The 119,152-nt window shown below is 43.8% G+C and overlaps 3 protein-coding genes across 5 annotated transcripts; all 3 read left to right on the top strand.

Annotated features, from left to right (window-relative positions):
• Positions 1 to 10,680: 10,680 nt before the first annotated feature.
• On the top strand, positions 10,681 to 29,485 carry TOP3B (DNA topoisomerase III beta). Of its 2 annotated transcripts, XR_016444149.1 has the most exons (18): positions 10,681 to 10,837; positions 10,979 to 11,110; positions 12,193 to 12,299; positions 16,120 to 16,194; positions 17,157 to 17,353; positions 18,075 to 18,231; positions 19,884 to 19,997; positions 21,027 to 21,117; positions 21,420 to 21,574; positions 21,843 to 21,948; positions 22,716 to 22,862; positions 24,274 to 24,447; positions 25,023 to 25,151; positions 25,607 to 25,756; positions 26,198 to 26,298; positions 26,561 to 26,762; positions 27,435 to 27,517; positions 28,970 to 29,105. XR_016444149.1 is itself a non-coding variant. In XM_090062621.1 (17 exons), the coding sequence occupies exons 1-17, from the start codon at positions 10,768 to 10,770 to the stop codon at positions 29,449 to 29,451; spliced, it is 2,589 nt and encodes an 862-aa protein (XP_089918747.1). In that variant the 5' UTR covers positions 10,681 to 10,767; the 3' UTR covers positions 29,452 to 29,485. The 2 variants fall into 2 exon arrangements, 1 of the variants encoding a protein (XP_089918747.1); XM_090062621.1 differs by lacking the exon at positions 27,435 to 27,517 and having other exon boundaries at positions 28,970 to 29,485.
• A 9,939-nt stretch (positions 29,486 to 39,424) lies between these two features.
• PPM1F (protein phosphatase, Mg2+/Mn2+ dependent 1F) lies at positions 39,425 to 81,065 on the top strand. 2 transcript variants are annotated; one of them, XM_090062446.1, is made up of 7 exons: positions 39,425 to 39,724; positions 59,226 to 59,356; positions 66,252 to 66,451; positions 67,223 to 67,411; positions 69,367 to 69,510; positions 70,487 to 70,580; positions 71,634 to 81,065. In XM_090062446.1, the coding sequence occupies exons 1-7, from the start codon at positions 39,519 to 39,521 to the stop codon at positions 72,029 to 72,031; spliced, it is 1,362 nt and encodes a 453-aa protein (XP_089918572.1). In that variant the 5' UTR covers positions 39,425 to 39,518; the 3' UTR covers positions 72,032 to 81,065. The 2 variants fall into 2 exon arrangements, with proteins under 2 accessions (XP_089918572.1, XP_089918573.1); XM_090062447.1 differs by having other exon boundaries at positions 39,427 to 39,724; positions 59,229 to 59,356.
• A 2,787-nt stretch (positions 81,066 to 83,852) lies between these two features.
• Positions 83,853 to 103,795, top strand: LOC149857724 (endogenous retrovirus group 3 member 1 Env polyprotein-like). Its single transcript, XM_090063513.1, has 2 exons — positions 83,853 to 84,382; positions 99,984 to 103,795. Exon 2 carries the CDS (start codon positions 100,395 to 100,397, stop codon positions 102,108 to 102,110), a length of 1,716 nt encoding a protein of 571 aa, XP_089919639.1. The 5' UTR covers positions 83,853 to 84,382; positions 99,984 to 100,394; the 3' UTR covers positions 102,111 to 103,795.
• Positions 103,796 to 119,152: the final 15,357 nt, after the last annotated feature.

The raw sequence follows: 119,152 nt of genomic DNA on the forward strand, positions 1-119,152 counted from the left end.
ATGATGTCTGTGCAGAGCAGACAAGACTCAGCTTTTAAAGTCTCTTTCGAAACAGCCGCTCTGCCTAAACTGTGTAGACTTCTCTCTAACTTCCTGCAACTCAGGAGGAGATCCTGCTGGGAATGGAAACAACGTCATTTTAAGTAGTCAAGGTCTGCGGTACTTTGGTCACTGAGCTCCCCCTTTCTTCTGGGTGGGATTGCAGAAGTGCTGGAAAGTGGGGGTGGTCTGGCTCTAATCTGCAGTACTTGAGAGCCTCTGAGATGTCGGGAGTTGGAACGTAAGGACATCGTAACAGAAGGTGTTGGCAATAATAAAGGGAAAGGCTAATAAAAGCCTGGTTACGGAGGTCAACAAAAGCAGAATCGCTGTAAGGAGGAATTCTGCCATGTTCTAGATGAAGAGAGTGCCAGGCTATGATTGAGCAGGTTCTTTGTCAGCAGAAACAGTGGGCCAAATCTCCAGTTACTGTTGAACAAAGTAGCTCCACTGAAGCCACTCTTTACAATGGCTGCAGATTTAGCTCATTATTTCAAAGCTGAAAGTCCACGTACACAGAACGTTCCAGAACAAAATACTGTTTCCAAAATGAGTAAAGAATAGTAAGAAATAGGAATTAATTTATCTAGTCCAGAACTTACTTCAGTATTCTTCAGCAGCTACTTTTTTTTTTACTTTAAAGCATCCTGTAACATTGGAGTTATCTGTTAATTTAGTTCTCAATTAGCCCTAGGTGTTCTGATTACATTCTGCATGTGGTCTATGTAATTCAATAGGAAATATGCACAATGTTAGTGATTTATATTCTTTTGTTAGCAATTCACACCGGACGGTCTGTGCAGCGCTTAAAGCACGAGCCTCCAATTTGGAGTCAGTTCCATGCTCTTGCACAGAGTTCCTGTGGGACCTTAGGCAAGTCACCCAGCCACTCTGTGCCTCTCTTCTTGTCTGCAGAGTACTTCCTCACCTCTCAGGGGTGTTGTGAGGATAAATACACCAAAAGCTCAGTTACCGTGGTGATGAGGGTCATAGAATTATGTCAGGGTATGCCTACACTGCAATCAGCTTGCACTGACATACCCAAATTAGACATGCTTCAGTGTGGAGTGCCCAAGGCGGACAGGGAACCTGAGTATTTACTTGGAGCCTGAAGCCTCCTCTGCTATGGCTACACTTCTATCAGTACCCAAGCTAGTTAAATGTAGGTTAGATCCAGTATGTTTACACACACTAGATTGCAGTAGAGACAGACATATGAAAACCTGTATATGCATGATTTAACACTGCAATTGTATGGTTTCCTGCAGCTAGGGTACATTTAATATAGGTTAGATGATGTACAGAAGAAAATATAACTAAGTCACATTTTACAGGATTGTGCAATTCCAAATTCAAGCAGAAAGGATACAACTGCTTATCAGGTTCTTTCATTCCATACTCACAGACCCTCTTCTCATTTAAACACTTCCCTTGGGCAGTGTAAAGGGGTCTTGAAGTGAATGCAGGTAAAGTTGATGTAAATAAGAATCAAGCCCTTCTTTTTCCAGATACTCCTTTTCCTCAGATTCATTTTCATTCATTTAATTCTAAAGCATTTTGTCCCAAAACAGCATTACTGGTTACTGCAGATGCATCCTGGATGTACACAGGACTGTATCCTGGGTGTTTCATAGCCTAGAGACTTGATTATCTTTTAACTTTTTCCTCTGGAAAAAGGGTCTAATACCAGATCCATCAAGTCTATGTCTTGTCTGGCTTGGTTTTTTTCCTCCTGGCAACTAAGAAGAATCTGTCCATGCCTGCATGACAAACATTACATCCCCTTTGTGATTCAAAGATTTTTTACAGAATGAAGCATGACTATCAATTTATTGCCCACTGCCTCTCAGCAAGGGCCAGTTTAGGTAGTATTGTTTCTAAATATCTGGACCAGATGGGACTCTGTCCCCTCCTTCCCACACCACAAATATTGTGAACACAAATTTTATACTCCCAGTTCCAAGCATATTGTTGTGCCTGCCCAGTTCCAGTTAGAGAAAAACAAATCTGTTTTAACAAATTGACCTGAATCTTCCTCACTTGCAATTTCTGCAGCTTCCTTCCAGATGTGTTTCTGCCTGCCTGACCCCGCTGTCGATATTTGTTAATTTCATACCCAACTTTTCAAATGTGTTTGGAAACAAACAGGAAAAAAGTAACGTTGAGGTCAAGAATGAGTCCAGGGGAGCAAAGTTATTAATAATAATCATCTTCCTAATTTGTTACATTTCTATAGCTTCTTCCATCTGATGAACTCAATGTACTTTGCAAACATGAATTCAAAACACTCCTGGAAGGTAGGGGAGCGGTTACCCCCATCTGTCAGAGAGAATGAGAGGCAAGAAAAAGTTGAGCTGACCAAAATTACATGCTGGATAAGTGGTGAAAATGAGGCTACAATGACTCCATGCTTTAAAAGCACTAGACAAGTTGTCTCTTTTGGTAACTGTCGGAGACATAAGACACAGACATTTCTTGCACAGGAGGCTTCAGTGTTTGAAAAAAGCAATATATACATTGCAGATGCACAGAGACATAGAGTAGCTAGGAGCTGGAAATAGAATGGTGATAAGTATCAGCGAGTAGAAGATGTAGTTTGGTTTGTTAACCACTTATCCAAAGTTCTGGCATCATCAATTCAATTACAAGGACGGCAGGTGAGTGGCTCATGAAGTTTGGCATAGAAAAATCCAACTAATGATTTAAACAAGGAACAAAACTTGTCTCGCTGAAGACAAATGTAGGAAGATGCCGCTTCCTTTTTTTTTATAGTACCCCCATCAGACAGCTCTAGAGTAGCCGTTTTATGGCCCTCAGCTGCACCAGACAGAGAGCAACTGAAAAGACAAGAACCAGAGTTGAAAGGATTAAGAGGGTCAGGTTAGTACAGACTAAAACCAGCACCCGGTACAAAGGTGACAGATGGGGCAGGGTAATTGAGAGGAGGTCTCTAGCCACAATTTAACACTATGTGCCACTTTTTCAAGAAGTCACCTCTTGGCTGAATTGCACTCGTTAGAGGAGTGATGTTCTGAATGGTGGTAGGTGTCAGCATAAGAACAGAGCTGGACGTAGCCCCTTTCCTTCTGCACCAATAACACTGTTTAGAGTTTACAGGCTGGAACATCTGCTAAGATGCTGGGGGTGGGGTAGTGGCTGAATAGTTAGGGCCTCTTGCTGCAGTTCAAAGACGTGATTTGGAAGCCCGCTCTACACCCATGCCAAAGGCTGCTGACAGGTCAAACCGGCTGTAAATGGGTACCTGGTCATTCAAGCTGGGGAGTCAGATCTGCGTGTCAGGCTAACCACATCCCTTCTTTGTGAGCAACTGGATATAGACACTGCCCCAGCTAACCTGATGTGCTGTATGGCTGAGGCAGACCTCTGACTTTAGACTTTGATGTTTGATGTAATGCTAATTCTGCAATGTCACCCTTTTTACAAACAGCCCAGAACTATGGCTCTCAAAGCATCTCCCTGCAGCTCAGGCTGAAGAAAAAGTCTTGCCTGCTGCAGGACAGTGTTCAGGTAGCAGTTTGGTTTTCCATGTAAGATATGATGCAACTGGGAGCAGTGTGAATTTAGAGTATACTGGAGCCAGACGCGCTGTTACTAACACAGCACTGAGGAAAGTTGGAGAAACACTGTAAAGTGTGAATCTCTATGAAGTATTATTTCCAGCTTGCCCACTCCTGCTGTTAATAAAAAAAAAGGTTTCCAACATCCTCACTCCAAGATATAACAAGAAAATGCTATCAGATACCAGAAAGGGGTGAGATGGCCAAGTATAGTGTCATTGCCCTCCAGTGGATGGAATCCGCTAGGCCTGCTCCAGTACAGCTAAACATGCAGAGATGTTGTTCAGCATATTGCATAGTGGAGATCTGAGGCCAGATGGGCCTGCCAGATGCATTCTGGAGAGAAGCAAGGCAGTTTACAGCCCAAGTTATGCACAAGGGATGTTGTGCTAATAGTTTGTTGCCTTTGTATTGATATCCAATGGCACCCTGATTTTGACTAGGTACTACTCCAGACAAACTAATTAATAATAGTAATCTGCACAGAACGGAGCACTCTGCACTCTCTGGGACTAGGGAGGCGATGGCTTCTCAGACACAATTAAAGTAAATCACCTCCTGCCACTGGGGCAGTTACTGCCACTTCTCTCACTGCTCCCCATAATATACAGTAGCAAGTGCAGGTTCCAGAACTTCTTCCTTTGTGTATGGGACAATGTATACAAATAGCTGAAGATAAATCAACCTGGACTCAAGCTTAGGGATCCATGTGCAAATTAACTGTGATAAACATAATGAGGGGGCAAGTGGAGGAGGATCTTCCTGAAAAAGAAGAACTGATTAAAAAAAACAAAAAAGGCCAGTCAAAGGAAAGGTAGACTGTGAAGAGCAGCCATGGATGGACTCCAGGAGACATCCTCCAGGGAGGGCTTCCATAGTTGAAGTCTGTGACCAGAGAAGCCCCGGCCCCCAGCCCAGCACAACAGAAGCTGAGGACAGGGAGTACAGAATACCTGTCAGCTTAAATTATTGGTTAAAGAGGGTGTTTCCTCTTGACATACAAGCACCTTCAGAGAATAAGAGGAATATAAGATGGTGTGGGCTTTCTAAAAAAATTAATGTGTCATGACAGTTCTGCTCAGGGCTGTCACAGGAGGGTATGACAGGGGAATGACTGATGCCCTTGTACTATTGTGATGGAAGCCATAGCAGTGGTTCTCCATGTTTGGGGGTGCAAGGCACCTCTTGTTAGACTTAAGGCACCTCTTGGAAAATGTCAGCTCTTAGATTTCAGTCAGTTTTTGACTATGGAAAAATAACACAAAAATGTTTCTGTTGCAAACAACTCAGAAAGACCAAAACAGGTCAGATTTCTTTTAATGCTATGGATTCTTATTTGAAATTCCAGGCTTTATCTTGTGAATCATGTTTGCATTCCTAATAAGACTAACAATGTGTGGCACCCCATGGCACCCCTGAAATTATCCCAAGGCAATTCAGAATGCTTCTGCACCCTGTCTGAAGATCACTGACTTAGAGAGACAGAGAAGCTCCATGATTTGCCAGGGAACACAATTTCCTCTAAAGTTTGGCATTGCCTATAGAAATAAGAGACCTGTGCTCTAATCTTGGATCTGACCCTTAAGTCATTGTGATTTGATAGTGCCTCTAACACCATGGTTTGGAGTGTAATCAGACTAATTACATAATCAGTGGGTCCATCTTGTCAGTGTTAGAATGAAGCAGAATTATCCTTCTGCCATTACAAAGCAACTTGGCCAGTGTTACTCTTGCTCTTTAATTGAACAGCATGGTACCCTATCAACAGTCCATGTGTCCAATTTATAACACTATAGCTCAGAGCCTTAGCTGTAACCTAAGATCACCAATGCAGTTCAGGAGATGGGTATATATAGGCTTCTTTCATGAAGGGCAACACTGAGTAGCCACAGGGCTGCCAAAGGACTAAAGTGGACTCTCCAGCGCTAGGATAACAGGGAGGCATGGAAGTAGGAATGTCCTGCTTGGCCTTCCTTACTACTATAACAGCTCCACACTTGTCAAGGTGTCCCCCGAGCTGGGAAGAATCTTCAGGATCCCAGGTAAGGTGGTTTTTGCACACCTTTGAGCTGGCATAGAAAGAAATGCTGATCTTGAGTATTCAGAACATTTTTGTAGCATTAAGTGTTCCTTAGTCTGAAGGACTAATCTTTGGCTCCAGACAAGCATCATTTAGTGTAAGACCTGGTGTAGGAGAAAGGGGGCAAATGTGGCTCTATGCCACTTGCACAGTCCCTTGAACCTGGTAATTTGAGCTGCTCTGCAAATTAGAGCAGCCTTGAAGCTGCCCTAATTTCCACCCAGCTTCAAGCAATATGAAGAGACTGTTCTGGGAAATAGGGTGTTTCAGCAATTCTGGTGATCCCCCATGTGTAGGGACTGGGAGGTTGGCATACAGCTGGCTATGTCAGCGCAGTGTTAAGTAAATAGTCCTCCATGCCAAGAAAATCCTCATGTGGTCACATAAGCTAGCAATACCACCAGAGCTGCACAAAGGGTCTGCATCAGGGCTAAGATTTCTCAGCCACAAATTAGAGAGACACAACTGCATCTTCATAACTAAGAACGCATCAGGTTTTCTATGTTAAATTGGACATTAAAAAAGAAAAGATACTCTGGGTATTTTTTACTACAGGAAATAGAAAAATATGTATCTGACATATCTGAAGACTATGTTTTAACTTGCATCCTGATTACTCCAGATGTTACCCAGATGTCTGAGGGATACACAGTTTGAAACAGCAGAATGTGTTAGTTTTAACAAGTCCCAACTTCAGAGTGACCATTTCACTGAGAACTTTCTGTTCATTTTGATTTTTCTGTTACTGGTCACTTTAATCATCAGTCTATAAGACCTACTTACATATTAGTGAAATTTAGAGTGAATTTGTTCCCAGTTTAGTTTGCTTCTGCATAAGAGAATGTGCATAAAGAGGCAAATCCTGACCCCTGATGCTTCCCATTCTCTTTATTTAGGTTCGCATGCTGTACTCATTGCTGTGATATCTAACCACCTCCTGGCACAAAAGATCCTGTGAGGAGAGGAACTGATGTGGTTCCACTGGACACACGGGTAGGGATGAGGGCCAACTGGCAAAGAGGTGGGACCCTGTGCAAGGGTTTGTAAGGCTTGCATATGTTAGAGTTGCATTTCCCAGGAGATTCCCAAACTTCAGCACATAAGGGCATAAAGGAGGTGAGACAAGTGAGTGGCAGATCTGAAAATACACAGATCCACTAACCAACCCCTCTGAGAAGGGGGAGGACAGCCTCCTCCGTGCTCAGTAGCAAAGGTGGAGAGGTTCTGCTGCCCCTCTGTGGCTTGGGAAAAGTATTCCTTTCCTGCCTCCAGCCTGGCAGAAAATGAATTTAATCAGTTCTAGGATCTGGCCCACAATGGTCTATTTCCTTTCTGCTGGAAAAATCACAGTAGGAAAGGTGTGCTTCCTATGCCAGCCTTTTTGTAGAAATAAGTTGTGAGTAAACAGATAAAATCTGATTAAAAATTAAAAACAGTCAATATATTGTGATGCTGCATATAGCTTGACCTTCTGAATGGAAAATTATTTCTATTTAATTCTCAATATGGGAGAAAATAAAATAGCTCTTGACACTCTATCTGTGTTCCTTTATATCTCAGAAGTTAGAATTAGTTAGGGGGGTTACCTATGGAGTGTGCTTCAGTGCCTAGGAACTAAGTTAGTAATAGATTTCACACCAAAGTTGCGCTGGCTTGACTTAAATGGCTTTCATTAGATTCAGCTTTTGCATGAGGATTTCCTTATATTGGTTTATTATATCAGTTTGTTTGCATATTTAAAGCCAGTTTTAAACTGAGAGAAGAGGTGCAGTTGAAGTGGTGTAACAACATCCTCATTTTGGATAATCAAACCAAAGGATGGAGCTAGACTGTTCTCAGTGATGGCAGGTGACTGAACAAGGAGCAACAGTCTCAAGTTGCAGCAAGAGAAGACTAGGTTAGATATTAGGAAAATTTTCTCACTAGGAGTGTAGTAAAACCCTGGAACAGGTTACCCAGAGAGGTGGTGGAAGCTCCATCCTTGAAGGTTTTCAAGACCAGCTAGACAAAGGTTTGACTGGGATGATCTAGTTGGGGATGGCCCTGCTCTGAGTAGGGGGTTGGACTAGATGGCCTCCTAAGGTCCCTTCCATAGGTGATGCAGAGGGAGGCACAGGGGGGCTTGGCCCTTGTCAGCCAGGGAGTGGGGGGGTGATGGCCAGTGCCCCCGCTGAGAATGTGGGGATGCTGAGAGAAGCACCAGTGGCACTTCTGGGTTTGCTGCTGGCACTTCTGCCAGTGGTGACGATTGGCCACTGAAGGACTCCCCCAACTCATTGGTGACAGGCTGCTGGTGCCCGCCCAGGATCAGGAGGCACCAGTTGCCCATGGTCCCTTCCAACCCTAATTTTCTACGATTTTCTTGGGTGGGGGGGCACTTAGCTACAGATGTATTGTTAATTCAGTCTTGCTTTTTGCATGTTTTCTAGTTAAGGTTTTTCAGAGGGAAAAAACATACATACGCAAAAACTTTGAATTAGACCTGTTTTCAACATATATCAATATGATATCCAAGAAAACAATGCTTAGGGAACTAAATTCAGCTATTTATGGGGGAGATCACCACTGTGCACTCAGCAACAGTATCTTGGCTGAAAAGTAATTTACCTGTAAAATATAACACTACTTGACACCAAGTACTGAACTTGCTTGTGTATGTGTATGACTGCCCTCTACTGAACTGAAGCAGAACTGCTCAGCTGCAGGGCATAATACCTAAGGCAGCAGCTCTCAACCTTTTTGGAGTCAAGGCACCCTTCACTGGCCTCAAGGCACCTCTCTATAACACTTGTGAATTGAATGGCACCCAAGTTCAAAAATGAATGTATTTATTACAGTGTTTACCCCTTTGTACAAGTCCTGGGTGGTTCAGTGCTAAAATCCTTGTTGCCACACAAGTAACCAGGTTTGATTCCCAGAGAAGGGAGGAACTAGGAAACTATAAGCCAGTTAATCTCACTTCTGTTCTTGGAAAAAATCATTAAGGATCACAGTTGTGGGAACCCAGCAGGGGGAATAATGCTGAAAATAAATCAGCATGGATTCACTGCAGGTAGATCCTGACTGACCTTGTTTCTTTTTATGACCAGGTCACAAAATGGTTAGAGACAGATGTCAAGGTAGATGTCATCTACCGAGACTTTAAGAATGCCTTTGATACAGGATCTCATTCTATTCTCATAAATAAACTGACAGGCTGGGATGTAGATGATTACATGGTCAGGTGGGTGGCAAATTGGCTTAGGGGTCACACCCAGAGAGTGGTGGTGGAAGGGTCAATATCAACCTGGAAAGATGTGGGCAGTGGAGGCCTGCAAGGCTCAGTCCTTGGATCAGTGCTATTCAACGTCTTCATCAGTGACTTGGATGGGGGCATAGAGAGCACCTAAGTTTCGCAGATGATACCAAACTATGGGGCAAAGTTAACACACCAGAGGGTAGGGAACGGATCCAGGCAGATCTGGACAGGTTGGAAAAATGGGCAGAATGAAATAGGGTGCAGTTCAACAAAGACAAGTGCAAAGTGCTGCACCTGGGCAAAAAGAACCACCAACACACTTACAGGCTGGGGGATGCCCTTCTTGGCAGCACAGCAGCAGAAAGAGATCTTGAAGTCATAGCTGACTCAAAGATGAACATGAGTCGTCAATGTGACGAAGTGATCAACAAGGCTAACTGCACTTTATCATGCATTAGCAGATGCATGACAAACAGGTCCAGGGAAGTGATGCTTCCCCACTATGCAGCACTGGTCAGGCTGCAGCTGGAGTACTGCACCAGTTTTGGGCGCCACACTTCAAGAGGGATGTGGAGAATCTTGAGAGGGTTCAGAGGAGGCCACTTGTATGGTCAGAGGCCTGCAGGCAAGGCCCTATGAGGAGAGACTGAGAGACCTGGATCTCTTCACCTTCGCAAGAGAAGACGGAGAGGTGATCTTGTGGCTGCCTATAAGTTCATCAGGGGAGGGCAGCAGGGAATAGGAGATGCTCTATTTACTAGGGCACCCCCTGGAGTAACTAGGAACAATGGCCACAAATTGATGGAGAGATTTAGGTTGGACGTTAGAAAGAACTTCTTCAGAGTAAGGGTTGCCAGAATCTGAAATGGGCTCCCAAGGGAGGTGGTGCTCTCCCCTACCCTGGGGGTCTTCAAGAGGAGACTGGACAAGCACCTGGCTGGGGTTGTCTGACCCATGCTCTTTCCTGCCCAGGGCAGAGGTCAGACTTGATGACCTACTGTGGTCCCTTTGGACCCTGACATCTACGAATCTGTGTATACAACTACAGCCACGGAGGCACCAAACAGCTGGACTCAGCCTGGCCTTTGGATTCTGTCCCAGTGCCCTCAAGGGGGGGATGGGAGGTCTAGGCAGCCTCCACCCCCCAAAATAATGCCTGCCTAGGCACATATGTCAAAGGTCTCAGTGACCTCTCATGCATCCACCAGGATCAATGGTTCTCGAACCAACTAACCCCTTGTAGTGGGGAACTGTTCAGGTAGGCAAAAGCTAGAGCCTGCTTTTATCTTAGCTTTCTCTGCTTATCTCACTTACCCCCTCACATCTCAGAACACCCTTCCAGGGATCTGGTGTCACCCTGGGGCGTGGGGCACCCTGGGTGAGAATCACTGACCTAAGGGCTGAAGTGGGGAGTTTCCTTTTGAATCCAGACACATCACCATCACATTTCCTGTAAGGGATGATGCTGTTTGGAGGAATACAATTAACTCCTCTTCTGCTTTCTCCCCCCCAAAGAAGTATCTCAAGCCAAAGGTGGTGCAGGGCGGCCATGGGGAATGTATCCTAGAGCTAGCAGTGCACCCCCAGAGGCACGGGGCACCCTTAGGCTCGGTGCAAGAAGGAGCCCGTCCCTGCATCACCCAACTCCGGAGCCACCCACCGCCACCCGCTTCTCCGGTCCCCGGGGGCGGGGCCACACCACGAGGGGCGGAGCCGGAAGGCACGGGCGGGAATGACGGGTTGTACCGGGGCTTCCGGCGCCGTGCCCCGGAAGCGGAATCGAGGCTGGTCCGCGGCGTCGCCGGCGGGACGAGCGTAGCGTCCGGCGCACGATGCGGGCCGTGCTGATGGTGGCCGAGAAGCCGTCCCTGGCGCAGTCCATCGCCAGGATCCTGTCGAGAGGTGCCCGGGGAAGTGGGGTCCGGGTCTCGGGGGGGCGGGGGCAGGTCTGAGCCGTAGGCAGCAGAGAGCCCCCAGCGCGAGGGGAAGGCCTCTTCGGGCTGGGTGGCACCCGCGGACTCGCCTTTCCCCTTCCCCTGGTAGGAAACATGACCTCCCGCAAAGGACTGAACAGCGCCTGCTCGGTGCATGAGTACGGGGGGTCCTTCGCCGGGCAGAGCGCCCACTTCAAGATGACATCCGTGTGCGGCCACGTGATGACTCTGGACTTCATAGGTATTGTCCATCTGCGGCGCGCCCGACTGCAACGGTCCCTGTCCTCTGCGTTATTCAGTAAGAAGTAGGAGGGCTGGACCTCCAGCTTATTTGGGAAGAGAGGTGCAAGGGAGCCAGGGAGAGTGGAAGCAGGCGGCCTTCTGCGCTACCTGCAGATTGGGGTTAGGAGTGGTGGGTTGGTTTCTGCATTCAACTTGGCCTAGCCTGGGGCGAATCGCTTGTTTTCTCTGTGCTGCCCATGTTTTACCTGTCAACGGGGAGCTCGGAGCCTGCGTTTGTTCAAGGTTGGAAAATGCCTTGAGATCCTTGGATGGAAGTGACCTGATGACCACAGCATGCCACCAACTATTTAAAAAGACGCAGCCTAAAATAAGCAGTGGTTCTGAGGTTGTTTTATGCAGTGTATGAAGCTTTTGTCTGTAGGTTGGTGTTGCACTGACTTGCTGGTGACTTGGGGCTGCTCGTTTGTTTCTAAGTAAAATGAATATAATCTTCAACTACCTTCCAGATGCTGTGGGCATTCAGGAGGTTGTACAGTGCTTTGCATAAGAACAGTGCTATGTAATTATTGAAATCACTGGTAGCAGCAATATGATTTAAGTCACGTGAGCAGGGAAAATGGAAATCGGGCAATAGTCTGATCCTGAAGAGCAGGGGGGCTGGCTTGGACAAACAGGTTGACATGGTTAGGCCCCAACTGAGTGTATGTGAGAAAAAACAATGGTGACTCTGCCTAAGGGGCTGTCAAGTGTAGAATCCATATAAACAGTGAAAATGGGTTTTCCTTCTCTCTCTAATATTTTGCTTATGCTAATCTGCAGTTACTTTTTTCTAAATATAAATACAGTTATGACTTTTTTTCTTTCTCCTGAAGTTGTCACTTTAACAAGTCAGCTCTAACTGTAAGTCAGTGACTATTACGTTACCTGGCACTGTAGTAGGAAGGAATTTTGGACAGTCAAGGCTAATAGGTGAGGTTGAATGGTTACCCCATGAGTGAATGTTAGAAAGCCATGAGTGTGTACAGTTATGGTTTACTTACAGCATCTTGGAACTCCAGCTAATATGCATCCCCATTTTAGGCAAATATAACAACTGGGACAAAGTGGATCCAGCAGAACTTTTTAGCAAAGCGCCAACAGAAAAGAAAGAAGCTAATCCCAAATTGACTATGGTGAAATTTTTACAGGTACTCTGTTATTAGATCTGTTTTAAAGCTGTTTTATTGTTTTATTTGGTTTTTAAATTTGTTGCAGTTTACCCTCTTTAGTCATCCGACTGTCTGTTCTGTCTTTGTAGGGAATGAAGCCAAATGGCTGCTACTTGTAGGCAGGGCCATCCCTAGGAGGGTGGGAGGAGGATTGGGGTGACCACCCTGGGCCCTGTGCTTTGGGGCGCCCCGCAGAGCTTGGCGGAGTAGTGACTCTGCGCTGCTGCCAACTTCACTTCCAGCTGCTTACTCCTCTCCCCCCCGCTGAATCCGATACCAGCTCCTTGTGTCCAGAGGTGGGGCCCCGCACAGGCTGACTCTTGTAGGGCAGGGGTGTCAAAAATAAAGTTCATGGGTCAGATTTGGCCCTCAGAGCCCCACTATGTGGCCCTTGGTACTGCTCCTGCATCTGGAGTGGACCTATTTGCAGCACATGGTGTGCATTAGAGCGGCCTCATGCAGAGCTCAAGGCCTGAGCCACACATAGGCCCTGTCCCCCAGCTGATATGGAACACGTTTTGTACACAGTACCTGCTCCACCCAGTCTAAGACATGTGCTCCATGTAGTGCCCACTCTGGCAGGTCCAGGACCCATGTTGCATGTGGCTCCCTCTCCTCTGGCAGGTCCAAGTGCTGCATGCTGCATAGGTCCCAGATGGGCTAGAGTGTCCGCATGCATGCAGTTTGTATCCTGGACTGGCCCTGCCTAGGCACTGTGTGTGGTACAATCCTGGACCAACCAGAGCAAGCACCACAAGCGTTGGATCTGGCATGAGTGGGAGGTGTTGCTCTTTGGGCCTGAACTGGTCCATGCAGCCAGTCACATGCCATTCATCCAGCCCAATGGACTGACCCTGAACCACTCATCCGGCCTCTGGGGCCAGATTAATTTGACATTCCTGGTGCCAGAGGACTGGAGGAGGGCCAGCATGGTTCCCATTTTCAAAAAAGGGAGGAAGGACCCAGGAAACTATAGGCCAGTCAGTCTTACCTTGATCCTGGGTAAGTTTTTTGAGAGAATTGCCCTGGCGCATGTCCACAAGGGGCCAGCGCGGGGGGGAAGGGGGAGGGTTATGCTTAGGGGCAGTGAACACGGATTCACTAGAGGCAGGTCCTGTCAGACCAACCTGGTGGCCTTCTATGACCAGATCACAAAATTCTTAGATGCAGAGGTAGTAGTGGACATAGTCTTTCTGGACTTTCGGAAGGGCTTCGAAACTGTCTTATCCCATTCTCATTAAAAACTAGGGGACTGTGGTGTCGACACCTGCACAGTCAAATGGGTCGCTAACTGGCTGGAGGGCTGCACCCAGAGACTGGTGGTGGACGGGTCATTTTTGACCTGGAGGGATGTGGGCAGCGGGGTCCCCCAGGGCTCGGTCCTCTGGCCTGCACCGTTCAAAATCTTCATCAGTGACTTGGACTAGGGTGTAAAAAGGACACTGTTCAAATTTGCTGATGACACTAAGATGTGGGGGGAAGTGGGTATGCTAGAAGGGAGGAATAGGCTGCAATCCGACCTAGACAGGTTACAGGGATGGGCGGATGAGAACAGGATGGGTTTCAACACTGACAAGTGCAAGGTGATGCACCTGGGGAGGAAGAACCAGCAGCATACTTACACACTGAGAAACTGCCCTCTCGGTGCAGAGGCAGAAAAGGATCTTGGAATCACTATTGATGCCAAAATGAACATGGGCTGTCAGTGTGGGGATGCAGTCAGGAAGACCAACCATACCTTGTCATGCATCCACAGATGCATCTCAGGCAGGTCCAAGGAGGTGATCCTCCCCCTCTGTGCAACACTGGTCAGGCTGCAGCTGGAGAACTGCATCCAGTTCTGGGCGCCGCACTTCAGGAGGGATGTGGACAACATGGAGAGGGTCCAGAGGAGGCCACTCGTATGATCAGGGGACAACAGGGCAGGCCCTACGAAGAGAGGCTACGGGACCTGAACCTGTTCAGCCTCCAAAAGAGAAGGCTGAGGGGGGATCTTGCGGCCTGTTATAAATTAGTCAGGGAGGATCAGCAGGAATTGGGGGAGTCACTGTTCCCCCGAGCACTGCCAGGAGTGACCAGGAATAACGGTCACAAGCTGGCAGAGGGTAAATTCAGATTAGACATCAGGAGGAGCTATTTCAGTGTCAGGGCAGCTAAGATCTGGAACAACTTCCAAGTGAAGTGGTGCTGTCTCCTACCCTGGGGGTCTTTAAGAGGAGGCTAGATGTACACCTTGCTGGGGTCGTTTGACCCCAGTACTTTTTCCTGCCATGGCTTGATGATCTGCTCAGGTCCCTTCTGACGCAACTAACTATGAAACTCCTGTCATAGGGAAAAGTTAAGGTTCAAGGTATAATTTCTCCCTTGGATACTGCCAAGACAGAGCTTATTACATTTTTATTCTAGAGACCAGTCCAGTTTTTCTGTGTGCATCTTCGTTCTCATTTCTAGAGAACCATTAGTGTAGTTTTTACCCTTTGGAGATGGAAGTTTGTTCTTCCCAGCTGCATTTATCCCCAGATGCAGACAGTTTGAAGTTTGTAAATGGTTTAAAACAAAACCAGTATTTTTCCATTCCCATGTCTATTTTACCCATTTATTTGCTAAACTGGTCGGGACAGAGATTTGCTGATCCTTAACTTTTAGAGTTAACAGTAACATTGCTGTCAATTCTAATTGTTAGCATAGGCTTGGTAGCAGAGTGGTGTATGTATTCTTATGTTACTAAAATTTGTTTCCTTTCCAAAATTCACTATATGACATTTACTAGTAAATGTTATGACGACCAGTATTACATTTTGTAATGCATTATTCTTTTCTATTGTACACTTGAATGTTAATTAGCCAAATTCCATAGCTGTCTCAAATGTTAATGTAAAATAATGTACCTAGTTAAATACTGGGAATTTAATCTCTTCTCACTTTCCCTTTATCTTATTTTTGAGGCTGGTACTGCAGGGTACTTTGTCCTTCATGACACTTGGACATGCCCTCCAGTTCTGCCCTTACAAAGGCAGCTGGCTTCCTCAATCTGAAATATGTTATGCTTCTTGGATTGCAGGATGTGAAATGTTTAGCTGCTATCTTTACTTTTGTAAATTTGGAGCCTTGGCTTCCAGTATGTTGGAGTCTTATCTGGGGGAAAAATTCAGAACCATCTTCTTAAATCTCTGTTGTCTTCAATATAGGAAGCAGCTCTTTGACCAGTTCACCTAGTCAGCTGTTTCATTAATATAATAGATTAATTAGCTAGGCCAAAATGTTTTCCCCATTGAACTATTTGGCCATGTTTTCCAGGATTTGATCCTCGGTTTAATATTCCTCATACTTTTTCTTTTTTTTTAATTACTTGTACCATGCCCAAGCCTTCGAAAAAGGAGTGGTTGGTTAAATTTTGATCATTGTACACTAGGGCATCCTCCAGAAGGCAGCTATATTGCTGCATGTATAGTGATTACATCTGGTGTTCTGAGACTCTAGAGTACTTTTCAAAGAATGAATTAAGTTTCAGAGCCACCCTGATATGGAAGTTGAACTAGTTCAAATTGTGCATGCAGTCTGTGGCAGAGCCAGGAAGAGTTTCCTGGGGCAGTGAACTGCGTATCTTGCATCACCTGATGTTCTGTCTCTGGCTCCCAGGCCCTGCTTTAGCCACAGGACTGTCTTCCTATCCCCTTCATCTTTGCTCCAAAAAACATTCTCTTCTTCATCCCACTAGATTTTGAGTTTAGCATAGGCAAAATCATGGGTAAAGAGGTACCTGACTTTTGATTTTTAACTTTGTTAATTTATCTTAAAGGTGGAAGGAAGAGGCTGTGACTACATTGTGTTGTGGCTGGATTGTGATAAGGAAGGGGAAAACATCTGCTTTGAGGTAAGATTACTGTTACCTAGTAATGCAACATATGTAAGTTCACTGTATGTTATGGTTTATAAATAAAATGATAACTTTGTTAGTTCATAGATGCATACGAAGGTCCACACAAACTGGGGGAAGGCTTTGAAGGTGTAGAATGGCTTAGTGAAAATGTTATGGAGCTTCAACCGCTAAGACTCCAACTAAAAATTGCCCATTTGTTGATTTTGCTCATCTGTGGTGTATAGTAATTTATGCATCTAAGTGTTTAGGCCTTCTCATGCTTTGAAATCCATTATGTTTCACTGCTGTTTTAGCTGCTATGCGTTTGTAAAATCTTAGCCATTGTAGTACTCTGCTCTTCAATAAGGTAGAGATCTCTCTCAAGTACAGAATCATAAGGATTTTTTTTCTGTACAGCAAGTATATAATTAAAATTAACATGTTTTGCATAAGAAGATGGTATTGGTTTGTATACCCCTAGGTTTTGAACTTGTCCTGCAGTGGGAAATTTAACTTAAGGTAGAATTTGCTATGTTGCATTCAGATGTGTACCGAATACTAAGTGTTCATCTGCAGCATTAATGTAGCACTGTCTTAAGGACTGAATTGCCTTTGAGGTCTCGAAGTGAATTTTGGATAAAGCAGGTGAATTTTTGCCCAGTGACAGTCAGCTCTGCAAAAATGACTCATATGGTGTTTTTTTGGCTCTTTCTAGCAATAGTGTTTTACTTCTTGCAGCTGCATTGTGCGCTGCATTGTGTGAAATCAGTGCTTCAGACATACTATTCCATAGCATCCTTCTAAAATGATATATATGGGCAATAAAGCTCTTGATAGCATATTAAAGAAAAAATATGAAATCTTGGTGGGAAGGAGACTATCATGGGTTGGTTGTTATCTTGTATAATATCCATACAGGGTATAGATCAGAACCCTTGCCATCTATTGATTTCCGACATACTTTTGTTTCCTATAAGGTTCTTGACGCTGTTCTTCCTGTTATGAATAAACCTCGTGGCTCTGAAAGGACAGTTTACCGAGCTAAGTTCAGTTCCATTACTGACACGGACATCTGCAGTGCCATGAACCATTTGGGAGAACCCAATCGCAATGAGGCCCTGTCAGTTGATGCCCGCCAGGAGTTAGATCTGAGAATTGGCTGTGCATTTACAAGGTGACAGCATAGATGGTTCTTGTGTTGGTATTCATTTAGCCTTGTTAAATTAAAATGGTGACATTTCTTTTTTTTATTTTGAATATTTTATGAAATTGTTTAATATCGTCTCTCAATAGTGAGCTTCTAATAGTACTTGACTGCTATTCTGATCTATCTAAGTAGTTGTCTTGAACAATGGTCATCTTTGAGACTGCTTGATGTTCTGGTTGCTATCTCTTTCTTCCTAGCTTAATCAAGACTGAGATTAGCCTTATCTCATAAGATACTGCTGTTGGCTATTAACATCTTGGTTACTCTTAAAACACATGTATATACAAATTCTAATGCCCAAGTGTGTAAGTGAGTATTTCATATGTATTGGTACAAGCATGTGGACAGAACAGAAGCTTAAGCTCTTTATTTGTGCTTAAAACCTATCTGCTCTACTTCATCTGTCTCTTCCTATTCTGCTCTAATTTGAAGCTAAACCATTTTACTCTCAAACCTCATGGTAGAATTAAAGTGGTTTAACTCCAGTAGTAGAGGACTAGACAGACAAAACTGTTACACTAAATCAGCTGATGCTTATTTCTCAGTGGTAATTATCCTTCCCTTTTTTATAATGTTTTAATTTTTACATCTCTTTGAAACCTAAGAACATGGGGAATTTTGTTTTGATGCAAACAAACTTAACATGCAGATGTCTTAGGTTATTTTCCCTCAACACTTTTTCTCTTAGATTTCAGACTAAATATTTTCAGGGGAAATATGGCAATTTGGACAGCTCCCTCATCTCCTTTGGGCCATGTCAGACCCCCACACTTGGATTCTGTGTTGAAAGGCATGATAAAATCCAGTCCTTTAAACCTGAACCTTACTGGGTACTGCAAGCCAAGGTAATGTTTCATGCCATGTGCTAATGTTTTTATCAGTAAAATGCAGTCTTATTTAGCTTTGTGTGTTAACTCTTAAACTTCTAACTGCTGAGCATACTTGTGGTTTACCAATGGATTTTCATTAATTTTAAGTGCACATAATCACTTGTCCTGGAGCAGACTCAGAGGCATCTATGCTGAATTTGTATTGATTACATACATTTTATGAGGCTTCTCAAATTCAATCTTAGACTGAGCCAAAATGGTTTCCCTTTATTAGTTGTTTTATGTGAGCAAATCCCTAGATTGATTCTCTAGTGAACCTCAGTGCAGGTTTTTAGTAGTCTGCCAACAAACATTTGCCTTGCTGAGTATCAAAATCCTGAGAGGAAGGGTAACTCATCATATGAACTGGCAAATGAATCCTCTGAGTAGTTTGGCAGCTCACAGCAGACTCATGGCTTTGCTGCTGCCCATGTTCTAAGAATGGACCAAAATAACTGTTGTCAAAATGGTCAAGTGTCATCCATGCCTGGCAGCCCTCTGAGCTGGCCTAGTTCAGGCTTGCCAGTTTCTGTTGCCGGCAGCGCATGAGGGAGTAAGATGGCTAGCAACATGCTGATTGACTCTTGATTCCCCAGCATGAATTGAGGATCCATTTTTATAGCTGGGTCAACTGGGGTCAGCCTTTGGCCTGAGTCCCAGGCAAGTTATCAATTCATGCCTTTAAAATCATAGTGAGACACCTTAGTTGCTCTCCTGTTGCACCCCGGAATTGCTGTTTTTGTTCCTGGTGAGGCTTTAGGGAGAGGACAGTAAAATTGTTTGTTTTAAATTGAAGCTAATTTGTACCAACTGTTGCTGCCTTTATCATACCTGCATGCAGATTCCTCCTGGACTGATACCAGGTTGTTGCTGTTTTCCAAGAACCTAAGTCGGATAATATGTTTACCATGAGAGTGGTTTGATGTTTTTTTCTGACACAAGGATTTTAAACAAGTTATGTTGGCCATTGCTGTCTGAGAGAATGCCTGGTGGATTAGATGCCTATAATTACATAATCTTTTGAGTTATCTGCAGCTTGTTCAGGCTGTAGATCACCACATTGTGCAAACAAGTGAAATATATTTATTTTAAAAAGAGAAGTAATCTAATTGGGTGAACTCCACTAACTCAGGTGCCCTGTTCCCTAAGGCAGTGGTTCTCAACATTTTTTGTACCGGGACCCATTTTTAAACATGGATGCCCAGTCCCAATCCAGTTCCCCTCAGTCCCCAGTGTGTGGGGCAGGGACTGGATTTGTGTGGGGGATGGTGGTGCCCTCAAGCAGCCCATTGCAGGGTGGAGCTCTGCCAGCCTGCAAGGCAAAAGCCATTCGTACCCATGTTTTTCTTTTTTAAAGGAGAATCCATTTTTAAAGTTTGTTCACAACCTTTTCATATATTCTTGCAACCCACTTTTTTGAGTTGTGACCCACAGGATGAGAAATGCTGCCCTAAGGCATCATCTTGGAAGCCATGCAGTCAGTTAGTTTAATGGAAGTGCCAATTGTGAGTAATAACTGTTGTCTCATTGTGAACTGCTGTAGGATTTGCCTCTTGTGAGAAGTATGCGTTCTTGAGCTTTTAAAAGTAGTGAACAACTTGTTGTATTTGTTTATTTTTATTCTGTAGGTGAACCATGAAAAAGAAAGCTCTCTTACTCTGGAGTGGGATAGAGTGAGGGTATTTGATCGAGAGATAGCCCAGATGTTCCTTAACATAACAAAGATAGCAAAAGAGGCAAAGGTAAGAAACACTTCAGTACGAGTGAAACCATGTACTGCATGATAAGTACTGTGTATATATATGTATGTGTGTATGTTAGGGGTGCACCGATAGAGATTTTTGGGGCTGATATAGATAGCCGATTTTTCGGGATTTTGATCCGATTTCCAATGCGCAGCCTGGCAGCTTGAAGAGCAGTGTCTGGCTGGTAAGTCTGTTCTGGGGAAGGAAGGGGGTGTGAGGCATGTAGATCATGGCCCCAGTAGTGAGGGAGGGAGGTGCTCATCCAGGGGGCAGCTCCCGCCACTGCACGTACCCCGGGAGGGCGTGGGGGGTATGTGTCCAGAATCTGCACATGGTGAGGCATGCTGCCGCTGAAGGCTGGGGCCGGGGCCACACCAGACTCTTCCCTACAGGGGCTGTGCCAGGCTGTGCTAAGGGCGGGCAGCAGCAGCGCTGGGAAAGGGGCTGCAGCCATCCCAAAATTCACCACAGCACACCACCCCTCCCCCCAACTCCCCTTCCCAGTGCCAGCTCCGCCCACCCCAGGTTGGTGGGCTGTGCTGCTTGTTGCCTAGAAGCTGTGCTGCAGCTGCGCACACGCATGTGGCATTTATCAGCCACATCAGGCTGATTTTCTGATGCAGTCAATTTTCTTTATATCTCTGCTAATATCAGCTCAATGTATTGGTGCACCTCTAGCATGTGTATGTATATTTAAGCTTAGAAAAATACAAGAAAATCTAGGGATTTTTTGTTTTAGTTCCATTTACTAAAAATGCAGAATAAAAGAGATTTCTAACGGTAGTTCCTGTTGTGTTGATGTGCCTAGTATTACATCCTCTCCATTGAACTTCTTTTCCTTGAGATAAAGATTTCTATTCTTTGAGTAAAACATAAAACATAATAGGCATCACCAGAAGGCATGGCGGACCCTATGTTACCTATGATGTTCTTATATTATATCATCTTTAGAGGGATATGAAATGCATGCAATCATCCTGCACTGAACATCAGAATTTACTGTGAAAATGCTGTTCTGTGTCCTAGGTAGAATCTGTGAGTAAGAAGGAGAAAGTGAAGCAGAGACCTCTGGCATTGAACACAGTAGAAATGCTGCGAGTTGCCAGTTCTGCTTTGGGTATGTAGATAGTATGAAAGTAAAAATGTTCTTGTTTTGAAACTGATTAAAAAAAATTAGGGATATTCAGAATAGGCGGTGCTAGCACTGCATACACATGATAAAGATTCTTTCACCATTTTTCTGATTTGCTAAGAAGTTTGAGAGAATTTCAGAAGTGAAGGTATCATGTATGTAGCAAATCATGGTCATGAGATCCTCTGTGGAATGGGCACCCTGGAATAACTTAACGCCTGTCATGAAGAAATATTTGCTGTGTCAGTAAATCAGAGATTAAGCCATATTGCTGTGATCTCTTGCAGGAATGGGTCCACAGCATACCATGCAAATAGCAGAACGACTTTATACCCAAGGGTATATTAGCTACCCTCGAACAGAAACTACTCACTATCCGGAGAACTTTGACTTGAAAGGAGCTTTGAGACAACAAGCCAATAATCCGTACTGGGCAGAAACAGTAAGTATATGAAATACAAGATGAGTTGTTAAATTCTTTCTTGGTAAATGTGTTAGGAAAAATTGCATCAAGTCAATGCCCTCACATGCCACTTGTATCTCATGGTGGTCTGTAGTCATTGTGTAAACAAAATGCAAGTATTGCATGCTGATGGCATTTATTTCATGGGGTTTCTATTCTAATAGATTACACCTGAAAAGCAAGTGAGCCGATAGAGAGAGACTGCATTACCAGCCTCTCTCTGTTTTTCCCCCTTCATTTTCTGTAGGTAAAAGCATTGCTATCGGAAGGTATTAATCGTCCAAGGAAAGGTCATGATGCAGGGGACCATCCTCCAATAACTCCAATGAGAGCTGCATCAGAAGCAGAGTTAGGTACAGACAAATCCCTGACAATAGAACAGTTTGATAGGTTTGGCCCCTTTGCCACTCAATTTTCCAACAGCAAACTGGGGATGAACTATATTACCCTTTTTTTTTTGAAGTGTGTGAAGTCTAGATGCAGGAACTTTATGCTAATTAATTCCATTATAGAAGCATGGAGTATTCAATTAAATGTAACATGACTGTGATAAACTGAAAATGGACAGGGAGTTACCTTGTGCAAGACTTCAGTGCAGATTGCCTTAAACCACAAGCATTTAATGAATTGGATTAAAAATGGGTTAAGTCTTGTGGAATAGAGTATTGATCTCTCACTTAAAATCAAATCAGGATTTGAACTTTTAAGGGAAAAGAGAATGAGGATCTCTGCTCTGATTCACACAAGCAACAGTATTTCACAAGCTAGCCTTTCTTGAATGAAGACTGCCATTTGTGTTATGAGTGGGAATTTTTTGGCAGACATGCAGCTTGCCTGTGTTATGCCTGTCACTCATTTTCACAAGAATTAAATTCTTATAACTAGCAAGTTGCTGTAATGTTCCTGGAGTGATGTGTTCTTCATCTACAGGGTCTTCAAGGAACAATCTTTAAAAGGGGGGAAAAAATGAAAGAAGGCAATTTGAAAGTTCAGGGACCAATTATTTCTGCTCAGTTTATGAAAATTTGGTGCTTTCTTTTGTTTTCTTTTTTAACAACAATATTTTTATGGAGCAACGTGAATTGGATTATGTGAATAACAAGGTGTTGTCTGTCTTCAGGTGGAGATGGATGGCGATTATATGAATATATCGCTAGGCATTTCATTGCTACTGTCAGCACTGACTGCAAATACCTCCAGACCACCATATCTTTTAGTATCGGTCCTGAACATTTTACATGTATAGGAAAAATGGTTACTTCACCTGGTAAGGAAAGCTTGAGAGTAAAAGTTTTTAGTTAGTAACTCCGTGTCCTCTGTCTCTTCTTCCCTTTGGCAAAATGGTGCTGAGGAGCTGAATTAAAAGATAAAGTATTAGAGGCAAGAGAAAATTTTGAAGGCTGTTTTGTTGTTTGTTGTTGCTGTTGACTGCTTCCTTCATCTCCACACTTATTTCCCAGTTTGACCCAGCTTATGATTTCCCTTGTGGTAGGACCCAAAACAGGTTAAACGCTGCTCATACATACAAGGTGGTTTTGGATCAGTGTGTCAAACATAAGGCCTGCAGAGCCCCACCATCTGGCCCCTGGTGTTGCCCCAGGGTCTGATCAGACTCACATGACCATGGTGCAGGGCCAGACCACAGGCTGGATCAAGCCCAAGGACCTCCCCTCTCTTCCCTCAGCCTTTCCTCCCTCAGCCTGCTTGATCTGGTGGCTGCTGTAGCTGGTATGGGACCTGTGTTACCTGTGGTGCAGATCCCAGAGCAGCTGGAACGAGCATCACATGTGGCATGGTCCAGCGGGAACGGTAGCTGCTGGCATACAGTGCTTGGAGGTGCTGTGTAGTGTGGATCTTAAACTGACTGGAGTAGGCCCTGTGTAGTGCAGTCCTGGTGCTGGCAGGGCAGGTGTGATGTGTGGCGCAGTCTGGCCAGGACGGCCACTGTGTGCCACTGGGCTGTTGCTTTGGCCAGACTTTGCTGCATGGAACTCCCATTCTAGCTGCTCCAGAATCTGCACCTCACACAGTACAGGTACCAGCCTGATCTGGCAGCTGTTCCAGCCAGGTATACTGAGGGAGGGGAAGTGGGAGAGGGGGTTCCTGAGCTGGATCCAGCCTGTGGACTGGTCCTGCATCCCTTGTCCGGCCTGCAAAGCCAGTTGAATTTTGACACCCCTATTTTAGTGTCTGCTACACAAAAATAGAGACTTGTCCTATGCTGAACACCACCCATGCAAAGACACGCTTAGTGCTCAAGGGAAGTAATTCAGAAGCTGCACTGAGGCTTTGTTGTAATCTTGCCTAATGACACCTAGTATTTTTAAAATCTCCTCATATCTCTTTGAGATTCAATCTTGTGCTATCTTAGATCCAGCCAGGAAAGGCTGACTTTTGAGGCCTGCCAGTACCATTCAGGATTCCACAAAAAGGGATTGATGCTGGGTATTGAAAGGAACTCGAAAGGCATATGGAAAAGAGAAAAATAGGGCATTTCCTCAGTGTCTCCAGTGCCATCCTAGGGCACAGGAGTCTTGCATCTGTTTTCCTTTGTGACAGGGGCAACATTTTGTTAACTTGACCTGTAAAATGAAGCCCTGGTTAAAATTAAAATGTGTATCTATGTCTAGGGAAAACTGCCAAAGGGTTCAGTTTCTGTTGTGCTTATTTACCTCTAGGGTTCACAGAGATTATGCCATGGCACAGCATCCCCTTGGAGGAGAGCCTACCCAGCTGTGAGAGAGGAGATATTTACCCAATCAGTGAGATAAAACTGCTGGAGAAACAGACTAATCCACCTGATTACCTGACTGAAGCAGAACTCATCACGCTGATGGAAAAACATGGCATTGGTAGGAACTTGATTCTCTCACAGGCTGATATAGTACCCCTTAAAAGGGATAGGAGGGCCACCTCTTCTGAACTCTCTCATGGCCCGGTATAAACTTGAGCTGTTTCTATAAATATGTGCAGTAATGGTTTCCTGCACACGCTTGCATTCATACATGTTTCTTTCATGGCTACCGCTTTTCTGGCCAAACACAGTGTCTTCTGTAAGCCATTTTCATCAGTCTTCAGTTAGCCAGAGAATGCACTTTGAAAAAAAGAGAGTATGCTCCCACCTTCTGAATTTCCTGCCAGTTGCCTTGCTGGCAACTGAAGCATTTAACATCAAAGCATATATTGCAGAAATATCAGAACTGGAAAGGTGCTTTGTGCCTTCATCAGTTTATAAAGGACTCTATGAATTTTTTAGCAAAGAAGGAATCAAACAGCTGGGCAGAAGGGCATGGGAAAAACTTAGTACCCCATGCCTTTGGAGAAAAGCCATTTGTTCCGATTCTGGCAACCTGAGAGGGAAAAGAAACTAGAATAATTTAACCTAAGAGTAAGTAAGAATAAGAAAAGTATCTTGTCTATGTGACAGGAACTGATGCAAGTATTCCAGTCCACATTAACAACATTTGCCAGCGAAACTATGTCACAGTGGAGAGTGGCCGCAGACTAAAACCTACAAACCTTGGCATTGTTCTGGTTCATGGGTACTACAAAATAGGTCAGTTGTTGCTTTTTCTTTTCTCATTTGCTTAGCACTTAATTATATTCCTGGCTAGCTATAGTTAGTAATACATTAAGGGTAACTCTCTACCCAGGGCTGTGGTGCTCAGTCCTAAGGCAGGAGGACAGATTTAAGCTGAGTTACTGTGGTGGTTTATATTTACTCCATCTTTGGAGCATCAGTGATTAATCTCCTTTTTTTGGAAAGAGCTACTTTCCACTCTGAGAGTGTGAGGTAGTAGCTCTGAAGTTGGCCTTTTACAAATGACATTTCTGACTGTAAGTCATGTACCTAATGGGATACTTGTAATTCTTAAAACCACAATGAGTGATAGAATGGTCTGTTTTTTAGCTCCTGTATCTGACAGCACTTGGTCAGTTTTCCCCATGCTGTCAATCAGTCTCTCCTCATTTCATTGTGGTTTCTCTTATGCCCCCCTCATTTCTGGTTAGATGCGGAACTGGTGCTTCCTACGATCCGCAGTGCAGTTGAGAAGCAGCTCAATTTGATATCTTTGGGCAAAGCCAATTACCACCAGGTCCTGGAGCATACCCTTGATATCTTCAAAAGGAAGTTTCACTATTTTGTTGATTCTATTGCAGGTAAGGCTTCCCTCACACCTGAAATAATCTACCCTGTGTAACTGAAATAAGAACTAGTCTGTGAGCCTTCAGTCAGTTTTCAAGGGGCCGGGCTTCTCATTTGGAAGGATACACAGAAGTGAGGCTCTTGTCATATGAACTTGTAGGTTGTACAAAGTCCCACTTTGGAGCCATCTTCTGGACATGTAGTGTTGTGTATTCAAAACTAAATTATAAAACAAGCTGAAATATTTTGGTAGCATCTCTTACATGCTTGTTGCTGCTCTTTTAGAAGCCTTTGTAATGCATCTACTTACTGTGCGCACATTGTGTGGGAGTTACACTGCTTAGTCATTGATAACTTTTCTTTCACCAGCCCAGAGATTTTCCCAGGCTGTGTAAAGAAAAGGGTCATTTCTCTGAAAGAGGTAATTTCTTCCAACACTGACTTCTTTTCTGCAGGTATGGATGAATTGATGGAAGTATCTTTCTCGCCATTAGCCGATACAGGCAAACCTCTCTCCCGTTGTGGCAAATGCCATCGTTTTATGAAGTACATCCAAGTAAGTCACCTAGAGCTTTTATATGTCCTTCAAAAGTAACTTGTTGAAGGTTAGCATATTAAAATATCCTTTGTTCTGTTTGGGTTTCCAATGTGACTTCTTGCAAACACATTTCTATTCTATAAAAGAATACATCTCCTTTTTCCATGGAGGAGGTTAGGGAGTAATCACTATTTGATTGCCAACTGACTAGAGGTTTTGAATGTCACAAATAGTGAATTTTGAAGTGCAGCTTGTTTATAGTTTTTTATCCTGCCTCTAGGCCAAGCCAAGTCGTTTGCACTGTTCTCACTGTGATGAAACATACAGCCTTCCACAGAATGGTACTATCAAGCTCTACAAAGAGTTACGTTGTCCGCTAGATGACTTTGAGCTGGTGCTGTGGTCTTCTGGATCCAGAGGAAAGAGTTACCCACTCTGTCCTTACTGTTACAACCATCCCCCCTTCAGGGACATGAAAAAAGGTAGAATTTTTGATTGACACATAGAGGAATAACTACATTGCACCAGTTTTTAGTCAGAAAAATAACTTTAAAACAAAATTTGTACAGGCCCCACATCAAATTACCAGAATTTGTAATAAAAAATATTTTGCTGCCAAAGTGCTTAAAAACAACTCACTTGTAACAAAGGGGCAGGAACAACATAATAAAGATTCTGTAGTTGGATTCTAGCTGACAGTTTGAGTGGTGGTGTGTATGAGGAGTAGTACAGTCCTGCCTGTTGTTCCCAGAGAGGTAGCCAGGCAGCGGCAGCTCCAGCTGCTGTGGTGCTGATGGCAGTGGCATGATAATAGCTATGACTGCAGCAGCAGCTATTTTTGCATCCCCTCTCCCTACAAAGGTGGCATCCAGGGCTGCTGCTCCCCCCCCCCCCAACCTCCACCTTAGACTAGTTATTCCAAGATTTTATGAGTTCATAAGGGCTAAATAAAATGCTTTAGAAATAATTGGTATGACCTGATACATATGGAAACTCATCTGAATAAGAAGGTACTAATTCAGCTTGGTCACATTTCTGACCATTACTATTCTTAAGGATCAAACAGTTTCTATAATAAGTCCTGCTTTACCGATTAAATTTAAGATACTAAAACTTTCAGATGACTTCTGTGAAATTTCCATTTGTTCCTGAAGGGAGGTAATTTTTTCTGAAGCTTGCGACAGCTGGAGAAGCAGTGAGATAAAAGCAGGGAAAAAAGAGTGGATTTAATTTAAAGGTATTTTATTATTTCACTAACTTTTGGAGTATGTTTAAAATCTAGTACAGAGCTACTAATGAAAATATTTTTTATTATTTTATTAGAATAAAACTTTACAAAGCTTGTTTATATTGGCAAAATATTTTTCAAAGTTTAAAAAATGCATTTGAAAAATGAATCAGTCTAATATTTGACCAGTTGTATTAAAAAAATCAAGCCTTTATATGAAGATCTGCAGTGTAGAGAGGGACAGCTGTGAAATAGCCCCCTATCAGCCTGCTCTTAAATAAGAAAAGCTGTTTACTGTAACTCACCTCACTCACTTATAAAATGGACATGCAGAATATTGAATAGGCCACTATAAAGGCATTTCTAATTCAGACTAAATTAGTAACCATCTGTGCACAAATGCTAGTTACTTTTCATAACACTCAGTGATGTGTAATGCATTTGTGAGCATTATGAAGATAACTTGCAAGATAATATGAGAAATTCCTGAAATCTGCCTGACACCTATGGAGGTTCTGTGTAATGCACTTCAGGTCACATAAAGAATGGAAGTGTCCCAGTATAGCAGTATTGGTTTATTGGGCTTTTATGTGTGATTTGGCTTACTAGTACACTCTTAGAAATAAAAGGATAAAGGCTACACAGTGACTAGATAAAAGGCCCTCCAATAAACACACATGGGCAATTACAGGGCACTGCTCTTAGAAAGCTATAGCTGGAAGTTAAACAGCTGTTCTGATTGAATTGGCATCTAGAAATCAAAAGGATCCTAACTGATTAGAGGCTTTTTGGGAAGGGAGAGTTTCCAGAGGGAAGAGAACTGCAGGTACTGAACCTGAGTCAGGCCTGCTGAAGTGATCACAGTTGGCATAGAGTGGGAAAATGTTATTAGACCACCCTAACAAGGGTGGTGTCTTAGGACCTGAGAGGGGTGGGGACTGGCACTTGGGAAGGGTCACAGTGCAGTGAGCCTGATAACTGACACTGACTTGAGGCTAAAACACTAGTATTTCATGATCATATTAGGTAACACTAAGGAGTCTCAACTGGGTTTCAGTAGTTCTTTTGTGCTCCTGTATTACAGCATACTTGTGATGAAAGGTGGTTCCTGTCTCCAGGTCACTTAGTATAAGATAAACTAACACTGGTTTATAAATAAACATGTTTTTAATGTGTATTTGCTTATAAACTGCTGCATAATATTTGAACTGTACAGTGACATGGATGGAGAAATCTGAGAGACGTTGTAGTACAAAGAGCACTGCACATCCAGATGGGACATCTGATGCATGATAACAAGCTCTGGTGTTGTCTTACGTGGTGAAGTTCTCTTGCACAGTGATGCTAAGAACAGGGGCTGTTTTAGCACTATTTAAACCCTATATCATATCTTCTTGTACATGGGTCAGATTGTGATGCAAGAACTTTCTGATTACCTGATTTTTATTTTTGTTTCTTTAGGAATGGGCTGTAACGAATGCACTCACCCCACGTGCCAGCACTCGCTGAGCATGCTAGGAATTGGGCAGTGTGTGGAGTGTGAGAATGGGGTTCTGGTGCTGGACCCAACTTCAGGTCCCAAGTGGAAGATGGCCTGCAATAAATGCAATGTGGTTGTGCATTTCTTTGAGAATGCCCACAAAGTCCGAGTATCACCCGAGACCTGTGAGGTGTGCGATGCAGCTCTTGTGGATGTGGATTTTAATAAAGCCAAGTCTCCTCTTCCTGGGGATGAGACACAACATTCAGGCTGTGTATTCTGTGACCCTGTGTTTCAAGATCTGGTGGAGCTGAAGCATGCAGCCATGAGGCACCCTATGCACCGTGGAGGCCAGGGGAAAAGGCAGGGTCGAGGAAGAGGGAAGGGCAGAAGGCTTGGAGGGAGACCCAATCCAAAGAAACCCAAGGACAAGATGGCAGCCCTAGCTGCTTACTTTGTATGATTCCCACAATATTAAATGAAAAATAAACCCTCTTGTTAAAGTTGGCCTTCCTCAGTTTCTTTTTAAAATGTTGCATATTGCTAAATTGCTGCCTTAAAAGAAAAGTAGTTTTGAGTCATTGTACAGTTTGTTTTTTCACACGCCTAGAAATATTAGAAAATCCCTGTAGGTGACTGGTTTCTAAGTGTGTGTTTCAGAAGCCTTACTTAAAAGCTAGTACCTGTCCAGGCACTTACATGGAGAAGGAGAAAAATTCAGGAAGCAATACTTTTTAAGAATTAGTTGTGCATAGCAGAAAGGAAATAAGTCTCTCCTTTTGTGTCATTCTCCAGCAGCTTTTGTCAGTGATATGAGAGCAGGGGTCTAACAGCTGATTAAATCAGTGTTCTGCTGTGGAAAGTGTAAAACAAGTCTTTGAAAATAAGACTCTTTACGCATGTCCAGACTGTAGGGATTGAGCATTGTTTATCCTGGTGTGCATTCAGGGGCTGTCATTCACTCCACTCCATTTTTAATCATCAGGGATTCAGGCTTTTTGTTTCCCATGGAAAATTGAGAAAAATGTGAATTTCCCCCTTTACCTAAGGAAAGCATGGATTTTCCATTTTAATGGAGAAACATGCAGATTTTGCAGTTTTGCAAAGAGCTCTCTGCAGGCTGGGGGGAGCAGGAGAAGAGTGGTGAGGCAGGGGTTATCACATGCATGTATATGCACATGGCTGTCAGGCAACCTGGAGAGCAGCTCCTGCAGGTATGGCTGGTGGGAGGGTGGGGTTGAGGCCTCCATAGGGAGGGAAGGAGTTGGGCAGGGCTGGGGCCGGGGAAGCGGGTTGTGGGGTTTGGGTCCCAGGGCCAGAATGCATGGCCACAGGGCCCCAGCAGAGACTGGGATGGGGTCATGGGTGGCTTGTCTGGGGGCAAGTGGGGCTGGTTCCTCACCATTGCACTCAATCCCAAGAGAGGACCCCTGGAGGTGGCAGCAGTAGCGTGGGTGGGATTGGGATGCCACAGGGGGGTTTAAGGGCAGCACCTCTCTGCCCCCCCCCATTCCTTGCAGGCAGTGAATACAGAAGGAGAGGGAGCAGCAGGCCCAGGCTGACTTGGTGGTAGTGGGGAGGGAAGGGAGCAGCAGACCCAGGCCGATTGAGGGGGTGGGAGGAGTGGGCCCAGCCCCAAAATGGGGAGGGGAGCAGCCCAGCTCAGCCCTGAAACGGGGAGGGGGGGGAAGAGGGGCGCCTAGCTCTGCCCCAAAACAGAGGTTATAGGGGGGCCTGCCAGGCCCCACAATGGCAGTGGGGAGGGTGGGGAACCAGGCCCGGCCCCATGGCAGAGTCGGGGATGGGGGAATGCCCCCCCACTCCATGGAGGAGGCGGTGGCATGCAGTGGTGGTGAGGGGTTGGGGCCGCTGCAGCAAATGGGGGATGGGAAGTGGCCCCAAATCCAAATGGCTGGGGGGAACAGGGTCAGGCGTGAAGCGATGGGGTGGGCGAGGGCACAGGGTCAGTGGGAGCCCAGATTGGGGGGGCAGGGCTGGACACTGGGCTCTGTCAGCAGCATTGGCCCTATCCCCCCTGCTCCTTGCAGGCCATGAAAACAGAGAGGATGGGGGGGCATGACCACGTCCCCTGGTATTGCAAGTGGTGGCAACAGAGCAGACGGGGTGGGGCCTAGCCCCAGCCCCAGTTCAAAGCAGAAAGGAGTGAGGGGAAGCAGGCCCAGCCCTCAACGTTGGGGGGGGGGGGGAGTGGGGCTAGACATGGGCTGCTGTCCCTGGCCGCCCCCTCCCCACACCCCCATCATTTTTGATGGGCAGTTGGCTAGTAGATATATAGCAGACTTTCGTTTTAATCTTTAAGAATGGGAGGAGGAAGGATCCAGGAAACTATAGGCTGGTCAGTTTGACCTCAATACTGGGTAACATTTTGGAAACAACTATAAAAAAATCCATTTGTGAGAGACTGGCAGAAACCATGATGCTGAGGGATAGCCAACATGGTTTCATTGCAGGCAGGTCATGCTTGATCAACCTTGTCTCCTATGATCAAGTAACGAACCACTTAAATGGGGGAGACATGGTTGATGTTATGTACTTGGATTTTTAAAAGGCCTTGGATATGGTTTCCCATGATGCTCTTAAAAAATAAAAAGACCCAGAATTGTGGGCTGGTATAGTCAAGTGGGTTGCAAACTGGCAAAAGTGTCAAACCCAGAGACTGTTAGTGGGCCAGTCTGTATCATCTTGGCGGGTGGTGGCCAGTGGTGTCCCACAGGATTTGGTTCTTGGCCCCATGCTGTTCAACTTCTTTATCAACGATTTAGATGAGGATGTGGAAAGCACGCTGGGCAGGTCTGTAGACAATACTAAGTTATGGAGAAAAGCGATCGTGCTAGGGGATAGCATGCACATTCGAGTGGACCTGGACAAGTTTGAAAGGTGGATGGAGCAGAACTGGACGCAGTTCAATAAAGATAAATCCAGAGTGCTCCATCTGGGAAGAAGTAACCAGTGACATGAATATAGGTAGGTTAGGAGCAGATGTCCTGGCCCGCATGATGGCCAAAAGGGACCTCAGGGTTATGGTTGATCACAGGATCAACGTGAGCCGCCAGTGCAATGCTATAGTCAACACAGCTAATAGCATACTGGGATGCATTAACTGATGCATCACGAGCAGGGCTAAGGAAGTGATGCTTCCTCTTTACTTGGCGTTGGTGAGATCCCAGCTGGAGTACTGGGAAGAGAAATTGCTATTTTTTATTAGATAATTTCCTTTTTTTTTTTTTTTACCAGGGAAAACCAGGATCCCTGCTAATCATCTCTGCTCCATTTTGTTCTAATTCTCTCTAGTCTTCTCAGCTTTCCTGATCTGCATCTTGTGTTAACAGATTCCATTACGGTACTTTTGACTGTGCTGCAACACCCCACAGGGTGCAACGCCCTGCAATGTCTTGGCCATTGCGCTCTGTTTTTTGAAGTGCCTGGAAATGCTTTTTACCTCTAAGCATGTTTTTATTATCTCTGGCCACCTATACACAACCTCTTCCCTTTTTTTCTGTGCAGGGCCTCAAACTGATCCTGCTGATCACCTGTTCTCACTAACTGCATAGATTTGTTCTTCTATCTTGTAATTTTGATAATAGCTTTATTCGTTTTTGGCTTTTAAAATGCATTAACCATTAATTCTTAAAATTAGAAAAAATAATATGGTGCTGCATCAATTCAACTGAATCCCCACATCTTTTCCTTTACAGTGGCAGGGCTTGGAACTTGTTTGCTGTAGGGTGGAAATAGTCCACCAGAGGGCAGCAAGGCACTGCTTACACAGCATCCTTCATTGTCCTCTTCTGTACATGGTGGTTTGCATGTGGAACTGTCACTGGAAATTGTCTTCCAGGAGGGGGCTGGAGAGATGCTGAGGGTGATGGGCATGTTCAAAGTTTTTCCATTTAAAATGTAAAATGAACGAAGGCATATTCTGGCGTGTAGCTTGCAAAGCACCAGTGAGAGAGTTCACAAGCTGACTGGGTTCCCAGACATGCATCTTTCATCATGAAGCATGCAAAGCTGATTAAAGAAAAGTCAATCTATGAAGCTACAGAAGAGCTACAGGTTATAACATTGTTGTTTCCTACTTCACCTTAGAAATGTAATGCACAGGGTGAAGATATTTTGCATGCATCTATTATTTAAAACCAATTTAAAGTGTCTCCTGTGATGCTTGTCTTGATAGGAGGGAAAACTACTTGTATCTGAAATGGAGTTGCTTTAGTGCTTTGTGCAGGAGGGAAAAAAATCAATGGTCTAATTTATACTGCTGGGTTACATATTTATCTGTGCCTGAGGCACTAATGTAGTCAACAAAAGGTTTGTTTCTATTAGTTACAGCAGGAATGTAGCTCAGTACTTTGGGGATCATTGGTGTTTATACCAGGCGGATAAGCAGTGAATTTAAGAGGATCAGCATTAATAAGCATCAAGATATAGTTCAGTAGGGGTCGGGGGGAAGGAATTTGGGGATGGGAGTTTATGCATAAGAACAAAGGACTCCAGAAAGGGAAAAAGGATACAGTGCTGAGCAGAAAGGAATATTTGCATTGTAATTCATTAGGAGCAGATGCTGAGGATGGAACTAAATGAGTCTGTGCTCAAGTTTGCTCCCATAAATTGTTAATAGGTAGCTTTTTGCTCTTTGTCCCTGTGTGTTACTGGTGGGGCCAGGTGTTCTCTGCTCCCTCCTACATAGTTTTGATTTGCTAGGCTTGCCTGTCAGTCTGTCTCCTTAGAATTTACTTTCCAGGTGCAGTCCCAGCATTTAGGGAGTCTATACATTTGTAAATTGAGGTATACTAGATGGAGTGAGATGAACAGTGCTGCAGGCATCAGTCATTCTTGCCACCTCTTCACCCTCCTTACTTAGTCCCATCTCTAGATATTTTAGTCAAACTTAGACTATAACCCCCCCACCCCTTTAAACTTTGGGGAGAACTGAAACTGCAGGTGGCAGATTGAAACATTGGTGACTTAATGGTCAGATTCATACTTCTGAGGAATCTATCTTCCAACTTAAACAAAACTCTCTTCTGCTTTCTAGTACTGTTAGAAGCACTTGAGGAACTGTGCAGAGGTAGAAGAAGCAGTTAAACAATCATGCTGCTGTCAAATCTGACTTGAACTCTGTACTTCGTGGCCTAAACCAGATCTGGCTTTGAACTCTACAAACAACCCAGCTTTTGAAATATCATCACTGTTCTGCAACACTGTGCAAATCAACATGCAGTTCTGTATGGGTGTAAACTCTGTCGGTGAATGATACCTGAGGAAGAATTTAAAGATTCATATTTGGGCATCAGCCCTTAAATTACACTGTATAGGACCTACTATACTATAGGTGGACCCTAGTGAGTTAATACTCCTACTGATTTCATATAATTCTCTGTGGACACAAAGGTCTGCTCATGTGGAGCAGTTCGCAGGATGGGGGCCATAGTTGCTAATAGTCTGTTCTATTCATAGTGCGTGTGTTAAGAATGGAATTCCCAAAATAAGAATAAGCTTGGTACTAACACCTAAAATTAGCACAGGTTTCCAAGTTATATACATTTATGGCTACTCCAAGCTGATGTCGCAATGTGTTTAACCCTGAACTCCCATTCACTTAGGCTGAGCTCCCCAAACTCTTTTCACAGAGCTGAGCCTTCCAACATCTAATTAAAAGCTTGGGGATAAAGATTATTCTAAAGACCCAGGTCTCTGTGTAGCCCTGTAAATTTTCTGGGAACTTCCCAAACATTTGTTCCCACAAAATCTCCTGTGAAAGTGTCTAAGTGTAGAAGTGAGCGCGTTTTGAAGCATAGATGCTCCTTCCCCTTTTGTTTCCAAAGATACCATTTATACTGAAAATGTGTCCATTCCAGTGGCTTTTTTTGTGGAAGAAATGCAACCTAATATTGCTTATTCAAGACAACAACTCCTTCTATAGGCTGCTAAAATACTTAGCCACAAAATGTTCCATAAAATACCCATTTTCAGCAGCTCATGTAGCACAAATAGAACTCTTTCATTGGTAGATTTTAACTAGATACAATTCTCAATGGGTATAAATTGTCATAACTCTGTTAGAGTCATTGCTGCATTGAGCTTTTTACTATGGTTGAAGCTCTGGCCTGATATTGTATGCAGCCTGCCTTAAGTGGTGTGGTGGTGCTTGTTGAGGTTAAACACCTGTCATGTTCCAGTCCTGAAGCAGCGGAATTTCAGTAGGGAAAGTGATTTCTATGCAAATAATTTCCAAGTGCACCATGGTCCTTTTGGGTGAAAGCTGTGATATAAACAAAGCCTTGCTTTTGGTCACATTGGCAAAGCTTCTTAGTTACAAAATCTTGGTGAGAACATTCCAGCTTTTTGTGAAGCAATTGCTTTAACGAGGCTGTTGAGACTTCTGGTAGTTTAACATTTTCCTTTACTTGTTCTCTGGTTTCCCATTAGAACTGAACAAAAATATGTATAAGCCTACTGAGTATGTGCAGAATATCCTATAGGAGAGGTTTTGCTTTGCTTTAGTTGGTTCTGTTCTAGATGAATACTAAATGACCAAGACCACTGCTTATTATGTTATTGAAGGCTGCTCAGGATGGCCAGCAAAACCAATTTGTGTGTTGCTGCTTCAAGCAATCTGTCTCCTTCCTGTTGTTATTAGTTTCCCCCTGGAGTTCCTGGCTCTTGACATTGCACTGGTGTGATGGTCACAGGCACTGTGGCTTTCATCCACCAGAACAATACTTCTGTTTAGAAGGGGTTAAGTTACTCCATTATATTTGATTACCCCCAAAACTACTATTGTATCAGAGCTGGTAAAGACAGAATCTTTAGAAACTTTTTCTAAAGTCCATGTAGTACAAAGCAATATTCCAGCAATTCTCGGGTAAGGAAAAAAATAAATTGTCCCATCTGTCTTTCTTCATTAGAGCAAAATGCTAGCTCTGTTAGATTATAGCAGTAGTTACTTCGGTGGAGAGTGTTTATACTGCACAACCTTCTACGTGACTGTATATTGGAAGTTAAACCAGTGAGGGATGTTGTTTTGTCTTGAGCAAATCTAGGAAAAGTGAAGCTGAAATGTCCAAGTTTCAATGCTCCATTTCCAAACCTCAGTGGCTGAGATCTTGCAGGTAAGTACCAACTCTGTATTCATGGGTGCCAAGTATGTGGTGGTCCGAGGGCCCTAGTTCCCCTTGGGAAGAGGGCTGTCACCTGAAATATGTAAAACTTTCCACATGTCCATCATCTTAGGCCTCCCCACCCCAGCAAAAAATAAAAATTGGTGCCTATGTCTGTACTGAGTTGTATCTTGATGCAGAGCTTAATGAAGACATTAAGCTAAGGCGGGGGAGAGGGGAAGGTTGTAAAGGGAAGAGTTGTGAACCTACAATCCAGGCTTCCCCTGAAGTAAATCAGTAAGTAACACGACTTGGGCAATTGGAAAATTTGGCTTAACGCAGTCTGTCGCTTAAAATTAATGGTTTCCAATGAGGTAAAATAGTGTATAGCAAACAAAGTAAAACACTGACTACCATCTGTGCATTGCCCTTCTGGGTAAAAAGGCTGCTCAAGTCTTGCTTTGCTTTGGTATGTCTGTGGTTTGAAGGTGGTTTTGTTTTGTTTTGTTTTGTTTTTTAAGGCAGTTTGTCAAACGTGTTTGACCCAGCACGAAAACAAAACTGTTTCTAGTGGGAGCTCAAAGTGCATGCTGAAAGCTGCTTTTGAGTTTAGAAGACTGTTAAATTATGCAAAGATGAGACATCTAGTTGTGTTGGTTATCAAAGAGGTATTTAAGGGAGTTAAATTAAGGAAAGAGAGTTGAGGTGGAATATTAGGGGTAACTTTCTGACAGCTGTTAGGCTATTTTACACTCCACAGGGAACGATGAAAGGTTTGTTTCTTGAGGCACCTAAAAACTGGGACACGTGCTATACTTCATTGAGTAACTGGTTTTCTCCAGTTCTAGAAATCCATGAAAGCATGCTGTTGCCCCCTGGATGAAGGTGGCATCATTTTTTCTGCATTGTTTTGTGGGTTTACAATGTGGTACCAGGCAGCTGAGGAGGGTATTCCAACTGGAATTTGATATCTAAAATACCTTTTTGTATCTGGGCCTAGGAATCTACCTTTCTTGCTTGTTTTGCAAGATCCCCTAGTACAGAGATTTTTCCAATACATAGATGGTTCTTGATGAATCTGAAGCCACTGTTAAACACTTGCTGCTGAACCACTAGGGCTGGTAGAGAACTAGAAGACATTTGCCTTTATTCTGAAAGTATAACTTGCCTTTAAGTAATAATCAGTGGTATTGAACTCAGAAGCAGGTGGTTCCCCTGCTTTGCTTGTGGCAGGTTAGAGTGTCATCTGGCGTTGTCAGGCCTGGAGAATTTTAGATTATGAGACTTATACAGGATGGTTTGGATCGTGAACAACGCATGCCCCCAGAGGCTGGAGGTGCATGGCAACCGCCCGCAGGCAGTGGTAGCAGTGGCAGTGTTGGCAACAGGGCCATGGCGGAGCAGGGACCACCCGCAGGCAGCCACAATGGTATTGGCAGTGAGGGGAGCAGGGTATGAGTCAGAGGGACTGCCTGCAGCCACTGTCCACGCTGTTGGCAGGGGTGAGTGGCGAGCGGGATCTGCCAGCAGTCACCAGCTGTGTTGGTAGTAATGGGGGGCAGCAACTGCCTGCACAAGGCAGCGGCAGCCAATCTCAGGGGTGGGGGGCACATGCTCCCCTGTGCCCCCCCTACGCGTTGCCTCTGGTTTGGATGGGGACCACCCTGCCTCAGGCTGGTAGTTGGACTGGAGGTCGCTTTGGTGGTTCCTACCAGCCTGACTCCTCTACTGGCCTGCGTGTGACTGCAATACGGGGGTGGCACTTCCTCCCACAAGGGGCAGCCCTCCACTTCCAAGTGAAATGAACCACCCCGGAGCCTGGGGTGCTCTGGAGGCGGGTGGACGAGGTTCTTTGGCTGAATCTGATCTCTCTTATTGGACCAACTTCAGTAGTTGGTGTCCCAGGACACAAAGGTACTCACTGGCAACTCCCAAGCCTGGGAATGGAGGGCGGGAGGCAAAATGCACGCGGCTCATTAGCCGCTTGTTTATTCAGCTGCGGCCGGCCAGTGATGCGACTGCGGAGTGCCGGCTGGCACAAATAAAAATGGCGGCACACGCCGCAGGGTCGGCAGAGAGGGAGGAGAGGCAGCATCCGATGTCCTCTCCTCTCGGACAGGCAGGAACATCCAAAGCATGAGGGGAGAAACACCCAAGATGGGTGTGAGAAGAGGCAAGGGACGCCACTCAAACGACACTCCTGGCACGGCTGCCAGGAAGCTCCGGGATTGCCCATGTGATACCTTGAAGGATACCCCAGGAGAAATCAGCTCTAGGAGGATAGACTGCAGGGAAGCCCAGAGTGAGGTGCCTCCAAAGGAAACACCGTCGCTGGACTGTGAGGTGCCGGGGAATAGGCAAAAACTGAGTGCCTAGGCATGAGGCAGTCAGTGCTTCAGTGAGGCATGGAGGGGGCAATTAAAGGGGCAGTATGCCCAAGTTTGTGTTGAGGTTTTTGTGGTTTCTGTTAAGCTTGGTTTTTCCCCGAGCTCTAGGGGAGACCAGAGTGCATTAACCCTGTAGTAGGCCTAGCTCTGGTTACGGAGGAGCCGGCATATCATCTGGGTAAGAGTCCAAAGAATGAGACAACAAACAGCTTGGCACCACCATATAGGAGGCGTGAGGCCAGGGTGTAGGCATGGTGAAGCCCCAAGAGTGACTGCCAGGAGAACCCTTGGCCTACGAGCACACATGATAACGGACCCCAGACACTGATACCATCAAGTCGTGGCAGGCTTTTTTTTTTTTTTTTTTGCACCAGTCCTGGAAGCACTGCAATACCAGGTCAATGCATGGAGTGGAGGAGCACGCTCCGGTTCCACCAACCAATACCAAAAAGAATCTGCTCAATATAAACCTCCTGTGGAGGACATATCAGCAGGTTAGTATCGTCTACCTGAATGAAACGGGGTAAAGGAGTCGGATGGAGAACATCAGCCCGGGCGAAGGCGGGAACGTCAGCGAGGTACAACACCAGTCGCCCGGGGAAGAGCGCCTGAGAACAGCTAGTCGCGTCTCCGTGGCAACAGTTGGAAAAAACAATTCTTAGCAAGCTTTCATGTTTAAAAACCCTTCGTCAGGCTGAGAAAGCCCTTCTGTTCAAGGCGGTTAGGATTTGAGTTGGGACCAGCAGCCCACGGAAAACCTTCCCCGCACTAGCGCCGCTCTTCTCTGGGGAGAGCGGAGGACCACGCGCTACCCAGCCACCCTCACCGCGCGTCCCTTGCGCAATACACGTGACGCGGGGCGGGGCCGAGAGCAGCACAGCTCACCGACCGGCTGAGGAGCGCGGGGCGGACTGGCCCCTCCAAGGCCCCGCCCCTTCCCGCTCCTTTAAAGGAGCCGCCGCTACAGCTTCTTGCCCCCGCGCTGTGCTTGGCGCCTGCCTGGCGCTGGGGGGAAGGCGGCCATGGCCACGGCCACGGCCATGGCCCCGGCCCTGCAAGCGGAGACAGAGGCAGCCCGGGGAGTCCTCGGCTCCTTCCTGCGGGACTTCTCGGCGCCGCTGGGCCCGGAGGAGCTGCCGCCCTGGAGCCCGCAGGGCAGCGGCGCGCTGAGCAGGGCGGAGGCGAGGGGCGAGCTGGCTGAGCTGGCCAGGGGCCTCCTGGGCGCCAGGTGAGAGGGACGGAGCACGGGCGCCGGCCGTTGGGGAGCCGTTGGGGGGGGCGGGGCTCTGCGGTCTCCTCGGTGCCTCAGTGTGGGGGCTTTCGCCGTACGGGCGCTGCGGTGCCGCTCGGCCCAGCTCAAACAGCCCCGCTATCTCTCTGTTTTTATCGCCATTGTGCTCCAGCCCTGGCTGCGTGTCCTCGGCTGGGGAAGGTCGCCCCCCTCCCCCCCCACACGCATACCTCCATGATAGACCGCGGTGCTGAAATCCTCTCATGAAAGCTAAGTGTCTGTTTTAAATCTCTTGGTGAAAATAGTGTTTGGTGTTTAAATGAGGCACACACAAAGCCACCAGAGGAGTTTCTTGGAAGCCCAGGAGCCTCTGGCCTTGTTTCTGCGCCCACTTCACTGTGCTTCTCTCCAATAAATGTGATTTTTATTTTCAGAAGTAGCCTGATTGAAAGGATCTAGGTTGTCCCCTGCTAAATTCATTCCTTGCTTAAAAAATGCGTGTGCTATGTAGACTTCTAATAGGACCAACATAACAATTGCGGGTGTCGCGCTAATACAGTCGGGGTGATGCTCTAGTGCTTTTTTTAAATTAGAAATGTGCATTCAAATTGCTGTTTAGGTCATAGCCCTAAATGACTGTAAAGTTCCTGTTTATTCACTCGGGACTGAATCACCCTTGATCAGAACAGCATTCTCACGAGCATGGTGTCATTTAAGTGAGATCTTGAAGTTCATCATGTCCCCTGAATTTTAAACTGTTTTGGAAAATGAATAGATCTGGATGAGCATTTTTGTGGATCAGATCAGAGCAGGGCAGAGGGAAGCCAGTGAGTTGGGATCCTGCTCCAAGAAGGAGCCTGGCTAAGGAGGTGTGAAGCTCTGCAGTTGTCAGGTATCTCCACAAGAAGCAATTTAGGGAACTGAGGATTCTGTGCTTAGTGCAGTTCAAATTTCATGCAGCTTTTGGGCAGTCAGTGAAAGCAGAGAAACCGTGCAGCTTTTGCAGTGCTTTTATCCCACCTGTCACTAGGGGTGTTTGCACAGAAAGGAACCAGCATGTCAGCAGCTGCATTCTTCACATACCTCCTCTGCAGCCAGTGCTGATTAGACAGCCAGCATCTTGGACCTCCTTAAGCCCTCTGTCTTTCCTTAGGGGTATTTATTCCAGTTGGCTGCTGGAAAAACTTGGAGGGAGAAGGCAATTACAAAAAAAAGCAGAGCAATATAAAAAGACATAGAGACCCTCCTACACATGCTTTCTTCTAGGCAGTAGGCACTTGGAAAAAAATCAGAAATGTGGGACACAGTAGTTTAATATTTTTCTCCTGTCTGCCTAAATTGATCAAAAAGTGAAGCAGTTGTGACTGACACTGTTTTCAGGCACAGTACAGCTACATTTGAATTGTTGGGTACCTGGTTTCATTATGCATCCTACACCCAGTGAGGCACTGCTCATTGGTTTTATAATGTAGCTTCAAAGAACAAGAATCCCAGTACAAATCACTTTGAAACTGAAACCAGAGAAACACACAAGAGAAGAACAGAGGGGGAATGGATATGGGAAGAAAGAGAAAAGGAGTTGTTTTAAGGGCACAGATAAGTGATTATTTAAAGAGGCATTGGTATTTTGTTTACAAGTAAGCAGGAATATTGTCAAGTCAGCAAGTGCACAGCAGCATAGATTACCTGCTGCTATGGAATATAATTATGACATGCCTAAAGGCAGGTGGCAGGTTAAGGTAAATACCCACTGGGGATAGACTTCCATACTGTGAGGTTTAACCCAGTTAAAAACTTTTAATCGGGCCACGTAGGTTTCTTTAATTTCCATACTTTCTTCTCTTGCTGCACCACGGTGTTAGAGTAGTTAAGATGGCAGCTTCCAAGTTAGGGGTAACAATCCCAGATGGAGTTGAAGCAAAGTTGCAGAGTATCTGAACATCTTTGGGACTTGCATGGCCTAGGACCAGAAATAGTTGTTTATGGTCATAAGGATAGGGTTATGAGCATAAAACCCTGGTATCTGCCAGGTTAAGGCATCTTGCTATTGCTCCAGAGGCATGAGTGTGAACCTTCTTTCAGGCTCATGTTGAAGGCTGATCCCAGTTAACTTGGCTGTACATGGATCCCTGGTTGTTCAACCTGGGAGTTTAGGTCAGTTGGATGTGATGCTAACTATAACACTCCATTGTGTGCCACTGGCCCCAGAAAATGACATGCCTTAACTAAGTTATTAGCCTGGTGGGCCATTAAATTTGGAAGATTTTGACTTTGTGTTATTCTTTGGATTTTTATGTAGTGCTCTGGCAATCTAGTATCTAATTTCTGTGATCTCTAGTAATGTAGCACATGGCACACCAGTGTGTTGTGAAGAGCTCCCTGGTGTGCTGCAAAAATTTTGGAATAATAATAAGAAAGTTCTCCAGATGCCGAACGCTAACAAATGAGTCACATTGATGAGATTATTCACAAAAGACCCTCACCTGTGTTGGCAGTGGGGGAGAGATGGCATCAGCCAAGCAGAAGAAAATTCATCTACTGTGCCATGTACTGGCTGTGGGGGATGCGCAGTTCATGAACCTCTGAACAGCTGTGCCATGAAATTTTGCTTCAGCAATGAACTACAATGAGCTTATTAAGTATGGGGATGGGGAATGCCTTAACAAGTGTGCTGTAGAAAAAATTTATTAATGTTATGTGTGCCTTGGTCTGGAAAAGATTGGGAAATGCTGATCTAGAGGACTCTCAAAGTGCACTGTGCAATCAAGCTCTGCATGAAGTTCTTCAGTGCTGTTAATGATTTCAGCTGTGTTAGTCGCTACATTCCTATCTGTGTGAAGCAGCAAGGTGCAAGCCAAGTACTAAGGAGTCCATCAGGTGATGTTCAGTTCCACCCCACTTCTAACTGCTGTCAGACACAACCCTCACTGTCTGGGAGCAGTAGTCCAACAACCTGTGGAAGGGTTGCTACATAAGGTTTTTGGGGAAAGTGGAGAAAGGAATGGGCTTTATTAGATTCTGCAAGAAGCTCCAAGTATTGGCAGTCTTCTAAACCAAGTGTTTTGCCATTCAAGGTGAAGAAACAGCCAACTAGATCAAACCATAGTTAGTTGCCTTTGCAGGTGATGCTCAAAATAGCTTTACATAACTGTAAATATTCACAGCAGTCTACAAAGTGTCATATACCTGTCCTGTCCTGTCGTGTGGAGCTTGCAGTCTAAGGCAGTGATTCTGTAGGGACTTGAACACATGCTTAACTTTTATACAATGAGTAGTCCCATTTAAGTCGATTGCTGTGCTTGCTTTCTGTAAAGTTCAGCAGATTGGTGTTTATCCAAATAATTTCTCTTTGCAGGATTTTTATTGAAAATGCATTTTGGGGGTAAAAGCCCACTGTGCTGTGAACACCACCTACAGAAAATAACTGGAATTGTAAGGAATCCACGAATGACTTCAAAGATTTAAATTGATCTGAAATGTAACTACCAGAAACATTTCTAGATCCTCTTAATGAACTTGAAACAACTTATCTGAAGGTAGTTGTATGTAACCAAGAAACAATGTAAAATTCAAACAGGCTTCCTGTTTGAAGACTACTGTAATAACAGTTGTGAGACTCACTTCCTGTTCTGACTCCCCTGAAACCTGTGTTTTTCATCTTTGGGTTGCTATTCTTTTTCTGGCACTACATTTTCAAAACTGCTTGCTTTTTTTTAAGAATATTTGGTTATTTTAATCTTTTTGTTTTTTTTACTTGTCTCTGAGGCTAATAGTGATGTGTTTCACTGTAATGCAGTAACATTGCATCCATAGATTCAGTGCTCCCTTTTATTTTATTTTTTTTCAAAGAAATATGTGTTTCTGTCTTGACAGTTTCTCAGTTGCATACCATTTTATTTTCTCTGACAGAGAGCCAGGTATTAATCAGACCAAGAGCTTGCAGTGTATGTCATATGGAAGTATCTGGGAGGAAAAAGGCACAGTAGTACTGCTGTACATCCGGTACTGAGTACAATTGGTTTAGGGAGAGAATAACTGGAAGTGACCGGAATTCTCAGAACTGGAAATGGTCTTAGCATAGTGGGGGAGGGAGGAAAACTTTGCTTTCAGCCAGGGCAGTCTTTTGTTCCCTTCTATGAAATATGGCTAAAATTTTCAAAAGTTCCCTGCTACTAAGTCCTTGGGCCCAGGCAGTGTGGTTTTCTCATAAGATATTCTGAATGGCAGAACTTTCATATAGTTGATGGATCTTAGTAGCATGCAAATCTTGTATGGTTTATCCTTGATTAGTTTGTCTGTAGTTTCCTGGAATCTTATTAATTTTCTATATTTTTTTAAAATCTATAATAGAACACAATCCCTCCAATCCAGTTAGTGGGTGGCTAAGTGGCTTAGGGACTGCACCCAGAGAGTGGTAGTGGATGGGTTGTTCTCAGCCTGGAAGGAGATGGGCAGTGGGGTCCTGCAGGGTTCGGTCCTTGGACCAGTGTTGTTTAATATTTTCATCAGCAATTTGGATGAGGGTGTGGTGAGCACCCTTTCCAGGTTTACAGATGATACCAAGTTATGGGGCAAAGTTAACACACCAGAAGGCAAGGAGCAGATACAGGCTGACCTGGACAGGTTGGATCAATGGGTGGAAAGAAATAGGATGCAGTTCAACAAAGATAAATGTAAGGTACTCCACCTAGGAAGGAAGAATCCCCAGCACACTTACAGGTTGGGGGATGACCTCCTCAGCAGCTCAGAGGCTGAGAGAGATCTTGGAGTCATAGCTGACTCCAAGATCTCTCATGAGCCAGCAGTGTAACGAGGCCATCAACAAAGCCAGTCGCACCTTGTCATGTATTAGCAGATGCATGACCAACAGATTGAGGGAGGTGATTCTCCCCCTCTGTGCAGCATTGGTCAGGCTGCAGTTGGAGGAATACTGTGTCCAGTTTTGGGTGCCACACTTCAAGAGGGACATGGAGAATCTGGAGAGGGGTCAGAGGGGGGCCACTCACATGATTAGTGGCCTCCATGAAAGACCCTACGAGGGGAGGATGAGAGATGTGGATCTCTTCAGCTTTTACAAAAGATGGCTGAGGGGTGACCTTGTAGCCGCCTATAAGTTTATCAAGGGAGGAAAACAGGGAATTGGTGATGTGCTATTTACCAGAGCGCCCCAGGGAGTAACTAGGAATAATGGGTGCAAACTAGTTGAGAGTAGATTTAGGTTAGACTTTAGGAAGACATTTTTTACTGTAAGGGTAGCCAGAATCTGGAATGCACTTCCAAGAGAGGTGGTACTGTCACCTAATTTGGAGGTCTTCAAAAGGAGGCTTGACAGTCACCTGGCTGGGGTCGTCTGACCATGGTGCTTTTTCCTGCCGGGGCAGGGGTTTGGACACGATGATCCATTGTGGTCCCTTCTGACTATAATCTATGAATCTGCAATGTGGCCCACAATTCTTGAAACTTAACAGTGTTCAGTCAGCAAATGTCTGTGAAGCCTTAATGTCCCATCTCGTTTTAGTGTTGGTCCATAGAGAGAATGTCAGAATGCTGTTGTTAGATACTCCATTAGCTCAAGTGGCAGATGCCAGTGGAGTGGATCTAACTCTGGCTCCAACCCTGTTGATAGTGTAAGTTGGTGCCAACTTGGTATGATTTTTTTTCAGCCTGTTGTTTAAAAGAACATTAAAGGAATATCAAGGTTGCAAATAGAGCCCTCTAAAAATTAAGAAAGGTCAGAATTGACATACAATAAAATAATGTAAATAGAAATGTATCATAAAGATTGTACACAAAGCAGCCAAAGGAAGTTTCTATCTTATAAAAGATGTATTCTAATATGAGTGCTTGAGTTCACAACTTCAGCGTTGTTTTTAACATGTTTTTGGGTGTGTAGTTAAGCTCTCTCTGGTACAGGGGTCAGCAGTGTTTTTGGGCAGAGTTCCAAAAGCACCCCAGCCTTGACTTGTAAGATGTTGGCGTGCCAGGGGCAGATGGCAAGAGCCGCAAGAGGCTTGATCCTTGTTGTGATGGCGCAGCCCCGGTCCCTTCCCCACTGTCTGCCCTAAGGTGTGTATGCCAAGCAAAATGCCTTTGCATGCCGTGCTCTGGCATGCATGCTGGGGGTTGCCAACCCCTGCTTACTATCTCTTTTGAGTCATACTGGCCATGTCTACATGAGTGGCCAACTGTGCAATTGTTACCACAATCATTTAGTACTTTCTTAACCAAGTACTAAATGACTGCGCAGTAACCAGTGTTACTGTACAGTCTCATTGCCACTCAGTTATTTTCAGATGCTACTGTGCAGTAGGTCTGTGCGAAGCAGCTAATATTTGTTTCGGATTCATCTGTTCGAGGGCAGTGATTTGATTTGGTGATTTGAATCACTGTCCCAAATTGATTCGGCCCCATCTCCCACCCACTCTCAATGGTTACTCCGCCTGTTCTCCTAGCTCAGTTAAAAACAAGCCTGTACTCACTGGCTGCTGCCATGGGGGAGGGGGGCAATTCCCTGCTGCCTTCTAGGGGCCGGGCCAGGCCAGGCTGGGGGGCACAGCCCAGAGACGGGGGCAGGGACAGCAGAACACAGACTGCAACCCTGCCTGTGTTCTCCTGACTCTGCCTCCTGGTGCCTGCTATGGCGCTGGGACCTATGACTGCTTAGGAGAGCCCAGAGCAGCAACATATTTTATTTATTTATTTATTTTTAAACAACTTCCTTGCACTCCTCCTGGCATGCCAGGAAAAATATCTGTGTGTGCCTCTAATTGGCACGTGTCCTGGGGGTTGCTGATCCCTGTGCTAGTGTGATCTCTGATGTTTTTGCAAGAGGCAGCCATTTCAGTTAATCTTATAACTGTTTTCACCATTCAGTCCACCTGTTCCTGTCAAATTCAGAAAGAGGTCTTTTACTGGTGATATCACACATGAAACAGCTTTCTAATCTGCAACTCCAGGTTGGGCCATTGTTAGGATAAAAGATGGGGGTCTACTTAAATCATGGGGGTACTTACCAATTTTCATGGGTTGATCACAGCATAAAGTTTTAATACCATGGTCATTTTGCAGGGCAGGGGCAGGGCCTGAGTAAGTACTGTGCAGGACTGCTGCACAGAGCAGATGGATGCCCCATCCCATGCTGGCAGGGGCAGTGCTGGACTCTTGGAGCTGGGTCTGGGAACCATGAGTTAAAGCAGACACAGGAGGAGGTGCCACAGGCAGCTCAACCTGGCTGGGTGGGAAGTGGGGGCTACCCTGGGCTTAACCAGGCTTGAGTGGCTGGCAGCATGCAAGATGGGCCCAGCCTGGCCCACACAGCTCCATGGGCATGGGGCACAGCCACCCTGCCTGCAAGGGGACACCACCTGGCTTGGGGCAGGACACTGGGCACAATGTGAGCAGGGTGGACCCAGCCACCCCCAGTGCAAGGGCCTGGCCACAGGAGCTCCCAGGAACAGCTGCCATGGGTGTGCCATGCCTGTGCCCCAGCCTCACCCACCTGCAGCTGCTCTCCTGGGGCTGGTGCAGGGTTTCTGCACTGTAGGGTCATGGCTGACTGGCCCTGAGCACTGCCTGTGGCCACTGTTCCTGAAGCCTGGGGGGCTTCCATCATGGCCCAGGGGACACAGGCAGAGCCAGAAGCCCCCCAAGCCTGGTGTCATGCCCCAGCCAGGCAGTCTCCTTTGTCTCTATGAAGCTGCATGGGCCAGGCCAGACCAGGCCCTACCTCAGGTGCTGTTAGGCACACCTGCCTGCCATGGCCTGAGGCTGAAGAGCCCCAAAGCAGCCTCCGCTTCCTGCCTGGCCCCCACTCTTCTCTGGTTGCTGCCTTTCCAAGGGCCCAGCCAGGCCAGCCTATCTACAGCACTTTCCCCCTGCACTTGCTTCTCCCTGTACCACCTGGTGCCATCACTGGGTGCCCCAATGCTGCCCCTGCCTGGGTGGGACTGGGCTGAGCCCTGGCTGGGCCTGTCTGCTTGAGCCCTGGCTGGGCCCTCCCTCCCAGCCCTGCACCCAGGCCCATCCCCCTCCCCTAACTCTGGGGCCATCTGTGAGGCCTGAGCGCCCCGGACCTGGCCCTGGCAGCTGCTGCTGGGTTGTCACTGCCTCCCTCCATGGGACACTGCTCTGGATTAGCAGACCCAAGCCACAGCCGGTAGTGGTGGGAGACATGGGCAGTGAAGGACATACCCTCTTTCTTTTTCCTTTTTCCTCTTTTTCTTTCTCTCTCCTTTTTTCTATCCTCTCTTTTATCTGCCTTCTCTTTCTCTCCTTTTTCATCTCCCCTCTTTTCTGTTTCTTTTTTCTTTCTCTTTTCCTTCTTTACGTCTTTCTCTCTCTTCTCTCCTTTTTTCTTTTTTTTCTTTCCTTCTTTTTTCCCCTCTCTTTCTTTCTCTTTTTTTCCTTTCTCCTCATAAAAGGTTTAACAGAAAAGAATACACAAGAAGAAAGGTAGTATATGAAGTTTGATTTATTGCCACCAGATTTGGAATTTTTAGAAAACCATTTAAAAAAAGGCAACATTTATGGTTATTAACTATATTAATATGCAGTGTGTACTGCTGTGTACCCTCTGCCCCGGTTTTCTTTTTGTGTCATGCCAGCACTCTGGCGTCTTACAAAGTATACATTGTGGTTTTTTGGATGTCTTGCTTAGGCTTCATGTGCACAAGATAAAGGTGGAACATGTTAAGGCATTGCCATTTATTAATACAAGTTGTTAAACTGACTAATGAATTTGCTGTTACAATAATCCATGATCAAAGAAGTAGATTTCAAGAAAGACGAATTAACTGTGTCTTTTTATTACAGGTGGTTCAGTCATAGTTAATGTGTATTAAAATTCCTTCACCAAAGCTGGGTTATGATTAGTATAACTTCAGTGTATATGCTTGCATTGATTCCAACTTGCATCTTTCTAAGTAGTATTTTTGCCATTCTGAAGTGGAGAGGTCCTGTTGTTGCACCAGCTATAAGGTGCTCCACATGGGGAACTGTGGATTTGAATAGAATACTGAATGTCATGAGATTTGAAATAATAAAACCATGAGAACTGCTAACAACGAGCTGGAAGATCTAATATAACTTTTAACAGCTTTAAAAAGCAGGGTTGGGTGAGGGAGCTGTCACTGGGGAGGTTCATCAGCTGCTACACTAAGGGTTGTGCCTGATTTAGTGCTACAAATCAGCTAAACTGTTACACAGGGGCAGGAAAGTCCAGCCTACAACTGGATCCAGCCTGCAGCTGACCCTATTTCCCAGCAGCCCCTGCGGCAGTGGCTCACAATAGCTGCTGCCACCAGACCCAGCCTCTGCTGCCTGGGCACCCTGCCCTGTCTGCCCCACACGTACCACTGGGGGCGGGACTTGTGCAGGCAGGGTGTGTGGCCAGGAGCAAGACAGACAGGCAGGGCCAGGGAAAACCCGGGATCTTGGGGCTGTGACAGTGTGGGGCTGGGGCAGAACTGCAACTTGCTGCCCCCGTGCCCCTGTGATTAGTGCAGGTTCCGTGGACAGGGGCATGCAGGGAGTGGGTCACAACTCTGCCCTGACCCAGGCCCAGTGTTGGCCCTGGCCCTGGAGCAGCTCCCCACCCAGCCTGCACTACTCCTGGGCAGTTTCTATTGAGAGCATGGGACCATGGGATGGTGTGGGGCTCAGCCCCGGCTCTGCAGCTCCGTGCTGTCACAGGCCCGTGGTCCCATGGCGCCATGTTCCCAGGGTCTCCATGGAGAGTGGCCAGGAGTGGCCCAGACATGTGCTGCTGGGAAATAGAGTCCAGCTGCTGGCTGGATCTGCCATTTTGCCCAGTCCTGTTCTAACCTAACCCTGAATGGCACCCCATTACATTTGTAACTTTTTGTTTTATATACTTGCCTGGGTGTTCCTGCATGCATACATACATAACATTTGCATCATAACACCTTGTATTCATATAATTTGATATTATGCAGTTATTTCTTGGTGGCTTATTTTGCTGTATTATCATGCCATAAGGCTTTAATGTGTGGTCAGTTTACTGTCTGTCAGTATTACATTTTAAATGTACCACGTGCCACAGCTATTAAGATATGAAATAGGAAGAAAGAAAAAGGGGAAGACCTTGAATAAATGCCAAAAAATAAGATAAAAGTAGTATAAAAAAAGTATGTGAACTTGGAACTGTGTAAATGCTTGGTTCTTTGGCTTCTTGGAGGAAACAAATTCCACTTTTCCTTGGAGAACCTGCATTCCTTGTTCTTGTAGTTTTGCATGCAAGAACTTTCTTATTCCTGTTTAAATCCTTTCTACTCTGCCTCATTTAGCTTTTGAAGGTTGCATTTAGTTAACCAAGGTGTTATCATCTTGTGTTTGGCCTTCTGCTATTAAGAATGCATTCATGGTCTGTTTAAAACGTTGAGCATAGCCAGAAGGAAGGGATGCTTATGAGTTAGAGGGAAATAAAAACAAGATGACAGGACACTTCATGTAGTTGGGTTCCTTGCAATGACTATATTGGTATATATTTTTACTTGAAGTGGATGTGCCTGACTCCATTTAACTCTGTAGGTTCTAGACCTGACCTCTCCCTTTTTGCCCTCTCTGCTGCTTGTGATTAATTTTATCAATCTTAGACTCTCCCTTTTTGCCCTCTGCTGCTTGTGATTAATTTTTATCAGTCTTAAGAGGGAAGGTTAGGAACTTTCCATGGCAGATTCACTGTTGATCAATAGCCTGTCAACGTCTAAGACCTGGAAACTGACATCTTGAATAAGAAGTGTAATCCTGAAATTGAGCTGACTCAGCAGAAAATGGAGGGAACGTGTAGGAGGGTTGATCACTTCCCCTGTGTAACCTTCTATGTTTAGTGCTTTTCCTTTATTTATTTTTATAGGAGGGAAGTGAAATTATTCATTAAACGCACACTTTTGATAAAGCTGTCAAGATGTCTGAGCCCAAGTAAATTTCCAGGACCAGTCCTGAAGCCTCTTTGACAGTTTTGCCCAAAAAGAATCCTGAGTGTCTATTACTTCAGAGCTGAGTGAGAATAATAAATAATCTGCATGTATCTTAAAAATCCATCATTCTTACTCTAATATTTACTTAAAAAAAAAAAAAAAGTCAACAGGAGTCAGTTAACAGGCTGAATTCATACAGCAGCTATTTTCTATCCATCTAGAGGCTTTCAGTTCTTTTTGCAGGTATGTGTCTCTATGTTGCTTAGTGCAGCGGGCCCTTGGTTGCAGTCATTTTGAAGTTTTAGGGGCACTTCCTGCAAACCTTGGATTCACTTGAGTAAAAGACTTCTGCAGTTAATTAATTATAAGACCAGAAGGGAAATAAACAAAGTTGGGGATGGGGAAAGTACTGAACAAAGGCAGCTTTTGTTTACTTGGAGATTTGATTTGCAAGTGCTGGCAGTTCCCTTTTGAGCAAAAGATCTGCTCAGATTCTTCTAGCATAGAGATGGCTTCATTTAGACACCTTGAAAGTAGAGCTCTACTAACAAGTGCCAGAGCTGCTTTGCTAGTTTAAGCTTTTGTTTTTTCCTGTGTCAGTTGTTTTAGGCCTGCTCAACCTTTCTCTACCCAGACGATAGAGATTATATTGGAAAAGTGCAGGCTTGCTGGTTGAATTACATATATGTTGGGGGGCTTTGCTGGCATAGCTCTGTCAGTTGGGGTGGCATCTCTTCACAATCCTGATCTATATAGCTTTATCAACAAAAATTTAATAGTGCGGCCTTCACCTGACTTCATTACCACACTTCTCACAGTAGCATGATAATGACTGGTACCTAATACCAGGGCTTCCAAGGGAGATGGTGCTCTCCCCTGCCTTTGGGGTCTTTAAGAGAAGGCTGAGTAGGCATCTGACCCCAGCACTCTTTCCTGCCTAGGCAGGGGGTCAGACTCTGATCTGTTGAGGTCCCTTCCAACCCTAGCATCTATGAATCTGACTTCTAGGATGAGCATGCGCTGTTTGTTGAGGGGGTGGAGGTGAACTTTGACGAGTGACTAGCCTACCATTCTCTGACATGAACATTAAACTTCATGGGTCCAGTCAGTAACTACTTAGGACAGTCTGGTTACATGCCAAATGATCTCCTGACATTATCTGGGGGAGATGAATAAACAAAAAGTTTGGTAGAGTTCAGCAAAGCCTTGTAACACCCTCTACCAGGTTGCACAGGGCATTCCTCCCTGTTTAAAGTGCTGGAGAGCAGCTGTTCAGCATCTGCTATCTGTTGAGCTGTTATGCTTTTTTAAAATGTAATCTGTGAGCACAGAGCACAACAAGAGACAGTCTGTCATGTGGTTTGAGAACCCTTCTGGAAGAGTAGTCATATGTGAGACAGGGAATCTGGACAGCATGCAGTAGCCTAACATCTGATACTCCCAGGTCTTTTTCTGGTGATTTGCTGTGTTCATCTGTATGAGGTATATGATGTGACAGTGAAACCTTCAGTGTAGAGGTTTTTGCCTATTCAACAGATGGGGATTATTTTATCTAGGCTCTTTTTATTATTGTTTTTATTTCAATAAGAAACTTGTGGGGATTTCATACAGATTTTCTTTTCTTTTTAGAGGAGTATGGAATGTAATGTGGAGCTCTACTGCGTAAGGTTTACAGTATCTCTGATGCATAAGAATAAATTGTGTATTGCCTATGATGCAATGGCAACAACTTTTTTTGAAAGTAGGGGGAAAGTCGATAACTAAAGTTGGACCGAAAGCACGGTATCAAAAGATGAAGAGGAACAAGCTAAACTGATCTCTTGGCTTGGCCTGGATCTAGGATGTGTGAGATTCCATCAGTTTATAAATTCAATGTAGTGATCGGACTGACTAGCACTTTGGGGCTTAATGTATATCAGCTACTGTGTAACTTTGTGTCTGTTCTATCTTGCTATAAGTGCAAAGTAAACCAGGTAGTTTACTCTTGAATGAAACAGCTTCTGAATGATTGTGGTTTAGTTTTCACTCTCCTCTGGGATAGAGTGGACATTCAAAACAATTACTAGGGCAGCTGATACCTAGAAAGTTCTTCCATCCTGCCCCCTTCCTTGTCCATCTGTATTTTGATGGAAAAGCAGTTAGGCTGAATCTATATTAGGCTGAAACTATATATTTTCCTGGGTGATCAGTACATCTACCTATGAACCCAGATAAAAACAAGGCATTTGTCTTGTTCTCAGCCCAGAGAAGGATGCAATTTCTTTACTGTAGGCATACAGCATGTAAAGTGCTATTCAATTTGGCAAGAAGAGAGATGCTGTATAATACACATGTATGCAATAATTATCTCAATCAGCAACAGAGATGTCCTTGACTTCAGAAAAGCCAACTTTAACAAGCTCAGGAGGCTAGTCAGTGAGGCCCTAAGGGACCATGACCCCAGGGAGAGGGGAGTTCAAGAAGAGTGGTTGCTCCTCAAGGGAGCAATCCTCAATGTACAAGCTAAGTGTATTCCATCTCAGAGGAAAGGCAGCAGTAGGGCATAGCAGCCCCCCTGGCTCTCCAGGGACCCAGCAGACCTCCTGAGGCTAAAAAGAAAGGCCTACAAAGGATGGAGGATAGGATTCACCTCCAAGGAGGATTATTCTGCACTGGTCCAGTCCTGCAGGGAGCAAACCAGGAAAGCCAAGGCTGCAGCTGAACTCCAACTAGCTTCGAGCATCAAGGACAATAAAAAGTCCTTTTTCAGATATATGGGGAACCAGAGGAAAAGCAACAGTAACATTGGACCCCTGCTGAACCAGATGGGGCAACTGACAACTGACGCCCAGGAAAAAGCCAGCTTATTAAATGGGTACTTTGCATTGGTCTTTCATCAGTCCCATGGGACACCCATGCCCGCTACAGGACAAGGAGGTCTGGGTGAGAGAGATCCCCTGCCTTCCATCAATGCTGACCTTATGAAGGAACACGTTGAGAGGCTGGATACCTTCAGGTCAGCTGGCCCTGACAATCTACACCCCAGGGTACTCAAGGAGCTGGCGAGCATCATAGCCCAGCCTCTGGCATGGATCTTTGAAAACTCCTGGCGCTCTGGTGTAGTGCCTGAAGACTGGAAGGCCAATGTGGTGCCAATCTTCAAGAAAGGGAGGAAAGTGGATCCAGCCTGATTTCTATCCCAGGGAAGATCTTAGAAAAGTTTATTAAAGAGGCCATCCTTAATGGACTGGCTAATGCCAACATCCTAAGGGATAGCCAGCACAGGTTTGTTGCAGGTAGGTCTCGCTTGACCAATCTCATTTCCTTCTACAACCAGGTGACCCATCACCTGGACAAGGGAGAAGAGATTGATGTCATATATCTTGACTTGAAAAGAGCCTTCCATCTGGTATCCCATGATCACCTCTTGGCGAAACTGGCCAATTGTGGCCTTGGGTTGACCAGGATCCACTGGCTGGGAAATTGGCTCCGTGGTTGGACCCAGAGGTTAGTAATAGATGGAAGTCACTCATCATGGTATCCTGGGACCAGTGGGGTGTCCCCCAAGGCTCTGCCTTTGGACCAATATTGTTCAACATCTTCATTTAATGATGTGGACATTGGAGTCAGAAGCGGACTGGCCAAGTTTGCCGATGACACCAAACTTTGGGGCAAAGAATCCACGCCAGAATACAGGTGGGTGATCCAGGCTGACCTCGACAGCCTCAGCAAATGGGCGGATGAGAACCTGATGGTGTTTAACACCAAAAAATGCAAGGTTCTCCATCTTGGGAAGAAAAACCTGCAGCAACCTTATAGGCTCGGCAGTGCTACGCTGGCTAGCACTATGGAAGAAAGAGACTTGGGGGTCATCATTGACCGCAAGATGAACATGAGCCTGCAATGCGATGCTGCGGCTAATAAAGCAACCAAAACGCTGGCTTGCATCCATAGATGCTTCTCGAGCAAATCCCGGGACGTCATTCTCCCCTTGTACTCGGCCTTGGTGAGGCCGCAGCTGGAGTACTGCGTCCAGTTTTGGGCTCCACAATTCAAAAAGGATGTGGAGAAGCTTGAGAGAGTCCAGGGGAGAGCCACGCGCATGATCAGAGGTCAGGAAAACAGATCTTACGATGATAGGCTGAGAGACATGGGACTTTTTAGCCTGGAAAAGCATAGGCTCAGGGGAGATCTGATGGCCACCTATAAGTTTATCAAGGGTGACCACCAGGATTTGGGGGAACGTTTGTTCACCAGAGCGCCCCAAGGGATGATGAGGTCAGACGGTCATAAACTACTACAAGACCATTTCAGGCTGGATATAAGGAAGAATTTCTTTACTGTCCGAGCCCCCAAGGTCTGGAACAGCCTGCTGTCAGAGGTGGTTCAAGCACCTACATTGAACACCTTCAAGAGCAAGTTGAACGCTTATCTTGCTGGGATCCTATGACCCCAGCTGACTTCCTGCCCTTTGGGTGGGGGTGCTGGACTCGATGATTTTTCCGAGGTCCCTTCCAGCCCTAATGTCTGTGAAATCTCGGACAGGTTTTTTGGTGCGGGGAGCATTTGTTTTGTTTACCAGTGATTAACGGGGTGAGGCCAGCTTTACACCCCACCCACCCATGGTTGACTTGGCTTCTTGATAAACTGCATTGCCTCATTTCCACTGGAAAAAACATAGTGGAATAGTTAATGCATGTTATGCCGTGACTAAACACACCCTTTTTTGTCTGTGAAGACACAGCCTACAGCAAAGAAATTCCAGGACTGTTTACTCGTAGTCTGTGTGGGCTGAGCTTAGGCAATTGCAGTCTTTCATGCCTCATGAAAAAGAGGCTGACAAATGTTGTTTTCAAGATTTCTGTGCTAGAAGGTAGTCTTTTTTTGTCTTTTTCCCTATTGGTTTCCCACATGGAATATGTCTACTTTTGTTTTCTCCGCTGCAGTGAAGGCTAATTTACACTTCCTACAGCCTGTCAGCAGGATAGCCTTCATTTCTAGGAAAAGTCTGTACTGAAAGGCAGAAATTCCACATCCAGGGAGTGGGTTGGTGGTTTGTTTATGCTTAGAGAAAAGAATGTCTCAGTTTTAAAGAGCCTGTGTGTGTAACTGCAGCAGGACACCAATACCTTTTGTCAGGTCATCCTGAGTACCATGTCTGCCTCCAACTCCTCCTCTGAAACCTGCTAATATATATGCAGTCTCGCTTCCCCCCTGCTTCCAGAAAAGACTTTCTCTCTCCCTTCTATAGTGCATAACTCTCTCTGCTTTAGAGAAGATAGGGCTGGTGCCTGTAAACACTCAAATTGATCAGCAAATATTGTTGCCATGGAGGCTAATTAATATAAGAGAATAAAGAGCAGGAATATTAGATGGGGATAGATAATAATTTACCAGTATGCTCCTTGAAAGTGAAGCTGACATAACTGTATCTGATAACCCATATTTTGAGGGCTTTTATTGTTTGCCTATGTGGTATTTTTATTAGTTTTGCCAGTAAAATAGCAGCCTGTCAGTAGCAGCTGTACAATTGTTTTTGCTGGCTGCAAAACAGCAAAAAATACTGTTGCTTATTGGGGCTTTATTTAGATTTGTTTGAGCCATATTGGAAAAAAGGGTTTTAAGAAGAGCTAATATTAAGGGATCTTCAGTACATTTCCTTTTTGGAGAAAAAGTGGTTATCAAAAGGATGTGGCATTTTAATTTGTAATTTGCTTCGGTTGCTTGAAGGGGTCAGCCCTGTAGCAGAATCAGCCTGGAATTTTACAGGTTTCCTGTGACTGAATGTCTCAGATTTGTAAAGGACAGCATTTCCTTTGTGTTAAGGTTTATGTAGGAACCTATTTCACACTGAGCCAGAGCTCTTTAAGGTAGAACTGCAATAAATGTCAATTTTAATTGTTGAATGCTGCTATAATATCAGCTAAAAACCTGAGTTACATCTAAAATTCCATTTCAGCATACCATAGTGATCCTAAGTCTATTTGTTCATAGTCCTTTTAAATCTGCTGGGGTTTTTTATTAATTCAGCCTGTTTCTCAGTCCTTTTCTTGCTGTTTTTCTTACTGTTGCACCATATCTAGGCTTATAAAAAAAAATAGGAAATTTTAGCTATTAAACTATTTAAATGCCACTGTAGCTGAGGCATGCTGTCTTTAATATAAATTAAGCAGGCAAAGTTTAAGTATGGGGGTGGGGGTGAGTGTTTACGTGCATTTTCTCATTTTCAATAGACTTTTTCTGAACCTGTTTAGACCAAGGCCTTAACACTTGACTTTTCTCCTGCTTTTCTGCAGCAGCTTTAGAATGAGGGAAGTAGACAATTTTCAGCTTAATGCATACCTGATGCTGTTACATTTCCATATAGGTTGTATTTTCTTGTCTGAAAGGCTGTAATAAAATTTTACTTGTTCATTTTGTCAGCAGTAATACCAGCTTGTTCTTAGTAACCAGATGTGATTTTTCTTGGATTGGGTAGGAAAATGAAAAGCTTCGTTTAAACTTACCCATACAGTACAAGAACTAGCAAAGTAGCTTCTGATTTTTCCAGTGCTTTAAAGCTGCTGCTGCTGTCATTGAAAGGACTGCAAATGCAGTTCCAGCTGTTTGAAGCACTGAAATTGCTCACAAAATAAAGCAAGCCATGGTTGCTATGAATGTGTGGGTTAAATGAGCTTCTGTGCTATAGTCTACCAATGAACACAGAAGTTTCTTTTGTGGCAGAAGACACTCATATCTGGATGATATGATTTGATAGGATCAGCCTTTTTCATTAAGTGCATAGTAAGATCCTATTGGCACCGACTCCAAGTCATGAATATAATTTGGACTACAGGTTGGAAGTAACTTGTCTTGAGTCTGAAAACATTCTTTTAAACCTTATTGCAAGTCTTGCACATGCATCCTATACAGTCTACAGTATGCATATGCTGCTGATTCCTGAGGTGGGATGATTTTTAGGTCATGTACTTCTGGAAATCTAATCAAAAGTCTTGGTTTAAGTGCAAGACACTGAGGCTGTGTCCATACGAGCATGGACGTTTGTTTCCCCAGGGACAAATAGCAGCAGGACACCTTGTGCTGTTGCTAGTTTTCCCTGGGGAATGCCTGTATCAGGTAGGTGCTCTCTTAGGTGAGGCAGGTTATCCTGGGTGTGGAGTAAGGGAGTCTGGGGCCAGCACTGGGCTGGCCCTAGCAGCCTTACCTGGAGTCCTGGGGGCCTTCTGGGGCTGCAGCAGCAGTGATCCTGCCTCTCAGAGCCTGACTGGCAGGTGGAGCATGGCTTCAGTTGGCCAGGCTCTGGTTCTGAGCAGCGCATGCTGTCCCTGCGTGCACCACTCTGCTTTTTATTTTATTTATTTATTTATTTTTGGGTGCAGATTTTTTTTAACCCCAGAATATGCAGGGGTCAACCTTGTGCTAGTCCCTTGCAGCGTAGAGGACAGCTGGGTGTGTGGTATGTGGCACTGTAGATGTGTCTGCAGCACCACATACCATATAGCTGCTCTTGTTTGGATGCGGCTTGAGTCTTTAAAGCCAGGTTCCCAGTGGGTGCTCTGTGTATGTCTACTTTGCGCTGGCTTTGTGATGCCTGAGGTCAGGAGAAACTAGGAGCTAAAATGGCAGAGGTGAATGTGTGAGGCATGCTCCGCCAATGACTGACTTATATCATGCTCAAGTTGGTAGTAATCGTGTAGCAAATTTTTTTTGCACTGCAGTTCAGTTTTTCTTTGGAGCGGTAGAGGGGAAAGGGAATGGAGACATAAAGATTCTAACAGGGAAATCTTGATTACTTATAAGCAAGAACTCAGGAGAGAGAGAGACACCAACAAAATACAGTATAATCTCAAAAATCCAGAATTCTCAAAAATTCAGCACTGCTCTGGAATCGTCTGCCACTCTCCCCAACCCCGGACACAGAGGGGGAGGCTTGTATGTGGTGGCTCCTGCCAGCATCCACCACCCCACGCTGCTGTTCCACATGCAGCCACTGCTCTGGGACCAGTCACCACTAGGGTTTCAAAAATCCAGCGTTTTCAAATATACAGCAGCTGCTCAGTCCCAAGTATGCTGGATTTATGAGATTATACTGTATTGCAAATATGTTGTGGAGAGCAGGGGGAGGAGGTTGTGAATAGTTCTATCCTAATGTAAATTGATTTACCTTTAGAGCACCTGAAAAATTTAAATGGACACTCACAAGTAGAACTAAGTGCTTGAGTTCAGAGCCGTGTTAGTATTAACAGGTAAGTTTCATCACAGAATGTAAGAGCATGAGGTGATATCTGGGGACCGAAAGAGTAAGAATGAGGGAACAGTTCAAATTGGACTTCATGCCCCTCCTAACCTTGCATTTTCAAGAAAGCAGGTGTTAGATTTGAGACCTTTGTAAAAACCTCTACGTATCACAAACACTCAGAGGCTGGTTTTGAGTTAGATTCCTGACTTAAGAGTCAGAATTCTTGGTGCCTCCTAGAGCTTCCCAGCTTTGGGAGCTGCAATGTTGCTGACATCAAATGAAGGCTGCAACTCAGTTTAAACTAATACCATATATTTTGCTCTTTCTTCCTTTCTTTTGCCAGCAGGAATGCACCCCCTCTTCTTACAGCAGCACTGATCCATGCAGCAACTGATGAAGTGCTACAAACTGATTTGTCTACTTTTGAGAAGTCAGGTGTGGAAGAAGAACAGGGAGACCAGCAGAGGTTGACCTGTAAGTAGCTTTCTTTGTGGCTTTCCACAAGCTGACTCCTGGAACACTTGATTGAGATGCTTCCCAGAGTACCAGGTTAGGGTGTTTCAGCAAGCAGCTGAGGAGAAGAGTTTTTATTGCTCTTCTGTTATGCATGTCATTAAGGGTGGTTTTGCACTTAAGATTCAAAAAGAATCTGGAGGCTAGGGCCAAGGTTTCTCAAAGTGGCTAGTGATTTGGGATGTCCAAATATATTCCTTAATTGGATCTCATTCCATAAAGTGCTAAAGCCCCCATTTCCTGAAAATCAGAATTGAATCCAAGTACAGGTAGCTGGTTTAAGAAAGCTCTTCTCTTGCTAAATGAGTTTTCAGCTAAGAGATGTTAAATGTTCTGAAAAATTATAAAAAGTTGTTTCTTAAAAAAATAAACTGTTCACTTCAAAATGTTGAACCAGGGGCAGTTTATTAATGTGCCTTTCAGACTGCAGTGGAATCAATGAGGTGTCTATTCTACATCTGTTAAGCATCTTGAATTCAATCTGTTTAAATCCTTTTGCCCACACTTAGGGTCATGATAGTAGCACCTGTAGTCCAAATTATATTGAAACTCTAGCATTAAGTCTGAGGAAACAAGCTTTTCAGCAATGTTTGTTGTGTTAGTCTCCAGAGAGAGGACTAGGTGATAATATGTGTGAACTTGTCTTAACCACTAAACTTTCTGTTTAGTGCCTCCGTTCACATAACAGCTTGCTGAAACTGGGGCAGAAATAACACCATACCATTGTGCATTATTTGAGCCCCATGTAAGAGACATTTCTGTCACGCTTAAGTCACTAGAATGTTGACTCTTACATTTTACCGAATTTCCTGTTGATGTTTGCAAACTGAGTTGGGGATTGGATGCTTCAGGAATCGGAAGTTAAGCATAGAAAATATCTTGTATTTAACCTAGACCATCCAGGATGAAGAGACAGTGTTTGTTATTTCACATTTTACTACAGCTATCTCCACTTTTGTTTTAAATGACCCACGTAATGGAGCTTCCACTTCTCTCATTGTGAGACTATTCCACTGGCTATGTGTTACAGTGTCCACAAGTCTTGATGCATTGCATCGGCTTTTCAGTGTCAAACTGTTACTTGGATTTATGCCTGTTCCAGTACCCTAAATATATTCTCTCCCTCCTTCATGTGTCTTGCAAACTAGTATCACGTCCCCCTCTTCATATGGAAAGAACTGGTTTCATATCTATTTGGCTGGGATCTAAATAGCAAGTGCTGCTCTCCTCCTCCAGAGCACACAAAAATGATGTTGTGGTAGACTTTAACAGAGAATGTGGGAAGGGAAAAAAATAAACACAATTGTTTCTAAATGGACAGTTTTGTTGAGGTATTGGCAGCTCTCTAATTCCACTGTAAACACTAGAAGCTATTCATTTTATATGCATCATGTCTCAGAATTGAGTTCATATTGTAAGTTGGCTCCATCTGCTGTGGCACTTGAAAACTGCAGGCCACTTAGAAGTCTAAGCAGTGATTCTCAGCAAGAGTGCTGTGAGATCCCTTCAAGGGTATTACGGGGTGCCATGCTATATCAGCATAATTAGGTCTGTAAACATGATTCATAAGATAAATCAAGAGATTTCAAATAGAAATTCAAAGTGTTGAAAACATTTTTGACTTGCTATGGTTTTTCTGAGTTCCTTGCAACAGAAGAATTGCTTTGTTATTTTTCCAGTCAAAAGCTAAGAGCCGGCATTTTCTTTAAAAAGACTCGAGGCCTAGAGTAATTTTGGAACATTACTGGCCTAGTTTAATGTTGCTATTTCTCATGAAGAGCTTCATGTGCTTCTTTATAGAACTAGCTATTGGTTCTGCCTTCCAGTCTGCCAAAGAATATTGTCAATATGTCACAACACGGTCTTCTGTCCCGTTGACCTAGCTTTTGTTATCTGTACTTACTTGATTTGTACCTCCATATTATGAGCAGTCTCATCAAAAGCAAAGGTACTACTAAGAGTAACTCTCGCATGTGAGTAAGGGTAGCAACAAGGTAGTAAGGGTGTATAAAGCTGTGGTATTCTTAGTCACTCCTTACAGATTGCAATATTTTCTGACCTTTTGAGCAAATCTGGCCTTTATATTCTACAAACTGCTGCAACCTAAAGCCTGTCTAGAAAGGAGAATAAGAGTGCAAGCTGCCCATGCTTTGTGAGGCGTTTTTACAGGCTGTAGGGATCATCCAGAGCCAAGTGCTGCAACTTTCCAAAGTAGATAGAACTGGTTGGGAGGAGATATAACAAACACTTTTTCCCAAGCAGCCCCTACTAACAGATGTCTTTTAGAGTCTGGCTGGAAAGTAAAGCCTTCTTGGTCCTGCTGACTGCTGTCCTCCAGGCTGAATCTTCTTTCTAGTAAACCAGGGATTTTCAACCCTTTTGGATCACTGTACCCCCAGTGGCTGGACGCTGAGTGGTGCGCAGCTGAATGCGGAGCAGTGTCAGCCACCACGTGTGAGCTTCCCCTGCCCCTCACGTCCTCCAGTTGGGCTGATATGCCCCGGGCCCTGCAGACCCCTAGGGATTGATGGCTCTGGTGGTGGCACTCCATCCCTGCCTGTCCACGCATACCCCCTAGGGCAGGGGTAGGCAACATTTTTTAGCCAGACTGCCAAAAAACCCACAATGTCTACCTTGGAAGTTGCCAGAGTGCCGACATGCTGGAGCCCGGAGCAGCTAGTTGCAGCCTCCTGGCTGCAGTTGGTCCATGGAGTCCAGCCTGCTTGCAGCAGGGCTTGCAGCCTCCCAGCTTCCTGCTGGGAGCATCTCTGAGGCTGGGAGCGGCTGCTTGGATCCCGGGCTGGTGGTGGTGGTGTGCCAAGCAAAATGGCCTTGCGTGCCATGCTCAGCACGCGTGCTAGGTGTTGCTGACCCCTGCCCTAGGGCCTCTCAAGTACTCCCTATAGTAAACTGTTTCACAAAGACATGGAGGTACAGTTTGCCTGCCAGTGATGCATGCAGATTTGCCTTTATTCATATCCAGTTGATTTTTTTAATTTTAGAGATTGAGTGTTCTGGGGGTAGAGGTCATTGAAGTTAGAGCTATGTAGCCAGATAAGCTGGGAAATCACTGAGTAGAAATTGTATTGGCCCCATGTAGAATTTGAGTATATTTAAATAAGGGGCTTTCTTATGAATCTGAAAGAGATACCAGAAAAGCAGACCATCCAAGAGGATGGGCAAACATTCCATCAATTTAAACAAAAGTGCTGAAGGTCTTGAGTCAGGATAACTGGTACTCTGCACTCAGTCCATTAACGGTATAAAGCTTACATAACTAATAAAAGCAGGGGAGCAAAATTCTGGGAGGTGGTGGTGTGAAACAGAAAATGATTGCTTGAAGAAGGGTGTTTGTGCTTGAAAGTTTGCAAAGAACTTTTTTCCAACTATTTAGTTGGTCAAATAAAAGATATCACACCTACCCAAAGGACCTTGCCTGCCAAACAGAAAATGAGATATATGAGCGAATGTGTTCCTGGCGTGAAAGAAGATTGAAGGAACTTCAGGTGCTGATCTTTCACACAGTAAGGATCTTCAACCAGAGGTGTTATGGAACAACTAGTGGAACAGTAAGGCTTGATGAGAGAAACAGTAATTTGTTAGACTTGCACTGCCTAAAGTGATTAAAGCAAAGATTCTCTGAAGCCATAAAGAAGAGAATCCTACTGCATTCTATTTTCATGCTCCAGTAAACTGTCTTCCTAACCGCTGTCCTCTTGTTTAACTACATGATGATGATCGTGATGACCTTGCATTTACAATAGCACCCTTTGTCTAGAAAGATCCCAAAGTACCTGACAAATCCTGTCAACAGAGTGATCTGCAGTCTGTCTGTCTGAATGGCTCTCCTCAGCAATTTTAGTGCTTTCATCTATGAGGTGAAATGCAGCAGCAGCATGACAACATGGCAAGATTACATGCTCTCTTGTGCTTACTGGGTTTGCTTTTTTGTTTCATCTCAGCCTTTGGTTAACTTTGGAGAGTGTGGACCCTGGATCAGTGAACCTGGTCTTGATCTTATATCTGACATAACCCAAAAAGAGATTATCACTGTTTAGGAATTGCGAGTAGTAAAATGTCCATAGGACAGACATTTTTCCAAAAGCCAAATGAGTAACTTTCATCCAGTCCTGATGTAGCTATCTTATCTTTGTGAGATTTTTACCATTGTTTATTCTTCTGTTTTCCTGCAAATGGCGGAAGGAATATAGAACTGAGAGGGACACTGGGTCACTGAATTCTGCACCCAGCATTTTAGGCAACCAAATGGTCATAATCGCTTTCATAAACTGATCATGCTCCATATTAAAATTAATTAGGTTATTTGCCTCCCACTCTTCCTAAATGAACGCTTGTTCCAGAACCCCATTCCTTTTTATGGTTAGGTACCTTCTTCTAATAGACAGTTTAAACTTATTCAGATCCCACCAATGCATACTTGTTCTTGTGTTAATATTGTTCTTCAGCACACGCTTCTCTTCTGCCCCTCCCTTCTTACTGGTATTCACTCACCTGATGTATTTATAGGGAACAATTATGACCACTTTTTTTGCCAGTTTAGTTAAGCCAAGCTATCCTCTCATAAGATAGCATTCCAGATCTTTCTAGTAGATATCCTCTGCATCCTCCAATTTGAACGTGTCTTTCTTGGACATGAGTGACCAGGTTTTTTACACTTCATTTCAGGTGTTGATTTGCCAAGTGCCTGCATAATGTCAGTAATACTTCTCTGTTTCGGCTGGAAATATCTCGTTTGATTTCCAGGCAAGATCATATTTGCCTTGTTCACTCCTGCTGATGGTTCCTAGCTACCATGTAATCATTAATGCTTCAAAGAGTTGCACAGACATAAATCCCTTCAATAAAAAACAGTGACATTCCAAGGCTGAGCCAAAATCTTCTTTAACTATTCCATGCAAGATGCTCCGATTGCATCTTTCACTGTATACAGTATGTAGCACAGTAGCATATCATCTTGTAAGTATTACTGTAATACAAGTAACTAGCATGTATTGATTTACTATTTTAACAACTCTTTTTAAAAGAATTTGGGCACGGGATTAGACAAGTATTATGGTAGACCAAAATACCACTGGTATGTCAATTAAATATATTTTAATATGTTTAAAAAACTTGAATTTATTAACCTACCTTCACGTTATTTAAATGCCTATGGAATTTAAACGCATAAGGAATGTTGGTTAATGAAATGTATCCTCAGTCTTGGAGAGTAACAATTTTGCATTTTTAAACTATCTTTAACTGTATATATAGTCCAGCTTCTGTAGCGATCATGTTATATGTCAATATGGCTGAGAAGTGCATTCACTACATTAGCAGAATTTAAATACCTTGCTTATTAAAGTTTTTTGAATATAAGCAAATCAAAAGTGATTGGATGATGTAATAAATAAAAATTCTTTTCATTCTTCAAGAACAAAGAATTATGTGAAGTTCGACATCCAGTGTTCTGGATGAAATGAAAATGCTTGAGAAACTGGAGTTGAAAAGGGAATTCTGAGACGGCCTTAATGTTAGCAGTGTTAGCAACAGTCACTATAGCATAGAAATAGAGAAGGTAGTTTACAACTCTGAAGTTCTTTACTGACTAAAATAGAAAGCACTCGGATGGTTAGCAACATGCTTTAGCTGTATAGATATTCCCCTTAAGCTCTTTAAACCAGTTGATTCATCACTGAGTTCTTGCTTTCACAACAAAACTTTAAATTGCTACATACTCTGAGAGACCCTGCCTTGCTAAGCTAGTTGTGATCACAAATACCACAGTATTCAGTCTGGTGAACAATAAACTTGGATTAATCACATTTGAGATGTGTCCAGGAAAGGATTTGAGTGTCTGGTGTGCTTTTCATTTTACAGTCTATGGTGGTGTAATTCTGCTCTGTAATGGCAAAGGGGCAACATGGCAGAGATGTTCTTCAATCCCTTCTGGTTTTACCATACTATAATCCACCCTCTGTGAAAGTGATTGAGGACAATAGCTTAAACTATGAAGATCAACTATAGTCTGGCTCTGTTGGGCTGTTGCGCAGCTGACCCCAAAATTGGCCATTGTTTTCAGTGAATGTAGTTCAGCTGGACAAAAGTCTGGTTTAATCCAGGTTAATATATTTGTGTCCAGGACAGAAATAAACCCTCCTCACAGTTTTAAAGGCTATCCTTACCCACACCCAGTTACTTTCTTTTATAAAGGGGTATGTTTCCACCAATATGCATAGCATACTGGACTTGTAATTCCCTATGACGGGCATTGCATGTCTAACTTTCCAAACAGATTTAGGTCCCTATAGTGATGTTCATTAGTTTATATCTGTTAAGAGCTACTAGCTGTTTGATAGCCTGTTGAACTTTAGCAGTAACTGCTAGTAAACTGATGAAGGAAAGATTTTTGTTACTCGTAATATTGTACTGTTGCCCATTATTGGCATTATTTTCAAGAGTTTACTCAACTCCTGCCAGAAATTTGATCCATATAGATAAACTGACACATGCTTAAGAAAAGTAGGGCTCAGATACCTGGCAGGAGTCAAATAACCTCTTGGGAATAATGATTTCCATGGTATCCCAAATTGATGACTTTTGGAGGCAACGTACTATATAACCATTGCATTCCTCTTTCTAAAATCAGTGGATTATGGGGAGGGATGGAGATCAGCATCTAATTCAGAGACCTGCTTGGATAGATTATGTTGAGACTGTACGCATAATCCTATAGAAGGAAACTTGCAGGAAAGAATAAGGGGCAAATGATGGGGTAGATAAGAGAGAGAAGAAAAATGAATAAATTCACACTCAAACGTACAACCAAGTTATATTTTTGTCTTTGTATTGTCAGTGCTGGATGGAGTTTCCTTGCAGCGTTATTTCTTTAATAAGCTCCGGGACATCTGCTGTGAATGGCAGAAGCAACTGCCACTGCTGAGGCCACTGAAGCGCTTCCTCTTTGTTTCTATCCATGCTATACGCAATAGTCGCCGAAAAATGGAGGACAGGCATGTTTCTCTCCTGGAATTCAACCAGCTCTTTGGCATGATGGTGAGTTTTTGTGTCACAACTCACTCTGTCAAGAGAGGTCAGTTATAGTATTCAAATACTTTTAGTCACAAATGGCTTAGTAGCAGAGGAGCTGTAGGATGTGCTATGAAAGATTCATTGCCATCTGCTCATTATTAAATTTGTGCTGAAGCAAAGATCTGCTATATATCTGTACTTGGGTTAACTAGTGCCCTGACATAGCAGACAGTTGGTGGAAGTACAGTACCACACAAGGTGTGTGGCTGGAGAGGGGAACTAGAAGGTGGGGTTGCCGCCTTTTGCAGAATTGGTGCAAAAATGAGAAGTAGCATTCTGGTGAGGATACCTGGGAATTAATGAAAAAGCAGTAGGAATAAACAACACCCCCAGCTGGCTTTTTCAATTTTAGTCTATTTCAGGGGTGTTACATCATCAGCAATAAACAAAGAAAAGTAACCTAATGCTCCTGTGAAATATATGTTCTGTTTATTTTACACAAGGATTGCAAACAGTCTGAGCTTACACAGCAACAAGTTGGTGGAAGAGTCCCAAATAGGGCTTGGGAGTCCTAATACCTATTCTTTAAGTCTGTTTGCTAAGCCATGCCACTCTTTCCTTTTGTTCCCAAGGGAAGTCAGTTACATGTGTCAACACAGTGTAGTGTGAGCAAACATCTCTGCACACTCTAGCTTTCACATGCACGTACAGACTTGCGTTTATATGCTTGAATCAAATAAAGTCTGGCAATTAACTTTTATTTCTGAACAATTTGCCTGTCTCCCCTGTCAAAAGGATGACATTGATCGTGCATACTTTGCTGTATTTGATGGCCATGGTGGAGTGGATGCCGCTAATTATGCAGCAACTCATTTACATGTTAACATGGCACTCCATGATGAATTCCTTAAGAACCCATCTGAGGCCCTAAAATGCTCTTTCCAGCAAACTGATGAAATGTTCCTTCTCAAAGCAAAAAGAGAGGTGAGTGAATGGAGATCGTTCTTCTGGGTTTAAGCAACTGGAGGCTTGCTCAGCTGACAGAGTAAGCATGAATGGTGTTATGCAAAGAAGATTGTTGTACAGTTGCCTTTTTTGATTCACTAATAGATCATAAGTGAAAATTATTTTATTGGTCCAGATCATACCCCTTTGTCTAAAAAATAAAATAAAATAAAAATAAGTCCTCAAGATCAAAGAGATGGAAATTTGGAAATGAATGAAGAATGATTTAGAATTCTCAATCTATTTATCCCAAGTAATTAAAATAACCTTTTTCCTGCTTCTCTTATAAAAAAAAAAAAAAAAAAAAAAAAAAGGTGAGCTTCAATTGTGATCTTACACAGTTTTACAATGAAAAGGAACATCCGCCCTTCCCCACAATGTAGGCTGACCTTTCTTCCTCTGGTCCTTATGTGAACATTGTTACAGGTGGAGGTAGAGGTAATTGATAACTGGAGGATGAGATTTTTAACTTACTTAAATTGGATTTTGAGTTTGAAGGAGCTAAGCAAACTTAGTGAGCTAAAAGTCTTCGGTCTTCTTAGTAGCTGCTTTGGAGCTTGAGGAGTCAGAACATTATAACAGGGATGGCTCAGTAACGGACAGTAGTAGATCAGTGAAGAACTGTTAACCACTCAGTCTGGGAATGTTTTCTTTGTAACCAGTAAAGCAGAGATGGGGTGGCTGTATCCATTTGTCATGTGTGGGAGGGATAAAGGGAGATTCACGTTGAACTTCAGTGGCAAAAACCTTTTGAAACTAAAAGATGCCCTCCCCTGCCATTCAAAAAAAAAAAAAAAAAAAAAAAGCAAAATGTCCTAAGCTGTTTGAAACTAGTTATTAGAGTTAATGAAGGAGAAGGGAAGGAAAAGGATCAGCTACCCAGAATATTTTAATATGCATATTAATACAATTCATATACAGTAAAAGCTGTGTTAACTGGCATTTTACTAACTGGAATACTCTATTAACCAGAATTTCTAGTTTCCCAAGCAGGAAAGTCTGCGGGGGAAGGGAGGAAGAGAAAAGAAGGGTGGGGGGGCTGGACCAGACAGGGATCAGGAGGGAGTGGAGCAGAGCTGGGCCCAGGATTGGGGCTGGGGTCCACTGCACCCATGCGGCTCTCTAAACCCCTGGACCCCCATGCTTGCCCTGCCAGATGCTGCGCAGCTGGGACACAGCTGCGGCTTGTCTGGTGGGGTGTAAGGAGGGGTGGCAGCTCCCACCACTGCACATGTCCCGGGAGGCATGGGAGACGTGTGCCTCTGGATCTAGGCAGGCCAGGGTGGGTTACTGCTGCAGGCTGGGACTGGGGCTGGGGCAGCACTGGGCTCTTCCCAGTCGGGTGGCTGTGCTGTGTTTCAGGTGAGTAGTGGTGGTGCTGGGACTGGCCTGCCTCACTGCCCAGCCTGCCCAGTGGCGGGAGGCACTTTGTGCCGTGCCCCATGCCACACCGCTTTTTGAAGCAGCAGCAGCGGGGCACAGAGGTAGGGAGCAGAGCCCAGCCTGCAGCTGTATCCTGCCTTTGCCCTGTGCACAGATAAAAGAAAGTAGATCGAAAGAAACTTACCTGCCTGCTGGGCCAGCTGCAATCCTGGCTGCACAGGGTATATGTGCTCGTCCCGTCCCATGTGTCACGCATCCTGTTCCCTCCCCACCCCCGCTGTAGCAGTTTTATAGTGTTTTATATGACTGTTTTTCATTAAAGTGGTTGGATAACTGGAATTCTTAGATAACTGGCAACTCCCCTTACCCCACTCATGCCAGGTAACAAAGCTTTCACTGTAATATGAGGGGTTTCTTTTAAACCTTATCATTTATTTTTTGTAGCCCTCTCAGGATTGTCATTCACAAAGATATGCATTTTTGCCTACTTAACAAGATTTAGTTAAATATAAGTTGTACGTATTGACTTGCACTGCTATTTTCTCTTGTAGAGACTGCGGAATGGCACAACAGGTGTGTGTGCCTTGATTGTAGGGAACAGATTACACATAGCCTGGCTTGGGGACTCCCAGGTAATGTTGGTGCGGCAAGGAAAAGCTGTGACCGTGATGGAACCTCACAAGCCTGAAAGAGAAGTAAGACTGTTTTATTTGCAGCTGTGTTCTTATAAATGTAATTAACTTGATTTTAGTTCAAAAACTTTAAATGAACTGATTGATTATCTGTTGTGTTAAAATTTCCCCTTTTGAAAAAGAGAGGGTGAGGTCAGAGTGAACTAAAGCCAAAACATACAATGATGAGGGGAACCATCTACTTGCTCCTGTAGTAATGATTGTGGTGGAGATGGGGATTCTGTCCTTTTTTTCATGAACAAGCAGCGATACATTCATGGGGAAAGTGACTTGTTCAAAGACACTCAGCTATACATTGCAATACAGGTGTCCATCGTGGGTTTTGTATGTGCAAATTTGCTCTTATGCAGTGACCCTTTTTATACCAAAAATTTGTTATATGCAAGGTAAATTCATTCATGCAATCGGTGTGGTGGAAGCCCACAGTCAGCCGCTTTGTGCGGTGCATTGTGGGAATGACACACACCAAAATATAGTCTCCTGTGTGGATCTGTGCTCCTCGCTCATTGTCTGTGACACACGTTTCTGTAGTTGCTATCCCCATTATGGTAACATTCACTACCTCTCTGTGATTGTGTGTACTGTCTGCTGTTGGTGAGTACCAAAACTGTCTTGTAGAAGTGGTAGAAATGGGTCTGGGAGTCAGTACAGTCGAGGTCTTGGAACACATTCCTATTTGTTACATTGTAAAATGGGTTCTCGTTATGCGAATTAAAGTTATGGGCTGTTTTCCAGGAGTGCATGTACAGCATAAATGGAGGGAAACCTGTAAAAGAAATTCAAGCTTCATTAAGCACACTTACTCTTCTGTTCTGATATCCATTTATTTAAATAAAAGTCTTTGCTGTTTGCATCCCTGTCATAAGTATGCAAATTGGAGAGGTTTGAGATTTTAATTTGCAACACTGGCTAGCAGTTAAATTAGCAAGACCTGGAATAAGCTTTTGTGTGTAAAAACTGAATGTTATCCTTTTTTTAGGATGAAAGAACACGTATTGAGGCACTGGGTGGCTATGTAACTTACCTGGACTGCTGGCGGGTCAATGGAACCCTTGCTGTTTCCAGAGCTATTGGTAAGCAGGCCACTGAAGTTAATCAAACTGAATTATATATAAAAACATGCAACTTGCAGCTCTATAAGTAACTAGTAAAATATTAGCAAATGATTATTTGCTCAACTTGGGCCAAGTGGTAAATTGCCTTTGTTGCTGGGGTAATGCAATATTAAATTTATTTGATCAGCAAAGTCTTAGCAGATTTTGAAGGAGAGAGGAAAACTAGTTCAGTTCTTTTTTGAAACTTCATGTTAAAATTGCCCAACGTGCTTGGACAGTGTGTTGTACTTGAAACAACAGCAGAGTAAAGAAATTTTCACTCTGCCCACAGATCTGATGTCTGAATATCTTTCAGTAATTTATTTCATCATCGTGTTATTCACCAATTCTTCTCTTTATAATGTTTCAAAATTGACATTGCTGTGTCATCCTTCAAATGGCAAAATTTTAGCATAAATTTTGGCAGTTAAATGCTAATATTCCCAAATTCCATGGAAAGATTTTTCTTGGCTGCTTGCCACTTAAAGTAAGTAAAATGAGGAAAGACCCCGGGCAGAGCACTGAATGCAGAACGGAAGCAATTTAGCATAATATATACAATACTTTTTTTTGAGGAGAATAGTCATTGCTTGAGTTGCAGTTAATTCATATTGCTGAAACTGCTGAACTAATAATTTTGGTTACTGTACTACTGTATATGAAAGGGGATGTTCTTGTTGCATCCATGTCATCTTCATTTAATGAAAAAGGAGCTGCTTTACCCAGTGTTTTAAGGATTTTGCAAGATGCATATTTGGCAAAATAAAGCCCAGAGCATCTTCTCCCATACACATACCTGGATAGGAAAACTTGGTGAGGATTTTCTTGGAGAGTTTCCACAAAATCTTGCACAGTGATATAATGAGCCATGGTCTGCCTCCATCTGCTTACCTTCTGCAGGAGGCCTGTGCCTGGTTCTGAGATTTTCTTCTTGAGAGAAACATTTCAGTTGTAATGAATCATAGCAGCAGTTTATTGGTGAGGAGGCACAAGTTAATACTAACATAGTAAGACTTGTACTTCTTTATTTAGGTGATATATATCAGAAGCCCTATGTCTCTGGCAGCGCAGATGTTGATTCATTTGAGCTGACAGGTTCTGAAGATTACTTGGTGCTGGCCTGCGATGGATTCTTTGATACTGTTAAACTGTGTGATGTGGTGGACCTGGTCCTAGATCACTTAATGAAAAACAAAGGAGATGGTCTCAAGACAGCAGAAAGACTGGTGGCTGCAGCAAAGGAAAATGGATCCAGTGACAATATCACTGTTATAGTGGTATTTCTAAGGGACCCCCAAGACATCTTGGCAGACTTTCTCAGAGACCCTAAAAGCCTTGTGATTAGTGAAGGTGCACAGGATTCACCCTTTAACTTTTTCAGTTCTGAGACAAACAACCAGAGTGATAGTCAAACAACAAGATCTGCTTAATCCAGGACTTTCAAATATTGTTCCACTAAAGAATTTATTTCCCCTGAAGAAGTATGAATGAGCAAAATGTCAGGAATAAGGTGACAAAAATTCAAAACACAAGAATGTCAGAGTCCTCTCTCTGGTCCCCTCTTTAAACTGGTCCTCCCTGCTCAGATGCAGTAAAATAGACTTGAAGTTTTGTGCAGCTGCTTCTCCCCTTGAAACAGCAGTTTAAAGTTTTTGCCAGGGTTCTCAGTTCATATCCCTCTGTCCTGGAGGTGGTGGGGAACATGCATATAAGCTAATGGAGGAGAATAATTTAACGTAGTGCTTTAAAAAAAACTTACAGATACTTAATTGTTTTGTTACTAACAGGACTGGTGGGAGAACTGCCTCCATTGCAAAGAAGCTGTTATTGCTTATGCGCTGTATGAATAGGTCCAGTGTTGTAGGGAATTGGGTGTCCAGGAGTAGATACTGTTACTGTCTGTAATATGCTGTTAGCTTCATCACTTCGTACCAAAGATGATACTGTCGAATGTGACCTCATTCCTTAAAGAAAGATAATAAATTTGTGTGTGCTCATGTGGGTGGGAAATAAAACTGGATGCTTCAGGAGAAGAAGAGGGCAAATTAAGAAAGACCCAAACTGAAAAAGATTGCGATCCAGCTACCTTTTTGGGATGTTCTGGACAATGAATCTTAATCCAATATTTACTTGCACTGCTATAGGGAAAAAATAACCTTATCCTAAAGCTGGATTATTTCCCCCAACCACGCACTCTTTATTGGTTACTTGCTAACCTGAAAAAGGAACAACATTTATTGATGGTGTTTGAAAAAGGTCCAGAGAGAATGTGTATGTTCTCTGCCAGTAAAGTAGGCTCTGTTGCTGCCACATTTTTTTTTCATGGTGTGCTATAAACAAAATTACGTATTTTATTCTTATTCTAAAGTTTATGGATTTTTTTTTTGTGAATTTGCTGATCTTCATATTTGGGCAAACTGTTTTTGTAGTAGTGTGACTGTATTTTATTGTGGGTTTTATTTAAAATAGGATTTAAAAATATATGATTGTTTATTGTCAGTGGTTTAAAAAAACTGGCTACCCTCAAGTGCCTTAAGTGTTTCATCCAAGGATGGAAATGGCTGTCTTTCTATCTTACTGTAATGAGCCTGTTATAATATTTTTAAAAGCGTGATTTTTTTGTTTGTTTGTTTTAATTGTATGCTATTACTATGTTTAATGCACTTAGAGCTCTTTCATATTTCTGTGTGATTGAGCAGGAACTGTTTTTCAGGAATGCTTTTTTTTTTTCTTCCATGCAGTGTTGCCAGATCTTGTGGTTTGTTTGGTTTTTTGGGGTTTTTTATCATATGTCTCAATATTTGCCATTTTCTTAAATGCTCCAACTGATGTCATCAGCCTATTTTTTGATGATGATCTCATCTTGCATTTTAACTTTTTAAAAAATGAAAATTATAGAAAAAACTTGAAAATCCAAACCCAAAATGTTCCAACAGCAGGATATAAGTGCCCCATTCAATTAAAAAAAATACTTTGTAGTTTTTTATACAAGACTTTTTGGAGCTTGAGGTGTGGTTTTTAACATGCTAAAGTTTAACTATGTAGTATTAACAAGACTTTTGGGATGCAGCAATTTTCTCAGGAGGTATGAGTTGAGCTACTAATAGAAAGGCCCTTAATGCATATAAAATTGCACATATGGTCTCATGGATACTAGGCTTTTGATGGTCATGATCAGTGCTTCTGAAATGTCCAGTCAAACCCCATCCTAGTTTGCTGGCATTAGCAACATGACTCTGAGCAGGATCTGAAAGCTCTATTACAAAATATTAGGCAGCTTCTGTACTGAACAGAAGTAATGCCCCCAGTGGTAGGATTGCATGCAAACTCTCTAAAAGCCAAGCACTTGATACCTGTCTTGCCATTATAACATTTTGCCCAATAATTTTGCAAAAATGAAATAAATCCACCTAAAACTTCTGGTCAAATCTAGCCAGATCCAAAGTAAATAAGATATGACGTATTTCAGGTATGGAAGAAAAAATGAAATGCCAATTAAAATGTGGTCCCAATTTGGAAAGTCATCAGAAAGAAAATGGCTGAGGGCTCAGACTCTGTATTCTAAAAATCATATCCTTGGGGAGTATAGCTAATTCTGTATTGCTTAGGATGATTTATTATGGTTTTTGAGTTTTGGGGGTTTATGGAGACTTCTTGTGTGAAATCCGGGCCTCATTTGCATTAATGAGGTCAGAATGTCACCTTCTAACCTTTGCAGAGGCCTCTTAAAGGCTTCTGAAAGGTCTTCAGCTTCTACAGATTTAAGTAGAACCAGCAAGGCTAAAAAAACAGGCAGATGTAATATTCAGATCAGTGTGTTAACTAACCCCTACCAGTATGTTTCAGCTTAAGGGTAGGAAACGTTTCCTTCACCCTCTCACTTGAAGTAATGGAAAGGGTATGAAATTTTCAGATTAATTCTTTTAGCTTGTTAATTTGTCTGACCACTATTTTTTCCCAGCCATTGTTTACAAAGTGTAGGTTCTCTTGTTGATTTTTAGCTAACAGAATTGTTTCTGAGTCCAGGTGAATTTTCATTTTAGATCTGTAGATCTTGATTTATAGAAAGAATCATGTATGTTCTAAGACTAGAATTGTGCACCGTATTGTAAACTTTGACTTAATAGTTTTTGTTGCAAAGGAAATGTTAACTTCAAAGCTTTTAACTCAAATTAACACTTTTCTTTGCAACTAGAGCATTTTCTTAATGTGTAGCAGGTCCTTGCCCCCCCCACCCCCCCCGGGTGGCTGTGACACCCCCTGATGGCCAAGCTACCCCTCAGTTTCTTGGGCACCCTCCTTTTTTTTGTCTTTCCTGCTGCGCCTTTATGAATATTCTGGTTCTTTTGGGAGGCTCCCCCAGGGCCCTGTAGTGAGCTTCAGTCTACTCCTCCTTTTCTCTCTGGCTTATGCCTGGCTGGCACCAGTCCTGCCCGTAGGTGCTAAACTGTGCCTCTCAGGTGTTACTCTTCACAAGCCTCTACAGTCCTCAGCCCTCTTGGCTTCAGTCCACTGGTTGCTGTCACTGTTCCTCTGGTCTGACTTCTGAGTCTCAGCCTCTCTCCCTCTCAGGTACAGGCCCTGGGCCCTCACACCCCTGGGCCCCTCTTGCTTTGGTCTAGGCCCTTGACCCACCTCTGATGGGACTCAGAACTTGGAATGCCCCTCTTGCATCCCTGCATGCCTATCCAGTCCTCCAGTTTAAACTGCAATACAAATGCAATCAGACTGTTCCTAACAAAGAAAGCCAAAGCCCACTCTGGGCCCTCATACCACTGCTGAAGCCATTTCTCCACTTGCTGGTTCTCTTGGCCCCTGGGAGTTCCCGGCCTGGCTTGCAACTTGTGCTCCTTGACAGCTTAGCAAGAGCTCTTCCATCTGTGGGTTCAAGGCAGCACCAGTCCCTCTGCTTCTGGAACACAACCTTTTTTTCCCAAGCTGCTTCTGTTCTGGTCAGGTGCCCCCATGACCAGCTGCAGATGTGCTCCTAGGTCTAATGAGGAGTTTACTGGTGTTCTCCTGCCTGCCATGGTTGTTATTCTCCTTTCTTCTTGGAGCCCTGTCCTATTGACCTATTGTTCTACAGCTAGCTACCTGGGAGTTGACTGCTACCCTCCAGCTCCTCAGCCATCTATTCTTCTGCAGCTAGCCCCAGTTCATCTGCTGGCTTCTGCCTGTGGGCCTTAGCTGTTGCAGTCTCTCCTGGTGCGGTAACGGGAGCCTCTGGCTCAAAAGGTTACATTATTTTGCAGCTGAGAAATTTACCATTCTTTTCTTAAGACTGCACACTGTCTAAAAATAACAGCCAAGAAACATCAACTAGCTTATTCATCTTATTAGGGTATAAACTCTGCTGATATTAGTTCTACTCATCATTTTATTGGAAATGTATCTAGCAAAAGTATTTATTTCCATAACTGAAACTGCTTGCTGTTTACTTCCGTCATAACTGTTAACTGTCACTTTATATATTTTTTAAAGTGAAACTGAGAATGTCAGGATAGCTTAAAGCTTAGTTTAAGAAAATATACACAAGTGAATAGTATTTGTGTACATACCCTGCAAATGAAAATGCTACAGAATTTCCAGTCTGACTCAATAGATGCCTGCAGCATCCAAGGATCTTGCTATAGAGTTTAGTTCAGTTTTTGCAGAGTCTGTGCAGGGCCTTGATTTAAAGAAATAAACAAAATAAAGACCTATTCCTCAGTGTGCCATGAGAATATTTAACATCAGACATTCCAGATGCAGGTAGCAGAATTTAAAGGACCATATTCAACATCTTTCTCATGCTTTTAATCTGAAACTTTTTACCTCCTGGTATAACAATCCAAGATTACTGTAGCTATCCCAAGATGAAAGGGGGAAATGCATTTGTCCGTCTTCTCAAGTGCAAGACCAAACCAATGGACAACAGTTTGTATATAGTTCAGCTTCCCTATTTGTGGAAAAAAATGGCAAATTTTTCACACAGCAATGGGAAAATGGGATGAAGAGTATTAGAATAGAAACAAGAAAGTTTGGTGCAGCAGCTAAGATTTCATGTCTGAAAATTAGTTAAATGAAAAGTAGTTTAAAATGGATGGTGTCCCTTCTACCAAGTAGCTTAAGAAAACCAAGTATCAAAGTGCAGCAGTCTGAGTTTTTTTTTAAATTTATGTGAGAGAAGTTGATTTCTAAATGCAGCTCTCACTGCTCCACTGTAGTAGTAAGCAACCATCAATCCTTCTGGATCATGGATGATGTGTAAGGTCCCTTCCAGCCCTGAATAACTATCTCACTATGGTGCATGTGTGAGAGGTCACCAGGATCCTTGACATGTATGCCTAGGGAAAAACCTGAAGGAGCAGAGGTGGCTAGGACCTTCCAATCCCTGTTTAGGCCATGGAGACAGAATCTAAAGGTCAGACCAAGTCTGGACACTTGGTGCCTTGGCTGTTATATGTGCGCTAGAGAATTGAACCCCAGTCTCCTGCGCAGCAAACAAGGAGTCTACCACTGAACCACAACAGCAGCATGTACTCAAAAAAGCCTCATTCTCTGATTTGAAAAGCTGCTCTGGTCATGTTTAGGTGCAAGACAAAATCTCCTTTGTGCATAAGCACTTGAGTTTTATTTCCCTCCCCCAACCCTTTTCTTCAAACAAAGAAATAAAAAAGTCAAATGTTGTAGGTCTGACCTAAACCGACAGAAGACCAGAAATTCATAACTTGTTGTTGTAAACAAGCAGAGTTGTTCAAGGTGAAAAACGTTCCTGTCGCAGCCTGTTCGTTTCCATGTGACATGCAGCTTTTTGTAGAACCATTGCGGGAGAGGAGAGAAAAGCGGAACAATTTTTAGAACAGTGGGGGAGGGGGAATTAAGTAAAATCCACCTTCCAACAGTGACAGAAGAATGCGTGTGAGCGCAAGAAATGTGTTTAAGTATTATTAGTGCCTATTTTAAAAGGGAAGTGGGCTGGAAAATGGAGCTACAAATGTCAGTTCCTAATTGAGAACTATCAGAAACTGGAAGGAATAAAAAAAAATGCTTTTTAAAGATGACAGTGAGAGTGGTAACCTTGTCTTCCAATGGTTGAAGGGAGGAAAAGGAAGAAGGTACTGAATGGGGTCAAAGTAAAAGCATCCTAAATTTCTGGGCCATTCTGCATTTTCTTGAATGTTAATACTGACAAATGGATTTTGTTTCACATACTATGTACAAAGTAGCAGTAAGAGGGAGCAGTTGATACACCCAGATTATTAGTTATGGTGCAGTTGCTACTGTAGGTGAATGCCATAAAGTGTGTTAATGAACTGATACTGCTGGTAAGCCCTCATAGGATGAGTAATTGGGCACAGAGTCGTTCCAGCAGAGTTGGCAATTGAATAGTGTTAATCACGGTGATGGCTTTAATAGCATTTAATAGACACTTATCTGTATTCAGAGTCAGATGAGTTATTGCTTTTTAAGAGCCTTCCCAGAGCTGTTAACATTATGTGGTAAAGAGCTACTAACATTATCAGAAGAAAGTTTTTGCCTGTTTGTAAAGTACTTGCTGTCTGAGTTATGCATACAGAGCTGTTTTCTCTGTTAGAAACTTTTTCATTTGATAGTGTATAAAATTGCTGAAGCTGCACCGAGTTACTGGTATTTTCCCTGTGTAGGTATTTGTAGATAATACCCTTTCAGATTTGGAAACCAATCTGAAGATGACGAAGAGGTCTTGCGGGGGGGGAGGGGCAGGTCTTTTCCTTTCTTGTTAAGAGAATTGTCTCCAAAAGTTATCTGCTGTAACATAATATCATGGTATGGAAGAAGCTGGGAACCACTCTTCTTCATTTCCATACAGGTGGCAGTTGCGAATGTTTCTATTTAACTATCTGCTGCAAAACACAGAGTCTGTTTCTTACCAGGAAAGTGATACTCTGTGTAAAGCACAATTTTTACACAGACAAGGCAAGGTTAGTCCTGTGCTTCCTAAAAAAAAGAATGGGGAGGAAGCTGGGGTCCTATCTTGCGTAGGTCCTCCTTTAAAAATCCAACCCTGACAGGATCCTTGCTTTGCCTTTAACTGTGATGTGACTAAGAAATTCCATATTTTAATTGGTTTTCCCCTTGTGTTCAATATGTCATTTTAAAGTTCCTAATTTGGCATGGTCCAAAAAAAACCTTAAAAATCATCATTCCTACCCAAGTCACTCTACAGAACCAGTTTTATACATGGATTTTCTAAGCTGTTTATATTGTTGCTGGTGCATAGGAAAGTAAACAGAAGACAGCTGTGTTGGCAGCATAGGAAACTTACTGAGAGGTAACGTTTGTCAAACAGAGGTGGATAAAATAAATAGAAATGTTTTCAAGCTTCTTGGAGTACAACAATGGAATGCAAAAAAAATCAGAGTTAGAGTTGACAAAGCACTGTCAGAACATATTTTAATTAAGGAAACCACTGTTTTTAAGCTAATGCATTTTGGTTGCTTTGTAATGTCTGTTTATGTTATTAACAAGCTCCTACACTCAGGGGTTCATGTCTTGTTGCTGATGTGTACTTTTCAGTATGAAGGGAGGAGACAAATATTTAACTTTCCAAGGAGCTCTGTGTATTTGTGTGTGTGTGTGTGTGTGTGTGTGTGTGTGTGTACACACTTGTTTATATATGATTTATTCTTTGCTTTCATAGCTAATGAGCCAGTCAGTTTGCATGAAGTCTCAGTGAGATCTTAATTTTATAAGTGGTGATCTGTTATTGATAAAATTGATGCCTTTGCTCAACATTGTGATTTTGGTATATACTGCCATGCATAACAACCTAGATTTATCTCCAGCTTGAGTGGATTGCTCTCCAAAGCTCATCAGGGTATGTTTGGCTCCTAAAGATACATAGGGATGATGTGATCTTCCCTGACTTTCAAGATTAGTATTATCCATTCCTTGGTTAGAAGGAAAGTATCTTCAGGGGTGAGAGAAGCTATCGCTAAAAGATGGGAGGAATTCAAAGGGATGCTGAAAGACATTTTCCCTCCCCACCTCTGACCTCTCCCAACCCTGCCTTTTTTAGGCATCAGGTTTCTGTAGTTGTCTCTGTTTCCATATTGTCCCTCTTCAGCTCTTAGTGCCAGCCTATTCATGTTTTCATTACTGGCACAAAAGAGCACATACCTCTTCTCTTTACTTCTTAGTCCTAAAAATTGAAGTCCATCCTTTTCCTTCCCCACCCCTTCTCCCATGCATATCCTCAACTAGAAAATCAAAATGGTCTTTCTCTGGAAACAGCTTTGAAATTTGTGAGAAACGCTGAGTAGGAGCTGTTCCAAAGTTGAGTCAGTGCAGTTCCCTCTCATAATTTTGGTCAGTCTACTCCCAAACTGCTGGCAGAGTTCAGAACTGTGGTCTGATCCTGTTTATAGGAGCCTAGGAATGCCACACAAAGGATACCAGATGGACCATTGGTCTATATCTGGTATTGGACAGTACCAGATGCTTGAGAGGAAGCTTTTAATATAGGAAATAACCTGCTAACAGGTGATGTTTCATCCTAATTCCAGCAGCTGGAGTGTCTTGTTCTTGAAACATGAAGAGCGATGTTGTTTTTATCTTTTATCTGCTGCACATTTTGATATCACTCAGCCTCTTGGAGAATCCATTTTGGTTTTGACCATTCACACTGGTTTAGAGAGAGCTTTTGTATAGTTCTACCCCCAATGGTAGGATGGCTAAAAAGACAATCTAGTTGCCCTAACAACATTAAGCTGCTGATCAAACTTCCCATGCAATCTATTTCCTGGTGTAAACAGAACTACAGTACTACAAGTATCTAACAGTAATGTTAAGAATTTTTTGTGACTGCTCAAGTTTGATTAAAATGCATATCCTTATCAGTATTAAAGTAGTTTGAAGAGTACACAGCTGTTGATGTATTTTGCAACTGCCTCTTGCCATCTTATTGGCTAATGAACCTTGGATGAAAACAAAAAGGGCCAGTGATTTGATATAAGGGAGCCATTAACAGAGTGTCTTAAACATAATCCTTATTTATTTTGAATATTAACCTGCACTTGAAAACCTGAGTGGGGAAACTTCTATACAGTGGCTTTTTTGTTTGTTGGTTTTTAAGGCTGTGGCTCAGCTAGTTATCCTGTATCTCAAGACTTTTTTTTCCAATTTAAGCTAACTGATTATTTGTGCATGAGCCACAAACCTGTTGTTATTAATCATTACCATCTATGCATATTGTATGTTCACTTATGTGGACTGTTCTAACTGTGCTTGTGTGTGTTGGCATTATCTTGTATTTAAATGTATTGCATGAGGTTTACTTGGGTTTTTTGTATTGCCACTTTTGTATTCACACAGTGCCTCATGTATCCATTTACATATTGCAAGGAATTGTTTCAAAGCAGTAATTGGAAATAGGAGTGGGGACAAGAGATCTTACTGTAGCCTATATTGTTTTGAAGTATTAATAAACTACAGTGATTCACATATTTTCTTTTTTTAGTCTTCATTTTAATTCTAGAAGTGGCTTAAAAATGTGAGCCATGTGACTGACTTCCAAGATTGTGCATTCAGGCTGGTGAATGTGACCTAGTCTTGGTTTGTTTGCAGTAATCCATGTCCTGGAAGAGATGAGACTGGGGACAATAGAAGGAAAAAAACCATGCGCTACAGAGTCTGTTTTTTTAATTACTGTTTTGCAAATGAAGAAATACCATTGCTAACGCTTGCATAGAACTGGCCTTCAGCAGGGTAATAGACAATACCTGGACTTCAGAGAACAGTATTTAGACATCACCTTTTACAAAGAACATGATTAAGCTTAAAAAAAAAAAAAAAAAATCCAATGCTTTAATCTGGTGGGTTTTTTGTTATGCTATCAAGCAGTGAGTCAAACTCTGTCCTCAGACATGTGTTCTTCTATTACTAGCCTGGTATGTGTGTTCTTGGTTTCCCTGTAGTCAGAAGCTAGCAATGTATACTGCTCCCAGGAATGAGGTTGGCCTACTAACCCAATTAGCTAATATTCTGCAATGCTAGAGAAATCGGTAGCTATTTAAAAATTACTGTTGCTTAATACTCTGATGCACTCCTTCCCTGGAGAGCCATTCAAACTCAGCAGTGCAAAACACAAGGTCAAACAAGTTCTTGGAATAAGCTGGGGTCCAATCTTTTTAGCAGTTGTGCCACAAATTAGCCCTGAATCCTCCCTGAATGCCACTCCAATTCCTATCCCTCATCTGATCTGCTGCTCTGCTTTCTGCTTCCTGCCCTGCCCCATCTGCCACTGTTGCCTATCCTCTCCCTGATATGCCATGTGCCACAGGCTGCCTGTGCCGCTTGTGTTCCATGTTGCAGGTTAGCCACCCCTGCTTTAGAAGGCAACGGAAGCTAGTAGGGGCATAGCTATTTCAGATTTGATTCTGACTAATGAGGAGGAACTGGTTGAAAATAAGATGATTTGGATGAAAGTAATAACCATCTTCACTATCCCAAGGCAAAGGGGTGAGCACAGCAGAATATTGGTAATGTTTGTATCTTCAGCAAACTGAGGTATCTGGTGGTCAGGATCTCTTGAAAAGATAGCAGAACCTAAGGGACAAGCTGCACAGTGGAGCTGGCAGTCACTAAAAGATTATATTAGTGGCACAACAGCTTTTATTATTCTGTTATGGAGGAAAGATCAGCACAGTATATGATCAGTATGGCTGCACTGGGCTCCTAAAGACTTGAAAATCAAAAAGGTTGAGCAAAAAGTGGGGAAAAATACATGTGAATAAGAAGTCAGGTTGTAGCCATACTGGTCTAGAGCAGGGGTAGGCAACCCCCAGCACAAGTGCCAAAGCGTGGCACTTGAAGGCATTTTTTCTTGGCGCACGTGCTTTGGGGCAGATGGCATGGAAGGGGCCAGGGCTGCACTGCTACAACAGGGATCAGGGCCCTCATGGCTCCCCCACCATCTGCCCTGACACACTGGTATCTTACAGGTCGAGTTTGCAGGTGTTTTTGGCACTCTGCCCAAAAACAGTGCTGACTCGTGGTGTAGAGGCAAAAGGAATCAAAACTCAGAGGTGATGCCTTTTATTAGACCAACTAGATATTTGCAGACAAATTATTGTATTCATCTGGAAGTTGAGAATAAGGATAAATACACAAAACAATACAAGCAAATAGGGATCAAATCAGGAGGCTTAAGGTACAGCTATCAAGAGACAAAAAGCAATGAGGAAAGGTTTTATGAATACATTATAAGTAAGAGGCGGGCAGGGAAGTCAAAGCCCGTTATTTTCTGGAAAAAGAGAGCAAATTAATGGATACGGAGAATTCTGTAGTATTTGTTGCCTTTTGCTTTAATGTTAACCCAGAAGGTCAGTTGGGACCAGATTCTTGTGGTAAATAATTTTACCAAGAGGATAGGAACCCACACCAGAAAAGGGAAAGAATAAATTAGAGCAAGGGGTGTCCAACCTTTCTGAATGTGGGGCCAGATCATGAACTTATCACCCAAAGGGCTGGCAAGCCATATTCAAAGACCTCACAGGAAGTGGTGTCATCAGGAAGTGATGTCACATGACCTTTGACACCAACGAAGGTCTCAAGAATATATGAAAGGGTCAAGAGCAAATTTTAAAGTGGGTTCTCCTTTAAAGGAGAAAAACATATAACTGGCTTTTCTCTTGTGGGCTGGCAGAGTTCCAGCCTGCAAGGGGCTACTTGGGGCCCCCCCACGCACCGGGGCACTGGGGTCTGGAGGTAGGAGCAGTGAGGGACACCGGGTCGGGACTGTGAAAGGCAGGGACCCCCCACATGCACACAGGTGCCGGGAGCCCACAGTCACCAGCCTGGCCTCGGGGGAGGCACAGTCTTCCCGCCCCGACCCCGACTTGGCCTGGCCCTACTGGGTAGAAGGCGGCAGAGGCAGACGATGAGGGTGAGCCTGGCCTCCGTACCACCTCCGTGGGCCCGCATCGCCATGCGGGGCTGGAGGGAGCCAGAGCGAGGGCCGGGGCCAGGCGGCACCTTGGGGTTCAGCAAGTGCAGGCTGTGCCCGAGCCTGGGGCCACCCCGCGTGGCCCCCCAGGAATGAAAGTAAACCATGTTTACTTTAGTTTCCCATCGCAGCACCGTGGGCCACAGAAAATGCCTTGGTGGGCTGCATGTTGGACAAGCCCGAGTTAGAGAATGAAAAGATCTTTTCAAGTTCATGGGGCCTAGTGAAATTCACTCTGAACTGTCATGAGCCCTGTTACATTTTGGAAGTTTGCAGTGTGTCATGAATGTTTTCCTGTATTTTACTGTACTGATATGACACATGCAGTCTCATTGGAAATTCAACATTATCCTGTATCAATTTGTTACTGTTATCACTATATAATTTACATTATGCTGTCTGCATTTGTCTTTATGGCTTTAGTCAAGGAAAGGGAATGGGCAGAATGGCTAAATTTCTCTTGCTACTGTGACTGCAGGACAAGAAGAATTTCCACACCCAGATACAGGCAGAATGGGTTGGGCCCAAGGCATTGTCTGCCTGTAAAGGGGAAATCAACTCTGTTGCAGCAAAGGCATCTGAAGAATGGCCCATCCAGCCAAAGGTATGCCAGGTACCTCGGGCAAACCAGAACCTTCTAGAGAGGACTGGGGTTGGGGAGGCAGATGGTTGGAAGGAGTCAGACAGATAGCTGCAGGCTGCAAAGGGTCAGAGACACTCCAATGGCCAGGGCTGGCAGAAATCAGCAGGAGGCTTGACTTCTGGTGATGCTGGCAAGACTCTCAGGACAGCTACAGTCTATCTAGATGACAGGGTAAGGACCTCTTCTTGTTTTCCTTTTCTATCTCTAAATCTATAGTCAGTTTTGCTCATGTCATCCTTGTATCCTGTGTAATAAACCTTTTTTTGTTGTTTGGCCGCTTACTGATTGCAGGTGGAAGAAGTGATTTCTAGGCACGTAATATTCCAGGCTAGCCCTCTCTACAGAGAGGGGGGCCTAAAAAAAATTCTTTCATAACCAATGAGGCAGCCGCTTGGGGCACATTGATTCCTGCATTGCAGCTGCAGGGTCTGGTACAATGGCAGTGGAGCTGAGGTTCACTGGGGTAAGGAGCTACCTCAGGGCACCCGCAGTCTGTACCTTGGTGCAAGTGACAGCACCAGAGGGAGAAACTCAGGGCTCAGACTAGGGGCCTCCTGTGGTTGGGTTTGTGACATGAAGTACCTAAGGATCTGGTCAAAGCAATATCTGAACAATTGGGATTTATTGTTAAGAACCACGTGAGAATAGCAGAGATTCCAGAGGACTCGAGAACAGCAAATATAGATTCCATCTTTAATGGGGTAGGAGAGGAGGAAGAGGACACAGTCACTCCCCTGTGAACTATAGCTAGGCTCGGTAATCTTCTGACCTCGAATGATACCAGAGCACACCGTGAATTTACAAGCACCTAAATAATTATAAAGAGAGAAGGGGCTGGGGTGGTGTGGGTGCTAAATTGATAGCCCAGAGTTTGCAAGTTTGAGGCCATAGCAAAAGTGCTCGCAGCACAGCCTAGTCAGATTTCAACAAATGTGCATATTCTGCTAAATGCCTTGTCACAAGGGCATGAGAAAAGAAAGAAGGATAAGGGGAGAGAGAGAAAAACTTGGAATATCTACTACAGGCATTGTCAATCTAATTTCCTTCTTGGACAAGCCAGCAGACAGTGGATAAGAGGAAGCAATAGATGTTATCTGTCTTAGCTTTGGTTAGGTTCTTGGAGCTGACCCATGGTATTCTCAACAGCAAACTAGAAAATGTGGTCTAAAAGAAATTACCATCAGGTTTCATAGTTTCTAGGGTAAGAAGGGACCTGAGCAGATCGTCAAGTCCGACCCCCTGCCATGGGAGGAAAGAGTACTGGGGTCAAACAACCCCAGCAAGGCGTATATCTAGCCTCCTCTTAAAGACCCCTAGGGTAGGGGCCAGCACCACTTCCCTTGGAAGTTGGTTCCAGACCCTAGCTGCCCTGACCGTGAAGTAGCGCCTCCTGATGTCTAACCTGAATCTACCCTCTGCCAGCTTGTGACCGTTATTCCTGGTCACTCCTGGCAGTGCTCAGGGGAACAGGGACTTCCCCAGTGCCTGCTGGTCCCCCCTGACTAGTTTGTAACAGGCCACTGGATCCCCCCTCAGCCTTCTCTTGTGGAGGCTGAACAGGTTCAGGTCCCGTAACCTCTCCTTGTAGGTCCTGCCCTGCTGCCCCCTGATCGTGCGGGTGGCCCTCCTCTGGACCCTCTTCATGTTGTCCACTTCCCTCCTGAAGTGCGGCGCCCAGAACTGGACGCAGTACTCCAGCTGTGGCCTGACCAGCATCACATAGAGGGGGAAGATCACCTCTTTGGACCTGCTCGAGATGCATCAGTGGATGCGTGACAAGGTCCGGTTGGCCTTCCTGACTGCATCCCCACGCTGCCAGCCCATGTTCATCTTGGAGTCAATGATGACTCCAAGATCTTTTTCTACCTCTGCACTGACGAGAAGGGAGTTCCCCAGCCTGTAGGTATGCTGCTGGTTCTTCCTCCCCAGGTGCAGCACCTTGCATTTGTCAGTGTTGAATCCCATCCTATTCTTGTCCGCCCACCCCTATAAGCTGTCTAGGTTCAATTGCAGCCTATTCCTCCCTTCTAATGTGCCCACATCCCCCCACATCTTAGTGTCATCAGCAAATTTGAACAAGGTGCTTTTTACCCCCTCGTCCAAGTCACTGATGAAGATGTTGAACAGTGTGGGCCCAAGGACCGAGCCCTGGGGGACCCCACTGCCCACATCCCTCCAGGTCAAAAATGACCCATCCACCACTCTCTGGGTGCGGCCCTCCAGCCAGTTGGTGACCCATTTGACTGTGTGGGTGCCGACACCACAGTCCCCCAGTTTCTTAATGAGAACGGGGTGAGAGACAGTGTCTAAGTTCTTCCGGAAGTCCAGGAAGACGATGTCCACTGCTACCCCTGCGTCTGAGGATTTGGTGACCTGGTCGTAGAAGGCCACCAGGTTGGTCTGACAGGACCTGCCTCTAATGAACCCGTGTTGGTTGCCCCTAAGCATAATCTCCCCCACTGGCCCCTTGTGGACAGAATAATTATCTCAAAAAGCTTGCCCAGGATTGAGGTAAGACTAACTGGCCTATAGTTTCCCGGGTCCTCCTTCCTCCCCTTTTTGAAGATGGGAACCACATTGGCCCTCTTCCAGTCCTCTGGCACCACATCAGAGCCCCACGAGTGCTCGTACAGCCGTGCCAGGGGTCCCGCAATCACCTCAGCCAATTCCCTCAGCTCTCGGGGGTGGAGATCGTCCAGACCAGCTGATTTAAATACGTCCAGTCCCTCCAGACGTTCCCTGACTAGTTCCTCACAAACTCTTGGCCTGGGTGTGCCTCCCCTGGTGTGTAAGGGGGGCCCAAAGGCGGGGGGGGGACTGTTCCAGTCCCTGCTCAGGAAAATGGAGGCAAAGAAATCATTAAATATGTTAGCTTTGTCATCTAGTGTGATGACCTAATTTCCTAGCGTGTCTTGCAGGGGCCCCACGTTACCCAGAACCTTCTTTTTGCCCTCTTTTTATTTAAAAAAGGACTTCTTGTTGTCCTTGATCTAGGAAGCTAGTCCCAGTCCCATCTCTGCCTTGGTTTTCCTGACTGCCCCCCTGCATTCCCCAGCAACCGCAGTGTAGTCCTCCCTGGTGATGGCCCCTCCCTTCCATTGGGTGTGCACCTCCCTTTTAGCTAGGAGACATTCCCAGATGCTTTTGGTGAGCCATGGGGGCTTTTGCGCCCTCTTGCTCCTTTTGATCCGTGTTGGGATTACCTCCCTTTGGGCTTGGAGGATCGTATCGTTAAGGAGCGACCACTCTTCTTGGACACCTGGCTCCCCTCCCCTCCGGGACCTCAGTGCTTCCCCAGCTATTCCCCTTAGCTCATTGAAGTCCGCCCTCCTGAAATCTAGGGCTGCTGCCTTGCTGCAGGCCTTTACCACCTTGCACTGGATGGTGAATCCCAGCAGGCAATGATCGCTGTCACCCAGGTGGTCGAGCACCCGCAGACCCCTCACCAGGTCATCGCCGGTGGCCAGCACCAGGTCCAACAAGGCATCTCCCGTGGTGGGGCTGTGCACCTCCTGGCTCAGATGGAGGTCCTGCATTCTGGCTAGGAATCTACGTGAGCGGTCAGACTTGGCTGATTGCTCTTCCCAGCAGATGTCTGGAAGGTTCAGGTGGCTGTACAAGTAGTTGAAAAGCCACTCGGATCATAGTTATCAACTGTTTAGCTCAGTGACTTGGATGATGGAACAGAGTGTGCATCTATAAAACTTAAGAAGGCAAGGCAGAATTGCATCTTATCAACTAACTGGTTCAGAGAAGCCTAAGTTTTCATAGGCAACAGCATGCCATGTTAGACGCATGTTTTTCCAGAGGGGTCCATCTTCCCCTGCACTGCTCTGAGCCCATTGCTGCAGCCAGACATGGACCTCAAGAACAGCAGCCCTGGATCTCAGTGCTCTTATTTCTTACTGGTGACTGGCTTCTGTTCTCGCAGCTAATCTGGCTTTGCAGCTGGCCAGGGTGCAAACAGTCATTTTTGATTTTAACAGAGTGTGCTAGCTTCCCGGGTTTGACAGCTTTTCCCGGACAAGTGGTAACTATAACTAGCAAAACCATGGCCCACAGCTAACCTTTCACCCTGCAATCAGTTTGCAGCTCTGAAAAACTCAAGCAAGCAACAAAGTCTCCTTATCAAAGAAAACATAGTGAGTTTTGAAACAAAACAATGTGTAGTCAAATGTGGGCAGCTCTGCTGACTTATTCCAGCACTTTACATGGGCACGTTGCCCAAGGCAGTGTAATATGATCCACCTTACCTTTTGTCCTGATCAAGATGCTAACAAATAATCATGTTGTTTGATCTTCCCATAGACAAAGTACCCTCAGATCTCTTATTTTCCCATTTACAGATTAGGGAAAAGGTCTTTCAGCAAACGCTGTGATGGATAGTCACACAGACGGTTCTGGTTTAATTTGCAGGGATTACAATCATCCCCAATAATATGCTTTAATATGAGTGATTTATTTAGGATCATATCAAGTGGAAGGTTCCTTGGGTGTCATGTCACTGACAGAGATAACTCGACATCAACTGTCCAATTGCTGGGGCTATACTCAAAATTCTTAATGGATCTCTTAATTGGCAGTCTACGTTCCAGTGTCTGGACTCAAGATGTCTTCAAAAAAGGTCTTCAAATGTTTCTACCTTTTGCACTGTGGCTGACTACTTTTCATTAAACTGTCAAATCATTTTGAAGGTTGTTATTTACTAGAACTGAATTTGGGGTTTGTCATGTCAGTGGGCAGAGCTGACTGGAGAGAATTTAATTATTCATTAGGGCAAGGAAGATATTAGTTAAAATGGTACAGCTGTTGTTTAAATTTCAAACAAGAAACAGCGCTTGGAAAGAAGTGTTGTGAATGGCTTGGAAAAAATAGTTTTGGTCATCTTATACCAGGGTGCATGGTTCCTTTTTCCCTTCAGGAAAAAATGTCACTGCCTTTTTTTTGTATATGCCAACAAGATTTTAACCACTTCCTAATGGAGCAGATTAGCTACAGTATTTGGGCATGAAGTTTGATATTTTGTCTTCCTGATCTTGAAATAGATTCTACTGTCATGTAAAAGGAGATATTTTCCAACTCACTCCCTGGGCTGCATAGTAAATACCTTTAGGAAACAGTTACATGGGATAGCCTACACTCCCGTCACTTCTACTCAGCGTGATCTTTCTGTGCATATTGATTGTTTGTTTTCACTGCAAGAGCCCTGAGTTTCCACTTTGTACTTAGCAGCGTCCGATTTTTCAGCCACATCATATTATTCTATTGCAGTCTTAGTAAAGAGAATTTAAAAAATGCCAACATGTAATAATTGGCACTTCACTCTGAGCATCTCAAAGCTCTTCATGAATATCAGTGACTCAAAAAACATAAATCACCCAGAGGAGGAGTTTTGACTCCCACAAACTTCACCAGACTAGGATATCACCCAATCGAAAAAGAGCTAAGAATCCATTTTTATTACCAAGGTTGAGGGTTAGTTTGTTGCAAGATTCATGTGAGATGAATTGTATTCCTAACGTCTGGTTATCTTTAATTAATTACTTCAGTGTTCCTAGCTGTGACTGCAGAACAGTTGTCATTAAGCAAATCGGAAGACTTGAGTGAAGCGGAATACAATCAAGAGCTTCTGGGCCCTATAAAAGTCAATGGAAGCTATTCATTTCCTGAGGCAGCAGAACAAGGCCTTTGGTATGCAAGACATGTGTACATTCCTAGAGGTTTATGAAAGGTCTCTGTATTTCCTGCCTCTAGAGGGCCCCCTGTTACCTTTTGGCAAAAAGAACTATTAAAAAATGTTCTGAAAAGGCTTTTGGCAGCACCCACTGGCAAAGGCTATTAAAAAAGCACTCACGACCAGAGTTGCTTTCATTTTTTTTTCCTGCCTTTCAGTATGTTACTGGAATCTTGAATGGAAAATGTTTCCCTACAACACTAATACCTTCCTGCCTGCATGGAGTGTTGTGCTAAGACTACTAGTGAGGACAGTGATCCTGGCATCAATGCTTTTTCATAAAAGGTAGACAGAAACAACCCAGTAGTTTCCACCCAACAGCTAGAACTGGGTTCTGTAATGCATTCTAAAACATTGCCAAACCAGTTCAATATCCTGTTTCTGGCAACAGGGAAAGCTTCAGAGGTTTTCCTTCTTTTTCAGGAAACCCCACAGATGGCAGGTAGGGTGATAACTTGCCATCGGACCAAATTTTTTCCAGCTATTAATTAAAGTTTGGTTTAAAACCTGGAGTGTTCGGCTCATACTCTGTTTCAAAGCTGTTGGTTATCTTTCAGCGGTCCCTCTTAGCTCTAGATGTCACCTACCTTCCCCTCCAAATCCAACTTTGAATCTTACCTTGCTCCTTGTTTGAGGTAGGGTTCCAGAAATGGGCACTCCTTTCTTATGGGGTCATTGATTGTGACTCAGTAGATCAGGCTGAATCCCATGTTCACTCAGAGCATGGGTTTAGCCTCTTAATTTCATATTGAGGAAAGACAACACATCTTCCACAGATGTATGACACTATCTGAGGTACAGAATGATATTTTTTGAGCATTTACAAATAAACCCCTTAATTATTTCTTGAATTAAAAACTGGGTCCTCAAAGAAAGTAGGATCCTCCATCAGTTTGGGTAAAAAAGAAGAGACTAGATTAACAATGGAATAAAAGAATCTTCATACTTTGTATATAATTAAAGACAATTGAAATCTTACACAAAGCTTATGCCTGAAAAAAAAAGATATACTTAAGCTAAGTTTTTAATGATGGATCTTCTTGTTATTTTCTATTTAGTCTATAGACAGGCTCAGGTAAATTAAAGTGGGGTCATTGTGATATCAGAGGTAATTCAGTCAGTCTCAACCCTTTTTCTCAATAGTATGCAACTCTCCATTTGTTGGAATGACTTTGGTATGGGGAAGATTGGACACTTGTTTTCTTTGACAGATTAACTGGTCCAATAATTACTACTTAGAGGTTCTGTTTGCATACTAGTTCACACATCAGTGCTTGAAAGGATCCCTTGGGTACTGCTATGTCATACTGGAGAAGGTGAGAAAGGAAAGCAGAGGGAGTGTGGGATTATCTCTGCTTGCCCTCCCTTCATTAATGGTCACCATTAATACTACCTTCTAAACCAATAACATTTGCAAATAAGGGAAGGACCAAATTCACTAACGCACTGCAGGTGCTGTAGCATGTCAGCAAAGCTGGCCTTAAGAAATGTCTTGGCATGCACTCATTCCTTCAAAATGTTAGAAATATCATGTGGTATGTATTAGGATTTTCATTGTGTGTCTTGTTTAGTGTCCATGCATTATTTTGTTAATGACTTTTAAAAGCTAAGGTAATTCCAAGACAAGATAATGTTAAATGAAATTAAAACTGGAAGTATACATCAGCAACAAAGGGTAAAAAAACAAAAACCCAACAACAATAGGGCTGTTGAAATTGTTCCAAAAGCAAATGTTGAAAACCCAGAAAATTCAGAATGAAGGTTATACTTAAGTTCCAATATGTTACACTGTTAAGGAACCCAAAAGACTTTTACTTTACCCTGTAGTGATGTATAGTATACTGGTTACAATTAAGGTATTTAAATGTTTGTAGTCCTATATCAGTGTCTTTAAAAACAAATTAATCTAGATTTTGTCTGGGCCCCTGGCAGACATTAATCATGCGATAGGATCTGAGGAGTTTTATTCTAGATCCCCCAAAAAAGGTCATCCTACCATGCTAGACATCCAGGATCTAGTATGGTAGGAAGTATGGCAGTTGGGATCTGGGATAAAGTTCTTCAGATCCCATGATGTGTCTGCTCAATATAGGCAGCTGGGAACCTATATGTGTTGCATGTACAGCTGGCTAGACATGTGCTGGGAGTAGGGGTCAGGAAGCTCCATGTAACTTATTCAAATTAAAGTACTATGTAAGCCAGCCACAAAGTTCCATGTTTCATCTTTGTGGCTGGTTTGCCATTTTTATTGTATGATTGATTGATTGAACATGTGGCATGCTATCTGCACTTCTTTCTTGAGGGTTAGCACTGTGTGAGGTCTTAACTATCTTAAATGTGCATATATTTCTTTAATATGCTTATTTTTTTTAGTTTAACCTTAATTCTAACCATCCTAGTTTTGTCATGCTTGCTTTTGAGATAATTACAGCATCCTGTTACATTATTTACCCTGATATTAGTAATATGCATTGTCAAATTTAACTTACTGTAATGTAGTTTTTGTTTGGAAAGTCTAGATAGAGAAGCAAAGAGCTAGGTAAGATTAAGCATTCAAAGACTTGAGGAACCTTTCTTAATCTAGTTTGGAAAAAGTGAATGAGAAAATCTATTGAAAATACCAGTGGAAGAAGTGCTCTTAAGCTTCCCCGATTTTGTTTTCTCCCATCTTGCTAGTTTGCTTTATAGTGGAAGGATATATTGCATAAGTGTGTGCACCCTCAAAAAATTATTTTCTAACATTTTGGTTTTTAATTAAATTTAAAATCAATGAGCTCTTCTCTAAAAGCAATCAGCTGAGCCAGGATGTGCATTAGTAAGCTAATGGTGAGTGTTCTGTATAGCTGAATGCGCTGTCCTTTAGACACTCTCTAGGAGTCGCCTCACTTGGAGCACTTAATATTAGCTCTGCCAAAGCACTCTGTATCCTCCCATTGCTTCCTTTGGGAGACTGCTTCATAGACTAATAGATCTTACTGTCAGGAAGTATTTCCTGCAATTCAGCTTTTATGTTGCCATTCTCAATTTAATCCCATTATAGATAACTGTAGCTTCTTGTGCCACTCTAAAAATTTATGCACTATATTACTTCATAAGTGGGAGAGAATCACTCCATTTTGCACTCCTCAGTTAAAAATCTACTAGAACTCAGTTTTCAGTGACTGTCCCATGGGAATATTTAATGTCTTTTAGACCTCCCAGGGTTGCTCTATGGCAGGGAGATTGGGAGCTGACTAGCATACATCCAGCAATAAATAAAACTACTGGAGCTTGGAATGCATCAGTGATCCATGTACGCATCTCTGACATGCACAAAAGCTGGTAGCTAGTGAAAATGGAGCCAAGCTTCCAAGAGCTCACAGGAAGATATGAAGCTACACAATACATTAGTTGAGATGTCATGGGGAGATGGACTAGGGAAGAGTAAAAAAGACCTCCAGGGCTGCTGCTTGCAGTGAAAAGCTTCTAGAATGTAACCACACAAAAAGAGCCAGCAAGCTGCCTGGCTTGGGGTGGTGATGTCTGCTACAGTCGAAACTCCCACCAACTGTAGAGAGGTGGGTACACAGGAAAGAGCCACAGAGAGTGTTTCACAGGGATCTGTTGTTTGGTGTCTCGAATTATATCTGTGTTGTTGGCTACCATCTACTCAAAGGGGGTTAACCTTTCAGACTTGCTTTCAGATATTTTGCCTGTTCTCATCTCTCCCACCTGTACTTGTAGACCTAGGGTGAGCAATTATTTGGGCTAGAAGGCCACTTAGAGCTTTGGTGACTTGTTGAGCGCCAGGGGGGTGGGGACCAAGGAGATATCAGCTGATCCTATCTGACCCACCAGCTGCTGCCCGGAGCCTAAGGAGGGAGGGCTGCACCCCACACTGCTCTCCTCTGCTCTGCCACAGCTGGGGCTGGGCCGTGCAACACACAGACTCCTCTGTCCCCCAGCATCCATCCTTTCCCCTCCCCCCCACCAGTTTCCTGTTGGCACTGTACAGTCCTGGCACCATGGCAGCCAGCAGCCAGACCTGCACGGGACAAGGCACGATGCAGTGTGCTGAGTAGCCATTCCACCTGCTCACCCACCCACCTTGGAGGAAAGTTGGGAGTGGCTGCTCCAGGCCGAGCCCCCCACAACCCCCACTGCAGCCAGTACCAGCTCATCTCCTAGTGGTGCCACGGTGGCAGCAACTCACTGCAGCAGGTGTTTGTGTTAGAAATGGAATATTGTTAGAAATGGAGTATTGTTAGAAATGCACAGCTTGCATCTTGCACCTGATAAGAAAGAAACACTGCCAAGGACTTTTTTCCTTGCCCAGCCTTGCCACAGCTTTTCTTATACTAAATCGCAGACTCTCCCCCAGCTTCTCCCTAGCCTTTCTCATGCAGATTACAGAAGCTGGAATTCAACTGACTGTGTCCTTGAAAGGGGGGGGGGTTAAACTCTTGGTGACCTATAGTAGTCTCTGAGCATGCTTAATTAGCTGATGCATATTTACCTCTCCGCCCTGCATACTTAAGTAGTTAATTATAATATACCTGCGATGTATGTAGTGATGTAACCACATGTATGCTTGTATGAAACGGAAGTGAGCTGTAAGAGTTCCTGTTTCTGCACACGTGCCCAGGAGGAAAAAGATAAATACAGCCTGCAAAATTCCTTGGTGGGTTCAGAGTAATCTGAGTTTTTGACTCTGCTCTGACCCTATTTGCAAATACACCTTTTGTGCCATCTAATGAGTGTGTGTCTGTGATTTTGGTGGCCTCCAGAGAAACGAACCGCTTTAAGCATCAATTTGGCACCCCAGATGGGACGTCTCTGGATCACCTCAGGGCTCAATGACAAGATCGTCTCTGCCACCATGGGGAGTGCGCACCAAGCCACCTTTTTGGGCTCACCCAGGGGGTTTGAGACGTGAGTCGGGGTACCCAAGAGATTAAAGGCTCCTGTGCAAAATTTTTGGTTTCTGAGGACGCCAGACACACATTCCGGCATTCTGATTGAGATCTCTGGGGTATCTGAGTGAGTATATGAATTCCCTTGCCCAATTTGGTCTGGATCCAGGAACAAAGACGCGTTCGATTTGGTTTAATACTGGGAAATTTTCGGCCTGGTATATGCGAACCGTCTGTAACTAGGATTTTTTGGTATTTGGTGTGCGTTGGACGCACTTTTGTGGGCATATGGGTGCGGGTCGCTCCCGTGTAGAAAACTCGGATACGCCTTTAAGTTATATATTACAAAACTTCAGTAAATTTGGAAAGCAGGCAGATTATGGAGTGAAGATGAAAAAGGGTGATTTAATTAAGTTTTGTCAACTTGAGTGGCCAACATTTGGGGTCCACTGGACCCCAAAAGGATCCTTTGTAGTAAAAGAAGTGATAGCTATCCATGAAATAGTTATGCAGAACGGATATTGGAATCAATTTCCTTATATCGATTGTTGGTTGTGGGTGGTTCAAAATCAGCCATCTTGGATTAAGAAATGCTTAGTAAAATCTCATGTGATGGTTGTTAAAGGAAAGACTCGAGGAGGACCGCCTGTACTCCCTGAGTCTAATGGGGGGGGGAATTCTGAATTGGCTGAGTATCGGACCCGCTCTCCAGTCACCCTGTCAGGTAGCGAGGATGAATCAGACACCTCCTCAGGATCCAGTCCCTCTGCACCACCGCTCCCTCCCTCAGGGAAACCACCACCGGCATATCAAAGCATACCTAATGATTCAGAGCGTGAGCCTCAGCCAAGTGCCCCATCTGAATCAGGGAATAAGGGCTATTATTTGCGCAAGACTGTAGAATCACAGCCGGTGCTGAATTGCCCAATGCGAGAGGTTATCGGAGGGGGGGGCAATGCAACTTTTGTCTACACCCCATTTAGTACTTCAGATTTATTTAACTGAAAGAATCAGAGCCCCTCTTTTCGTGAAGACCCTGAAAAGATGAGGGACCTGTTTCAATCTATTGGACAAACCCATCGACCCACTTGGGCTGATGTCCAGATGATGCTTCAAACCCTCCTGACCCCGGAGGAGAGGAGATTAGGGAGAGGAGGGATGGCAGAGTGCATTGCAGCAGCCAGGGTAGAAGCGGAGGGAGCTGCTGGTTGTACCTTGCGTGATACCTGCCCTGTTGAGGAACGGAGATGGGATAATCATACTGCAGAAGGAAGAGAGCTGAGTGCACGGTATCTGGGGATTATAGTGAAAGCAATGGGGAAGGCAGTGCCTCCGGTTACTAATCTGTCTAAATTGTATGAAGTGAGACAGGGAAGAGAAGAGGATCCCTCAGCTTTCCTCGGGAGGCTGTATGAGGCATTCCGCAGGTTTTCAGACCTAGATCCAGACGCCCCAGATAATCAACGCATGGTAAATCTTTTGTTTATTGGTCAATCCGCTGCTGATATTCGTAAGAAGTTACAGAAAACTAAGGGAGGTGCTGGGAAACCCATTTCAGAGCTGGTGGAAATTGCATATAAGGTATATGGGAATCGTGAGCATATGCAGGAGTGCAAGGAGGATAAAAAGGCTCAGCGACAGATGGCAGTGCTGGCAGCTGCTATAACTGGAGGTAACCCTGGAAAGGCTGGGATGCAGAAAGGGAAAGGAGAAAGAGTGGGAGCAGACATTTGTGCTTACTGCAGGCAGAAAGGACACTGGAAGAGGGAATGCCCAAAGTTAAAGGAGAAGAGAGAGGGTGAACCAAGAGGTCACCTCATGCGGGCAGAGGAAAAGGTTGAGGACACAGAATGAAGGGGACGGGGATCTAAGACCACTACCCTTCGGGTTGGAGCCCGAGAAGATCCCATGGTAACCATTAGAGTTGGTGGCAAAAACTTTGAAGCCTTGGTGGATACTGGGGCTACATTTTCAATGATTCCAGAAAACCCCCCCTGTGCAGGAACTAGTGAACAGCATGTACTTGTGGAAGGGATTGAGGGAACGCAATCCCAACTCCCTGTTTGTAAACCACTCCTCACCGAAGTGGGGGACCATTTGCTTGAGCACTCCTTTGAATATTCTCCAAGTTGCCCGGTTGCACTACTTGGGCAGGACCTACTCACAAAATTGCAAGCTGAGATATTTTTCAGAGACGACCAGATGGTGGTCCAGCTACCTGTCAAGCAGAGCTCGAACTATCAGATGGCTCTCCTGGAGGACCGACGCCCTGTAGTAAGTTCTGAAGATCACATGACTGGAGTAGACCCTTCGGTATGGGCTGATGGAACCCCTGCACGAGCTAAGTCGGTCTCCCCGGTAAGGATCATACTCAAGGATGGGGAGGGGTCCGTTCGGGTAAAGCAGTATCCACTCAGCCGAGCGGCCAGAGCTGGACTCAAGCCGTTAATAGAGAAATACAAGAGGTGCGGATGGCTAGTGGAAGGGTCCTCACCCTACAACACCCCCATTCTTGGAGTGCCGAAGGCAGATGGGGTCTCATACAGACTGGTCCAAGACCTGCGAGCAGTAAATAAGAAGGTCCTTTCAGACCATCCTGAAGTCCTAAACCCACACACGACTTTGACACAAGTACCGGGGGAAGCTGAAATATTTTCAGTGCTAGATTTGAAAGATGCTTTCTTCTCCATTCCCCTTCACCGAGAGAGTCAAAAATTGTTTGCTTTTGAATGGGAGGATCCAGATACTTTCCATAAAGCCCAACTCATGTGGACAGTTCTTCCACAAGGATTCATAGCAGCCCCCCATATTTTCGGACTTGCCCTTCAGAAGGACTTGGAGGAGTGGAAGGGATCACACCCCGCAGTGACTCTCCTCCAGTATGTGGATGACCTGCTAGTTGCAAGCCCAAACTTGCAACTCTGCGAGGAAGCCACCAGGTCACTGCTAAACACTCTAGGGGAAAAAGGATATAAAGTCTCTAGAGAGAAAGCCCAAATATTTCAGCCTCAAGTTACATTTTTGGGATATAAGCTCTCAAAAGGAGTCAGAGCCCTGAGTGCAGATCGCATACAGGCAATCCAAAGTCTAACCTCACCTAAGTCACCCAAGGAGCTGCGGGCATTCCTAGGGCTAACTGGGTTCTGTCGACTATGGATACCAGATTATGGTGGGAAGGCCAGACTGCTGTATGACTCACTGACTAAGGAGAGTCTCACTAAATGGAAATGGAATAAAGAAATGCAGCATGCCTTTGATCTGCTTAAAGCAGCATTAACCCAGCCCCCTGCCCTGGCCATCCCAAATAGTAAAAAGCCATATCGACTGTATGTTCATGAGAATCAAGGGGTCACATCAGGGGTGCTGACACAGCCATCGGGCCCAACCTGGAGACCCGTGGGATATTACTCAAAGGTTCTAGATCCGGTTGCACTCAGGTGGCCAGCCTGTCTTCGGGCTGTGGCAGCCACAGCAGTGGTTGTTGAAGAAGCCAGAAGATAGTCATGGGTGCGGATATGGAAATACACACCCCACATGGAGTTCCCCAGATTCTAGGGACTGAGGGAGGAAACCCCTCCAGACCATCATGGTATGAGATATTTTTGCTCTCTAATCCAGGACTTACTTTCAAACATACTACAGCCTTGAACCCTGCAACCTTGCTGCCGGAGCCAGGGAAACCGACGCATGACTGCCTTGAGGTCCTGAATCAAACCACACAGGTGCGGCCTGATCTTGCTGAGGACCCAATTGAAGACCCAGATACTGAATACTTCGTAGACGGCTCCAGCTCTGTCATCGATGGAAAAAGACGAACAGGATGTGCAGTGGTAACCTTGGATAAGGTAGTATGGAGGGAGTCATTGCCGAGCTCATGGTCGGCACAGGCTGCGGAACTCACTGCGCTCACCCGAGCATTACAGCTGGGGACAGGCCAGTGGGTTAATGTATACACTGATTCTCGCTATGCTTTTTCTACGGTCCATGCGCATGGACTATTGTGGAAAGAAAGGGGTTTCATTATGGCTTCTGGGAATAAAATTGCTAACGGCCCTCAGATTATCAAGCTACTAGAGGCACTCCACCAGCCTAAAGAGGTAGCAGTCATTCATGTGCGGGCCCATGGGAAGGCTGCTGAGGAAAAGCATAAGCTTGGAAATGCAAGGGCTGATGCGGCAGCAAAGGAAGCCGCATTTATTGGTGGAGGAAGTATCCAGGCAGGCCTTGTCCCATGCCATATGGCCATACGTCCGGGATTTAGTCCCGCAGTGTTCCCCTGAAGAAGATAAATTTGCACAGAAAGCTTGTGCAAAAAAGAACTCCCGGGGTGGTGGATAGTACCGGGAGGAAAGGTCATGATACCCAGGCCATTGCTTCGGGAGGTGCTGCAACAGCTCCATGCAAGAACCCATATGGGAGGCTTGACTATGGGTGATCTAGTGATCCGCCAAGCAGTAGCCCCAGGGCTATATGTAGAAGCTCAGCGTATTGCTACCAGGTGCATCACATGCCAGAAAGTAAACCCTCGAAGGAAACCCCCTGTGCCAATGGGAGGTAGACCCTGGGCAGCATACCCTGGACAAGCATGGCAGATTGATTTTGCTGAGCTCCCACGGTCCAGACATCATGGGTTTTTACTTGTCATGGTAGACCAGCTCTCTGGTTGGGTCGAGGCATGGCCCACCAGGACTGCCACTGCGGCTACAGTAGTGAAGTATTTGTTGCAGGAGATCATTCCCCGGTATTCTCTGCCTGAATCCATCCAGCCAGATCAAGGACAACACTTTGTGAGAAAGGTAGTTCAAGAAGTCGCACAAGCTCTCAAGATCACTTGGAAACTACACACACCATGGAGACCACAGAGTTCAGGACAAGTGGAACGCATGAATAGGACCTTAAAGACTCTACTCACCAAAATCTGTATTGAAGCATGCCTTAAGTGGCCTCAAGCATTGCTGCTAGCTCTTACTTGCATTCGAAACACTCCCTGACGGGGCATTAAATTAACCCCATATGAAATTATGTTTGGCAAGCCCCCTCGAGTCTTACCCCCTGGGATGTGAGAAAATGTAACTTTTGAATGAGGTAATAGCGAGCTTCATATGTACGTTATTGCTTTGCAGTCTGTCTTGTCTTCTCTTCACAGGTATGCAGCCTCCTTTCAGCGCCTGCCTTTAGACGTACCGGTACATGACTTCTGCCCGGGAGACTGGGTCTTGGTGCAGCAGTGGAAAAAGGAACCTTTGACTGAGAGGTGGGGTGGCCCTTTCCAGGTACTTCTAACAACCCACACCGCTGTAAAGATTGCCAGCCATGACCGTTGGATACACCATACCCATGTGAAACGACATCCACGAGCGTCAGAGGACACCAACTCCCAGGACGAACTCACTCCGGAAGCTGAGTCGTCCTCGGAACAAGAAGCCAGCAAGTGGAGCTGTGAACCTACTGGTGATCTCCAAGTGCGCCTGAGATGGCTTAATCAAAGTTCAGAAAATTAGACAAGAAAGTAAAAAGAAAAAGTTTAGGCTGTATTTGATCTCAAGAAAGGGAGAATATGGTGGGAATCTTAATATGCCTTGTTGTTATCTATGTAGTAAGAGAAGCAGGATTGAGCTGCCCTAGCCGCCAGCCTATATCCCCGCTTCCCCCAATTGCTCCCCCAGGGACAAATTTGTATGTTGACATGATGGAAAGAATTGCAGGTACCTTCAATCTTACCAACTGCTGGGCCTGTGGGGGACTCCGAGAGGCCGGAGAACAGTGGCCTTGGAGGGCTTTTCCTTTGGCCCCAAAATGGTTGGTAAGTGATAAGGCAGATGTTAAGAGTACTGGTCAAGAATGGGATGAGAACCGCAACTGGGATCTTTCCCAAGTGGCATTAGGAGAGTACTGTATTAGCAATAATGGTACAGGGAGGAGTTTGGGACATAGCCAGTGTACATGGACATTGAAATGGGTCCGAACATGCACTACCTGTTATGCCCTTAATTGCAGCAAGTACGCAGGTCAATGGAATTCTACTGCTGTTAAGCTCCCAAACTCCACGTGGATGAAATGTAACCCATCCACTCCACAATCATCCCTGTATGATGAAGACACCTGCTTCAAAAAGGTCAGAAGGGCAAGAGTATCACGTTTCGATCCTAACATTACAAAATGTCAGGCATATAATGAGACCCGAAGTGAACGATTCATACCTTACTTCTATAATTGGCAATGGGCGCACCCGAATGGCACAACGGCGTGGTTTAATAGATATTGGAGTGCCTCAAATGACACAAATGAAATAACCGAGTGCGAGTATAGGGATAAAGATGGCGTATGGAGATGTCAGCTTAAGTCGAGTGACCATTACACCGGCCCTTTAGGGCATAGGGACAACAAATACTATCCCCCTCTTTTCTGGTGGAACCGTGACCCCCTGGCCTTGGGAGGGGAGAACAGGGCCTTAAAAGGACATTATTGGATTTGCGGAAAGCGAGCCTATACGGTACTGCCACAAAGGTGGACAGGAACCTGCTATATTGGGGTAATTGTACCAGCTTTCTTTTTGCTACCATCTGAGGTTGGAAATAAGTTGGGAGTCTCTTTGTATGATGATTGGAAAAGGACCAAGAGAAGTATTGATGTAAGTTTGACACAGGGTGGCTCCCAAAAGTGGAAGGAGGATGAGTGGCCCCCTCAAAGGATTATTGAGTATTATGGACCAGCTACATGGGCTAATGATGGGAGTTGGGGATACTGGACACCAATATACATGCTAAATAGAATCATCAGGTTGCAGGCAGTCTTGGAAATAATTACTAACCAGACCGCCACTGCTCTCGAGTTACTGGCCCGACAGAGTTCTCAGATGAGAGAAGCCATATACCAAAATCGAATGGCCTTAGACTATTTACTCGCAGAGGATGGCGGAGTCTGCGGAAAGTTCAACCTTTCAAATTGTTGTCTCCAAATAGATGATAACAGAAAAGCAGTCTTAGAGATTGCCAAAGAGATTAGGAAAATAGCCCATGTACCAATACAAATGTGGGAAAACACATGGGATAAAGACTGGTGGTCTAATCTACTTGGAGGACCCTGGTGGAAGAAAGTAGGGTTTGTATTTTTGTGTGCTCTGACTGGTTTGATTTTTATTCCTTGCCTTACTCCCTGTCTCACTAGATTGATAACCACCACAGTTGCAGCAGTCCCCCTCAAAGCGCAGACTGTAGCAAAAGTCATGGTACTCAGAAAAATTCCTCGTAATTATCTTGATCTGCCTAAATGAAAATGGGGAGCAGAAAGCATCTTGAGGGGGGAATATTGTTAGAAATGGAATATTGTTAGAAATGGAGTATTGTTAGAAATGCACAGCTTGCATCTTGCACCTGATAAGAAAGAAACACTGCCAAGGACTTTTTTCCTTGCCCAGCCTTGCCACAGCTTTTCTTATACTAAATCGCAGACTCTCCCCCAGCTTCTCCCTAGCCTTTCTCATGCAGATTACAGAAGCTGGAATTCAACTGACTGTGTCCTTGAAAGGGGGGGGGTTTAAACTCTTGGTGACCTATAGTAGTCTCTGAGCATGCTTAATTAGCTGATGCATATTTACCTCTCCGCCCTGCATACTTAAGTAGTTAATTATAATATACCTGCGATGTATGTAGTGATGTAACCACATGTATGCTTGTATGAAACGGAAGTGAGCTGTAAGAGTTCCTGTTTCTGCACACGTGCCCAGGAGGAAAAAGATAAATACAGCCTGCAAAATTCCTTGGTGGGTTCAGAGTAATCTGAGTTTTTGACTCTGCTCTGACCCTATTTGCAAATACACCTTTTGTGCCATCTAATGAGTGTGTGTCTGTGATTTTGGTGGCCTCCAGAGAAACGAACCGCTTTAAGCATCATTGTGACCCATCCCATGTGGGCCTGGCTGTCAGTGGCCGCAGTGCCAGGTCTGCGCAGCCACAACACCAACAGGAATAGGGGTGGGGTGGGTGGAGGTGTCTGCATGCTGTGCAGCCTGTTCCAGCCTTGGCTGCAACAGAGCAGAGCAGTGCAGGGCGCAGCCCTCTCTCCTCAGGCTTTCGGCAGTGGCTGGCAGGCTGGATAGGATCAATTGGCAGATGGATATGGCCCACAGGCTGTATTTTGTGCCCCTCCCCACCCCTCCACCCCATTGTAGACTATACCATTTTTTGCTTACTACTTTGCTCTGAATTGTTTAGTTGCACATGTTCATACCCTTAATTTTCCATCATGGTTAAACTAGGCCACTGAGTATCACGATCCCTTGTTCTATTCCTCACACTTTCTCACTGTATATGCTTAACTAAATTGCTTTACAAGTATGTGCCTTCAGTTTTCCTGCCTGGGTAGGTATTTAAATTGTTCTAAGCCCTCTGGTATCTAAGAATCAGATAGAAACAACACTATTGTTGTTCCTTTTGAAAGTCTCAGACGGAAGATACTGTATAAATATGAAAAACGGGCATTTCAGTGGTAAGGTAATCTCCACATAGTTCATCAAGCTTTAAGGCTGTTTATAGCTCCTCTCATTCTCTGGTGATAAGTGTGTACATAACTAGAGATAGTTTGATGCTATTTAATAATCAGTTCCACATTGTATTCACATGTTATACATTTGCTTTGACTTTCATCAAAATCCATATGAGCCTCTCATTTGCATTGGTGATACTGCTCTTTTTTTTAACTTTTATTTGTTCATAGTATGCTCCTGCTTTGAAAGTACTTCACAGAAAGTACTTCATAGAATTCAAACTAAATTAATCCTTGCAATTCCGCTGAAGTTGATGTTTATGCATCCTTTCTTTTTAAAATGAATTTGCTAGATTAATTTTCTGTTATGATGCTTTATTATTTTGTACTTAACTTTTGTAAACTTGTCCATGTGCTCTCTTCATTTCTCTTAACCACTGTATAGGATAGAGAAAATAAATAGAAAACAATTAATTTTTTGTGATCTTTCTCTCCTCCAAAGCAGGCTTTTGCTGGCATGTAGTGCATGCACTAATACATTCTGCAAGAAAATATTATGATCTATTTAACCCAGGGATGTCCACATTTCAGCTAGTAAGCTGCTTCTGGGTGGACTTCAAAGCTATGAGTTAGCAGTCTCTTACTCCAACTACTGAGTTAATTCATATTCAGCGCAGCAATGTCAGTGGTGTTTCTCGGTGGTTAACTGACAATATGTTGGGGGTCTCAAGCCGATATTTTGAGTTCAAGTGGGCATCAGAGAGTTGACAGGCAACCTGTATTGAAGTGTTTTTCTAACTTCAGAACTTGATTTTAGTATTCTTTTAACATACATTTTACATCATTTCCTAACAGTTTTCTTAAACCTTAACTAAAAATTCTATCACATGGGATCACACTGACACCCATTTGAGACATGAGTAGGGTTGGGGTGTTCAGATTGACAGTACAGCACTACAGTGCTCTACTACTTAAGCTAACTGAGTAACTGCCACTTGAAGGAAATGGACATCTGCAAGCCATAAAGGAATGCAGACACTAAGGAATAATAGGATTATTTCCAGATACTCTAGGGAAGGGTGCTCTAGTGGTTGGTTATACAAACGTTTACCTATACTATCCCTATATTTTTCCTGGTCTCCTCCTGCTCCTGTTCCCCAGCTCCTAGCTGTCTCCACCTTGCCAGATTTCTGCCTCTCCACTTTTTTTACACACAGTTTTTCCCACAATCCCTCCCTTCTTGTTTCTTGCCCTGTTCTGCCTTGCCTCTCTCCCTCCTCCCCCAGGGAGCAATGTGTGGTAAGTTTGCACAGAATTGCAATGTGGCCTTCATAGATTTTAGCATGTAGTCCCACAGCATCCTTCCAAACATGGGTCCTACACTGGAGTGGGAGAAGAAACAGTGACAAGCGAGCAAGTAGTGGGAGAGGCTAACAGCATTTTCAGTGTGCCTGGCTGTCTAACCACGCCCCATGGAAAAAAGTAGATGGCAGACTTCCTAGTTATGAATATTATTGCCCAATGCATTATGTGCCTGCGTGGTGTTTTTTAGAGGGCATATGTGCTTGCCCAATGGCATTTTGCTCTTTAAGAAAAGCCTTCTTTCTAAGTAACTCAGTCAGCCAATCCTGGGATGGCTATTCCCAACTCATTAACTGTCTGCAGTGCATTTAAGATTTGAAATTAGAATGTGTAGAGCACAGGAACCACAACGGAGAGAGAACTTCCTGTTGAATGACTAGGAAAAGCTTCACTTAGTCAGAAGTGAAGAATCATAGATTATAAGGCCAGAATGGATAACTGTAAATATGTAGCCTGATTTCCTGTATAAAACGCGTAGGCTTAATTTAATTAGAGCATAACATAATTAGAGCATAACATTTAGAAAAAGATCCAATTTTAAAAATTGCCAGCTATGGAGAATCCATCCCTGGATATATATGATATGTTTGGAGCATATCACACACAGGTTGCATTATTTTATCTGATACCATTCATATGCCATATTATACCACGTTGCATGCAATGTTATTCAAAGACTGTGGTAATGTGCACTATTGAAATATCAGATCTATGTATCTGCATACACTGTGTGTGCAAGTGCAGTGGCAAAGATATACACCACATCCTGTAGAGGTAATACTATGTGAGGAATTGCAGAGCCATGTGATGATTAGAGTTATGCACCTCTGCTTTCTTGACTAGTCTTCTGCCCACTAACTTATCCTGGGTCTTTAAGTTTCTGTACCTGCCACTTAAAAAATAGAATTAACCAGTTAGAAAGTCTTTCTTCCTTTCCACCCAAAGGGAATCACTGACCCATAAAATTTCCCTTGCCAATGTCCAAGATAGCCACGGTTCTACCCTTCACCTGTGCCAGACTTTCTGAGCAGGATCCTCATCCCAGCTATGGCCCCTTTACAACAAGTGAAAAGGCTGCAGTAGTGCAGATAGGCCCTATCAGCCTTGTAGCTGGATAAGGGAAAATTCCTCTGATGTATACCTGACGGTCACAGCTATGGGGCTGTCCTCTAAGGACACCTTCACTACCTACTGTGTAAGAGCAGTTTTGTGTGCTATGGCCAAGGCCTCAATGCCATGCAGCTTCTTCATGGTGGTATGACCTATAGGGGTCTAATTTAGACAAGCCTCCTGGACTGTTTGAATTGTGGTAGAGGCCTCTCCAGCACCCAAAGCAGCTCTAGGAGCAGGAAGGTGTAAATGTGTCTTAGTTGGTTCCCCTTGTGTGTAAAGATATTACTGGTATGATCTTAAAATAATCATAGGTCCACACAGGGTTACAATTAGGAATTTTAGCCCCTTGAATTCCTAGCTTCCCAGTGGGGGCATCTACATTTGTGCTTTACTGAAGTTGACTAATTAGCTCAGCAGTAAAGTATCACTATCTACACATGTGGCGCTATTAGGCCAGAGTAAATTAATTAACTTTGCAATAGGATAGTACTACCCAATACAAATACTACCCTACGGCAGAGATCTTCAGTGTGCCGCAATGTACACGTAGACAGTGACTGGGCTGGTTGGAGCACAAGGCTGCTACAGTGTGGGGGCTGCCTGCCAGCTAGCCCCGCACTGTAGCACCCTCATGCCCCAACCAGCCCCTCCACAGCACATTGAGCTGGGGTAGAGCAGCTCCAAGCTGGCAGGCTGACTCCCCCAGACCTCCTGGCAGCCAGGGCTGCACTGCCCCAGCTCAACATGCTGCAGTCCCAGGTGAGCATGGAAACTCTGCAAGTGGGAGCAATGAACTCTGGCACAAACTGCACTGGTGTTTATTCAGGTGCACTAATTCCACATGTAGATGTGCCCAGCACTTCTTTCTACTCCTGTAAAAGTCTAACATTTGGGCCATTGTTATTTTTATGGAAAGATCATGAGAGCTCTGACAGGGGTGTAGAGGAATCTCTAGGGTGGGGGAGAAGTCCCAAATGCATTGGGAACTGTTTCTCCTTTGGACCAAGTGTCCATGCTGGAGCTGAACAAAGCCCCCGATACAGCACAAACCAAAGTTGTTTTAATTAGTGTTGTAAAATGAAGCCTTTGCCATCTGTTCCACCCCCTCAATGCGAATGCCACTCTCATTATGGTGATTACATAATTAAAATGAAAATATAATTTTGTGTTGGCATCTGTGGTGATTTTTCTTATGTTCCTACCCGCTTCAGAAAAAAGGAAAATAGTGTGAGCTTCTCCTGGCTTTATACTGAAGTTTTACTGCAAAAACCTTAACTCAGCCTCCCGTGTCTGTCTATAACTCCTTTGTTCTCTGTTAACATTGCTAAGCAGTGCACATAAAAAATGTCACTTTATTCCAGTGCTGCCAAATCAATCTTTGTTTATGAATTGCCTTGTTTTAGCAACAACAGGTAAAGGGGATAGATACATAGATCCTGCTTTGTTAGAACCACAGCTTCAACAGGAGGAATTCAAAATCTCTTAACTAACAAGTTCACCAGAAATCTGTAGCAGGAAGCTGCCCTCTAAATTCAAGCTATTTTAGACTTCCATGGAGGGGTTAACTTGCATGGAGAACAAGAACAGCAGAGGACTGGTTACCTCAGAATGATGTCACGGCCGCTCTTGTTACAAAAAAAGTCCCCGAGTCCCTGGGGAGGGGGTAGAAGGGGCACAGCTTTCCTGTAACTGGGCTAGAGCAGTCACTCAGTCTTTTACAACAAATTAAATCATGCAGCGTGAGTCACGTTCCCTTTTGCTTCTCTCTGCCAAATTCTAGGCACTGACCAGACAGACCAAGGGAGAGAAAAGGCAAAATCAACACTGCAGGAAAGTTGAACTGAAACAACCCGTCTATTCTGGGTATTGTTTAACATTTTGGAACTGATTCTATGTAGAGATAAGCGGTCTATAAATATCCTGTCTGCTGAATTTCTTTATCACAACATCACCCATCAACTTGTCAGCTGAACAGACAGGTTAAATTCTCCAAATAACACATGGCCTAATTACAGATTACATTCCTGTACCATATGGAAAGAAGGACTGATTGCTGTAAAGGATGTTACCCATTTCTGTGAATTGAAGCATGCTTCAGTCTTGGAAAGGTAAATAGCATACGCAGCTGCTGCTGAATCATGACTAGTTCTGAGGCAGGGCTGAGCGAGCTCAACACCCAGATGATTATCTGACTGACCAGATTAGAGGAAAGCGCTCGTTTAACACTTTTGAAATCCTGCCGGTGCTCGGCTCTTTTTAATAAACGACCAAAAAAGCTTTTCTCCTCTGCTCCAGGGCTTGAAGTAAGTTTTCAGATCCTCACTATGATTAATTACCAGGCACCTTCTGATTATTAGTAAAATTATGAACATCATTTATGGAATGTTTGACAACTGCAGAAGAAAATGTTGCAGCAATGGGTTTTTTTATCAGAATTTTTAGCGCTTACCTTTCCACATTCTGCTGTGCCTTTGTCTTTAACGTGCCCTGTGCAAATCAGCCAAAGCCAGCCAGAACAACCAATTACTTTATGTTTCTGTCAATCATTTTTCCTGTTTCCATTGTAATAAGAAACAGTGTGATTTCTCTGAGGAAAAAATACGAATTTTTCTACTATATTCCTTAGCTGCTGTTTTTAAGTGTGTTAAGAACTGTAGGATATGTTTATCAGTGCCTGATACCTCAAGACTTATAGGACAATATTCCACTTACCATATCATACAATTAACAGAAAAGCAAGAAAAAAAAAGAAAAAAAATCAGTAGTGGATTCCATTCTAGTGATAGGTTTAAACAGGATCATATAATGCCACAAATGTTGAAGGCAAAAGACAATTTGTCCATAAGAGCTTACAGTCCAGGAACTGGTCACTACACAGAGTGCCTTTAGATTTGTACAGATGTCTCAGTGATCAGTACCTGGCTATAAGACACTGATACAATAATGGAAGGCAACAAGCACTGAGAGGTAGGATTACAAAAATAAGATGGATGTAGTTGCTTTGGTGAGTAACGGCCGTGTTTTGTGGATTGTGTAATGCATTTTAGGACACTCCTCTTGAGAACAGTGTGAGAGTTTGTCTGCCTTACTGCAGAAATTTGTGCAAAGAAAGATATTTAATGGTGATGGAGCTATGTTGGGGGTGGGTTAGGAAAAGATACCTGGACACAGGCAGCTGCACAGAAAATGGCACAGCAAGGAAAGCAGGAGAGGGAAACAAAAAAAGGAGGTTAATTATGTGGCTTTGGCAAAGCTGTGGGAGTAACGGAATAAGAGATGAGAGCAGAGAAGCAAGCTGGAGAATACCCTGCGAGGTAGAGGGCTTTTGCCCAAACTGACAAAAGGCAAAACAAGAGACAGAGTAGTAGAGGTCATAAATGGGAAGAATATGTGGGATGTGCAGCCCTCAGATATTCTGGGGATGTTAGTGCAGTTGCAACATAAATGCATTTTCATTCCTAGTTTTTGCAGGCAGCTGCTTCCCTGATAGAGGCACGAAGTGATCAGAGCCTGGCCCCAGCAGGGAACCGTCAGATGGAAGAGTACTAAATGGCTTTTTGGAGGCACTGGGCATGTCTACATGTGCACTTAATTCAAAGTAGGCTTACTGCACAGTAAAAATACCCAGCCACCCTGCCCACTGGTAGAGCAGCTAGCAGTGAGCTCCCAGCTGGGTGAGGGGATCCCCACTCAGTCCCGGTAAGCTTGGAGCTGTCCCACGGGGGGAGCAGCTAGCAGTGAGCCCTGGCTGAGCCTGGGTTCCATGATGCCTCGGTGGCTGTCAAGCTTACGGACACTGTACGCATTGCCCATCCGGCTGGGGGCTCACTGCTAGCTGCCTCAACTGTGGATCAGGACAGGGGGCTGAGACCTGCCCCTCCCCCACAGCTCTTTCCAAGCCCCATGCTTCAATAACGGGGGGCTGGGACTTGGCCTGTACTGGGACAGTTCCCAGCCAGCCCCAGGCTTTGCGGGGAAGTCTGCATGTGCATCCCAGAGCTGGCTGGAGGCTGCCCTGAAACAGGAGCCTGATCGCTGCTGCCAGGGCAGGGGGACATTGTCCCAGTCAGGCTCCAAGCATGGAGCCCACCCCAGCAGCAGGCAGCTCCTGGGGGCAGGAGGCAGGATTTCATCAGTTCTTACTGGGGCAAAGAGGGCAGAAAAGTAAAAGATGACAGTAGGGTTGTATCCAGTCGGAGACAGAGGGTAATGGTGCTGGTGACAGTAATGGGGTAGGCATGAGGAAAGAGTTCAGATGCACAAGATGCTGCAACAGTCACTTGAGCTGAATGGAAAAGTGCTGACTGCATCTGGCTAGAAGATCCCAGTCTGTCCAATCTACCTATCATCTATGGCATTTCTAATGTCACCGTCACAGTGGAATCTAGGCAGAGGAGTTCTGTTGACTACCCCTGGGTGAGGTATATGTTTTCCCAAACTGGGGTTTGATAAACAGGACAGCTGCTGTTTATTATGTGAGCTAGGGCTGCTCAGAGTTCACAAAGCAAATTTATTAGTGTATTGGCATTTGCCCAACTGCACTTCATGAAGGCAATGGGAAATGATGGTGGCATGCTGTCCCTATCTAACATATTTAATATAAAAGGGGGGGCTACTTTACAGATCCTCAGAAAGGTCAGTGTGCTCATGTTACTAATACATGATTTCTCATTGCAATACCATATTCTTTCCAGACTCAGAAATCCAAACAACTTGCAGTTGATGAACTATCCATAGACATTTACATATGATGGTTTTAATAATTAGGGTGCAGGCTGAGCATCAGGATATGTGTTACCTGCTCTTATTATTTGACTTGGGTTGTGTCACTTATTCCACCTATACTTCCATTCTCCAGTCTGTAAAATGGGATGCTAACCTCTATTCTACAGGCATTTTGCAGTGCCCTTCAGGAAAAGAAGCCTTATTGTATTAATTAAGCAAAAACACTTTTCACTTCTGTTGAGCCTTCCAGCCAGGGAAGGGTATAGCTGGGCTCCATGAGTTCAGTTCTTCTCACACTGAAGTCAATGGGAGATGTGGAATTTTATGAATATTAAAGCTGCATGATGTGACTGTAGGGCAAGTCCCACAAGTATTTTTATCCCTATTCTACTGATTAGGAATCTGAGGCTGAAAAGGGTTTTCTTCTTTGTACAAGGTGTCACAGAAAGTCAGTGATAGCACTAAGAATAGAACTTTACATTTCTTCTCTGCTGTTCTAACAGCAAAACCATGATCGGTCTCAGCATTAGGAGGCAGATGTAATCTTTCACTATATCCACCTTGGATACTGTGTATTTATATTTTTAACTTGTAAGGTGCACCTATAATAACTCTTTGTGCCAGTGGTTAAAATAATAGAAAATTAGGGTTGGAAGGGACCTCAGGAGGTCATCTAGTCCAAGGGTCTCAACCTTTTTAGTCTCAAGGCATCCCATGGATAGACTCAAATCACCCCTTGGAAACTGCCAGCTCTTCGTTTTCACTTGTTTTTTGACTACAGAAAAATACTAGAGCGGTTCTTCTGTTGCAAGGAATTCAGAAAGCCCACAACATGTCTTTTAAAATCCGATAAGCTGTATGTGTCTTCTAAATCAACTACAATTTATTTAAACTCCATTTAACAGCAAGGGAAAAAAATGTAATAAGAAAACTGAACAAGGTTGCCAGAATGGACAGCTTTTGACAAGACACATCAGCATGCTGCCTTCTGCAGGTCAATCCCCCACCGGCTCCAGCCAACAGGAGCTGAATATCTGTTGCAGAGAATGTTCCAGACTTCAAAAAAGCAGAAACCACACCCAGATGTAACCGTTACTTCACCAAATGAAAAGCCCCTCAATTCAATTCAAATGCATGGACACGAACAAAGCACGAACAAAACAGGTGAGCCTTGTAGTCTGCTCTGAGATCAGCTAATCTATTTACATGTCAAGTTGTCTGAGGCAGGAACTATATTTTTGCATTGCATTCATATAGTTCCCTAGCACAATGCTAATTCCCGGCTTCTGTCTATAGAAAACATTACATGTTCCCACTCTACCCCAATCAGTTATAGATTAAGGTCTGCCACGAGCACAGAGAGCATCCTGGACCGATGTCAAGATTCAGCCTGGCTTATTATTTCATTGCCAAAGATATTGTTTGCTACCCAGTGCAAGTTGCACTGTAAATGTTGTCAGTATGGTTAGAGAATCTGTCTGCCTGTGTGCTATAAATCTACTGGTTGAGATGAGCATTAATTTAGCAAGAATTAACTAAGAAAATATTGCTGTCAAGTGAAAGATGCCACATAGCAGCATGTATTATTCTGTTTGCCTGCATACTCTGTTTCACTAGTTATTTAGACTCTTATAGATTGTTGTTGGAGACAAACCCTAATTAACAATAAATATTACTTATACCATTTCCATATAACATTCTTTGTTGTAATATGGCAATTTTTCATTCCTTGTATAGACCTAGTATGTAGAAAACCTATTAGAACTGATGTTAAAAATAACACTTGCTCACTCAAATGTCATGCAATTCTCGTATCAGAACACGAGCATGGGACAGGCATCAGTTTTGCTCCCACTAAAGTCAACAGGAGATGTGACACTGATTTAAGTGAGAGCAGGACAGGACTGCAAACCGTGCTTCTCTTCATTATGCAAATAGTTCCTTGACATATGTCATGAAGGTTCCATTTTGTTTATTAGTACCACAGATACCACAGGAATGCATATATTTGGATATTATTTTTCCTTGGCTATGTTCACTAACAAGCACTTGAAGCTTTATAATGTGGTCAAAATTCTCTCTCTTGATAAACAGGAAGTCTTAGAATATATTTAATTATCCAAATGGCACAACACAAATTCCAAAAGACAGTGGCCCAACTGTTTTTTCAAATCACAGTGATATCACTTCCTTAAGGAAGCCTATTTAATGTGGGCACAGCTCCTGTCTGCTAAAGCTATGCAAAATTGCAAAGGGAGTTGTCATTTTGGAAATGAATAGTGATTCACCACATTTGGATGGCAGAAGCTGACATCTGTACTGTATATAATATTTATATAAAATATACACACAGACACTTTGGGGTATCAGCATAGTGGGTGTGAATTCAGTGCTTGTGAGAAGCTCAGGTTTGCCACTACAGGAGACCGACGTGTTCTGTTTGTTCACATAAGCAGTGCGCATGGAAAGTCCTGCAGTGATTTGCCAGTGTGTCTTCAAGCTTGGACCGAGTGATACCTTTGCTAGGGTTCAAACAATTGCCTTCAATGGGCCTTGGATCTGATCTATAGGGAAGAGCAGGGAGTTTTGTTTCTAGAAGAGAACTGGTATCTGCTGAGACTGCCAGTTTAATATCAGTACACTGCCAACAAGAAAACTAGCTGGGATCATACTTTTTTACAACATGGAAGCTTATCTTCAAGCAACTGGACCTACCAAATCATTTTACATATGCTGCCAGCCAGCTATCAATGTGGCCTAAATTTGAACCCCAGCCCAGATTCTTATGTGAGAAGTTCAGAACCCAATTGCTGCTTCCCTGTGTTACCCAATCCATTGTATTGATTGTGTACATGGATTACCCATCACCATAACTGAAAGAGACATGTGACATGGACATGTATGGTGCTGGGGAATCAATAAAGTAATATATTTATTGATGATGGACTCGGTGCATGGTGATAGCATGCTCTTTACTTCAATTGAAACCATCTCCAGCAACCTTTGGCTCTGAGACCTGGCTCCTGGGCCTGCATGGAGTGCTGCTCTTTTCAGTGGTGTGTTATCCAAGGACCAGTTGCAGGACTGAGACTTCAGGCATCAGAGTGGCTGATGCCTCACAGGGCACCACTAGCAATCTCCCAGAAGCAGTCTATATATATGCCAGGGTCACCTGACCTCAGTTGTCTTTCCTGCCTGGTGCTAGGGGCTGGACCTGATGATCTTCTGAGGTCCCCTCCGGTCTTACAATGTATGAATAAATGTTTACATTTAAGATCCAACCATTGAAGGAGAGCAGATGTAGCTACCTCCATCTCAAACAGAGCTGGGAGATGAGGTTATATGCTACCCCTGAAGATTTCTTACATTATTAGATTAGATACCAACCTTCTCTTCTGTAACATCTGCTGATCTGCCACCAAGACTAACCTCCTGCAACCCTTCCCGCCCATCACATGCCCTCTGCTGCCTTGCTATGCTTTTTTCTGTCCATATTCACCATATCTTTGCTTCACTTCTGTCTCCCCCACTCCCTTCTTTTAATTCATTCCTTTACCACCCTTCCTTCTACAGTCCAGTGAGCCTCCTCACCCCCCAAATTCATCAGATTTATTTATAAGCAAGACACAGTTTAAAAAATGCTCTCTTTGTAATATAAGTAACCAACTGTTGATCCTCTGGATCATGGTGTATGCATAAGAGGTCTGGTCAGGTGCCTGATGAATTTGCTTGTACAGAGTCCTGCAAACACCAAGACCTTCAATGGAAGAGTATGGAGGAGTGGAGGCTGGCCAAGACCTATCATCCTCCCTTTAAACCATTGAGACTAACATTTGAGACTAACCATTGAGAATAATTGCTCACCTTTCCATCACAGCCTGTCTTACAAGAGATATAGAGACCAAGAGAAAGATGATATGCACTACATTATTTGAATGAGGATATTTTTAAAAATCTTAATAATCTTAATATTCTTTACTTATATATGAAACTGACAGCAGAATAACTATACCTATATACCAGCTTCTAGTTATTTAATTAAACGCCACTTTATGTACTTATGGTTGTGTGAGTATTGTTTGTCTCTGATTCCGTAAAACGGCTTTTATCTGGGCGTTCCAATTCCTGTATCAACTTCAGCTTGTTTACTGAAATTTCCGTTGCAAACAAGATGAAGAAGGCTCATGATAAGAAGTCAGTCTCCAGAAGATATAAGGTCTAGATAGCATTAAAGACAAGCAAAGCACACAACAATATTGAAATTACTCAGGGGTTTATTGCAGCTGACTCAGAGAGAGTATGCTTTGAGGCTAGGAAATTTCCATTACTGAAGTACAGGACAATGCCTGGACACTACTGCTTACAACTGTTGTTGTAAAATAAAAGCAGCTTAATTTCATACAGACTGTAGCAAAATGTCAGCATGTTAATTACAGTGGTGAGAATTGCACAATAAGCTTTTAAGACTGCATTAAGATGATCTCTCTTAATTTTTAGAATATAATTGTGAGGTACTGTACTTGCAAAATTAGGAAGCATCGGTGACTTAGTATTGCGATTAAACTACAGTCTGATGCCTTATTTGTTAACTGTAAGTCTGACAAATAATATGACCAATATAAAATAGCACCTACATCAAGGACTGATAAATGTATAACCAGTACTATAGCAGGTAATTAAGCTTGCTGTTGACAATAGTCCTGTGACTGGTAATCTTTTGTTTTTCTTTAAAGTCATACAGAAAAGCAAATGTCTTTTTACCAGTTATGATCCTGACCCTGCTTTTATTGTACATCTTCAGCTCTCAGTGAATCAATAGGCACAGTGAATGGGGAAAGAAAGAAGACAGCAAATGTATAAAGAGAACACTAGGAAAACAGTTAGACTTTGGCTAATCTAACCAATATTTTTTTTTTTACTTAAATATGACAGGAGGAGACAGGCTGGCTCAAGGTATTCTTCTTTATGCTAAGGCCACTTTTACATTGTCAAAGCAGAGTGAAGTAGCCTTAGTTTAAACAGAAATCAAGAGTGGGATTTTCAGTTCTAGGTCACAAGTTTAAATTGAGCCCAGCTTGGTAGTGACTAAAAGTTATTAGCATCTGATGCGCTTTTGTAAGTTTTAGGATTGTTCCCTGTGGATCAGTGCTCACATCTAATCTATTTAAGATTTTCTATCACATTTATCACCATGGTATCTGAGTGCCTTACAAGTAAAAATATATCTTTTTAAAGTATCTTACACATTTTACATTTCTCTCCCTTCACCCCCACACACAGGTTTGGGGGTTTTTGAATAACCTGGGGAAGGTTATGTAAAATCCATGCCATTTCCATTTTGTTTAGAAATCTGGGCATTTCATGGTCATTTTGAGATGCTCTAGAAATGGATTCCAGGCTTCTAAATTAGCTGCCAGGAAAGCTTTGTTCCTTGTGTCTCCCTATAAATAACATCACCTCCAAAATGCTGGCAGCCTCAGAGGCAATATTGACAATTCTGAATGAATAGAGAGATGGAACTATGCTTTGCTGCAGGGCTCAGGAATGGGGCAGGGTAGCATGTTGCTGTTCAAACTGTACCCATTCTGTGGATAAATACAGAATGGTCTATCCTGGACTGACAAACTCTTTCAGTAGTGCATTTATTTAACACAAAAAAGTTAGCAGTTAAAATGGCCATGTGGAGAAGGGCAAAGTTAAGATCTAGTCCTAGGAGAAGCCCATCTTTAGAAGCCCTGAACTTAATAGGGAGACAAAGTTAGTCCACACCATGACACATTTAATTTGACTGTTATAATGATTAACCTTTTCTTTCTGTGCCTTTTTAATAAAGATGCAGAATCTTGCAGGATATGACTGCATCTGTTTGGGGCACAGATGTTTTTCTCCTGCCTCCAGGTAGTGACTTGTTAAAAATACCCTCTTTAAGACTGATCCTGTAGAGACTTAGTCATGTACTTGACTTCAGGTCAGGGACTTCAGTAGCCCTACTGAGTTGCTTAAAGCACACATGCAGCGGCAGGGCCTCAGTGTCACCCCATTAACCTAAATGAGTGATTTTCAATTAGTGTGCAATGTTAGCATGGTTAGGGGTGCAAACATGATTCACAAGATAACAAAGAAATATCAAATCGGAATCCATCGTGTTAAAATTATCCTGACCAGTTGTGGGTTTTCAGAGTTCTTCAGAATTGCTGTGTTATATTTCTATAGTAAAAAAACAAGCAACTGAGAGCTGTCACTTTCCAAGAGCTGCCTCAAGTCTGAAAAAAGGTTGAGAACCACTTACCTAAACAGAAGGATCCAATGTGAACTACACAGTAGTGAAAATAAATGTGCAGAATAAAATGCATGTGATCCCATCCATATCATGTTTCTCTCAGTAAGTACAGTATCTTGCTGCATGAAAATATATTGTAACAATTCTGTGCAATAAAAATATTTTCTATAGCAAGCATATCTTCTGAGCTGCTAATTTGTTTTTAATTGGACCAAATATGCACTTGGCTGCACATTCAGGTTGAGCACCATTATACACTCAGAGGGGTTAGCCATTTTTTTGCACTTTACTCATCTGCCTGTTTGTTTTTTTTTTATTGATTTAACATATCCACATGAAAGGACAATATACCAGATGTGCAGTAATTTAAATTTTTTTTGGGGGGGGGGGGATAAAATTGGTCTGACAGGTTGTGTTTAAGCTACTTTCTCCATAATCATTTGTTTTGCATTGGCTGATAACAGATTTGTGTATGTATTCAGAACTATAAGCACACATTTATTTTTAAAGGTGTTGAGAGCCTTTTTGTCTTATGTTTATTTATACAGTTTTAGGAATCTGAAACATTTATTCATATCTGCTAATGTCTGAACTTTCTGAGAAAAATGCCAGATTTTTAAAGTAAAAGAAAAAACTGAGAGTTTTAGATGAGGGGGAAATAAACACATGGAAAATAGCAAAGTTACATATTCCATTTAGATTCAAGCAGAATAAACCACAGAGTAAGTGGGTGTGTCAACACAAGACACTTAATGCACAGTAAAATTAGTCTACTATGCATTAGTGTGTCATGGCAAAAATTGTGCTAATGCAGTAGAACTAGCTTTCTGCACATTAAACATCACAAAAAGACAGTGTGCTTTTGCTACCGCATATTAGTGCCAGCTACAGTGCATTTATGTAGTACCTCATATTGGAGGTCCTAAACTTAATGCACAGAAGCAATGGTGCATTATTAATACATTTGTAGACATGCTCAGTGGGTATTAAATGCAGGCTTTTCATCATGGGATATTGCCAATTACATAGGACAGTTCTGACTCTACTTAATTTAATGGTGTTACAACTAAAATGGTGACATATACTGAGAACTCAGACATCATGATAGATGCTCTAAATCAGGGCTCAACAACTTATGTCTCAAAGGTCAGATGCAGCCCACAGACCCATTGGATCCAGCTTTGGGGGACATGGGGTTTTGGCAGCAGTGTCTCTGCTTGCTGTGATGAAAAGTGGCCATTGTGGCTGGGTCCAAGTGCCCATCCACTCTGATCCGAACAGGGACAATGCGGTCCGCAGCCTTAAAAGGTTGCTGCTCTAGGTTGCTGTTATGCTTGCAGACACTGTACAGTCGAAACAGAAATATTATTTTCCTCTTGGCTGATGTCCACATGCTGAGCCAAATGCTTGGGGTAAGTGGCTGTTTAAAAGGAGAGAGAACAATCTGTTGAAATAAAGTTCAATGGCAGTTAGTACCAGCTGCTGAGAATAAGGACTATTCTGGCCAACAGGAATGAGAGCTGGTGTGGGGCAACTAGTAAAAGCAGTGGCTAAAACAGAGCTCCCTTAAAGAGAAAAGACAGGAATTGTCAGTTGAAAACCAAGTGCAGTGTGTAAGAAGCCTTGTCAGAGATCAGGACAGAGAGGGGGGAAAAAAGGAGAAGGTTATACCGTAATTAAAAAATAAACAGAAGACAATTACCTGCTGGCCTCCTAGTAGGGAACCATTAAGCAGTGCAGCCATGTTACTGGTGATTAAACAGCAGAAGAGCTTGCTGCTCTGGTCACCAGCCTTTCACACCTCAGCCACTTTGGACAGACCAAGGAGGGAGGCATACTGACAATGTCCCAATTTGACAGCATACTCAAATGAATAGGACATTTCAAGCAGTTCTGTAATGCAATGTTAGCAGAAAATGAAATGGCAGTTTGGTTTGCAATGAGGCAGGTGTAGGATCTTCAAAGACAAGAGTCCTATGGAAAATAACACAATGCTCAAAGTGCAGCAAAAAACTGAGAGAACGCTAAAGCCATTGTATACAGCCTTTGCAAAGTTCCACATCTAATCAGGGCCATTTTCTTTACAGGCAAAACAGAGTAAAGATAGACATTATTGCAACCAATGATCACAGGACGGGACAAATTATAATAAATGTGATGTTCACATGCTTCTTGTTCCAAAGACCAGCTCATATTTAAATAATGTGAAAAACGAGTAACAGAAAATATAATTGCATACAAAGACAACGTTAATTAAAGGTTGCAAATCAAGATGCCAGAAGCAGAGTTGCTATGCAACTATAATCTAGCTCCTTTCCATTAAGTTGGGTAGGGAGGGATTTGGGAGATCC

The sequence above is a fragment of the Crocodylus siamensis genome, chromosome 9 (genome assembly GCF_052110815.1).
Source record: "Crocodylus siamensis isolate JL-2025a chromosome 9, ASM5211081v1, whole genome shotgun sequence".
Lineage (NCBI taxonomy): Eukaryota > Metazoa > Chordata > Crocodylia > Crocodylidae > Crocodylus > Crocodylus siamensis.

What these genes read in the sequence shown, in the direction of transcription:
- PPM1F (XM_090062446.1), top strand. Translation starts at nt 39,519, where the DNA reads ATGGCCACGGCCACGGCCATGGCCCCGGCCCTGCAAGCGGAGACAGAG. An exon ending in CTCACAAGCCTGAAAGAGAA is followed by an intron (nt 69,511 to 70,486) that starts GTAAGACTGTTT and finishes TCCTTTTTTTAG; the next exon opens with GATGAAAGAACACGTATTGA. An exon ending in TGCTGTTTCCAGAGCTATTG is followed by an intron (nt 70,581 to 71,633) that starts GTAAGCAGGCCA and finishes TTCTTTATTTAG; the next exon opens with GTGATATATATCAGAAGCCC.
- TOP3B (XM_090062621.1), top strand. Translation starts at nt 10,768, where the DNA reads ATGCGGGCCGTGCTGATGGTGGCCGAGAAGCCGTCCCTGGCGCAGTCC. An exon ending in GGGAAAACATCTGCTTTGAG is followed by an intron (nt 16,195 to 17,156) that starts GTAAGATTACTG and finishes GTTTCCTATAAG; the next exon opens with GTTCTTGACGCTGTTCTTCC. An exon ending in AGTTGCCAGTTCTGCTTTGG is followed by an intron (nt 21,118 to 21,419) that starts GTATGTAGATAG and finishes GATCTCTTGCAG; the next exon opens with GAATGGGTCCACAGCATACC.
- LOC149857724 (XM_090063513.1), top strand. Translation starts at nt 100,395, where the DNA reads ATGGTGGGAATCTTAATATGCCTTGTTGTTATCTATGTAGTAAGAGAA.